The sequence below is a fragment of the Peromyscus maniculatus genome, chromosome 4 (assembly GCF_049852395.1).
Source record: "Peromyscus maniculatus bairdii isolate BWxNUB_F1_BW_parent chromosome 4, HU_Pman_BW_mat_3.1, whole genome shotgun sequence".
Classification (NCBI taxonomy): Eukaryota; Metazoa; Chordata; class Mammalia; order Rodentia; family Cricetidae; genus Peromyscus; species Peromyscus maniculatus.
Window position 1 is genome coordinate 6,447,694 of NC_134855.1, and position 142,658 is coordinate 6,590,351.

General features: G+C 52.3%; 1 protein-coding gene and 1 long non-coding RNA gene across 3 annotated transcripts; one reads left to right on the plus strand and one right to left on the minus strand.

Moving 5' to 3' along the window:
* Positions 1 to 3,685: 3,685 nt before the first annotated feature.
* Positions 3,686 to 28,713, minus strand: LOC143272818 (uncharacterized). The gene is made up of 2 exons (XR_013050395.1): positions 28,128 to 28,713; positions 3,686 to 5,688 (listed from the first exon to the last, which is right to left on the minus strand). It is a non-coding gene; the product is annotated as an uncharacterized LOC143272818 (long non-coding RNA).
* A 390-nt stretch (positions 28,714 to 29,103) lies between these two features.
* Lmx1b (LIM homeobox transcription factor 1 beta) lies at positions 29,104 to 110,053 on the plus strand. 2 transcript variants are annotated; one of them, XM_076568839.1, is made up of 8 exons: positions 29,104 to 29,276; positions 30,020 to 30,206; positions 101,090 to 101,322; positions 102,980 to 103,161; positions 103,353 to 103,430; positions 103,582 to 103,648; positions 105,819 to 105,983; positions 106,256 to 110,053. In XM_076568839.1, exons 1-8 carry the CDS (start codon positions 29,138 to 29,140, stop codon positions 106,411 to 106,413), a joined length of 1,209 nt encoding a protein of 402 aa, XP_076424954.1. In that variant the 5' UTR covers positions 29,104 to 29,137; the 3' UTR covers positions 106,414 to 110,053. The 2 variants fall into 2 exon arrangements, with proteins under 2 accessions (XP_076424954.1, XP_006988781.1); XM_006988719.3 differs by having other exon boundaries at positions 105,819 to 105,962.
* The last annotated feature ends 32,605 nt before the right edge of the window (positions 110,054 to 142,658 follow it).

Here is a 142,658-nt window from a genome sequence, read left to right on the forward strand (position 1 = left end):
AACAGTCAACAAGTCCAGCTGTGGTGATCTTCTGCAAGCAGACACAGCTAATACCATGAAGATGGTGGCTGTTCTGCTTGGAGGACTGTGCTGTGCAACAAACGTGCGTGGTATGACATACATACATACACACATACATACATACACACATACATAATACATACATACATACACACATACATAATACATACATACATACATACATACATACTAAATGTAATAAAAATAATTTTAAAGGGCTGGCAAGATGGCTCGGTGAGTGAAGAGGGCTTGCTACACAATCATAAGGACCAGAGTTTGGATCCCGGCACTCACACAAGAAGCCAGGCTTCCCTAAAAATGCCTGCAGCCCCAGTTCCAAGAAGGACAAGTTGCTTTTTGTCAGGTGTTTTGGTGGCAGCAAAGAGAACAGTAACTAATATCATTCTTTTACAAGCCCTCAAGTGTCGTCTCTCTCTTTCCACATGGTACAACAGACATGATGATGTAACATTTGAGAATCATTAATTTAAAACATGAATGTATAAAATTTACTGATATCTTAGCTAGGGTTTCTATTGCTGCAATGAAACACCATGACCAAAAGCAAGTTGGGGAGGAAAGGGTTGATTTGGCTTACACTTCCACATCACTGTCCATCACTGAAGGAAGTCAGACAGGAACTCAAACAGGGCAGGAACCTGGAGGCAGGGGCTGGTGCAGAGACCATGGAGGAGAGCTGCTTACTGGCTTGCTCCCCATGGCTTGCTCAGCCTGCTTTCTTATAGAAGCCAGGACCACCAGCCCAGGGATAGCCCCATCAATCACTGATTAAGAAAGCCTTGCCTGCCGGGCGGTGGTGGCGCACGCCTTTAATCCCAGCACTCGGGAGGCAGAGCCAGGCGGATCTCTGTGAGTTCGAGGCCAGCCTGGGCTACCAAGTGAGCTCCAGGAAAGGCGCAAAGCTACGCAGAGAAACCCTGTCTCGAAAAACCCAAAAAAAAAAAAAAAGAAAGAAAGCCTTGCCTACAGCCAGATCTTATGGAGGCATTTTCTCAACTGAAGTTCCCTCCTCTCAGATGACTAATAGCCTGTGTCAAGTTGACATAAAACGACCCAGCATAACTGGCAAAGGTAAATATAGAATTAAACTCAGAATATTCCAGCACTGTTAGGGTACTATGTAAGTCAGATATCCTTAGTATGAAAGTGAAAGTCCAAACAGTTTTTAAAAACTGGTCTGGAGAGATGGCGCAGAGGTTAAGAGCACTTACTGCTCTTACAGAGGACCCTAGTTCAGTTCCCACACCAAGGTCAAGCAACTGACAACCAAATAACTCCAGCTACAGGGAATCTGATGCCATCTTCTGGCCACTAGGGCACTTGCACTCATGTGCATATACCCGCACACAGAAACATATGCACACAATTTTAAAAAATAAATCTTTTTAAAACAAATACAATGAGCTGTTAAGTACCTTAATATGAAGAAATGCAAATCATGACAGCAAAATGGGAAATTGTTGGGGACTATAGAAGTGTGAAGCTTGGGTATGCAAATAAAGATATCTACTCTACCTATCGGATGTTGTATATAAGCTTTGTTGTAGTCAGAACAGTGTAGCACAAACCATAAAGAGCAAGTTAGGAGCTGGAGAGATGGCTCAGAGGTTAAGAGCACTGACTATTCTTCCAGAGGTCCTGAATTCAATTCCCAGCACCCTCATGGTGGCTTACAACCATCTGTAATGAGATCTGATGCCCTCTTCTGTGTACATAATAAATAAATAAATAAATAAATAAATAAATAAATAAATAAATAAATAAATAAATAAGTAAAATAGAGCAAGTTAGTATTCAGTAAAATCACCAAGCCTGATGTGCCTCACACCTGTACTCTCAGCACTTGAGAGGCAGAAGCAGGAGGATTGCCTCGAGTCTGAGTCCAGCCTGGCTTTCATAGATTGACTGGTCTATGCTTGAGAGAGAGAGAGAGAGAGAGAGAGAGAGAGAGAGAGAGAGAGAGAGAGAAGAAGAAGAAGGAGGAGGAGGAGGAGGAGGAGGAGGAGGAGGAAGACCCATAAAGTAAGCAGTAAATAACTAATAAAATGGTGGGGGCGGGGCAGGAAGCCTTACCTATCAATAATACCTTAACTATGAATGGATCAATGAAGACATGGAGTGAGAGGAGACCTGGGGAGACACAGCCCTGTCGACAAAGGGCTTGCTGTGCAGTCATGAGGCCCTGAGTTCAGATCCCCAGCACCCATGTTCTGTATCCTTAGCACTGTTGGTGGGGGCACGTGGGGGAATACATGGGGGGGCAGGTGTCTGAAGCTCAGCTCTCACCCACAGACAACAGACACTCGTGGGGATCCTCGGAGCCTCTGGGATCAACCTGTAGAACCCGAATGCATCATAGCATGTCCCGAAAACCCACCCCTGGTATCTGTCCCACAGCACAGGGACCAAAAACACTCCACACCCCAAACCAAGAAGCCACCATGGACCCCACAGCACCTGAAGCAGGCAGAGTTCAGCAAGTGTCCGTGCTTGCACACCCAGAGAAGCCTGAGGTGGGAGGCACCGAGACCCACCAACAGCATCTCTCCAGTCAAGAATGAAGTGGTCCCCAGGCTGAACCTGCCACCCAAGGTGGGTCTCTGCAGTCCCAGGCTGGTGTCCACGGCACAGTCCTTGGAGGAAATCTGTAGCTCTGGCCCATGCAAAGGCAGAGAAGGAAAATCCATTCAGGGCCAAGAGCTCTGTCTGAACTCTGTCCTTTTCTCAAGCAAAAGAAAATATTATTTCACCCTCTAAAGAGAACCACACATAATAAGAGGCGAAATGTCAAGACCAATGTTGACATAAACCCCCAAGGAAAACAAACATCTCCGAACCTTCTCTGTGGCCTCCCCACCTCACCCTGCTTGGCTAGTTTAAACAGACCTAGCAGTGGGCAGAAGGAAGGCAGAGAAGCCTGCCTGCCCTGGGGCTGGGCTGCCTGCCGTTCAGTCCTCTAAGAACCCGTAGATGAACCTGGGAAGGACACGCAGACAGGACCTATGTTTCAGATCTTGGATTGATTTCAGATTCAAGCTCACTCACTGGCTGTGTGACCTTGGGCAAAAAGCCTGACCTCTCTGAACCTGTTTTCTCTTGGTAAACTGTAGGGAGAGATAGAATGGGATAATGTGGGCACTGGGCACAAAGGACTGAGTACTGGTGATCACCACTCTGTGAAGTTAGGTCTTTATGGTGGGAGAAGGGGGAGGGCTGGGTCCTGCTGTGTGACTGAATACTTGAATAATTTCTAAGCACTCCTAGATACCCAGTACTAGCCCAACTACCACATGGGACCCACACAGCTCTGAAACATGGAGACTGTCAAGCCCTTGTTAAAAGAGAGGCAAGGGGACTCCAAAAAGTAGAGGGTCCTGTCTGAGCTCACACAGCCTGGAATAAGGATGAGACTTAAGCCAAACCTCATCCAGGAAGTTGGAACATTCTGGGATGGAGGAGGGCAAAGTGTGCATTCCAAGAGTCCTCAGGTCTGACTCAAACTGTTCACTGAATGGCTTCTAGCTCTCAGACCACCTGGCTCTAGGCTAGCCTGGAGTTCAATGTAGCTGAGGCTAGCTTGAACTCCTGGACTTATGGGACTTTTTTTATCCTCTCCTTTTCTGAACTGATGGCACAGTAAGGCTTTGACAAAGACTCAGAATTGTATTCTTACAAAGTCCTGTTTCTAGAGAGTTCTCAATAAGCGTGGGGAAGGGGACAGAAAGATATGACTTCATTATGGCTCTCCCATAGATACAGGCTCATGGGAGAAAGCATGCTCAGGTTTTCCAGGGGAACAGAAGGAAATCGGCTTTGGCATCAGGGAAGTGGCTCTTCTGGAGACAGAGGAAGGTTCGTGTAAATGCATGGGGGCAGTTTTGATACTCAGTGTCCTGAGAGGGAGGATAAGTACCTGATAACTGACCTGAGCCCTGGGCTGAGGGTGTGGGGCTGAACCATTGGCCAGCGACAACCCTTGAGAAAGATGGCTGTGTTCCCTGGAGAGCAGGGTTTGGGGGAGGCTGGGGATGGAGGTGGTGAGGGACAGGCAAAGGAGGCTGGAGGTGATGCAGCTGCAGGGCCGTGATGCTGGCCTGGCACGCAGGAGACCCTGGCTTCCATCCCCAGCACCACGTAAGCAGGGTATGGTGGTGCACACCTGTAACCCCAGCACTGAGGAGGACCAGAAGCTCAAGCTTGAATACCTAGGGCCCTGTCGACAACAACGACGACGACGACGACGACGACGACGATGATGATGGGTGAGTTTGGTGGTGCGCACCTTTGATCCCAGCACTCGGGAGGCAGAGGCAGGTGGAGCTCTACAAGTGTGAGGCCAGCCTGGTCTACAGAGTGAGGCCCTGTCTGAACACCAAATAACTAATAAAGTAAAATAAAGGAGAAGGAAAGTGGGGAGAGAGCGGTGGCCTTGGGAATTCTGGGCAGAGGAGACTCCAAGAGAGGCCGGAAGGACAGGCCAGTGCCAAGCTGGCAGAGCAGTGGGTACAGAGTGAGGAGGAACTGTACAGGATGCTCCTCTGCACGGCTCACTGGGGCTGGCAGTGCCCCTCCCCACCTGGCATGATAGCAACCCAAAAAAGTCCAAGGAGGAGTTCCATGGGGGCCTCTGGGGTGTCAGGTCAGAGGAGAAGCTGGGCTATAGGTCGGCTTGGCGGTGGTCCCTGGGAGCCCTGGAGCTGGAACACAGACATGCCCGTATGAAATGGGGTGACTGGAGGGATTCAAACCACTAGTCACACAGAAGGTGACCTGGTAAGGATGGAACACGCAGTCACAAACTGGTCAGTGCAGCAGACACATCTGGCCCAGCAAGTGCAGCCAGGCCAAGTCCTCAGAAGACAGACGGAAGCCGAGAGCTGAAGGGACAGACAGGCACAGGGCCCAGCCACCTGGTTCTGAGAAGTGTGGCAGGGAATGGAAACAGCGTTGGGGAAGGTGGCTTGGGGGCCGGGAGGGCTTTGGTTTCAAAACAGACTTGAGCTATTGTGAGTCACCAACTCAACATACAGGAGCCGACAGATGCCCGAAGGTAGATAAGACATAGTGATGAGCTGGGAGAGTCACCCAAAGAGAGGTCACAAGAAGGGACTCTGGTAGGACAGCAGGGAGATGGGGGTGCATGGGCTTTGTGAAACCCCACGCACCCACCACACGGGCCTGCTGAGGACCTCCTGGTACCCCACACGACATGAGGGTGGCAACTGTCCCTGCCCCATGGAAACAAATGCCTGAAAAGACACTTGGCACAGGGCCCAGCAAGGCGGGGACCTCGACAGATACTCTCGAATAAGAATAATAAATAACACGGAGCGAGCCGAAGGGGCTTGAGGCCCGGAAGTGGCAAGGTCAGGGCTGTGTTTTAGAAAGTCTGGGCCAGAGGAGGAGGTAGCCTTGGGGAGAATTGAAAGGTCGGGCCCTTCTGGAGGTATTTCTCTGAAGTCTGTGGGAAGTTTGTAGTGTCAGGTTAAGGATCTGATTGGTTCCATGTTTGGTTTTGATCCGGCTGTTTCCTTGAGTCCTTTGACTTCGGATATTCAAGCAGGACGATGGTGCGGGCTGCTGTCCAGTCAGGCTGGGTGACAGGGTCCGAGGCAGCTTCGAGGTGGATTTCAGCAATGAAATCAGCTGATGGGAAAAGGGTTGAGAAAAGCAATAAGTTACATACAGCATAGATTTGGGGGAAGGGCGGGGTGACAGGGTCAGGCTCAGGGCTCCTGCCCCAGGACTGTGGGATTCTTAGTCCATTCCCTGGGGGACAGTGAATGTGAGGCTTCTGGCCACACTCAGCCCTCCTTCCACATGGCGTGGTTCAAGGCTTCCACTCAGGAAGACACCAACGTCTTGTAAGAGCGCCCTGGGCCCACGGCTAGTCCAAAGGTCTGGGACCAGATGAGGTAGGAAAATGGCCACAACAATAGCATTCACATCATACTCTTACCATACACCAAGCTCTTCCTCAAATTTCCCGACCCTTGGATGAGACGGAAAAAGAGACTGAAGGTCAGGGCCGGGACCTCGCATTGGATTAGAACCTATTTCTTGGAAAAGGTTCATTCAGACACAATAGAAAGTGCCCGAGTGCTGGTGACCTCCCCTTCCAGCTCTCTGCTAACCTGCTGTGTGACCTCGGGTGAGAGGTTTGCCCTCTCTGAACCCTCAGTCAGAGGTCTGATCCTCGTGTGTGTGTGTGTGTGTGTGTGTGTGTGTGTGTGTGTGTGTGTGTGTGTGTGTGTGTGTGTGCTGGGAATCCCACTGGCTCCCATCTGTCTTTAGCCTTGCACATAGTAGGTGCTCCGTGGAGGCTGGAGCCCTCTTCCCAGGGTTTCCCTGTCTGGGGTGATTATCTCCATGGAATCCACGCTGTGAAAATAAACATGAACTCAGGTGGCCCCAGTCTCCGCGGCAGCCAAAGGGAAGCTGGGTCCCCAGCCCATGTCTGTTCTAGACAAGAACAAACGTTTCCCTGTAAGCTTGACTCCCCCCATTCACTTCTGCAGCCAGCTGGGATGGGGGCGGGGCGGGGGGCCAGGCCCGAAGCCGTGAGCTCAGCTGCCAGTCAAACCCAAGCCTCCCTCCCCCCCTCCGTCCCTCCCCGCTTCCCTCCCAGTCCCATCTCAGCGCCCAGACAGGTAAAGGGCCTGCAGGGGGGGGGGGGTAGCGGAGCCGGTTCTGGCCAGTTTGAGAAGGCTCCTCCGGTGGTGGTGGCTCCTGGCATGGGCGCTGCCACGGGTGGTGTCTCTCATCTTCGACCACTGCACCCCTGGCTCAGAGCCCTCAGAGCTGGTGGGAAATGGGGCATCCCTGAAGGGCACATCAAAACTCACACAACTCGGCATCTGAGAGGAACGAATTCTGAGTATCGTAACTAAGAGATCTTGGGAGTGTGTGGGCTCCCCTGAGCCCTGACCTGCCTCTGTCGTGGCATGGACTGTGGGGTAGACTGTGACATCCCAAGTCAGCACAGTGCTCCTGGCGGGCTGCTCTTTGGAGTCATTAGAATGAGGGGTTGGAGTGGGGGCAGATGTGAAGCGTGGGGAGGTGAAGTGAGACTCTTGTGGCAGCCTGGGAACCAGGGAGGGGGGAAGAGCAGCGACTGGGAGAAGGGTGGTGACCCTGAGAATCTTCCCCAGGAGGAACAGCAAGTCACACCAAGCCAGGGATGAGGAGCAGAGGGGCCCGGACACCACACGGCTGCTGAGTGACAGTGGACACAGGTCTGCTGAGGAGGAGGAGGAGGAGGAGGAGGAGGAGGAGGAGGAGGAGGAGGAGGAGGAGGAGGAGGAGGAAGGGCCCAGGCCTCCCTGTGGCCCTAGTAAACCCGGGAGGGGGACCCCCACAACCAAACGTAAGCCTGAGGAGCGGCTGTGCCTTCCCCTCAAGCCACCAGAGGAAGGACGTCCACAGGAGAGAGACTCTGCAGGGGAGGGCCCAGTGGAGCAGCAGCCGGGACCCAGCTGACATCTTTTTCCCACCCCAGGGGCCATGGTGGTGAACTGTGTCCCAAAAATTCGATGGCAGAGTGAGACAGAGGAATGCCCAGCAGCAAATTCACCTGAGAGATCAACCCCCATTCAGAGGACTCTGTTCACGCTGGTCCATTGGTGGGAACTGGGAATTCAACTGGTTTTCTTATGTTGCCCTTACATTTTGCAATCTTACTAACGTTAGCAATTAGCTTGCTTGCTTGCTTGCTTGCTTGCTTGGTTAGTTGGTTGGTTGGTTGCTTGCTTGCTTGCTTGCTTGCTTGGAGACAATTTCTTATTTAGCCCAGGCTGGCCTTGAACTCATTATGCAGCAGAGGATGACCTTGTATTCCTGATCCCTCTGCTGCATTTCCCAAGCGTTGTGCTCACCGATGTGCATGCTAGGCCTGCCCCCCCCCCTTGTAAGTTTCCTTGTGGGTTGCATTGGATTTTCCACTCAGTTGATTGTGTCATCTACAAATAAATGCAACTTTTTAAAACATGTATTCATTTATCTATTGTGTGTGTGCATGTCTCTGTGCATATGTGTGTGAGCATGCATGCCATGGCATGTATAGAGAGATTAAGGACAATTTTCAGGACTCAGCTCTCTTTCTACTATATGGGTCCCAAGTCTTGAACTCATGTCGTCAGCCTTGGCAGCAAGGCTCTATAGGTTTCCTTCCTTCCTTCCTTCCTTCCTTCCTTCCTTCCTTCCTTCCTTCCTTCCTTCCTTCCTTCCTTCCTTCCTTTCTTCCTTCCTTCCTTTCTTTCAAAATAAAACAGCAACCAACACTGACCTGTGGGAAAGACAGCCCCTCGGAACCTCAGAGCCAGGCTGTTGCAGCCTCCTGATCACATTCCTCCCCTGCTGGGTGTTCATGACATTAGAGCTGAGAAGGTGACTAATATGGGATGGGAATGGGAACCATGGAGCTGGCCTCTCTCTCCCTATGAATGGAGACATGTGGAGCCAAAGATCAGACATTTCAATATGCAAATCACAGTAGTTTTTCTTTTTTATGTTTTATTTATTTATTTGCAGGAGGCATGCATATATCTCATTGTACATGCGGAGTCCGAGACGACTTGTGGGAGTCCGTTCTCTCCTCCAACCATGTGGGTCCAGGGCTTGAATGCTGGCCCTGCAGCTTGGCAGCAATCCTTTTGACCTGCCGATCCAGCTTACCATCTCACCAGCCCTTTTCCCTATTTTTAGCTCTCTCTCTCTGTGTGTGTGTGTGTGTGTGTGTGTGTGTGTGTGTGTGTGTGTTGTATGTGTTTAGTGGGTGTGTACCTGTTCACACATACATGTGTGCATACAGGTCCATGTGCAAGTGTGTGCATATTTGGAAGCCAGAGGTCAACACTGGGTGTAATCCTCGATGGCTCTCTACTGTACTCATTGAACGTGAAGTGTGTGGTAGCGCACACTGGGGGAGTGAAGGCAGAAAGGCTGCCTGATGGAGAATGCCGTCGTCCAGAATAACTAAGCGCATCTAAATATTCCACAAAAGCCTGTCTCCTGGCTACCATGAAGGACTGCAGATATCTTCATGATATGCTTGACTGTCTCTTAATTTTTAAAGTTATTTGTTTGGGGGGCACATACATGCACGTATGTAGAAGTCAGAGAACAATTACAAGAGTCAGTTCTCTCCTTCTGCCAAGTGCCATCCAGAACCTGAACTCGGGCCCTTGACCTTGGCCGCAAGCTCCTTTACCCACTGAGCCATCTCACTGGCCCGACATGTTTGATTTGTGACACTGTGATTTCATTTTGGCACACACACACACACACACACACACACACACACACACACACACCCCACATTTATGTACACCTGAAAATGATTGAAAGATAAATATTTCAAAATATTTATCTAGCCTTAAAAGGTGTGTTTTTTTAAATGTCTACTTAATCTTTATTTTCTCTCATTTTTCTACAGTTAAACTCATAAAAATATAAATAACTTCCATTTATTAAGCATTTGCTGGGTGTCAAACACCATACCAAAAGCTTTATGCTGCCTTGGTGGATTTTTTTTTTACAGTATTTCATAGATATATATACTAGAGGTTGGCTATGTCTAATCTAAAAATCTGAACTCTGAAATGCTTCAAATTCAAAGCTTGGGGATGGGAAGACACCTAATGGGTAAAATGCCTTCCACCAAAGCATGAGTGGGGGGTGGGGGTCAGAGAACAGCTATGAGCTTTGTTCTCTCCATCACCTTCCTGTGGGTCCCAGGGATCAAACTTGGTCCCAGGTCTGTGTGACGAGTGCCTTTATCTACTGAGCCATCCCTACGAAGCCTTTCTTGTTTTGTGAGTCATGACGGTCAGAGTCCAACCAGACGGAATACCAGAGAGGCAGCACACAAAGAAAGGAGAGCAGCCTGAGAGCATCAGTGGGATCCTACACAGCCCTGCGGGGGCTCGGGACGGCCGTCCATGGGAGCTTTCCCCTGGCCTCACCTCCTGGGGCAGCTTCGTTCTCAGACAACCAATGCGACTTGGGAGCCAGGTGACCCTGAAGCAGCTGTGCCCCAAACTGCACAGCCATGGCAAAGATGCACTTCAAGCAAAGGCCTGGAGCATCACTCTGTAAGCTTGGCTCGGGCCACTGACCATCAGGGGCCACTCTCCACGCCACAGTGATGGATTCGTTTTGATTGGCTTAAACTTGGATCACGTGTTCTACCCAGGGAGCCAGAGGATGAAGTCATTCTAAAGAAAGACATAGTTGGGGTGATGGATGTGGGATGGCACACAGAACAAAGCTGCACCCCACAGTTATGAGTAGAGCAGAAGCCAGGATTCAAAGTCCACAGATGGGAACCTGCAATGCTGAGCCCTGAAAACCATGAACTTAGTGACTGCCTGTCACTGCTTACCCAGATACCCACACACTGTTTGGACATGTTTTGAAGTAAAATGTAATCATGAATTCCTGCTAATGAACTGCAGTGGGCTGGGGGGTATGGCTTGATCCCAAGAGTGCTGGCTTACGACCCTGGCTTCCATCTATTGCCACATAAAGCAGGCATAGCAGTGTTTGCCTATAGTTCCAGAACTTGGTTGGTAGAGGCAGGAGGATCAGGAATCCCAAGTCATTCTAAACTACATAGAGAATTTGAGGCCAGTCTGGGCTACATCGGATACAGCAGGGAAAAAATTATTTTGGTCTTTTTTTTTTTTTTTTTTAATATAAGACAGGGTTCCTCTGTGTAACCCTGGCTGTCCTGGAACTCTCTCTGCAGACCAGGCTAGCCTTGAATTTAGAAATTCTCCTGCCCTCAGAGATCTATCTGCCTCTGCCTCCTAGGGGCTGGGATTAGAGGCGTGTACCACTTAAAAAAAAAAAAAAACTTTTAAAGGGGGAGATGACGTTGTTTAAGCTGTGGTAGGATCTCACCCCATGCCTGATATACTCTGGCCAGAGCTTCCAGCCCAAAGATAGGTAGGTGGCTGTCGCACTGTGACTCCCTAAGGCCTGGATTATCTTTCTACCAAGACAAAACGACAACAGCAGAGCTGCTAGAAAGTAAGAACAGCCATTTACAGCCGGGCAGTGGTGTCCCATTCCTTTAATCCCAGCGCTCGAGAGGCAGGTGGATCTCTATGAGTTCGAGGCCAGCCTGGTCTACAGAGTGAGTTCCAGGACAGCCAGGGCTACACAGAGAAGCCCTGTCTCAAAAATAAAATAAAATTTCAAAAACCTAAATCTTTGAAAGAATGTCTATTTATTGGTAGTTTATGAAGCAATCAGGAGTTGAGCTCCAGGGCCTCTCCCTGCCCAGGGAGTGGAGACCACTCACAGCCTGAGCTACTGAAGTTGAAAACCAAGGTCACACAGCCAACTCATTGTATATAGTGCTGAGGGTGAGAGTTCTAAAGGCAGTGCGCTAACAACCCTCTCTCCAGCCAAGGAGTCACACTGCCTGCAGGGCCAGAACTGCAGAACACGGAGCACGAAAGAGACCAAAGCAGGCAGGTGCTCTGGGTACCCTCCTTGCTGCATTTCCCTGGCATCCATGGGAAAGGTTATGCAATCAGCTGAGATCCCATGTGCAGCCTCCCGGCCTGCTAGATAGTCATCTTCCTGTGACTGCAGCCTTCGTCTCCGCTTGACAGTTATTTTATGTGGTAAAGGATGTCATCACTATGAAAATAAATTCAAGCCCTAAGTAGATGGTGAGGCTTAAAGGGATGTTGGTGAGGAAAACCGTCATGATAGACTGTTAGCAGCAATTTCCTGAAAATGCAAACAACACTGTGTATACATGCATAAATATATGTACACAGACGCACGTATATAAAGATTCTAACGATTTATAAAAGGCTGTCTTTATATGGGGCCAACCACAGATTTAAACTGATATCATGGCTATTTTTATTATCTCATTTATTACACTTTCCAAATAGTCTTTACTGAAGTACATTATATCTATAATTTAAAGGTTTTTCAATTTTGTACCAAAGTTTCTCAGTCCAAGAGTCTGCGGATGTCTATAATGACCACAAGCTTTGTTTTCCTTTTTTTCATTCAACAAACTTACATTGATTTCTGCTGCACTGAGCACTGTTCAGGGTGCCTGGAAGGATTCCTGGTGCCTGGATAGACAGACAGACAGTCCTACATTACAATCAGGTATAAGTGAGGCATGACTGGCCCACTTAACATTAACTCTGTGAGAACATGACCATGCCTCTCTCTTCTCTGTCCCTGATGCCCAGGGTGGAATCTGGAACAAGGCTAGGCACTCAAGTGCCCACACTTAAGACTAAGTCCTGGGATGGATGCCCAGCTTCCTGTCCTGTAAAAGGTAGGTTGGGAACCTTTGCATGGGGTTATGTGAGGTCTCAAGGAACATGCAAAGCATCCCTTTTATAATGTCCAGGGAGTACTGGACTATCAACAGTGGGCAGAGATGGCAGGTGTCAAACAGGATGACTATGAGGATGGGCAAAGCCTAACTTGACTTGAAAATCAAGCACAACTTTATGTACCATAAAGTGTAACACGAATCTTAAAAGGTCTTATTAAAAGAAAAACCCAGAGCCAGGTATTGGGGTGAACGCTGAAAGATCAGAGAAATAGAACAAGCCACAGCTAACCTCACCTCACCAACTTCTCAGCCCATCCTGTTTCCTCAGAGTTGTCATCTAAATGGATCTCAGCTGAATTGCTGCTAAAAGCTTAAAAGCCTCTAGTTCCTGGTCCTCACACCTTATATACCTTTCTGCTTCCTGCCATCACTTCCTGAGATTAAAGGTGTGTGCCACCATGCCTGGCTCAGTTCCCAGTGTGGCCTTGAAATCACAGAGATCCAGATAGATCTCTGCCTCCAGAATGCTAGGGTTAAAGGCGTGTGCTACCACTGCCTAAACTCTATGTTTAATATAGTGGCTGCTCTGTTCTCTGACCCCAGATAAGTTTATTGAGGTGCACAATATATCAACCACAATAAAGTTGCTAAATTAAATGTTTGAAAAGAAATCCAAACTATTTAAATTGAAACAGAAGAGGAAAAAGAAGAAGAGGGAGGAGGAGGGGGGGGGAAGAAGAACAGCTAGCATGTCGAGTGGGTGACCTAGTCCCACAGTCACTCCCACAACCAAGTGTGGGAACTTGACTGCATATCACTAAGATGTCCCCTGAAGGAAAAAAACAAACATATAACCCCCCCTGAAAAAGTCTACTCATATTGGTGTGTCTGGAATCCATGGTAGCAGGGCATGGGGCTCACATCTCTAACTCGGCACCCCTGAGGCTGAGGCAGCAGAACCTGCTGTGAGTTTTAAACCAGCCTGGGCTACACCGTAAATCCTGTCTGAAAAACCTTGAGATGGGGCTGGAATGCGACTCAGCTAGTGAATGCTCTGCTGAACATGCACCGATCCCTGGGTCCCACCCCAGCACTACATAAACCCGGTATGGTAGTGCACGCCTGTAATCCCAGAACTCTGGAGGTAGAGGCAGAAGGATCAGGAATACAGGGTTGTTCTCAGCTACATATGGTTGGAGGCACCTGGGCTACATGAGACTCTAACTTAAAACAAACAAACAAACAAAAACCCAGAAAAATCAAACAAACAAAAAACACACTGTAGTCCAGAATTTAAGTTAGAAATATTAACTCATAGTTTTAAAAAAAAATTAGCAGTTTTTGGTACGTAGAAAACTTGAGCATGAGTACCGAGTTTCCGTATGCCCTACACCAATAGGCACCATTTGCTGTAATTTCTAAGCCGACATCAATGCACCCCAGCTAAAGTTCTACTCTATGGGCTCCCTTTTCCCATTGGACATTCTGTGGTTTTTGACAAATGTGTGACATGAATCCACAGCTATATCCTAACAGGCACAGAAAGAGTTAACGACAATAATCAATAACAAAATGGAAATGCTATAGGGCACAGCTCAATTGGTAGCATGCTTGCCTAGCATGCACAAAGCCCTGGGTTTGACCCCTAACACTGCGTGCTGACACATATCTGCAACTTCTGCAGTTGGGAAGTAAAGGCAGAAGACTCAAGGTCACCCTGGACCACATAGGAAGTTCAAGTGTGAGGCCCTGTCTCAAAATAATAAATAAATGAAATGGGGCTAAGGAGACAGCTCAGGCAGAGAAGGCATGAGCATTTGAGTTTGACATACAGGACCTACATGGTGGGGGGACTTTTAGTCCTGGCACTGGGGAGATGCAAACTGGGAGACCCCTGGGATTCACTGGCCACCTAGTCTTGCAGAATTGGTGAGCCCCAGATCCCAGTAAGAAACCTTGACTCAAAAATGAGGTGGTTTAGCAAGCCAAGGTGATTGCCACACAGACAGGGTGATTTGCAGTCCATCCTGGCAACCCATATAGAGATAGAAGGAGATCAGCTCCACAGAGTTGTTCTCTGATCTCCACATACTATGGGGCACACACTGCAACACACACATGCACACATTAAATCAGCCAATCAATAATAAAGTAGATGTCAACCGCTGGCCTCTAGACACACTCGTGAGTGCACCCACACACATCACCCACACATATTCCACCCCACCCCACCAATAAGTCGTCTAATAAGTAAGTAAATAAATAACAATTTAAAAATAAAATAGACAAGCCAAAAATGCAAGCACTTGCAATACTCCAAAAGTTCCTATGATGACCAAGATGGTAACTAAGTGACTAACAGGTGGGTCACATATACAGCATGGACACACTGGACAAAGGAGGGAAGGTGGAGCGGTTGGAGATTGTATCCTGCTATTCACAGTGAAGTGCAACAGGGAGCATCTTTCACTTGATATATTTAGACCAGTATTGACCACGGATAACCGAAACTGGGAAGCACACCGTAGACAGCGATCGCTCTGATGACCAGAGTGCCAAACAGAGTGGAATCGCTGCACTGAACCCCCTGTGCTCCACTAGAAAGGTGAAATACACTTTCTCTCCTCCCAACACCTATCAATCACCCATATTTCTACTGTCTCCATAGTTTTACCTTTATCACACGCCATGAAATTAGAAGCATACAGACCGGCTTCTTTCACATAGCAATATGCATCTAAGGGTAAACACATAAATAATATCCACTGAATAGACATACCACAGTCTGCTAATACATTCTCCTGCAGGAGAACATCTGGGTTACTTCCAAGATTTGGCATTCATGACTCACTCTGTGTTTCATCTTTTTTTTTGGGGGGGGGGGAATGTATTTCCTAACTCATCCACTGGAAATACCCAGAAACAATGACCAGTCCAATAGCAATGCATGTTGCTCAAATCTAGATTGTGGTCTCTAAGCATGATTCCTGCAAGGTAATTGAGGCCCCCTAATAACAATTTCAGATGTGTGACAGCAAATTCACAAGGTCCATCCACCCAGATCTTCCAGAATGCAAAGGGGCCCCCAGAGCCTCCTGGGTTCACAGGCTTCACGGATCAACCTGCAGAAGACGCCACTAGCCAGAGGACAGAGTGGGACACGAATAGGAATTGCAGGGGTCCGCAGCACATTACATCCCTGTAGTCACAAGGACAGGAAAGAAACAACCTGGGCCAGTGAGATGGCTCAGCAGGTAAGGGCTTGCCTCCAAGCCTGACAATCCGAGTTCAGTCCCCGTAGCCCAGCTGTGTACTGTGGCATATGTAATGTGAGAAATCCGCAGGAGTCTGCTTAAGGAGTATTAGGGAATTTATTAGGGTAAATTGAGGAAATACACTCACGAATACAGAATGGAGTAGACAGCTGAAGTCGTCCTCTGATCTGACTGAGAGCTAATCCACCTGGCAGTCGGATCACACCAGGAAGCAGGAAGCAGGAAGAAGGGACCTCATGACCTTTCCTTTTAAGAGGTCACATACAAGAAGCACTACCTCCTTGTACAGTACAGCCCAAGGTCATGGGCGAAGCAAATACCACTACACATGTGTGTATCATATGCTCACATACAGCCACAGGTATACAAAATAAATAAATAAGAGTAAAATTATTTTTTAAGTTCACTCCAGTCTGGGTGTGTGGCTCAGCAGTAGAGCCTTGCCTAGCATGCCCAAGACCCTGGTTCCACCCCCCCCCCACCTCCACCCCCCCCCACCCCCCTACCCCCCACTCCCCACCTCCATATGGAAAACAAAACAAAAATGGTCTGGGGTTGCAGCTCAGTTACTGAGTTCTTCCTTAGCAAGCACAAAGCCCTGGGTTCAGTCCCCAGCATGGCATAAGCCAAGCACAGTGGTCACAGCTGTATTGCCCTTACTGGGTAGGCTGAGTCAGGAGGGCTGTAATGAGCCCAAGGCCAGCCTGGGTAGCTTTGCTTGACTGTTTCAAAATAAAATTTAAAAGGCAGAAAAATAAAATAAAATAAAAGGAGCCAAGGGTGTGGCTTAGGAGTGGAGTGTACTTGCCCAGCATGAGCGAGGCTGAGTTCAATTCCTAGTGCTAAAAAATTAATAATCAAGAGACAAGTCCTCACTGTCTCTCATGCACATTCTAAAGGAGCTTGGATGGTACGCGACGCAGCTGAAGAGTTGCTAAGGGGACACTGTGGTCCTCGCAGATCCCAGCTAACAGACGGGAAGGAAGCTGGCCACAGAAAAGCCCTTCTGCAAGTCCTGTTACAGGGACCAATCGAGGTGCTGAACACCAGTGACCACTAACTTCACACACACACACACACACACACACACACACACACACACACACACACACACACACACACACCATGAGTCTCCTGGACTCCTGGCAGGAGGACACCACGCCTCCCACGAGGCGGGCTGCCAAAAATGGAACCTGCGTCTGAGAGAGTCTCCAGATCTAATTACAGAAATTACAAAGGACAGACGAACATGTTTAAGGACCCCACGGGAATACAGGGAGCCTCCAGACCTGAATAAATGCTGAAGGACAATGGCAAGGGCTGGGAGCTAGGCAGGTAGCGAGGGGAGCCAGACACCTCAGAGACTCGGGAAACGGCTCACGGGTCTTCCTGTAATATGGGCAAGTGTAAGACTGTCTGGGGTCTGGAACATTGACTGGGTAAGTTTGGGTGATAAGCTCTCCAGATTGTGATCGTTAATTTCAATCGTCAACTTGATTGGATTAACAAATGCCTGGGCACTAATGGAGCACAGCACCAGTGGTGTCTGTGACAGAGCATCCACAGGGGATTGGCTGAGGAGACGCACCCTGAAGATGAGTGTCACCTTCCCAGGGGCTGAGGCCATCTCCTGCCACCATGATTTCCTTCCCCAGCACAATGGACAGGTGCCCTTAAACTGTGAGTGAAAACAACTCTATTTCTCTCTTTCCTTATGCTGCCTTTGTCTGGTTTTGGTCACCACAGCAGAAAAGTAGCCGGTACAATGGCATTAGCAAACTAATTCCCACAAGTTGTCCTCTACCTCTACACATGTGCCGTGGTACACACACACACACACACACACACACACACACAGAGAGAGAGAGAGAGAGAGAATTCAAAAATGTAATAATTTTTTTTAAAAAGCCCCTTTCTCGGGCTGTTGAGATGGCTCAGAGCTAAGAGTACTTACTGCTGTTGCAGAGGACCTGGGTTCAGTTCCCAGCCCCACATAACAGTTCACAGCTATTTGCAACTCCAGTTTCAGGGGGATTTGATGCCTGCTTCTGGCCTTCATAGAAGCACTGCACACACGAGATTGCACTTAACACACACAGACAAAACACTCTTAGGCTTAAAATTAAAAAAATAGGCCAGGCGGCGGCGGCGGGGGTGGCACACGCCTTTAATCCCAGCACTCGGGAGGCAGAGGCAGGCAGATCTCTGTGAGTTCAAGGCCAGCCTGGTCTCCAAAGCGAGTTCCAGGAAAGGCTCAAAGCTACACAGAGAAACCCTGTCTCGAAAAACCAAAAATAAATAAATAAATAAATAAATAAATAAATAAATAAATAAATAAATAAAATAAAATGATCCTCCTTTTTTTTAGAAATATTTACCAAGTTGAATATGTGGGCACCCCCATCACCCCTGTAATTCTAGCACTTAGGAGGTTGACACAGGAGAATTGCTGTGAGTGTGAGACCAACCTAGGCTATATGGTGAGCTCAAGGTTAGCCTGGGATATACAGAAAGCACAGTCTCAAGAATATTTTTTCACATAACCCAACAGCTATGCTTGATACAATATAGAGTTTAGAATCTGCTTTGATGTAATCCATAAGAAATAATTAAATAAATTTTTGTTTTGGGATGGGCCAGTGAGATGGCTCAGCAGCAGAGACACTTTCCGTACAAGCCCAGCTTAATCTGTGGAGACCACACAAAGGTGAGAGGGGAAAACTGATGTCCCAAGGCTTCCTCTGATGTGCAAATGATAAACACATTTTTAAATTTAAAATGTAATCCACTGGCAATGTGAAGGGGGGCTGGGGAGCTAGCTTAGGGGTACAGTGCTTGCCTAGCATATATGAGACCCCAGGTTGGATCTACATAAGAAATAAATTAATTAATCATTTTAAATCCACTGGGATGGGGGGATTGGAGTGGGATAAAAGTGAAACAAGATTGTATATGAGTTGTAATAGCTGAACCTAGGTAATGGGTATATTATTCTACTTTTATATACATTTGAAAATTTTCATGATACAAAAGAAGTTGCTGGATATGGCAACACATGCCTTTATTCCCAGCACTTGAGAGGCTGAGGCAAGAGGATTGCTGACACTTTAAGGCCAGCTTAGGCTACATAGTGAGTACCAGGCCAGCCAGAGCTGTAAGCCAGACTGTCTACAAAAAATGAACAAAAAGTTTACCAAAAATAAAAGGTTTAGGGGCCAGGTATGGTGATGTACACCTTTAATCCCAACACTTGGGAGGCAGAGGCAGGAGAATCCCTATGAGTTCAAAGCCAGACTGATCTACATATCAAGCTCCAGGATAGCCAGAGCAGAAAAGCAGAAACCCTCAAAAAAAAAAAAAATTGTCCCTTGTGGCAGTCCACACCTCTAGTCCCAGCACTCAGGAGGCAGCGACAGGTGAATCTCTGAGTTTGAGGACAACATGGTCTACACAGTGAATTCCAGGGCAGCCAGGGCTACATACAGAAACCCTGTCTTGAAAAGGGGGGGATGGTGGAATTTATCAACCAATCAATAAAATCTTTGATAATTACTTTCTCAAAACAAAAGCAAAGTCTTGCTGAGGGTCTCTGGTATTACCCATGTCTTTATCATTGTTTGGTATCAAGTGGCTACAGGGTAACTCTCTTCCCAAATGTCTCTGCTTTCAGAGTATCTGTGAGTAAGTTTGCTCTAGGTGGCAGCAGACACCTGGCACCCTTCCCCATGCCAGCCACCCGGCAGAGGAAGCCCAGCCTAGCAGCCAACAATGACAGGTACCAGGTAGAGGCGGTAAGCCCACCTACCAGGGGGGCTTCCTCGGGGGCAGATGCAGTGCTGGGAGCCCCACAGAAGACAAGTAAAAAAAGATGTCCTCAGCATGCCACAGAAAGTACAAACCCAGGCTCTGAGAGATGCAGGTTCAAATCTCAGGTCTTCTAGCTACTGTCTGTGGGATGTGGGCATGAGCCTTCCCATGCCTGAGCCTCAGTTTCCCCATCTGTGGACTAGGGGTGAGACTGGCCGAAGTGAGAACACTGATCAGAGTTGACCTTAGAGAAGACTGGCAGAGCAACACTTGGAGAGTTTGGTACTGTTACTTGTCAAATGTCCTGTCAAATGACCAAAACATGTCGTACCCATCTGCTCCCATCAGGCCTTCCCCATCATTCCTGGATTCCTCTGGAAGCTGTAAAGGAACAGAAAGGGGGTGAGGGAGACGTTTAGCCTACTTAAACCATGAAGGACAAGGACAGGGAGAACACAGCCAAGGTAGTCTGACCTGTTGGAATGTGAAGGAAGGCTTCTGGGAGGAGGTGACATTTACAGGGACACAAAAGATGCATAGGAGTGACCTAAACACAAGACAGAGTCCAGCTCTGCAGGCTGAGGAGTAGCCTGGCCAAGTCTGAGAAGCTGAAACAAGGCCAAGTGTCTTGGCAAGGTGAGTGATGCAGAGCGGAGGGAGGGAGACCGGGCCGCGAGAGGCCATTGGAAGGTTTCTGGACTTGGAGGCTTGTCCTGGCTTTACGAGAGCCTGACTTGCCAAGCTCTTCCAGGGAGGAGAACTCTGCTGGGCATACCGTGTGGGCTGGAGCGGAGGTGGGATTAGGATGCACAAATGGAATTTTCTGGCTTTTCCACACAATGTGGAACAGTTACAGGGTTTTCTAGATTTCAGAAAGCTCAAAGGCACACCGGACACATACATACACAGGCACTTGCATGAATACATTACCCCTCCCCCCCCCCCATGCTTCTTGGTACCCAGAGGTGTCAGCATGGAGGCAGTGACCTTGGGCAAGGGATTTCACCCTGTGAGCCTCACCTTCCCGGTGGGTTCACGGGGCAACCGGGACAGCTAGTTCACCGGGCCGCTTTAGGCTTCCATGAGGTCAGTGATGTCAGGAGCTGCACCAGGACCATTCGGTACCACCGCAGTGCTTAGAAGCAAGGGCAGCACAAGACGCTGCTGCCAATGTGGGGTCGGCCACTGCTGAGGCTTCTGCGTCCGGTACTCGCAGGAGCCCCTCCTTCTGTGGAGGGTCCGGCAGGGGTTGCTTGGGGGCCGCATTCCAGAAAGAACAGCTCTGTGTAACATGAAACCCTGACTCTGGAAACATAACCTCTATGGGAAATTGGAGGATAAGGCCTGTTCTGCGAACTGCCCAGCCTCATTGCGTACAAAGGGGATATTGAAACCCAATGCCTGGTCACTTGGCCTCTGGCTACGGGCTTGCCCCTCACTACAGCCAGAGAGATTGTTCTAAGCAACACACTTGACCGTGCTGTGGCTGTTGAAACCTTTCCTGGCTTCCTATCTGCTCTCAAGTGCAAGTCCACACTCCTCCCCGTGACCTACGGGGCCTGCAGTCAGCTCTTCCCCATGAGTAACCCAGAGCCTTGATGTGATCAGCCACAAAGGCTTCCCCTGGCTCCAGTGCCTTCCTGTTTCAGGGCCTTCGCATATCCCTTGGCTCCTCTAATAGGAGGAACCGGCATTCTGACTTGTTATAGATTCTAAAGACCACAGAGGGGCTGGGGAGACGGCTCAGTAGTTTGGATCCTCAGAACCCCTGTGAAAATAGGCAGGTGGCCTGTAAGCACAGCACTCAGGAGACAGAAACAGGGATTCCCTGGGGCAAAATGGCTAGCAGGCCAAGCTGGAATCTACAACTCCAGATTCAGCATGAGATATCAGTACACACACACACACACACACACACACACACACACACACACACGCGTTCCCATGCTCGGACCTAGTTAAACTCCACAGTGGTAATGTCAGGTAGTGAAAACACTACTGCTTTCCAAATGAGAGAATCAAGGCCAGAACAACCAAGGGCTCTTACTGCTCAGCCCCGCATTGCAGTCCCCCAGACTCCAGAATCTTAGGGCCACACTTCAAGCCTAACAGGATACCAAGAGTGGATCTTACAAGAGAGTCAAGGACAAGGCTTGTTTGAGGAGGGTTCTGGCTGGGATGAGCAGGGCAGGCCTCGGAGCAGATGCAACCCAGTTCAGGCTCTGAGAAACTGGTGGGCTGACAAGACCCTGGACCTCTCCGCACCTCAGTTTCCCCATCTGTGAGGTGGGGCTGAATAGCCGACTTTCAGGAATGGGGTGCTGGCATGCTTGGTGAGTGTCACAATGCCATCCACTGGTGACACAGAGCATCTGGGGAGACTGGGCCAGTCCAGACCAAACCAGCCCCATCAGACTTCCACTCCCTGAGGTTAGCCAGCTGGGGCCTGGGAACCAACCTGCCCTGTTTGCTGTTTGGGTGTCTGTTTCCCAGCGTTTCCTTTGGAAAAAGTCCAGCTTCCTCCCCTCTGGAAGAGGACTGTTCACGCCTGGGCCTGGATACCCACGGGAGCCATGTGGAGAGGTGACAAGAGCCTGGGGTTTGGAGTTAGGCCAACTGGGGTTTGAGTCCAGGATCTGACCCTTTCAAGGCTGTGTGACCTCACACAAGTGACTTCACCTCTCTGAGGTGCTGACTTCTTCAGTTGTCTCAGAGGGTACTAGATGGAGATGGAGGAGCTGAAAGGAAAGACGATTCTGGATGCATTTCTCTAGTGTAGAGGGTGGCTCCTTTTGGGAAATTCTAGACTGGGGGGCAGGAATGCTAGGCTTATACAAGATTACTAACACAGAATGTGGGGACCAAAGGGGTGTTTTGAATGGGTGGGAAAAGACATGTGGTGGGAGTGGTTCAAACTCCAGAAAACCAGCCCCCTGAGGGGAAGGGAGCCCCAAACTGCCAGCCCCCCATCATCCAGCAGAGAGAGCCCACTTTTCCTACAAAACCTCATGATTAAGTACAGGAAGGAAAATGTGGTGTGCGATGTCATTTAGATAAAGTTCAAACACAGCCAAGCTGAAGGCAGAGCCGCCAGGGCAGACAAGCTGGTGAAGGGATGCAGTGCTTTGGGGAGACCAGAGGCATCCCTGCTCTTAATCCAGGATTAGTGGCATGGGAGTGTCCCCTTTATAATTTCACACTTTGTACACGTTTCTATATGCACATTATAGTTCAATAAAGTTCTATAATCAGTTCAAAGCAAACACATCAAGGTTTCAGGGCTGGGAGGAGAGAAGGCCAGCGAGGGTTCCACAGAACCCACTGAGACAGGAAAAGGATACCCTCCAACTGTGCTTAAAGGTCCTGTAAAGAAGAGCAGGACCCAGCTCCCACCCTGCCCAGCCTGGAGGCTTTTTCCGAAGAGGCCTGGTCAGGCAGCGCCTCTCTGACCAGCATCGCCTCCCAGGCAGATGAACTGAGCTCACACAGGCAACAATGTAACTCCCCTAACTCCTCCTTACTTAGCGTTCATTTGACTTTGCCATAATACCCAGCGGGGAGTGCAGAGTAGGTGAGCCTTGTTCTGTTTCCAAAAAGGCCTTTCCAGAAACTAGCCAGTCACCAAGTCTGTCACCAACCTTGATTACCCCCACAGAGCACACCCAAAGGCTTCAGACTCTATTTGCAGGTTGGGGAGGGAGGGGGGACTTGGGCAGGCCTTGCTAACAGGGAGCTGCCCGCTAGCCCAGGCCCCGCCCCTCTGCTTGATGGATGCTGAGGTCCTGGCTTTATTTTCTTTGCTTGTACTTTGCCCTTTTCTCTTCCGAGGGCCAGCACACGACGACGTACACATCTCCTACATCACATGGAGCAAGCAGCGGAGGCACACAACCGCACATCATCAGATGCATTTATTTGCACAGACACTCATAAAAACTTTACTAGACACCAAATAATTACAGGAAGGGGCCAACCTCCAATTCGGCTGCGCCGCAGCGTTTTGAAGTGGATTTAAGATAGAGATCAAATAGGAGAGGCACCCGCCCTGGCTCACACCACCCCCCTTCCCCAGCCGTGGACCCTCAGGGTGGAGACCAATGAATTCCCTGGCTTTTGTGAATTTGTGTCCGATTCTGTGAGTTATTCTTGAGATCCTAATGAGGCTTTTATGGCTCCAAACATGGTCCTTCACCTTCTCTTTGTTCTGGCTCCTGTCCTGGGTTGGGGAGCCCCACGTTCTTACAGACTTGGTGCTGAAACCATCCACTGGGCAAGAAATGCAGAGATTCTTAAGAAAAGTACTTGGTAAAATTAAACAACACACACACATACATATCCCAGTCCCTAACAGGGGTTTCTGAGCAAGGGGCTAAAAATAATCACCATCATTATCATCATCACCATCATCATCATCGTCATCTCACTGGGAGTGCTAGCTGCTCTCAGCCCCAGGTTTCATGGCAAAGCCAGTGGAGAAGGCTGAGCGGTCTTCTGGATGCCCAGGCAGTGCCCAGAGTCTCTTGTGACCAGCTTCTTGACTTCACTTGCCCCAGAAGGAAGGAAGACACCAGCCAGGACTGAATTTGAGACAAATCTGTTTTCCCTCTAGCTCTAGAGGAAGAGAGTCCCCTATGTCTAAGAAGCAGCTCTCCCTCCCATACAGTTATTCATCAAATAGCAAGTCTAGAGCCCTGCAGTGAGCTGGGCACACCAAGAGCATGTCTGCATCACCCTCCCGGGAAGCCTGTAAAATTGATGCCTTTTTTATGCCCATTGCACAGACAGGGACATTGAGGTGCAGAGGTGCAGGTCTCCCATCCTGGTGTTTCCTAACCAGCCCTTGAGACAAGATCTGGGGCCATTCTCTGCCCTTAATCACCGCCTAGCTGGTGGGAGACCTGAGCTCCCCGGCTACCCAGTCCTGGGGAGGGCCTGTGTTCTTCTCTTCGCGCCCTTCCCGAGGGCTGCCAGCAGCCTTTGGATCTGAGGGAGCCCGATTTCCTGACATGTGGAGCAAGCCCATGACTAATAGTCCGAACTAATGGCCAGAGTGGGGGTTGTTGGAAGGCTGAGGGACTTGGCTGTGAATGCTCATCTCCCGCTGTGGGCATAGTACACACTGGTCACCCGCAAGTCCCAGCACCCCTCTCTCATCAGCCTCAAAAGCTTCCAGGGGAGAATGAGCAGCACCCCGGGGGTCCCTTCCCAGTCTCTCCTCTCTGGAGAACCTCCAACCGGGCTTCCAGCAGCACAGGACGACCTCAGACGCTTTCTCCTGGGTGATGGGAAGTGACTGTCCCATCCTTTGACCCGTGTGTCCTGGGTTAAGTCTAGCTGGGACGCTCGGAGGTGTGCCTGGTCACTCGGGAATTGGAAATTGCCCACCTTCGACCTCTGCTGAGCCTTGGGCGCGCCCTTGTTCCACTTCCGGAGTCTGCGGATTCTTCAACACCCGGGACCTGGAGCTGACTCTCCCGGAGAGCCTCCCGACCTGGACCATGCCTTGGGGCAGCTTTGATTCAGTCATGAGGTTCCATTAGCCTGGGGGGCAGCGTGGGGTGGGCCTAGGTGCTCCATGACCTTGGTCCTTGTGACAGAGCAAAAAGGCCAGGCTGGATGTTTCTGATATTCTCCTTCTTACTGGTGCACCCAAGGCTGTGCCTGGTGCTCATGCCTGCTGGGATCTGAGACTCCAGCTATGGGTTCTAAACCTAGAGGGTCCTCTCTCTCCGACTCTGGTCAGAAGCATGAAACGATTGGGGTTTCACTGGTGTAGCCCTAACCCCCCCCCCCCACACACACACCCTGCGAGCTCTCGTACGAGGCGGGTCGCTACCGAGAGGTTGCGAAGTCCTAACCGAGAAGAGCCAGAAGCCTCAGGGCAGGGCTCAGAAGCTGCGCGCCTGTGGGAATAGGAAGAGCCCAACTCCCTCCTGTTTGTTTCTTGCAAGCCCAGCGGTGCTGGCAGCCAGCCTCCTCCGTCTTTGCTAAGGTGGAAACAGTCCGGAGCGGATTCTGCCGCAAGACGTTGGAGGCAGCAAGCATCCCGCGTTGGACGACGTCTGCCTGGGCGATCATCCGCCTTGTGAGTCTCAGAGCCGCAGGGGGGCAACGGCTGGTACCGAAACGATGGCTGAGATCCCGCAGAGCCAGGCGGAGAGACTTGGGCTCCGAGCCTAGGCCGGTGTCCTCCTGTCCAGCCGTATTATTCTTCCACGGAGGCAGAGACTGGGAGGCCAAAAACCCTAAGGATGCTTCACAGACACATGGACGACCTTACGCGGCTATGTGAAAAGGATCGGTGATAGTCAATTCAGGTTGAGGAAGTGAGGACAAAGGACAACGGCCAAGGCCTCCGGGTCGGGGAGAATGGACGGGAGGAAACAGGCGTGGAAGAGAGATCAAGGTTGTGGTGGAGCAATCAGACTAGAGATGGAAGCCTTTCCACCCAAGGAGTCGCCGACAGTTCCAGCAGCCCGGCCCGGGTCGGCCCGTAACAGAGCTGCGGCTTGGACAGGGGTGCAGGGAGAGACGCCAGTAACCTCTGCACCTTGGAAACACACCAGCCATGCACCAAATGGGGGCTACAGGTGTACCCTCGGCGCTGAGACCTCGCTTCAAGCATTGCAAAAAAAGCGCAACAAACACAGCCAAGGCCCAAACCGGGTTCTAGACGCCAGCCACAGGGTCAGGGAAGCTTCCGAGGCTGGGCCACAGGGCCCTCCATTCAACCAAAGAGAAAAGAAGAGCGATGAAGTAGAAATGACCAGGCACAGGGAGCGTGGTGAAATGGGAAGGCACGGGTGGGAGTGCAACACCGCATGGAGCGTTTAAGGTCCAGGTGCGTCTTCAGGATTGGAGACCAGGAAGATACTTCTGAAGATACTTCCATGCAGCCTGAAGGAGATGGCGAAGGTCCCGGCCTGGAACTCGGGCTTTCGCCTGCAGGCGGTACCCAGCAGTGGTTGCAGGGACACACTGTAGCCAGCAGAGGGCAGAGTGCACCCGATCGACCTGCCGGCCCGCGCGCTGTTCGGCGCCTCTCGGCTTTGCACGCCGGAGCCTTACCCGCCCGGCTTCTTCCCGCAGCGCCGGGGCCCAGATACCCAGAGAAGGCGGCCCAGGCCCAGGCCCAGGCCCAACCTTGGAGCTCAAGGCCTAAGATTTCCCACACTGAGTAAAGACAAGAGGACGAAGGGTGTGTGAAGAAAACTCTACATCCACATACCCATGCTCCCGGATACAGACACACAAAGGCGCCGAGAAATACACAGAACACAAAGCGACAAACACAAAACCCCTGGGCGACACAAAACAATTCAGGAACTTGGGGGCAAACAGAAACACAAAGGTAACTCGGAGACACACATATAGAGAAAAATCTACTAGACACACTCCAGGGGCCGAGGCGCACACAAAGGCGTAGGCATCTTCATAGTGACCCGGACACAAGGACACATACAAAGACGTGCGGAAGCATGACACAGAAGCAAGAGAAGGTCTGCAGATGTGCACACAACACGCAGACACTCGCAGTCTGGAAAGTCGCAAGGCCACACAAACACAAAATTGTATGTGCACAAGGACACGGGTGCACACGTACTCAATAGCATCAGAGTCGGGAGCGCCGACACGCACAGACACACTCGGATACCCACCGACGCACAGGCAGGTACTGGGGTGGGGCGGTGACCGCTAATCCTCCACAAAGCCGGGCCCCTCCGGGGGGCCCCCGAAGCACAAGGGGCCACTTCTGACCAAGCCTCCTGCAAGCTCCAAATCCGATCCGCCCTCTCGCCTCCAGCGGGGTCAGGGGACCCGCCCTCCGTGCCCTCCACCCCCGCTCGGCTCCGCGTCGCTGCTCCACTCCCGGAGGGGCCAGGGCCGCCCTGCAGAGGCTCACGGGGGACAGTCAGCTCCTGCCCTGAGGCCGCACCATCCATCCCTCCCGCTATCCCAGGACGAGCGGTAGTGCCCAAGGTGCCTAAGGTCCTGACACGATGTCTTCTACTTTCCTCCCCGGGGTGGAGGGGGGTATCAGGTAGGATGCACACAGCAGTCGCCAGTTGCATGCCTCTGGCCTTGCGCTGCCCAATGTCGAGGCCCACTTTGCCCAGGCTGGCCAGCGCTCCGTCTCGACCCCAGGCCAGGCCCCTTGGCCACAGTGAAAGGGCACCTATTCAAGAAGTCACCCTGATTTCCTTGGAGCGGTTGGACTCTCACCGACCCAGGCCTTCGTCTCTAAATCTTGGGGACACCATTTCTTACCTGCATCTCATACTCCAAGCCCTGGTAGGCCCAGCCTTCGTCCACTGCTCCCGCCGGTGACCAAGACACCTTTCCAGTCCTGTTGATCCTCTTACACTCTCCTGGTTTCAACTCTGGCCTGACTGTCCTCACCCACCCAATGTCTCCCATTCAGGATCTGGGGGCTCCTTCAGCTCACCCTCCCGCCCTATTTCTGCCAGGCCAAGGTTTTCAGAACCTCTCATTCAAATTGCATCCCTTCCGCCCCATTCCCAGGCCAGGGCTGCCTTTGGCGAGTCCCGGGCCAGCAGTTCTCGCCATGTGATGTTCCCTATCCCTCGATCCCGGGAGTCATCCCTCTCTGCATACCGAGCTGTCCGATGCAGGCGCTGCCTTCGGGGGGGCGGGGGGGAGACACCAATTCAGACCCTGCGACCTACCTTCGCCGACAAGTCGGGGTCCCCGGGCCGCCGTTCCCGCCTGGCGCCGTACCCTGGAGAAGTCACTGCGCTCCCCGCCGTCTGCACAGTCTGGCCTCGCTCGGGGCCACTCCTCTGATCGCTGGAGCTTTTTTTTTTTTTTTTTTTTTACAAAAATATTAATAATAAAAAAGGCAAGAAAGAAAAAAAAAAAAGAAAGCCTGATTTCCCCAACTCCCAAATCAATTTTTCAAGAGGGGTGGGGCACAGGATTTGTTTCGATGGCTACCCAAACTTCTGCCAAGGGTGGGCAGGCTGGCTGACCGGGGCCGGGGCACGGTGCGGGGTACAGGCCGGGGGCTTAGGGAGCCCTCCCGCGGGGAGGGGGGGGCGGCGACGGCACTATTTGACGTGGAGCCGCCGGCTCATCGCGGCGCAGTGATACGAGGCGCACCAATGAGTTCAAATGTCAGGAAGTTTGAGGAGGGGTGAGGCGGCTCCCGGCCGGAGTATCCCTCCGCCGCCAGCCCCAGCTCTAAACCGAGCCGCTCCTCCGGCGCACCATGGCACTGGAGTAGTGCGGGGAGCGCGCCCGGAGCCCCGCGGCCCGCTGCGCCCCGCCCGGGACCCCGCTGCGCTACCCGCGCCCCCCCAGCCCGCGGGGCCGCCCCTGCACCCCCGCCCCCTCCCCCGCCCGCCGCCGCTGCCGCCGCCTCCTCCTCCCGGCTGCTCCGCGTGCTGCCGGCCGCCGCAGCCGGGACCCGGGACTGACAAGCAGGTGACAGGCGAGCCGCAGGCGCGCGTGGCTGCGAGTGGCCCGGAGAGCACGGCGCGCGGGGCTGCCGGCCTCCCGGGCCCGCCTGCACGACGCCGGGGCCCGGGGCCAGCGCGCCGCCGCTCCACGCTTGCCTGGGGGCAGCGGGCGGCCCCGACCCTGCGGGCGCCGCGCCTCCCCGGCTGCAGCGGAGCGGGCGGACGGGCGCGAGGGCGAGCCGCCCGGCCAGCAGGGTCCGCAGCGCGCCCTGCGTCCCATGGATATAGCAACAGGTCCCGAGTCGCTGGAGAGGTGCTTCCCTCGCGGGCAGACGGACTGCGCCAAGATGTTGGACGGCATCAAGATGGAGGAGCATGCCCTGCGCCCCGGGCCCGCCACCCTGGGGGTGCTGCTGGGTGAGTGCTGGGTCACAACGCCCGAATAGTCCTGGTCGGGGGGTAGGGCCATTGTGCCGCTGTGGACACTGGCATGAGGGCCAAAGGATAAAGAAAGTGGGTTTGCAGGACGTGGGGAGGGGGTACAGATCCCTGAAAAGACCACCGGAGGGCAACCAGCACACCTAGACAGGCTCCCCGAAGGGACAACGTGCAGGGACATCACCCAGACAGGACCTAACAGCCTCAGCCGTCAGTCACACCATCCTCTACGGGTCTGGGTTCTAGAACTGCTACTCTGGACGGGGCTGGGATGGGAAGCGGGTGGCAGGGATGATAGAGGACCAAGTTGTCACCTTAGAGTCCGGGAGAGGTGCCAGGTCACCTAGAGAAGGGGAACTTCTAGAAGAAAAGAATATCCCCCCGGTCCATCCAAACCACGGGTCTTGGGGCAGAAGGCAGGATCAGCATCGTGGGGCGTGTCAGCCAGCGAGTGCCGGGGCCTCTCACCTCGCTGGTTGGGTCCCAGCCGACCACCCCGCGCGGAGCTCCTTCTTGTTGGATCTCTGCAGCCGGGGAGAGAGCAGTGCCCAGCCAGAGCTGCAGGCCCTCGGCCTCTCCGCGCCCCAGCTTATGGACAGGGACATGCTGTCTCTGGCTGCCCCGTCTCTGGCGCGGCGGCTGGGGTTCCTCCAGCGAAGGGTGGCGCTCCCGGACTGGGCCAGGCGGCGCTGACGGCCCGGCTCTCGCCCTGTGCGCTACAGGCTCCGACTGCCCGCATCCCGCCGTCTGCGAGGGCTGCCAGCGGCCCATCTCCGACCGTTTCCTGATGCGAGTCAACGAGTCGTCCTGGCACGAGGAGTGTTTGCAGTGCGCGGCATGTCAGCAAGCCCTCACCACCAGCTGCTACTTCCGGGATCGGAAACTGTACTGCAAACAAGACTACCAACAGTAAGCGCCTCTCGCTCTCCTCTCTTTCCCCGCCACGGACCAGCACTCCAGCCCGGCCAGTCCCTGCCGGGAAGGGCCCGCGCCGCCCTGCGGCCGGCTCTGCGCTCCACTGGGCCCGGCAACTCGTAGGGCGCGAAGGGCTGCCTGTCTCCGGGCTGGGGCGGACCATCGCATCCCAGCCGACACTGGTGGGGTGGCCCCTAGGTGCCATCTGTTGTCCCGGAAACCTGCGCTGAGTGACTGAATTGGGGTACAAGACAAAGCCCTGGGCAGACCGGTGGATATGATGTTTGTCCTGGTAAAGGGCTTGGCCCCACTAAGGCCTGAAGTGGGAACCAAGAATTTATATTCCAAGAAAGGCATTGCTTTAGAGAGCCAAGCCTGACTGTGTGCTTCCCTAGTCCAAGAGCGTCTGGGATTCCTGGAGCAGGGAGGTGGGTGCTGAACCCCGGCTGCGGCTGCGGTACAGGCAGGGCGATCCCCACTCTGCCTGGTTCCTTGTTGTACTTTTATTCTCTGGTAAAGAAAAATGGGTGTCCATCTTCCTAAACCGTTCCATACGGGAATTTTGCCCTTGCAATTTTTCGTAGCTGGAGAATCAATCTACCTAGGAAGCTGCCACCTAGGGATCCTAGTTGGGGTGGCTGGCTGAAGGAGTCAGGCCTCCCAGGAAGCTGCCACCTAGGGATCCTAGTTGGGGTGGCTGGCTGAAGGAGTCAGGCCTCCCAGACAGCCTCCTTTCTCGCAGTGTGCTGGAAAAGAGTGGTTGACACTAGAGAAGTGTGTTGAGCCCTACCTGCCGGCTTCTATGCTAAGCTGGCGCTGTGGATTGTATGGCTGGAGGCTGGGGCCATACCACAGCAGACGCAGGCTTTTTCTTATGACCTGCCTGGGCCCATGTACCTGGAAGTGCAATGGGCGGGGCAGTGGGGAGCCTCGGTGGGGAGAAAGGTGTGGGGATCCTGGGAGTGAGTCCAGGGACAAGTGTGTGTGTGCCTGTGAGAACTTCTAAGTGGTGCTCAGAAAAGTGTCTTGGATGCGGCTGCAGGGCGGACTGCCCAGGTGCTTTGGGCTCCTGGTGTCCGAGTGCCGGAAGCCTTTGGAGAAAAAGGCAGGGCTGTGAGTGCGAGCTGTGAGTGCAGTCAAAGTATCGTCACCTAATCCAAGGTCTAGTGTGAAGAGGGTCAGCTGGACTCTTTGGGGCCTGGGAATACTAAGACCTCAGGCCAGAGCCCAGCACAGGGCTCTGGTAGCAGATCTTGATCGTGTCCCCAGGAACCGGCAGAAACTGCTCTTGCGCCTTGCTCTTTTTGGTGGCTGCGTAGAGTGATGCTTTCTATGGGCAAGAACTGGGGTGGGTTTTGAAGATCTGTCCTTTGCTTGGTCCTATAACGTGGTGTGGGGCTGGCCCTCTGTGCTGCGTTCCCCAGGTTGAGGCACATTGTTGATGTCGCGCGGTGTCTGTGCCCTGGAACTCTAGATCCTGGAGAGAAGGCCACACCAGTCAGTTCACCCACAGGTGTGCATATAACATGGGGTAGCAATGGTTGGGGACGTGGGGTGACTCGGGCAGCCCCTCTATGGGATATACTCCTGGCTGGGCTCTGGGAGTACCACTTACATCCTGCTAAGCCACTGACCTCAGCAGTCCCCACGTGTGGGTTTTCTAAGAGGCCTGGGAAAGTAGAAATGGGCCTCTGAAACTTTGGGGTGGTTGTACTTTTTTAAAATTTCAACACTGGAAAAACCTTTTGCACATAGTTGCCCCTGGGATCATTATGGAGCTTCTCCTAAAAGAGGTCAGGGACACCTCCCAGGTCCTTCTGGCTCAGCTACAAAATAACAACAGAAGCTGCATTTTGTCCTGGAGAGATGAGTGACCAACCTCCCCACTTTACAAAACAATTAAACATTTGCAGCTTCTTTGTCCCAGTGAGATTTGTTTTTGAAAGAAAAGAAAAACACCACCAAAGAACCGGCTTCTACCTAGGTGCAAACCCCAGTGCTGGGAAGGAATTTGGTCCCCAGGACTCGGATCCCTGAGTTTGAAGTGTGCATCCCCGGAGGAAGCCTTGGGAAAGGAGAGTCGGTCTTCTCCTCTCCTCCATCATTCCTCCTTTCTAACAATAATGACAATTAAGTATCTGCTATATAGGCCAGCCTCCTGCTGTGCTTGGGCGGGGTAGTGGTTATCAACACAATCTTGGGGACAAATCCCCTGGGCCTCCTGGCAGCATTTTGCAGGGAGCAAAAGATCAGGCAGGCTCCCTGAAAGCTCACACGGAAACAATGTTCTTTTTACACAATAAAAAATATATTTTTATTCATGATTTTTTTCTTTGAAAATCCACATACATATTTATTTCATGTGTGCACAAATGCCTTTCAGGCTAGAATTAAGGCAAATGGGTGCGGAGACGTGCTGTCTTGATTTTGAGTGTGTGCCTCCCCAGCACTGGGAAATTTACACACACACACACACACACACACACACACACACACACACACACACACGCAACTTTTATAAAAGGCATCCCTCACCCGGCTGAGCAGAACCTTATAAAGAGGTTGCTGGTCTTTTTATGCGTCTTCTTCCTTTCGGTTTGAGAACGATCGCAAGCACCCAAAAGCGTGAAGTTGTTTTACGCACCACAGGGGCGATTAATTGGTTATTGGGAACACTTAGGACAATTGATAAAATCAACCCGCAGGCCCGGCAGAGCAAGGGACCTGCGGACTGCGGAACTGGAACGTTTTTGTTTGTAACCTGAAAACTCTCCTTTTTTCCTGGCTTTATGTGCATTTCGGGAACTCTTTCAAAGAAGGGCAAGGGAGAACCCACGACCTCGGCCCTCTTTCGAATAGAAAACTGGCTTAGAAATCGGGAAAACACAGGGCCTCCGCAAAATCGCGAACACCTCTATGTGTCTTCCACCGGAGAAACTCTGAGAAAAAAAAAATGACAACCTTCCCCAAAATATGTTGTTTTTCTTGGCAATTTGGTGACATCGAATTATATAACTCCCTTCTCGTGCCGGCTGTCGCTCACTAACTGCGAACGTTTGTCTGGAAAAGGTTTCTGTCCTAAGGAGGTGGTGGATTCCTGGAGGAGGCTCCGGAAGGGGGGAGGGTCGGTGGGAAAGTCCAAAAATCTGTCACACAATGGAGTCTGAGGGCTTGTGGAGCAACTCCAGGGTCTGGGGAATAGTAGGTGTGCGCACGGGAGCCTTTGTGCTCGCGGATGCGGGGCTCCATCCCGGAGCTCTTCCACCCGCTTGTAAGGGGCCTGGCGGGGCGCCCAAGCCTCGGGTGCTGCGACCTCCCTGGCTCTGTTGAAAATGCTGGGGATGCCGTGGGCTAGTCCGCCCAGGTGGAGTACCCCTCCGCGGCAGAAGTGGGCATCCAGGCTATGACTTTGACAAAAAGCCTTCTGAGTCCTGGGCTGGTTTTTAGAACATTTCTCCCGGCTGGCTGCGGCCCGCTCTTCCCGGCATTCTTTTCCTAGGAAGTGTTTACCCAGGCAAACGCTTTTCTGGATCGGGAGGCTCACTCCGGCCTCGCGAGCAGAGACAGCCTGTGTCAGTGTGGCATCTGTGGAGCAAACCCAGGCTTCTGGCCCTTTCTCGTTCCTGGGTTTCGTTTCCCAGCTTGAAAGGAAGGCTTCTTCCTTAGATGTACTGGGGTACCACTCGCGGTCAGCACCCGCTTAACGGTGGAAACTCCAGCCTGTAAGTCTCACCCACTGTTATCAGACGAATTCAGAGTTGCAGACACTCCTAGGGTACGGCTCTCTCCAGAAATCTGCTTAGAAAAAGGAGCCAATACATTGCCTAACGAAATGGACTGGGGGTATTCTCTCTAGAGCCCCAAGGGCTGAAGGGCTCCGCTGCCAGCACAAACCGGGGATCCCTGGTCCCTCAGAGGGAGCCTGTATATTTAACCCCAGCACCTCCTCCGTGGGCTGGAGGTGAGGGAAAGCCTTCCCCTGCCGTGCAGGCATCTGGGGCTGAAGGAAAGCATTATTCACTGCCCGACTCCTGGCTCACCCTCTATTCCCAAGGCTCTGGGCTGCTGTGGCCTTATTTGTTTGCAGTATTTTTCTTAAGTGGGGGAAGCCGCTGTGAGGATCTACTTTGTGGTATGTGATTGGAAGGTCTAGGTTTCTTCCTGCCCTCATGCCAAGCTTAGAAACACGGAGCCACCAGGTATCTATCTGACCCTCTGCTGTATGACCAAGACCTGCCTACCTGGGAAAGTATTCTTATAGACTCTCTAGATTAGGCGCCCACAGGGCCTGGTGTCCTTGCTCAGTATGTTGCTACACTTTGGGAATTATTTCTGTCCTTAGCAGATGAGCATCGTTCCCCGGGGAAACCATTCCCCTTTGCCTCAGAGGACACTGAAGGTCTTGCCTTCCACTGCTACAAAAAGAGCTTTAGACACCAAGTCACGGCCAGGTTCACCCCCCAGCCCCAGCACTCAGCTAGATGGCAGCCCATCCCCAGCCCTTGTCTCTACTGAGTGCGATGACATCACCTTTTGAGGTGACTGCTTTGAGGATTCCAAGGGACACCTGGTGGAGGTCAGTCAATGTTTCATTCTGAAGGCATCCTTTATCCTCAGCACCAGTGTTGGAGAAAGTTGTGATTGTGAGGATGAATGCAGATGCCAACAGTGTGTTAGCATCCTGAGCTGGCATGAGGCTCTGTTCCTCCTGGGAGCCTGTACTGGCCCAGAGAAGCAATATTTCTACTGGGGAAAAACAATGGGCATTCCCGGGGCTTGCATATCACTTGGAAAAGCATATCCAGTAATAGGATTTTATATTTGAAGAATGGTCCCAGTTTATAATTTTGTGACTCAAATGTCAGACAAGAAAGTTCAGCCTACATCTACAAGGCTGATCTAGGGGGGTAGATGTGGAGAAGAGATCCCAGGACTTCATTCCAGAAGGTTGGAAGACAGCCCGTGGCTCAGGCTCTGTGGCCTTGTGGAGTTTCTATTTGTGATAGGTTAGCAAAGCTTCCCTGATGGGCCTGTCTGGTGACCATGCAGGTTTTTGAAAGAGACAGGAACCGACAGAGTAAGGGAAGGGGACAGAGAGACGGGGTCGAGTGGGGGATATAAAACACGAATAAACACAATCCGACAACTTTGGTACCACTTTGGCCCAAGGATAGAGGACACTCCCATGACAGGAGTTACGACTTCCGATTTGTTGGACACCACAGTTGGTCTTTGGCTTGGGGTATGGGGGCAGGAAGGATGGTCCACCCATGGATGTGAGCTTTCAGTCAGCCCTGAGGTGACTCCAGGTCCTTGGCTCTCTGACTGACCCAGCCAGAAGATCTCTAGCTCTCTACAAGTCCCAGAGTCTGTGTTGATGGCAGCAAAGAACAGGCTCCAAATTCTGTGTATTTATTACCACTGCGGTCAGAAGTGGAGAGGGGATGGTAATAGGGGAGGGGAGAGGAGGGGAGGGCTGAAAAAGTTGATTCCAAAGGCAGGGGAAGTGAAGTGGCAGCCGGCTGCCTTCCCATCAGCCACTGGTGTTCTCCATTCATGTCATAAATGTCCCCTGTCATTTGATGCCAAAAGCAACATGATTTGGTTCCCTGGTGGCCTATAGAGTTTTTCTCCTCCTCCTCCTCTTTTTTCCCCTGCAGTAAATGTTTATTTGTTAATAATATACTTTAAACAGCCCAGCCTTGACCTCAAGTCTCCTGAAGCATCCATCTTCTTCTAGAAAAATGTTTCAAAGTTTGTGTAATTTGGGGGGAAGGTGTAAGTGACAGGCAGTGGAGGCCTGTGTTTGCTCTAACCACGAGTCACTGTGGCATGGAGTCACTGTGGCATGGAGTGGTGGGCCATGAGGGGCCGCTGTGTTCCCAATGGCACCTTTCTGGGGTTTCAGGCCAACTGACAGCACTTCCTCAATGGCCTTTACCTTTTGCTCAGCTCTGATGAGTTCCAGTCAATTCTCACGTGAGCTCTTCCTTTGTTATTCTCAAGGCAATATTGTCTCCATCTCAGCTCCGTGACTGGCAGCCCCCTGGGTCTGCCCTGCTGACCCTGGGGACCCTGGAGGAGGATAGGGACTCAGGTTGTGTGGACACATGGAGGGAACAGGACCTCAGGGAGTGCCTGGCCCCAAGTGACCCTAGACAGGCCCAGAGGCTTCAGTACTGGCTGATGGTGGGGCCCCCGGCTGTCCTGGTGCTTGGTGTGTGGGTGAAGGGGAAAAAAACCTTTTTTTCTGGAGTCTGGTTCTAAAAGAAACAAAGGTGTTTGCTTCCTGGCTGGCCTGTGCTAGAAAGAGTCCCTTACACACACACACACACACACACACACACACACACACACACACACATACACACACACACAGAGAGAGAGAGAGAGAGAGAGAGAGAGAGAGAGAGAGAGAGAGAGAGAGAGAGAGAGAGAGAGAGAGAGAGAGATTGAGATTGCTGGCTAAGGAGGGAGAGGGCTCAGGGCTGCCCAAGTAGCAGCAGTGCCCACCAGAGCGGCAGGAGCCGGGTGCTCTGGGGTGCTCTGGAGGTAGGTGAACCTGCCACCACACTGGGTCTCCAGCTCCCCAGCACCTGGCTGAGAAGGGAGTGGCAGTGCTGGGCCAGTGCTGACTGTGTTCCCCTCTTCCCACCTGTCACCTGCAGAGGGGACTCTGGTAAAGTGGCACTGAGATGCGGCCATCCTCGGGCCATCCTTGTGGATCCTCGTTGAGGCCAGAGTGGAAACCAGAGGACTGGGATGCTGTAAGGGTAACCTGAGCTCTGAGAGGAGCGCTGTTGTCTAAGAAAAAGAAAAGAACAAGCTGCTTTGGGATACAGACCCTAACCATCCCCAAGTGACTGGGGCCAGGGTCTGAGCCTCCATTTCCTCCTCTGTGGAATGGGGATGACAGGTCCATGTCACAGGTTTGCGCTGAGGACAAAGTGAGGTAAACTCGGAGGTGCCAGCCTGGATAGGGCACTCAGTCAGTGTGTGTTTTCTTCCTTCCTGCTGGGAAGTAAACCGGAGGCAGGAGCATGGTCTAGCCTGTGTGCGAGCCGAGGCGTGTAGCCACCTTTTGCTTCTTACCCAGGACTGGGGCCAACGTCTGAATCCCTTGAGAAGGAAATAAGCGTATTTCTCACCACAGGCAGCCTGTGGACCGCCGCCATGACTGGCAGGCTCGATGGGACCATTTTCTCTAATACTCTGGGACTTGACCAGTGCAAGAGCAGAACAGAGCCGGGTTGAGCAGAGTGGGCGAGCGGTAGCCATTGCTTCTAGAAAGAAATGTTACTTGTTGCGTGCCTGTGGAGTCCACTGGCTCTATGACCCCCGCTGGACCTGTGGGCGAGGAAACAGGCTCCGAAGGGACTTCCTCCGTTCCTGGGAGCCCCAGATAGCAGTCCCCTAACTTGCTGAAGCGCCAGATGCTGAGTCTGAACAATTGTACCTATCTATCTTCTGAGCGCCGGCCTGGAAGGGGGGCGGGTGTCACTGCCCTCCCTGGGCTGAGTGCTTTTGAGGGACCAGTCCTGACCAAAGGACAAAAAGGTTAGAATAACTCCTTCCCAGAGGGTAGAGCCCCCTCTGCCAGCGGGACTGGCAAGGCGGCTCACAGACGCCTGGGCCTGCGCTATGTTCCAGACACTCCTCTCAGCCGTTCCTGCGGGATTCTCTTTTCCCGGGAGTGGGGCAGCGAGGGTGTGCAGGCTGCCGGGCTCCTCGGTAGATGGAGCAGGGGCATTGGCGGCGGTTGATGAATTTCGGTGTCACCAGGGGTTTAGCCCGGATTTGGGAACCGCGCGCTCTAATACGCGCACACGGTCCTGCCCTTTCTAACGCGCAGCCCTTTCACCCAGCCGCTGATTTATGAAGGAATCCGATCCGATCCAGGACGAGCTGGGCTGGAGCCCGAGTCCTGGGCCCCGCCGCAGCCCTAGGGTTCCTTCGCAGTTGAGGGATCCTCGGAAGCTTGGAGGCTCTGCTGGAGTCTGGGTCCCCTGTGGGATAGAGTGGCGGAAAGGCACCCCCTTGGAACCACTCAAGGGTCCTGCTGGAGGGAGCGGGTGGGCAGAGCTAGCTTTAAGATCCCCCCCCCCCCCCCCCCCCCGCATACACACACACCGGCCGGCCCTCCAGCCCACCGCTTTAGGCAAGCGCGAAAGCGAGTCGGAGAGGTTTGTTGATCTAGGGAATAGAACATTGAAGGGAAGGAAGCCTGTAAGATCTTTTTCCCGCCTGAGAAATGTCCAAAGCCCCTCTGCCCCTGGAGCTGGCTAAGGGGCCCGCCCGCAGCAGAGTCCCCAGCACGGCTGCGTGCGCGGGCAGACTTGGACCTCCTCCTCCGTGTACCAGCACCGTGGCTGGAGGGTTTTTTTCCTCTTCCAGATTTGGTTTGCAGGGGTGGGGGTGTGGTTGTATCAATCCACAAATATTTACCCTTAACAGACTTGTATCTGTGGAGATTTCGAACAAAGACAGTTTAGGGGGATTACAAAAACCCTAAACCCCGTTTTTCTCCCGGACTTGGTACTTTAAATGCCAATTACAGGCGAGCCATATCCAACAGCAACCAGGGAAGGCGGGGAGGGTCCGGGAGGGTGTGGGGGACGAGTGCAGCCATTAAATGTAACTTTTCATTATGAAAAAGGATTTCTCTGGTTTTATCTTCTAATAAGATTATGTCAGGAACACAAGTACCTAGCCTGGTGCTGAGTGACAGGGCTCTGGCGTTTAATCAGAAGCTGACCGCTCAAACCGCGGGGCCCTTTGTCCCACCGAGTGACCGACGGAAACCTGCCGCCCTAATCCCCTTATTCATGTCAAGCAGAGAAAAGAGGCTGAACACCTTACAACCGTGTCCCCTCCACCCCTTCCGAGGGTGACTGGAGGAGGGGGGCCTTGGAGGGCCCCAGAGTCCCCACTACCAGCTTTTCGTTTAGGAGTGCCTAGGGCCTCTTGAGCCAGCTAAAAGGAACAGGAGAGGAAAGGAAATATGGAAACCTCGGTTGGCAGCATCTGGGAAATGGAGATATAGACCCACAAGCAGAGGGGACCTTAGAGCCGGGTATTTGGGGCCTCCAGTAGGGAAGAGCATGTAACTACCACCCTAGTTAAGGCGAGTGCCAGCCAACATAGAGTTGAGATGGAGACTAGGGTCCTCTGAGGGGCAGATTTCGTTAGATTCTAGGGACTAAGGCCGTAGTCCTGAAACTCCCGCAGGTCTGGAGCTGGCATTCCCAGCTGTGAGCTCAGCCCCTTTCTTCAGAGGCCAAATTCCTTTGTTCGACCCCCGCAGAAACCCGCTTCTCAGCTGGGCCGCTGGCGCCTTTATTCTCCGTCGCGGCTACCACTCCCTCGCCCCACGGTTCAACCGCTCCAGTGCAGACTCAGCCCGTCCTTGTTGCCACATCTAGGAACCCCAGATGCCTGCGTGGACTAGTGGAACTGCCGCTGTCACAGGCCAGCTAGAATGCAAGGACTTAGCAACTTCCAGGCACGATGGAGAACCCGGGGCCGCGGAGAACAGCGGTGGTTCCGGGGGGGGGGGGCCATGCGTCCTACTGAAAACGACAACAAAAAAGCTACACTGTTACCTAGCAAGTGAAAACATCTTCCTGTGCTCCCGAGGTCTGCTTTGCCCCTCCTTAGTCATCATAGCCCCCCGGGGGTTTAGCCCAAGGACTCCAGGGAGCAGGAAGTGGAACTTCGCTGGAATCTGTGTCTCATGCCAGAATCCTGGTCTCTTTCCTAAGCTCTTGGGCTGTGCCCACGTACCCTGGCGGGGTGGGGCACTCGCAAGTTAGACTCTCCAGTGCCTGAGCCCAGCCTCGGGACACTGAGAGAAGCAGCGGAGAGTAGAATAGCCCCTCCAGAAAGGGCAGGCTAGGACTGGTCTGTGGGATAAGAGAATGGCAGGGGTTACGTTCCTATCTATTTCTGGCTGCACTGGGACCCGGAGATTCGGTGGAGGAAGGAGCTGGATTCCAGAGGAGTGGGACCACAGGGCCACAGGGTCTAGCCGGTAGGATATGTGGCAGTTGGGGCCAGGGACCAATGGACCTGATAACTTGAGAGTACCTCCTAGAATCTTTTCTCTGAGCCTCTCTGCAATCCGTGGCTCAGCCAAGTGGCGGGCCCTTCGTCTTGGTAAGGGGTGGGGGCTGCGGGGGAGACTTTCTCCCTCGAAACACTTGATACCAACTTTTGTTTTTTTGGCAAGAAAAACTAAGGCTTGTTTGGAAAGGGAGGGGGCGTTAAGCACTGAGAGAAGGAGGGAGCCTGCGGCATGGCAAACTTTGTGGATTAGGTTTCAGCGCCTCCGCCCCACCCCCAGCCCCTCGGTGGTGATTTGTGTGCGGGGGTCTGTGACCCTCTTCCAGCATCAAACGGCCCGCGGGAACCGGCCGAGTTCAGAGGACAGTGGGCAGAGGGGCAGTCTAAGACAACGCAGATGGTTCCTATCAGCCGGCCTGCCGGCCGCACCCTAGGCTCACAGTCTCTGCCCCCTGGCCCGGGGTTCCCCCACTGGGAAGGGACAAGAGGCCTTGGGTCTTAAGGGAGACCATTGTGGAGCTCTAGGAGAGGGTCAGAAAGCAGTGGTCGTGAGACAGAAGCCTAGGACAGCACTGAGCCACCAGGCCAGACTGGCTGAGGAGGAAGCCAGGGCTTGGTCCTTTGCCCTAAGTGGCCCAGGGACCGTTGAGGGAGGGAAGCTCTCTGGTGTTTCCCAGAGGGTAGCTTACCCCACTATAAGCAGTGGTCAGTCCTGGGGCAATACCCTCCCAAAGGTGGGACTTGCCACTTTTCTGTTTGTTTGTTTGTTTGTTTGCTTTTTTGTTTTATTTTTAATTTTTATTTTCGGAGACAGAGTTTCTCTGGGTAGCCATGGCTGTCCTGGAACTTGTTCTGTAGCCCAGAACTCAGAGATCAAACTCAGAGATCCTCCTGCCTCTGCCTCCCTGGGATTACAGGTGTGCCTACCACTGCCTGGCTCATTCATTCACTCTTTATTGGGGTTGGACAAGCTGCTCTCCTCCCTGCTTGAATTTGAATGTCTGGCCTAAGCTGAGTTTGAAATACTTTACACCATGTCAGTGGGACCTTAGAGTCTGCAGCCTCTCTCTCTCTCCAGAGCTACAGCTGGGACTCTCCACCTCTGCAGATGCAGGATCCACAGACACTGCTTACAGAGCATATAGCCTGGCCGTATCTTCAGGGTCTCTGGACTGCTACTTAATGTCCCAGTTGAAATCTCTTTAAGATCTTTGAAGCAAAGCTGGAAGGTGGTGGTGCACGCCTTTAATCCCAGCACTCGGGAGGCAGAGACAGGAAGATCTCTGAGTTCAAGGCCAGCCTGGTCTGCAGAGTTCTAGGACAGCTAGGGCTACGCAAAGAAACCCTGTCTTGGGGAGGGTGGGGTGATCCTTGAAGCAAGGGAAGAATGGAGGCCAGGTGCCGTACTAGGCTTCCTGCACCATGTTATGTGAATGGAAGCAGGGGCCAGGTCTGCACTTACCTGTAGGCTTAGCACTTTGCCTTTCTTTGTAAAACTCTCTTCCAGGCTCTAGCATTAATACTGGCCTGAGGTATCAGGCTCCTGGCTCCTGAGAGGGAGCTAGTGACAGGTGGCCTAGACAGTAGAATGGTTTTGAGGTTTCTGAGCTGTGGAGCTCTGGACCATTAAGGGATGAGAGGCAGGTGAGCATGGGTGCCTCTTTCTATGATCCTTGTGTATGACTCCCAGACACCCTGCACTTGGCCCTTTATTCTCACAGTGGGTCATGGAGAGGCCAGCAGCCCGGCCAGGGCTGCAAGGGCCAGTAGACTGCCAAGACCTCTTCAGGCTCCATCTTCCAGGGTCCCTGCCTCAGGGGAGCAGCCGACTAGGTCATCTGTGGATGGAAAATACATCTGCCCTCCACATGTTGGACACCGAGCTGAGGACATGTGGTTTCAGACGTGTTATCTTAATCATATTTATTAGCCAATCCTGAAAAAGGGGGGTTGATATTGTTACAATTTAGAAGAGATCCCCCAATCTGCCTGGCGACAGATCAGGAGGGACAGCCAGCAACAGCCGGGTCTCAGCTGGGCTCAGGATTTGGGTCCGGAAGTCCTCTGGGCTGTTCCGCTGTGATGAGCCCTCTTTGCTATGAAATGAGGGACACTCGCCTTTTCCATTTTTTCCCCACACAGAGATCTGAAGCAGCATTAATTACCTCGCCTTGACTGATAGCTGAGCTGCTGGAGTATGGTTCTAATCCTTATTAACAATCTCTAAAGTCAGGCATGAAATATGACTTTTGCACCACACTCTCCTGCATGTGTTTTTCTTTTCCAGGATATTTTTCAGGCTACTCCAAGCCTCACTGTTGTTCTCCATTTTCTGCCATAGGTCTAAAGTTGCCAGCCCAAAAGCCAGTCTTGTGGGGAGCCCAGTCGGGGAGAGGGGAGCTGGCGCATGACACATCTCCTGCACAACACAAATTGCTTCTGATTATTGAGCTTTCGAATATTTCCCTCCATCATGTTTTTATTAAGAATGCCAGCATATTTACGCTTGATAGTGTCTTCAATTATGTTAAAAAAAAAAACCGGGGGGGGGGGGGTTCCCCCTTCCATAGCAGTATGTAAAGAAAATAGTTGTCATGACCGCAAAATTACCATCCAAGCCTGGTTCGAGTCAAGCCAGCCCTGCTTTGACAAGCCCAGCAGGGCAGGGCTCTTTTTCTACTCTCTCCAGCTGCTAAGGAAACAGAGCTGAGGGGAAGCCCTCGGCAGCCTGAGATCTGCGGGGCACTCGGGATGTCTCTCAGTAGCTGACACTTCACAAGTCTGAGAGGCAGAAGGGGGCCCAGCTGCATGGGCTTCTAGCAGGCAGGGCAGGACCCAGAGAGCTTGCAGCAGCAGCAGCAGCAGCAGCAGCAGCAGCAGCAGCAGCAGCAGCAGCAGCAGCCACAGCTGTATGCTTGCTTCGAGCTGGTAGCCTGGAGCACAGCTCTGAGGGCTTTCCATTCTTGAGTGTCATTTTAACACAAGTGCCACAGTTATTTTCATTTTCAGGTAAGATGGGAGACATAGAGAAGTTGAATAATTTGTCCAAGGTCACCCAGCCAGCCTGGAAGACTGAAAGTGGAACCCTGCCATTGTGTCACCAGAGAACTTTCCAGAGGTCCTCCGGGAAGGCGGATTCTCTGGCCTCGTGCTGGATTGGTGCCCTGGTAGCAGCCTAACACAGGAGCTCACTATATGCTGAATGTATGGCTCCTGATAAAAGTCCCGTGTTTCTTCTGTGGTGCTAGGGGTGTGTCTTGCAGAGTGATTATCTCTCCAAGTCCTCCCATTGGGGTCCATTTGAGCCAGTGGGCTCTTGGACCGTGCCCTCCCGTAAGTCACTGGGGCTGCTGTAGCAGTACTAGTGGAGTTTATCTGTGACCTGTCTAGTTCCATTGGCCATGATGTCATTCCATCTTAGCCCCATATCACCCTTGAGAAACAAGCTTTTTTGTTTTAAGGAACTTCTAGTGACTTGCCCCAGATCATATACCTGAGAAGCAGCTGATGGGAGGCACACTCAAGTGTCCTGGGGTCTGAGGTGGGGTTTCTCATTAGCATCCTTGTGCATGCTCCCTGAGAGCCCCCTGTGTACTTTGCAAATGCACGTGATTTCCCAGGACTCTACAGCCAAGGGGTGCCCAGGTAGTGGAGGCCCAGCAAGCAAGGACAGGGAGCAGAGCCAGACCTCCCAGGGGCATCTTTACCCCTGCATCGCCTTCCTGGCTCCGGACTGCTGCTGCAGCAACTGGGGGCAGTCTGTGTCTGCCCTTTGAAGGGACAGCCGCCTGAGCATGTCACTTTGAACTGCAAAGGGGCCTGTGGTGAGGCTCAACCCCCTCCCACGTGCCCCCGTCTGCCCACTCCACCAGGTCCGGTTCCAGTCAGCAGGCCTGGAGCCGGAGGGGGCGGGCAGGGCAGCTGCCCCCTGAGGGACATCAGACTGATAAGTGAGCAGTGACAGACCCCTGGAGAAGGACAGAGCTGGCCTCGCACTGGTCTGGCTGGCCTACGTGGCAAGAGTTCAGGAAGGTCACTTAGGTGCCACCTTCCCACAGACATGCTCTCTTGGATGTAGAGACACATCTTCTTAAAAGTCACACTCTAATTTAAATAGCAGTAATGATGGAGATAAATAATTTGTAAAAGGAAACAGCTTGTCCTAGAGATGAGGGACCCAGTGCGTGTTCAGCCTGGCAAGCATCCTGGCGGGAGTCTCAGCAAGGGGAGTTAGGCGAGCCTGGGGCATCTGGATGGCTGCTTCCCACTAGGCCAGCTGAGGATCACGGCTGCTCAGCTAGCTTCCTTAGCCAGGTTCTTCAATAGGACTTTGCAGCCTGAGTTCGAGCTTGTGATCTGCTGCCTTTGACTGTGACCTTAGGCTAGACCTTGTTTCTGTACCTCAGTCCCAGCAAAGCCTACCAAGATCTAAATGAAGGGCAGTAACGCCCTTCAAAGAACAGGACGGATGCAGGCCACTGGGTAGGAGCCAGGTTCATGAAGATTCCCTGATGGCTTCTCCTGAAGGTCTTTGGGTTTGTGGCTTGGGTCTATGTGCTAGGCCTCAGTGGATGGATGGCTAGTCGGTATGGAGGAACAGGGCAGGAGCCAGACTTCTTGGTCTAGGGTCCTGGCATGAATTCTCGGTAGCTGTGTGACCCTCAGCAGGCTCCTCAGCCTCTCTGAGTCCAGTTGTCTCACCAAAAATGTTAGTAATCAAAGAACCTACGCAGCCCCCAGGGTGGTCCAGAGATGTTAAATGGGTTGATTATGTGTGCGGGGCCACGCCGCTCAGTCGATGTGAGTGACTTCCGCCAGGGCAAAGGACCTCTAGCTAGTGCGGAGGCTGGAGGGTTGGGGTGTGAGATGGCTCAGCAGGTGAGGGTGCTGCGAGCCCGAGGGCATGGGTCGAATCCTTGGAATCCACACTGGATGCAGAGAACCAACTAATGTAAGTTGTGCTCTGACCTCCCCACACATGCTGTGGCTCACACATGCCCCTGTCCCCCCAGTAATAATATTCTTAAAGACTGTGAAGGGGCTGAGGGTGTAGACCCACTGGTACAGTGTCTCCTAGCATGTGAGAGGCAATGGGTTTGATCCCAGCACTGAATAAAAGGTCGTAGTGACACATACCTGAGATTGCCTGTAATCCCAGCACTCAGGCAGAGCAAGGGGATCAGAGGTTCAAAGTCATCCAGCCTGGTATACAAGAAACCCTGAGTGTCAAAAAGTCTGTGCTGTGTTAGGTGAGCAGGCTCCTGGGAGCTGAAGCTAGGCAAACCGTGGACAGCGTTGCAGGTAAGCTCTGCAAGCAGAGCTATTTGGAGTTCAATGTGGACTGAGAAGGGTGGTCTGGGGCAGTAAGTCTGGCTGGAGGGGCTACCTCAGGACACCGGGACAGGAGGCCGCAGAGCAGAGCAGTAGCCGGTGTTAGATTTGATCCTGTGGGCAGGAGGGAGCCATTGAAGGTTATTGGACAGGGGAGTGACGGGAACTAGGGAGGCACTTTATGAAGATGAGCTGGCAGCCTATGAACAGGATTAGGGACTGGCAAAGGCGGCCGCTGGCCCCCAGGCGGGAAGACATGAAGTCAGTGCAGAAGGGATAAGTGGAAGCCGACATCAGGCTGTGGTTATGAGGGAGGGCAGAGGGAGGGTCACAGGAGCCTGGGGCTAGAACCTCAGATCTCAGCAGTCTGCTCCGTGCCTGGGGCCTAGGCGCTCTGGCATGCTCCAAGCAAGGCTAACCAACTTGATCATGTCTCTAGAAGGATTTTTGGCTCCATGGGCATGTGACCAGTCACCAGGGCTCATGTGTTTGTTCTTGGTTTACTGTTCAGCTCCCACATTGGTGAACATCTGAGCTCTGACCAGGCATTTGGCTTCCTGCAGACCTATAGGCCAGCCCACACCTGACAGCCCCTGGCCATGTCCTCCTGCTTCTGGAAATGGTATCCACTTCTGAGGGCCTAACACGTAGGTCACAGTCTCGTGGCATCTCCCTGGCTGTGTCCTGACCCACATCCAGCTTGGGAGCCATCCAGGGGTGCTTATTAAATGTGCAGATTCCCAGGACCATGGAAAGACTCAAGCTTTTAGGGTAAAGCCTGAGTATCACATCATAGCTGGCCCAGGGCACACAGACGTATGGGAACCCCAGCTTGGCATCTGTGTCTGGGTCCAATGTCACTGCGAATGCATAAATGAGATGTGGCTGGCTGCCTGTGCTGGTACACCCATCTCCCTGAGCCTGGCCTTCTCCTAGCTGGAAAGCAGCGCCAGCAGGACAGTAGAATGTATGAGTACAGAGGGCTAGAGAGGCAATGCCTGGTGTGGGTACAGAGAGGGCTAGAGAGTCTATAGCCAGGCAAGGTTTCTCTCTCTCTTCCATAAATCCTAGGATGCAGAGGGAGGCAAGCTAAGAGAGGGCAGGACAAAATTAACATCCTCTGGGAGGCAAGAAAAGGCAAAAGCCATGGAGTCCCCCAGAATATCCTCTCTCTGGGTCCCCTGCTTCTGAAAGAGCTGCATTCTCTCAACCTTGTTCTCCCTGCACATGCTGAAGAGAAGGCTCTTGACACCATGCAGATGCTGACCTGAGACAGTATCTCATTAAACAGTAAGGGAGAGATGGTGTAGCTGGTGGGGTGCACGCCCTTAATTCCAGCACTCAGGAGGCAGAGGCAGACAGATCTCTGAGTGAGTCTGGTCTGCAGAATGCAATCCAGGACAACCAGGAATACACAGAGAAACCCTGCCTTGAAAAACCCAAAACCAAACTCTTAAGGCTCACAGATTCATCTGTGTGATTCCCCATTCAGAGATGTGCACACTGAGAAGCAGGGGATACCATCAGTCTCCGAGATAACAAAGCTTGCTCCCTATTTCCCACCAGCTCAGAGAGGATCCCTGCTCCGAGAATACTCAGGAGAACAGGCAACCTGGGAGCAGACACACAAGATCCAGACCTAGCAGGATGAGACCGGAGGTATCAGAACGCTCCATGAAGGAGCCCAGAGCCCAGAAAGCCCCCTCACCCAGAAGCAGCAGGGTGACCCACAGGGCCACGGGCCGGCCAGTCTTTGAACCCCACATCCCATTTCAAATGAGTGGTCTGACACCATCTCCCCGCACCATGTCAAGCCCTGCTGGGGAGGCATGGGGGAGCTAAGGCCATGAAGACCCGGCCCTGAGACCAGTTGATGCTTGTCGCTGGGTGGTGTGTCTCTAGCCAAGGGACAGCAAATGCCAAGAGTAGGCCTGCACATAGTAGGTACTCAGGGACTGTCCTCATGGGGTTTAGGTATCACCACTTACAGCAGTCCTGTTAACCCCTGACTGCTGGGCTTTGGCCATTCCTTAATACAGTGTCAGTCTGTGAGCTGGACTTTGACCTTTCTGAGTCCCCAGTCCTTATCTGTGAAATGGGTACAAATTGTTGTAGGGATAACAAGAGGAGCTTTAAGGCTCCTAAGACAGTGTTCCTCACTGCAAAAACTGAGGGGAACAACAGCTGTGGATGTCAGTCTGTGTGTGTGTGTGTGTGTGTGTGTGTGTGTGTGTGTGTGTGTGTGTGTGTATTTGGGTTTGATTGTGTGTATATTTGTGTATATATGTGTTTGTGTGTGTTATGTGTTTGTGTGTATGTTTGTGTATGCTTGTGTATATGTGTTTGTTTATTTGTGTGTGTGTGTGTGTGTGTGTGTGTGTGTGTGTGTGTCCCCAGTCAGTACTGGGGATAAAGCCCAAGGCTCATGCTATGTAAGTATTCCATCCTGAGTCCCACCCCAGCCTTTCTGTTATCAGTGAACACTCAAAAAAGCTGTACCAGCCTTGGCCTCTAGACTTGCCCCTTTGTTTTCTGGGTCAGCTCCCCACCCAACAGGAGGTGAGGGACAGTGGTGACTGAACTGGTCCCAGCCATGCTAAATTCAGAGGTTCATAGGACACAGGACCAAAGAAAGCAAGGACAGCCTCCCAGTGGCAGCTGTGACCCGGGGAGGGTCTTTGGTGATGGACACCTAGGGGAAGGGGGTGCTGCCAGAGAGGCAGAGAGACCGTTGCCGGCAGATGACACTGGACAGCATCAGCAAAGATGAGGAAGTGGACCATCCAGGACTAGCGCAGCTTTGGGAGCCGCTCCTTTCCCGTCCTCGTAGTCCTGAAGAGCAAGGACCTGCTGAGTGTCAGGCACGCACACCCACTGTGTGGCCCCCGCTGCCTGCCTCCATGGTACACTGAGCTGGCTGAGACAGGGCCACACAACATGGAAGTGTCATGGCTTGATGTCGGCCCTGCACCTCCACCTCCCCAGCTCACCGCTGTCATCAGTAGGTCATTTTCCTTCTCCGTCATGTGTCACCTCTCTTAGACCCACCCCCAGCATCACCTCCCCAGCACTGCCTTCAAGACTGTGAGCGGATCTCTGGCTCCCTGTGTTAGTCTCTGCCTGGAACCTGCTCCCCTCCCTGCTTGTTCTTGGCTTAGATAGCTTCAAGAAGCCCTCTGTGCCTTCTGTAGGCTGGGTGAGGAGTATGATGTCCTGGGTGAACACGCAGGGTATCTGGGGACTCCCACCAAGGCAGGCAAGCTGGGGAAATGGAATCCATTGTGCAGAAGGATCTGGAAGCTTGGGAGAACCACTGCTAGCTGGAGACACTATGGCCAGGGTCTGGACACGTGACTAATGACACAACACAGTCACAGAGGACCTTGGGGGCTCCAAGCCATGAGTCTGGTGCGCTTCAGAGTCTGGAACCCTGAGCTCTGTTCTGTCACTAACCACCTCCTCCATCCTTAGCTCTGTACTTATGACGTGTGTGTACTTTTTTTTTTTTTTTTTTTTTTTTTTTTTTTTTTTGAGATAGGATCTTATACATCCCAGGCTGGCCTTAAACTCACTATGTAGCCAGGATGACGTGGGATCTCTGATGCTCTCACCTCTACCTCCTGGGTGCTGGGATTACAGGGGTGTGCCCCAATGCTCACTCTATGAAGTGCTGGGAACTAAGCAAACTGAGGGCTTTGTGCATACTAAATGCGCAGTCTATCAAGTGAAACCTGGGCCCCTAAATGCGGATTTGAGACAACCCAATAGGTGCTGCATTCTCACTATTCAAATCTCAAAGGTTGTTGCTGAGGAAAGGAGCTGGGGTGGAGGCTGTGTTGGGGGTCTCCTGGCTTGGGTTGGGGCTGTGGGAAGCCCTGAGGGACATCTATCTTTAGCAGAAGAGAGAAAAGTAGAGTCTGTGGCCATACAGTCTGAACCAGACTGCCCTGTGGCCTGCCAGCCCCCAGTGAGGACAGGGGCAGCATCCCATTCCCAGGGCCCAGGAATGATTGACAAGAGAGGCAGCCTCCTCCTCCCCAAGGGCAGCTTGATGACCTCAGAGTCGCCTGTGCATCCTTCCTGTCAGAGCCCTCTTGCACTGACCTTCCCGTCAGCCTCTCTGTAGGCCTGAATTGGCCAGGACCCCTCTAGAAGCTTCCCCCTCCCTCCTGTCAAGTATTCGTCAAGGCCTTGAGTGCCTCATCCCTCGTCTGCAGACACAGGCTGCCCTACCCCTAAAGAATCTCTGACCCGTGGGAGAGAGAAAGCAGGCCTAGGGTAGAGAGCTTGGCCCGGGCTCTGGTAGAGGCACACAGGGCCTTGCTGTACCTGGAGACAGGAGAGGGTTCTTCACCCAGCCTAGAGGCAGAGAAGAGGACTTCCTGGAGGAGGGATACGAAAGCCCACACGAACTGTCCAGGGAAGACAAGTGGGGGTGGGCGTGAATTCTAAGCGGGTCTCAGGCAAAGGTCAGCACACAGAGATGCAGAGCTCACACACAGGGATCTAGAAGATGCTGCTGCAGCGGCAGCCTTTCCTCCAGGGGCGACTAGATGCCATGGGGGGATTCTAAGCAGGAGGCAGCATGTCAGGTTTGACGTTAGAGAAGGCACTGCTGTGTGAGCTGCTGAGAAGGCTGAGGGCCCAGAGAAGAGGTAGGTCTTGGGGAGAGCGCTGTGGGCATGGGAAGGGGGTCCTGCATGGTGGTAGTCACAGCTGGGCATTCCCATGGCCAGAATGTCAGCTGACTGGAGATCCGTGAGAGTCTGACCTTGATTTTGTCTTCTGGCTCCGGCCTCCTACTTAACATTTAGCACAGGACCTGTGGTGGAGACTCAGTGGACATGTGTGGGCAAACACTAGTGAGCTCAAGTGCTCGAGTCTCTGCTGTGTGCTTAGTACTCACATATGACAGTGGTATGACCTGTGCATCTCCAAGCATTGTGTATGCAGGACTTGGTGGCTTAGACTTTGAAAGAGTGTGTGCTTCAGAGGCTGGTGACCTTAACCTTGGCTCTTATTCTTGCCTTTGAACTCGGTCTCTTCACCTATAAAATGGGTATTCTTGGCAGTGGAGCTCAATGAAGGAAGAAATTGTAATCCCTTCATTATTCTTTTTCAAATCTGGAACCAAGCCAGGGAGCCTTAAGCAAGAGGGCAGACAGTGTGGTCTGTCTGGAGCAGCCAGGCCTAACACAGATACCGCCTGGTATTGACATCCAGCATCCAGCCAGAGGCCACCAGGACAAGCTCTGCTTAGTGTCAGAGCCAGCTCGCTGGCTGGGGTTCTCCCCGCTGTGACTGTCCCAGCTCAGGCTGCAGTCCAGCCCACTCCATCTGAGCCCCACAGGCAGGTGGTCCTGCCACCTATTACTCCAGCACACACAGCATCTGCAGAGGCCGGCTCTGAGCCTCTGTGGGGACCCTGGCTCGTGCATGCAACCAGGCAAGTAGCGCAGAGGGGAGGTGCCTACGTCATGTGCCCCAGTGCAGCATGCTGTGTGTGTCATGGGCTGGCACAGGCTCAGGGTGTTAGTACAAGCAAATGCCTGGTGAGTGTTATTCTATGGTAGGTGGACTGATGTTTCTCATGATGTGTGGCCTACAAGTCTACACTGGGGACACTGTGAGTCTGGGTGTCAACATGTGGTGTTGTCCATGGAGGGCTCTGTCGGCACAGAGAAGACTTCACTTGTGTCCATGTGGGCGGTGCAGAAGTGATGATGTGTGAACACAGGTAGGTGTGTCAGGTGGAGCAGTGATGGCCCAGGCAGAGCCTGATGATGGATGACGGGCTGGGGAGGGCAGTGGGTAGCCTCCTCTATTCTTCCTTCTCACTCCCTTCTCTGGTGCTGGACCAGACTGAAGTTCCAGGGCCACAGGAATGGATGCCCAGATGTGGCTCAAGTCCCGAGAGGAAGGAGAGGGCAGAAACCCCATCCAGGACCTGCTCTGGGTCAGTGCTCAGGCTGGAGGTACCAGGCTGGCCTAGGAAACACGAGAAAGAAGACAGGTAGTGGCCATGTTGCAGCTTGGGGGAGTGAAGGACAGAGAATACGGTCTTGGAAGCCTAGAGTTCCCAGCCAAAATGACCCCCCCCCCCGGCTGGTGTGCCTAGCAGGTGGGTCATGACAGGTGTGCTCTAGTAGGGTGTGCCCTGGCTGGTATGTTCTCACAGGTGTGCCCACCATGTCCCCCAACAGGTGTGTCCTGACAGGTGTGCCCTAACAGGTGTGCCCTGACAGGAGTTTCTCTGGGAGAAGCAGACAACTAGCTAGGTCTCTGGCTCCCCCAGGCTTCCTGCAGCCTGTGTACTCACCCCCGACCCAAGAGGCCAGTGCCCTCCTCTCCACCGCTGCCTGTCCTGCCCAAGGCCTTGCCACCCTGGAGAGCTGACCCTGACCCCAGCCGGCCCCCCACGTCCCAGCTCGAGGGGCTCACAAAGGGAGAGGTGGGAAGAGAAAAAATCGCAGAGATTTGTCTTGTGTCGGGCTGACAGCGGAGCGAGTGATTGCCAGGCCCGCTTGGCAGTTTTTAATCATTTTATCTCTGTTCTCGGCTCTCCGGGGAGACAGGCAGTGCTTAGCAGTCTGCTCAGAAAGACCTCGGGGCGCATGGCTCAGCGGCGGCTCCGAGCTCCCATTATTAGCTGTGCTCTTCGGAGCGCGCTGCGATCTCTCCCGGGGGAGCCGGTGAAAAATTAACACGGGCCGGCGGCGCGGGCGCCCGATGTAACTGTAATTACTCCATTGATATTCCTCACACAATAGCGCTGTCATCAGTCATTTACATAAACTTTACTCCGCCAAGGCGGGCGGAGGTGCCTAATCCTATTGGTGCGTCCACCGCATGCATTATACATGGCGGCAGCTCCTAGGTGAGCGCCGAGGGGAGGGAGGGCGTAATTGGGCAGGAGAAGGAGAGAGGAGAGAGAAGGGGAGGAGAGAGGAGGAAAGGGGAGGAGAGCTGGGAAGGAGACTGGGTGAGGCCTGGGAGGAGAGGTGGGGAGACAGGAATGGTAAGAAGGGGAGGAAGAGGAGGCGCTGGGGAGGGCCAAGAAGATGGAAAATCCATTCCTAGCGAAGTGGCTCGCGTAGGTTGAAACCCAATAGGACTGGGGTCCCACCAGCGCCCTGCAAAACCCAGACCGCCCCCAGGGCTAAGCACCCGTCCGCCAGCCAGGCATCCATCTGTCCTGGAGCAGGTGAATTCAGTGTCTAGGGACCTGGACTCAAGCCCAGCCCCTTCTCCTGGGCCATCCCGCTCTTTTTCCAGCCGGCGGGCTGACCCCGGGTCCCTTCGGGAATCTGAGACTGAGCTGGGGACTCTTCGGCTGCTAAGGAGTTAAAGCCTCCCTGGAAATTACCCTGTAATGACCTAATTAAAGACTTCGGGGGCCACGGACTCCTGGGTGAGAGCTAATAACACCCGCCCCGCAATAATAACTCTGGTGGAGCCCCTGTTATTGCTGCCCCCTCGGCCCTCTCCCACCACCCTCCCAGACGCCCTCCCCTCGCCCTGCCTGTGAAGCCATGGGGGAGAGAGTTAGGGGAGAGCAGGGCCTGAGCCCCCAGCTGGGACCAAGGGGAGGAAGCCTGGATAGTCAAATTTCCATAGCTGAATATTTAATGAGGCCTGCCGGTTTATTTGGTTGGCCTGTCGATTTTTATTCTTCTGTCAATAGGCCCTCATATGTGGGGCTGTGGTGATCTTTAGCAGCGCCTCTCCAGGGACGGCTGCCACTAAATGCAATTATGGATTTTATACCTCAATGTGTTTGATATTTCCACTGATCTAATTTGCAGCCTGGTAGTTTATTGTTTGGCATTTTAATGGCGTTCAAATGCTATGGGAAATTTGATTTCTTTTTATAATTCCTCCTTAACACAGTTAATGCGAGTGGTGGGATGGCCCAGATTTTAGAGTCCAATGTATAGAAAGAAGTGGGGGAGCACACCCTTTGATCGACTTAAAATATGTCCATTGGAGAAGAACTCCCTTGGAGTTCCTGGTCCAGGTGTCAGCGAGGTATAGGGGAGCCGACGGTGGTAGCATGAACTCAGGCAAAGGCCTACCAGGTAGTCTTTGCTCCAGCTCTCCCGAGAGCTGTAGGCCTCGTCACGGGACCTCTCCCAGTGGCTCCAGGTCATTGCTCTGCCAAGATTTGAACAGATCTAGAGCCAAGGAGGCCAACTTTTCCACCACTGCCAAATTTTGTGACCTGACTCTAAGAGTAAGAACAGCGATAGTGAATGCTTCTAGGCCCTGCTTGTCATCTGTGACAGATCCCGTGGGGCCTCATCACATCACCGAATGTCCTCTCTTCAGCCCTTCACCGACTGGCCTCCCTGGGAGGGGTAAATAAAGGGCAAGGCCAGGGTTGGTCAGTGTCCCATGTAACTTCCTGGAAGCCAGGCTCTTATCTCTTTAGGGTGGTGTGAGAGCAAATAGGATACCCTATACCTGCTTGGGGCAACATCTCTAAAATGAACCACCTGCTCTGATGACAGGTTGAGCAGCTGGCCAGAGGTAGTTCTGCCCTTGGTTAGCAAGCTGGGAGCATGGAGGATGTTCAGAGAGCCACTCCTTGGGGAGGAGCCTGCCAGTCATTTTGTGGTGATTCCACAGAACGTCTACTCAGGGGAAGAGTCCAGAGTCTCAGGAGGCATGAACTGTATCTCTCCATCCGTGGGGCTAGGGCCCCATGGGGCAGGGTAGGCAAGCAGAGAGGGAGCTCTGACAGGCACACTCAGGCCGCCAGGGTTTTTGTAAGCACCTATGATACGGAAGTCTCTTTCCTAGAGCATGGAGAGTTGGGGTCCAGGTCTTTTGAGTTATGGGGTGAATTCCCATGATCCTTTGCAGCACACCCACTGTGTTCTCAAGAAGAGTGGCCACATTGCTATTTCCATTTACAGAGACAAAGACTGGCTCTGAGATTCTGGAATCTCAATTCTGGAATCACAATTAACTGGCAGGGCAGGTGTGAGACCAGGTATTTATAGCTTCCTGGGTCCAGGTACTGATAGTGTGGTCTTCCCAAGGCAGGGGAAGCCTGTGGAGGGAAAGATGGAGCCACCTCCACTTCCTCTTCCTCCTCCTTATCTTCAATATCCTAGCCAGAGTTTCTGTCCTGGGGTCAGGCCCATACCTCACCCTAACCCATGTGTGTGTGTGTAGGGGAGGGGTTCTGTACTCCATCTTTGAGGATTCTCATGTCTCCATCCTCCCAGGTTTCTCCTGTGTCCACCCAGAATGTGGTCTCCCTTCCTCATGTTGCTACCCACATGCCAGCCCCAGCTAGCCTGCTACCCTCTTACACATGCACATTGATGGCAACAGGGCTCTAACCCTGCAGAACAGGCTCTGGGCAAACACTCCACATATTCTCTCAGTCATGCCCCCCTCAGATAGAGAAACTGAGGTACAGAGAAGAAAGCACACCCCTGTGAGGTGGGTCTCAAGCCACTCGAGACCCACTTCCTCAACTAGGACAGCAGTCCCACTCCATGGTTCTCTGTAATCGTGGCATCTGAAACTATGGCCGTGGGATTCAGGTATGTATTCCCAGCTGGCCCAAGAGGCCAGACAGGGTGGAAACGGGGTCTGTTCACACATAGTCTCCCATACAGCGGGACTAAGCAACCTCAGGCCCCAGGAAGATTCTTGAACACTGCACAGAGGGAGAGAGAATGGGAGAGTTAAAGCAGAGGAAATGCCTGGATGCCACACAGGCATGGGAACCCTGAGCCCTGGTCTTTGCCCTCAGCCACCTCCAGCTCTTCTGGCTCCAGAGCGTGCTGTCTGGACCCCAGATGATCATGAATGCTAGTTTCCCCTCCCCCGCTTCAGGAACCTACCACCAGCAGTCAGTGCCTCCCCCAAGGCCTCTTCCCCTGGGCCCGCCTCTCTTCATACCTCTGTGGCTAACTACAGTCTTATACCAAGAAGATGGCTTCCATCCTCTGCCCTAGGCAGCCAGCCTTGGTCATCCAAAATAAGACCAGCACCTACACCCCTTCCCAGCTGTCCATCAGGGCTGACCCTGCCTGCCTGGTCCCATGCATTCACTACCATCTACTCCACAGCCTGACATTACCCAACGGTGGACATTCCAACATAGCCCCCGGGGAGTTCTGAAAATCAGGGAATGGAAACATGAGGATGGCCACCGCAGCTCTGGCCTCATTTGTGCTGGAGGTTGAGATAGGCTGACCCCACCTCTCTTCGCAGCCCCCACCTGCCCGGCTGGCCAGGCATGCTGTCAGCTGGTGATAGATACACAGCCCTCCCCCTCCTCACCCTGGGTCTAGGTGTTAAGTGGCTGCCCTATCCCCACCCCCCAATCCACAGTGAAATCAGAGATGAGTATCTGATGTTCCACTTAGGAAAGAAAACAGGATTCCCCAGGCTAAAGAGGAGCTGCCTACGGTGCACAGAGGCAGCCTCCAGCCTCCAAGCCTCCGATAAGATCTCAGCTTATTATCCTGGATCGCATCCTCTTGTGTGCACAGCTGGGGAGGGTGGTCCTTTGCAGGTAGCTGGCCTGCTCTCCTGACCTGCAAGTCCAGTGAAAGGCAGGTAGCTGGCCTGCTCTCGCTGACCTGCGAGTCCAGTGAAAGGCTGGATGTGTTTTTGAAGACAGGTGGAGAAGGAGCTGGAATCTCGGCTCTGCCTGCCTGGGCGAGGCCAGAGCATCTAAGCAGGCAGGCTCAATGAATGTGGATGGTGCATTGAGGCCACTTTTAGCTGTGTCCTTGGACAAGTCAGATACGCTTTCTGAATTCCACTTGTCTCTCTGGGGAGCATGTCCCTACTCCTAGGTTGTTGACAAGACTTAGAGGCAGCCTGTCTATCCCTGGCAGAAGTGAGCAGTTCAACAAACCAGTGACTCTATCTTCATTATTCAAGCAGGGATGCTTTGAGAGCAAAGGAAGATGCTGTTAATTCCTAGGACAGTCCAGACCACACCTGTAAATCAGGATGATCCCTGGCATCCTGGGTCCTATTTCCCTCCCAATATGGGTTCTTCTGCAATTCGAGGACATGGTAGATCAAGGAGTGTCATGCATTCTCTTCCTTTGCCTCTAATTTGCTGGGTAAAAGGCTCCTGAGGTGGGGCAGGGGAATTCCTCTACAGATGATACCTGGGGTCTTTATGGGGTTCTTATTGTATGTGGAGGTACTGTGTTCTCCCTGAGATGTCACAGTGACCCTGGGAAGTAGACCCTAGTCTTCTAGAAACTGGGACTTAAAGGGGTCCAGCGAGTGGCCAGAAAGGAGCGGAAGTGTGGCAGGCTTGGGGCTGCAGGCGAACCCCTGTGAACTATTACCCTGTCTGTGTCCCAGCAGCTGACAAAGGGCCATCTGGAGGCCAGGTGGGAGTCATCGCATCCTGCCAGGTAACCAAGCCCTTGTGTGTCCTCCCAGGCTGGAGAGTCTCCCCCATCAGCTCCACAGCTGTCAGGCTTAGAGAATGAGGCAGAGAGAGAAGTCCATAAACCAGTTCTGAAAAGCCTGTTTGCTGGCAAGCTATCGATCCAGCCCCTGGGAGGGCTCCTCCCAGACCCTCTGTGCCCTTCAGCTTCATGCTGCAGAGATAGTGGGAGAGGGAAGCTGAGCAGCCTTGCCCTCTCCCAGGAGATGCTCCCACCCCATGGGGAGCCACACTCGCCACTGAAGCCTCTGGTGGCTGTCTTTGAAGATCAGTGTTTGCTCCCAATTCCCTCCCAAAGCCTGGGCCCCTGAATGGTGAGATGGCCATGTCAATCTTGAGAGGGGTCCCCTCACTAAGGCAAGACAGAGAGAGGATGGCCAGGCCCTCCAGCTGACCTAGGGGAGAGCCCCTCCTAGCCATGGTACTTGGGCAAGTCCATCCCAACCTTCAGCTTCCTGTCCTATGAACCAGGATCCATTCCTCCTCCTCATAGAGGAGCATAGAGCAGCTGGGCTGAGGCCAACATTGTCCTTGGTTGTATCTGCCTGAGTCAGGTGTGAGGTGCGGCTGAAGGCCAGTACGTTTCGCTGGAGTTTCTCTCAAGCAAGACAGGTCCTTTCAGCAGTGATGTGGAGTTCCTCAGAACCCCTGCCAAGCGCTGACAGGGACAGAGGGGCCTGGGGCTCTTCCTGCCATCAGTCTCCCTGAAGAAAGGCTGTCTGCTCTCATCTCCCACCTGGCCCAGCAGCAGCAGGCCCTCGAGGTATATGCTCATCTGGCTAGCTGTGCTGTTCCAATGGAGGGCCCTGTGAAGACCCTCAGAACAGGGAGCCACCTCCCCAGAGCAGATAGACAACTTTATCCAAACTGCACTTGGCCCCTAGTGCAGCATCTCCTCTGGGCCTGCTTGATACTATGGAGGGACTCACAGCTGGACTATGGTGCCAGGGACTCCTTAGACTTATAAGGGAGGCAGACAGGGATGTCAATGTTACCAGACTGAGCTGGTATTGCATTAATATCACCTGCTTTGTGAGGGATGCTCTAGAGCCCAGCAGGGGCAGGGCCATCTCTAATGCAGCCCTGGCAGGGCACATGGTTAACTGAGCTCCAAATTTTAACCCACTTAGGATTCTGGGCATTTTATTCTGTGGACAGCCTCCACCACCATGTGGGATTCATGAAGGTAGAAGGTACTTGTATAGATCCTTCAAGTGAGATGGTGCTGACAATGTGAGGGGCAGAAGACCCGCCCTCTGCAGCCCTTGAAGACATAAGGGGAGAGTTAGGGTGTTGTGTTGCTGAGGGAACAGTTCCCAAGAGACCTAGGATGGGCATTTGTCCTCAGAGTCCATGTTGAGTTGACTGTAGAGTCTAAAGGGAGTGTGCAGGGGCTGTAAAGGAGGAAGGATCGTGTCCTCGTGCCTCGTGAAGGACAAGTTGTGAAGGACACTGATGGAGAGGAGATTTAGGGATCCCTGGAATGGAAGTGAGTGAAGGTGGGTCTGCTCAGAAACCGTGTGCTCCACTGTGGATAATAGGAGGGATGTCATCATGAAGAAAAGCAGAAGGCTGTGCTGTCCCCTCCTTTCTTCAGTCATCCACCTGTCTATCCATCCATCCATCCATCCATCCATCCATCCATCCATCCATCCATCTTCACATCCACCTCCCATCCATCTATCCATACACTCATTCATCCATCATCTAGTCATCCATTTACTCTCTTATCTGTCCATCTGTCCATCCTTTCATCATCCATCATCCACCTGCCCATCCATCTTCCTAGCCATCCATCCACTCATCATCTACCATCCATCCATCCATCCATCCTCCATCCATCCATCATCTTAGCCACCCACCCACCCAATGTTACTGAACTCCCATATTATACAGCTATATTAAGCAAATGAAGACACACAACAGTAAAACTCACAAGCAAAGCCTACTTATGTAAGGCTCATGTCCACAAGACAGTGGCTGGTAAGGCGTGCTGTCTTCTGTGAGGTCAGGGCCAACTGGCACATCTGTAAAACAAGTGCCTTGGCCCCAGGGTTTGTCTTCGGCAGATGAGCAGGGTCTGGTGCTTAGACCCAGAGTTTCCTTGCAATAAACTTTTAGTCCAGTCACCAAAGCTTTCTCGAGCTCTCTTGTGCCCACCCCCCTGCTAGAGCACAGCAGACAAATCCTGCCCAGCTCAGGCTCCACAGTCGTCAAGGCGAGCTGAACAATTAGTTCCCAATCTTGAGATCACAGTCTGATGGGGACATGGTGTTATGTACTCACATAGCTGCAGAACTTCAGAGGCATTCAAAGTCAGAGCGAATACATTTTGCTCTATTGGATCAGGGAAGGTTTTCCAAAAGAAAATGCATGTGTGCTAACTCTTTTGAACAAACAGCCTTGTTAAAAAAAAAAAACTTCGCCGGGCGGTGGTGGCGCACACCTTTAATCCCAGCACTCGGGAGGCAGAGGCGGGCGGATCTCTGTGAGTTCGAGGCCAGCCTGGGCTACCAAGTGAGTTCCAGGAAAGGTGCAAAGCTACACAGAGAAACCCTGTCTCGAAAAACCAAACCAAACCAAACCAAACCAAAACAAAACAAAACAAAACAAAACAAACAAACAAACAAACAAAAAATCTTCATCAGCAAAGCATGGGCTGGTGGGATGGCTCAGAGAATAAAAGCACTTACTAGCAGGTCTGGTGAGCTGAGTTCAATCCCTGGAACCCCTAGTGGAAAGAGAGAGCTGACCCCACAAGGTTATCCTCTGACCATCACACTCAAGCTATGCATGTCCAAACTCACACACAATAGTGATAAATTTAATGGAAAAATTTTAGTGTAAATAGAAAGTATTAGCAAAGTATATGTTCTAGGAAAAATTCAAATATAGAGTGTCTGAACAAAGTAAAAGAGGCCTCCCATACACAGGTCCCCAGAAATCAACTCCAGACCCCATTCCTACATTCTCACGCTTTCCTTCCCACAAACCCTTGTGACGACGTGGGACGGGTGTGTCGTTTATTGCACGGTTCCTTCCACAGCAGTCTATCTGCTCTCTCCCACTGTCCAATGACCCCCATGTTTAACCAGTCCCCCGCTGACGGGCGGCAGTGTTTGCACCCTGGCTGTTTGGCCCTTTGCCTGACGCTCACATCGTTCCGCTTTGGGGAACTTTGGTGGCTCAAGGCAGCTGAAGGGTACCCTTAGGTAAACCCTTGTCCCCACATTCCCTTCCTTCAGGAAACCCTTCCAGGAGGCCATGACAGCCTCTGCCCTTCCTGCCCAGGCTGAATAGTGCCTTGGCCCAGGTGTGAGACCACACTGTGTCCTCTTGTCTTTTGGGGACTCTTCAGCTCAGGAGCAGCCAAACAAGACAGCCACGAGGCACACAGCACTCAGACAGAGACGGGGTCATCACCTGTCTGAGACCAGCCTGGGCTACATGGCTAGACACTGACTCAAAAAAAAAAAAAAAAAAAAAAAAAAAAAAAAAAAAAAAAAAAAAAACCTAACAAAATGAAAAAGCAGTTCACAGGGACATAGACTTCTTTCCCTGGAGACTTGGCTTTTGCCCCTGCCTCCCATCCTGTCCTCGGGGATTGGCTGTCACTGCCATCTCCTTCCTGCTCTCCTGACCCCAGCAAGTCCCTGGGTGATGGCAAGGGCTGCTCTCCTGCACGTGGACGCCACAGAGTTTGCATTTTTATTTTATTTTATTTTTTTTAGCACATTGTGAAATTCATAACACCCCCTAATGACTTCCTCACAGTCCCGGGTAAAGGGAAGGGGGGAAAACCTGGAAGAAAAATGAACCACAGCAGGCATGGACTCCATTTGTAACAATATGGAAATTGATTGTTGAGGCGGAGGAATATTTTGTAGTTTGCTTAGCTGTGCTCGGCACTAATAGCCGGGAGCATTAGTGAACCCAAGAATGAGTTATAGGCACATTAAGGAGGCCTCGAGCCTCCAGGGCCTCCCTTGAAGGCAGGTTCCAGCCTGTGGGTCTGCCCGCCCTGGGTACTGCCTCCTTCCTGTCCTGGGAGAAGGAGACTAGGTTCTGCAGCTGAAGAGGAACCCGGGCCCTACTTGAATGAAAAGCAGGGCCAGAGTTAAGTTTCACATCTCAACTCCTTCCTGGGTGCTATGTTTCCTTGGGCCGGGGACTTGGGCTCTCCATGTCTTAGTGTCTTCATTGTAAAATGGGCAAGTTCATCCTTTTCTTAGGGGTGCCTCAGAGGGGTAGGGGAAGGTCCCTGAGCAAGGAGTTCGTGGACTGGCACTTTGCTGATCAATGTGCTGGCTGCGGAGATTGAGAGGTGGATGGCTGTACAGCTGATGATGGCCTGAATCAGGAAGATACTGGCTGCCAGTTGGAGGCACGAGGGGTGATAAGGCTTCCCGGGACCCTAAGGATAACTGGAATTGAAAGGCTGTGGCTGGAAGGATTGCAAGCTGGGACCATGGATGAGGTGGAGGGAGGGGCACAGACAGCGGTAGCACAGACAGCTCATAAAAGCTGAACACCACCATCTTTAGGACTTCAGCAACTTCTGGTCCTTTAGTTAGACCGGAAGCTTCCCAGCCCCACTCATCCAGAACCTGGACCTTTTTCTGCTCTGTGCTCTGGGGTGTTGCACATCTGCCAAGGTTCTTTTGTTTTTATGTAGTTTTTTCATTTTATGTATAATAGCATTTGCCTGCATGCCTGGTACCCACAAAGGTAAGAAGAGGATGTTGGAGCCCCTAAAACTGTAGTTACTGGTGGTTGTGAACCTCCGTGTGGGTGCTGGGAACTGAACCCAGGTCCTCTGCAAGAGCAACCAGTGCTCTTAACCACTGAGCCTTCATCTTTTTGGCCCCTCCTTCTGGGTTCTTACCTATGTCATGCTGCATGCTCCCTTCCTCACCACCTCTCTTTCCACTGGACCCTTTTACTGTTCCTCCTACTGCCCCTTCTCTGTCCCCTTGGCATCCCCATCACCCTACCTTGTACCCCACCTCCATCCTAAAGTCTCAGGGAAGCTGTTAGGTTCCACCCCTGGGTCTCCAGCATCCCTCCAGAGGGATTCAAGACCTCTGGAGCTGTCCCAGGCACACACACACATGCACATGCACATGTACACGCACACGCACACCACACTTTCTCTCTGCATCAGCATGCCCTCTCTCTGATGTGGGCTCCAGAATCAGGTTCTCAAACTTGAGCAGCCAATAGATGTGCTGCTGCGATTTGCCCGGGCTTTCTAATCAGCTAGTCCGGGCTGGGAGAATCTGCAGTTCTCCAAGTTCCCCCGAGATGCTTGAGCCGTAGCAAGGGAGTCTGGGGACATTCCTCCTGATGTACTGCAAGCACCCGGTGCTAGTCTCGCATCTCTGCCTTGTGCCTAGACTGGGTATCTTTGCGCCTGCTGAAAGCCATTGCTCAAAATGGCCCTCCTCCCTGTTCCAGCCAGGGAGCTCCTGCCACCCCCTCCCACGTCCCCCGAGAGGTCAGCAGGAAGGCCTCAGAAACAGTGCCATTTTGTACCTGTCAGTCCCAGTGACTGAGTCCACTGAGAAGGAGCTGGATACAAATGACTTCAGAGAATGTACATCCTACAATCCTGCCAGGTTGCCTTCTGCTCTCAGAATATCAAGCAAGGGATTGGGGTGCTGGGAGAAGAACTTTTAGGGACACAGTCCCTGGCCAACCCTCATAGTATCTAGAGGAAGCAGAGGCCTCTGGGAAACCAGAGCCAGAGGCAGCCGCAGCTCTGACCCATCAGCTGAAAGGTGACAGGGAGGAGCAGCTCCACGTGGGGCAGCCTGTGTTTTGTTTTAATCATGGGTGAGATGCTGATGTGTCCCTCCCTGGGCACGATGAGGGGAGGAGCAGGGGTGGAGGCACCTCTCCAAACACCAAGGGAAACTCAAGTCAGCATCAGTGGGGCGGGAGGGCCAGCAGTCCTGGACAGAGGCCATGCGTTATGTCAGGAGGGCACGGAGAGCCCCAGAGAGGGTTGACGGTTCCCCTCACTGGCTTCTCTATGTTACCCGCGCCTCCAGCCAGGCCCCTCATCATTCTGAGGACAGCAAGGCCAGGTCCTCACAGGAGCCACCTTGGAGCAGCTGGAAGTTGTTGGTCGCAGCAAAACTTCCAGTCGCATCCTTTCCGTGGGTGCCCTGGGCAGCTCTCATGGCCAGGGAAACTGCTCGCCATACCTATTTTAAACACCAGTGTAATGGTTTATGGCCCATAGAGGGATAATTACGGAGTGCAGAACCCGGCTTTTATGGCCCCTCCTCCCCGGGGCACACTTAGAGAACAGTATGTGTCATGTAGCCAATTTAGATAATGATTCTGATAAAGATAAACGGAATTGTTTATTATAAGTAATTGGGTCCTCCACGGCCCAGATGAAGCCGTGATGGGGAAGGTTCCTTAGGATCTGGGGACCTAAGGACAGGGGCCTAGATGGGGCTCCTGGGTGGAGGAGACAGGCCTACCTCTCCCTTCCCCCTCCTGTATGTCCTTCTCCCTCCCTTTTCTCCCCCTCTCCTCCCTCTCTGGGACTGAATGGATCCTCCTTCCTGCAGCCTGGGCAGAGGCTGCTCCTGGGCATAAATAAATCATAGGGTTTTCTGTTGAGTCAGCTGGGCGGGGGAGGCACCTGGAAGAAGGGGTAGGAGAGGGGGCCCAGCCTGGCCTATGGTCCGCGTGTAGTCCAGGGACAGCCCCCACCCCCACCCCAAATGCTGCAGGCCTTCTCACTAGGCAGCTGGCAGGTGCAAGGGGCTGGGGTCAGCTTAGAGCAGAGACCGCTGGGAGACTGTGGTCCCCTGCAGGGGGTCTTTGTGAAGGATAAACAGAATGGAGGCCTTGCTGTCAGCCTGCCCCTCAGCACACACACCTGAGACCTTATGCCTTGTAATTATGCCTTGGCCCCAGGCAGAGCCATGGGAATGCTGTCCTTTCACCTGCCTGCCTGACCCTCCAGCTCCTGTCCACCTCCTGAGATCTCCCCAGTTCTAGTATAGGTCTGGGTTCACAAATCAGGGAGCAGAGCAGTTAGTGTCTCTGACAGCAGGATCTGAGTTACAGGGCCTAGGACACGAGGACCCCCACAGACCAGGGCCTGAGCTAATGGCTCATTAAGCTGGGGTCTACTCCAGGAATCCCACAGACTGGGACTCAGGAAGTGGGGACCTACAAGCTTAGGTAAAGATCCAGTCTGAGTGAGAGGACCCTTCCAAGTAAGAGCCATTGAGACAAAAAGAAAAAGCAAACAAAATTTCAAGCCAGGGTACCTGGTGCAAAGGTGAGATCTTAGAGGCGGGACACCCCATGAGGCTCAGGTGCCCCTGCAGCCAGGACCCTTGGGAAGCGTCCCCACAACAGAGGCTCTGTATTCAGTCAGACTCAGGTGTAAAGGCCTTAACTGGACTGCCCGAGGCTGCGGCTCCCTGGATTGAAACCCAAACCGGAGGAGCCGCCTGTCAAGATGCCTGTGATCCACATGATTGAAAGGGGGTGCCGTGGGGAGGGGGTGAGGCCTGGGGCAGCCCCTGTGTGGAGTGTCAGAAGCTGCAGGAGGGGAAAGAAGGGGTTTTCTCTTTCTTCCCGGTTTATCTGATGGCAGAGGAGGGAGGGGTTTCTGTTCAAAGGCTCCTTATCAGCCAGGGATTTGTTTGGGGTGCAGTGGAGGGAGCCCACACCTGGCAGAGCCTCCTTCCTACAGGCAGGGCGTCCAGAGGGGCAGCCTGAGCAGGCCTAAGTCCCAAGGTGTGTGTCCAGGGGAATGTGGCCCACGGCACATGCAAATGCATGCCTGCAGTCCCTCTCTGCACACCTCCAGGTCAGCTGGCATCCACCTGTGTGCACGGCGGGGGTACAGAACGGACTCGCTCTGGGTAGCGGGTAACATAGCGCGCAGACCTGGGCCTGAGGCTGGGCTGAGGACTACCTTGCCTCTGTCCTGATATTTGGTCTTTGCGAACCCTATAGAAGCCCTGTCCCTCAGGACCTGTGGGAAACGGTGCGATGGGTCTGTAATGCCTGTGTGAAACCATGGGTTCTGCAGGGGAACGAGAGAGGGACCTGAGCAAATGGATGGAGAAGGAGCCTTTGGAAGAGGCTGGGCCAGGGCCAGGCAAGGTGGAAAAGCGAGACAGACTGCATGGTGATGGGTGGGTGTTCGTGTTTGCTGGGAGTTCATGCAGCTTCATCCCCAGGCCCATCCCTAACCAGTGCTCTCTGTTGCATTTTTGGAGACATTTTATAATTAACCTGTTTCTTTTGAGATAATTCATATACAGTTGTCAGAAATGGAGATTCCCTTTGTACCCTATACCCCGCACCCCTTGGTGCTAACATGTGTCACAGTGTTACCTTGGATGTTGACACCAGCCTAATGCTCCAGTTTCACTTCACTTGTCTGATTGTGTGTGTGTGTGTGTGTGTGTGTGTGTGTGTGTGTGTGTGTGTATGCAATTGGTCACGCATGTAGGTTACCATGTCCACCTCCACACAAGACACAGAGCCAGTCTATTGGCACAAGGATCCCTGCCTTTGGTTCCAAACACCCCTCCCTCCGTCCTTTCTGACCCCAGGCCTTCCTACACTGTTTGTTTGTTTCATCTTAGTTCACCTCCCTCTTCCAGGCTCCTATGGTGAGAATCAGGCCATCCTGTCACCTCTCATCTCTGTCCCCACCGGCTGCGTCCCCTCCTCCCGTCCATCGAGGCCTGGGCATTTCTGGATCTCTTCTCTGCATCTCTTGGCTACTTTTCCTTTGTACCTGGGCTCTGCCTGGGGCCTGGGTCCACCAGTTTAGCTTCTGTGGTGTGCCCGTTGCGTTCAGATGCAGCAAGAGCCATAACCCCGCCTTGCTCCAGAACCAGGAGCTGGGCCTGGGGTCTTTCTAGTGCCTGTGTGTTGAATGATTCAGGGGTGTCCTGTGGTCCTGCCACCGCTGCCATGGTACAGTACCTGCCTAAGCATCCTATCAGAGAGCCCTGATCACCTCCATCTCAGCCAATTCCTTGATCCTTAGCCTCTGTCTGCTCAGGCTTTTCTTGTAGACAGGAATAACTTATAAGTGGGGGTCTTATCTGCAGAGCCTGTCTTGGGGTGTGGGGTAGTGGACACCCCACCAAGATTGTAATAGGAGGGCGGGAAGGAGGTAGATAGGCAGGTCAGCCTTCTGTGCCAGTGAAGAATGAGGATGGACAGGGCAAGAAGGGCAGAGGGGACTTCTTGCTTGTCTCTGATACAGATGGTAGGCACCTGTCTGGGGCTGACTTCTCCTCTTCTCCTGGCCCCGTAGATAGGACATAGTGCCCAGTCCTGGAGGGAACAGGTGCACTGCTAAGCTCCTTCTGGACGCTTGACCCTGATCAGTCCACAAGGATCAGGACCTGCTATTGGGAAGAGGAAGGGGGATTGTGACATTAGTCCTAAATTCAGGTTCTGAGCTGTGCGACCCTGGATGGGTTCCTTAACTATGTTCTAGGCAGCAGTAATAATGTGTCCCGAAGCTAAGAGGAGATAGGAACCCAGTGGTGGCAGGAATCATGAAGAGCCCTGGCCTGGGGCCAGAGTCAGTGGCCCCAGCCCCAGCCCCTGCCCTGATATGGCAGCTCTGTTGGTCAGGAATGCCTGCTGGCAAGGGCGAATTCTGTCCCAACAGGACAGACAGACAAGACAGGAAGTGAGCTTCAGGACGCTCAGTCCCATGGACTGAAATCCTGCCTTCATCCCTCAGCCCAGCTAAGTCCCCCATAACACACCAGCAAAGAGGGAGAAACAGCTGTTCTTTCCTCACCCAGAATGAGGAACTGCACCTGGCACCCAGGAGGCATCCAGAACACCTATGGAGCCCATGTGGTGTTATACAGCTTTTTGGGCTGCACCGAGCTCCAGGCCAGAGTGGGCTGCTGAGTGGGACCCTGTCTCAAAAATATAAACAAAGGAAAGAAAGTGTTTGCCAAAGAGATGAATAATTTCTGGCAAAGCATGACTCTCCTCTAAGCTAGAAATGGGGTGTGGTTGTGTTTTATTTTTTGTTTCATTCATATAATATCAACCCCCCCCCATTTAATGTTTTATATATTATTTATGTGTGTGCGCCCTGCATGCCACAGTACATGGACAGAGGTCACAGGGGTCAGCCCTCTCCTTACACTCGTTGGGAACCGAAGATAGAACTCACGGTCTGCCAGCCTGGCTGCAAGCTTCCTTACCCACAGAGGCAGCTCACTCGCCATAATTTAACTTTTTAAGTTTTTTAAAATTTCTTTCCTGTTCTGAGGTTGGAGCTTAGGGTTTTGCACAAATTAGGCGGGTCCTCTACCACTGAGCTACCCCTCAGGCCGTGGCTCACTGTTTTAAAGCACACAGGTCAGTGGGGTGTAGTGAGGTCACGGGGGGGGGGGGATGCTGCTGCTTTGACAATGGACGTGGCCTGGGCCTGAGCAGTGCAGCCCTGCTCTCTGTGAGTGCTGCTTTGCTTCCTCCTGGGTGGTGCACTTCCTGGATGGTACACTTCCTGGATGGTGCACTTCCTGGATGGTGCACTTCCTGGATGGAGCTCTTCCTGGATGGTGCACTTCCTGGATGGAGCTCTTCCTGGATGGAGCTCTTCCTGGATGGTGCTCTTCCTGGGTGGCGCACTTCCTGGATGGCACACTTCCTGGATGGTGCACTTCCTGGATGGTGCACTTCCTGGATGGTGCACTTCCTGGATGGAGCTCTTCCTGGATGGAGCTCTTCCTGGGTGGCGCTCTTCCTGGATGGCGCTCTTCCTGGGTGGCGCACTTCCTGGATGGCACACTTCCTGGATGGCGCACTTCCTGGATGGAGCTCTTCCTGGATGGAGCTCTTCCTGGATGGAGCTCTTCCTGGATGGAGCTCTTCCTGGATGGAGCTCTTCCTGGATGGTGCACTTCCTGGATGGAGCTCTTCCTGGATGGAGCTCTTCCTGGATTGTGCACTTCCTGGATGGCACTCTTCCTGGATGGCACTCTTCCTGGATGGCGCTCCTTCCCAAAAGGATAGGTAGGAGGCCACCTCTGAGAGGAGGCAGAGGCAGAGGCAGAGTCTTAGAAAAAGGCATTCGGGCTAAACTCTTGTGAAGATAGAGTCCTAGCGGCCAAAGCAGAAGAGGAAATAGGTCAGAGGTCTAAATGACTGAACTGAATGAATTACCTGGCACAGAAGGCTGATCAGTGCGCTGGGAAAGTTTCATTTTTTCCTGCTAGCTAACTCACAGCAAGAGCAGGCTGTGAGAAAGGAAAATGGGCAGGTGTCGGATTCCCAGCCCCTGCCCAGTCCCTGTTCAGCAGAGGTTCTGGTTAAGACTTGGATGAACTCAATATTGAACAGGATCTTCAGAGGCCTCTCCCTTGGTTCATGGTTTCAGACAGGCAAGGAGGAATCCCCAGAAGCCACTGGAGAAACGGTGCTGTGATAGGGAGGCCTGCAGTGAGCCAAGGGGCCCCGGGAAGGATGTCCCTTGTCCCTCGTCCCTCCTCCTTCCCCAGTCTCCATGCCCTCTGAGGGACAGAGTTGAGTCCTCAGATGAGGCCACCACAGCTGTATGATAGGATTGCTCAATTGCAGTAGCTGATCGCCACGAGGGGGGCTGTCTTGGGCGTTTCATGGGCAGCTGGCTCCACTTACAGTGTCTCTGGTACTCAACCTACTATAACCATCCAAGACGCTTCAGAAGTCACTCCGTATCCCCTGTGGACACCATGGACCTGACTCTCTGGTGTGTCCACAAACAGCCTCCTACCCAGATCAGCTGTGGACCTCCAGCGCTGCGAGGAGAAGGCTACCCCCTCACTCAGCAGACTGCACCTTTGAAGCAGGATTTGAATATTTCATGGGTCGTCCTGGGACTTTAGAAAAGTAAAATGGGTTGGGGAGATAGGTGCATGGGCCTCTGTGTTCAACCCCCAGAACTCATGTTTAAAAAGAAAGGCAGATGTGGGAGCAGCTCTGTCCTTCTAACCCCAGCCTGGGGAGAGGAGTAGACAGCTCCCTGGCCAACCTAACCTAACTGGTGCATTCCGGGTCCAGATGAGAGATCTGACTCCAGAGACAAGGTAGACAGCGCCTGCATTGGCATCTGGCCTCCTTCACACGTTCAGGCTCACACCTGCCGCACACTTACAGGGGAAATGGGCGAACGGAAAGTGCATGCATAGAACGAACTAGAAGCGCTTTCTCACCAAGAGGCCGTGATCCATCGAGTTGTGAAGAGAAAAGCCGGCCATGCATGAAGTGCTGGGGAGTGTTTGAAGGCGAGGTGGGTGAACCCGTGACTGGGCAGGCACAGTGCCTAAGAATGGAGGGAGTGTGGCCACCTTCTGTCCACAGCAGATGGAACTCAGGACACTGTCTCGTTTTCCATGACAGTGGTGCAGTGTGGCTCCAGGATCACCTTCTTCATGTGCAGAAGGGAGGCTGCTGACCACTGGGCCAGGGTTGGATCAGGGAGACACCCATGGCCTTTAGACCCCACCAGCCATCAGGGAGGATGGGAGTGTGTCCCAGCTGCAGAGCCCTTGCCTCTGCAAGGGTGTGGCTGCCCCAGTTCTGCAGCTCCTGGGCCAGAGTTTGGGGCTGTAAGGGTCTTGATTATTTAATCAGGCAGGCAGCCGACAAACAGCTAATGAGGGAGGATGTGCTATGGGTTGGCATGGGCACACCAGGAATGGAGCACACAAAGTTAAGTAAGAGGGCATCAGAGCTGGGCATGGTGGCCCACACCTTTAATCCCAGCACTCGGGAGGCAAAGGCAGGTGATCTCTGAGTTCAAGGCCAGCCTGGTCTACAGAGTGAGATGATAACTGAGGCCCACCCTGCTCACCTGTCACAGGCCCATGTCTGTCCTAAAGGAGTGTTTTCCTTCATCCAGCAGGAAGGTCCAGGCAGGGCTGGCAGTTTAGTGTGAGAGGTTCCATAGAAGAATGGACAAGAAGTGTGGCTCTTCACTTGGAGTGGGGGAGAGTGGAAAAAGACACCAAAGACTAAGTAAGGATGAACCCCGCCAGCCAAGCTGGAGATCACTGGGTTTGAAAGCAAAGCCCGTGGAGGCCAAAGTCAGGAAGCGTGGAAGAGCAGAGTAGAGAGGGAGAGATACGGAGATACGGAGATACGGAGATACGGAGATATGGAGACGGGAGGGGCAAGCCTACAGAGCCCAGAGGGCAGACTCGGGGAAGGAAGCAGGACAGCCAAAGTCATGGCTTCTGCAGCCAGGTGTGGCGGGGGGGGGGGGGGGGGGGGGGGGAGGTAAACAGCTGCCCAACCCCCTCCTTCAGGGCCCAGGGCACCCCGCCTGCTGACCCCTCTGCCCTCCCTGCCACCTGCCAACCCCCTCCCTCCGGGTACCAAATCCCTACCCCCTGATTAGATTTGGGAAGGACTAATTAGATATAATTCATTATCCTCAAAAAATGAGATCAGAAATCAGGAGCTCTCCTCAGAAGAAGGTGGCCTCGCCCCTCATCCATCACACAGCTAAGTAACCAATTTAAAGTCAGGCGGACGCACGCAGCAGCATTATTACCTTGTCACAAATATTTAGGGGAAGGCCCCCGAACAAGGCAGCTTTATAAATGGTTTTTATCACATTAGTTTGCAGTTCTTTGTCATCCAGTTTGCTTAAGATAAATGCTGAACAAATAATCGAATTATCAAGCCAAAACCTCGCTAAGTCATTTGCATAAATTGCAGCCAGAGAAGCCCTGGTGTCCAAATCTGGGAAGGCCCTGCCTCTGTCAGGCCAGAGTTTTTGGCAGCAGGAGGGGAAGGCTTCCTGGTGAAAGCAGGAGGCCCAATCTGGAAGCATGCTGAAGACATAGGTGGCCAGCTTGGGCTTGAGATTTGGGATGGGAGGGCCTGGCTGTGACTTAGAGGCATCTAGGCCTGGGCCTGGGACTGAGAATAGCTGGAGAAGAGCTCTGTAAAGGATTCCTGTCTTCTGACACAGATATTCCTATTCTCTTCCTCTCTCCTCCTTCCCCTCCATCTCTGTCTGTTTCTCTCTGTCTCTGTCTGTCTGTCTGTCTTTGTGTCTCTCTCTCTCTCTCTCTCTCTGTGTCTGTCTCTGTCTGTCTGTCTGTCTCTCTCTGTGTGTCTCTGTCTGTCTCTGTCTTTGTCTGTCTCTGTCTGTCTGTCTCTCTGTGTCTCTGTCTCTGTCTGTCTCTGTGTGTCTCTGTCTGTTTCTGTCTGTCTGTCTCTCTCTCTGTGTCTCTGTCTCTGTCTGTGTGTGTCTTTCTCTCTCTCTCTCTCTCTCTCTGTCTCTCTGTGTCTGTCTGTGTCTGTCTCTGTCTGTCTGTCTCTCTCTCTGTGTCTCTGTCCCTCTCTCTGTGTCTCTGTCTCTGTCTGTCTATCTCTGTCTGTCTCTGTCTGTGTGTCTCTGTCTCTCTGTCTCTCTCTCTCTGCTGTCTGTTGCAGCCAGAGCCAAGTCCTTTTGTCTGGCCCCCAGACGCTCTGTCACAGGCCTGAATGGAGCCCTTAGCCCTACTGAGCATGACAGTGTCAAGGGACTCCTGCCCCAGGCTTGCCTGGCTCCTCTTCTGCCACCAGTGCAGGGCAGGTGGTGAGGAGCATCCCAGTCTTGGGTGGAACATGTCCAGGGGCACCCGCTGACCCCCTCCCAGCTGGGCCCAGAGGCTCCCTCTAGCAGCAGCCAGTGAGTAGAGAATGGCAATTTCACGCTGTCCCCTGGAGGTCCTTCTGAGCCCCAGCTGGGCCAGAGCTGGGCTGGCTCTGTGGGCACTCACCCCAACCTAGGCAGCCACCTTCACACAGGCAGGGTAAGAACCCAGCCAGCTCCCCTGGATACAGACAAGGCTCAGCTCCCCAGACGGCTCCAAGGGAGGGTGTCTAGGAGAGCCTTAGCCATTGCCTTGGGAGGAGCAGAGGTGTCTACACAGCATGTGTGTGTGTTGGAGCGGGGGTGTCTACACAGCATGTGTGTGTGTGTTGGAGCGGGGGTGTCTACACAGCATATGTGTGTGTTGAGGCGGGTGTATACACTGTATATGTGTGTGTTGGGGCGGGTGTCTACACAGCATATGTGTGTGTTGAGGCGGGTTATACACTGTATATGTGTGTGTTGGGGCGGGTGTCTACATAGCATGTGTGTGTGTTGGGGCGGGTGTCTACACAGTGTACGTGTGTGTTGTGGCGGGGGCCTACACAGTGTACTGTGTGTTGGGGCGGGGGTCTACACAGTGTACTGTGTGTTGGGGCGGGGGTCTACACAGTGTACTGTGTGTTGGGGCGGGGTCTACACTAGCCTTGGAGGTTGCTGTAGGGTCGTATAATCCGTGTGGCTATAACTTCTGACACCTGCATAAATAGTATAATGGCTGAGGAGATGGCTCTCTTGGTAAAGTGCTCGCCATAGTAAAGATCTGGTAAAGACCTTGCCAGAGACTGGCAGATCTCTGGGGGTCACTGGCCAACTAGGCTCATCTAATTGGGAGGCTTCAGACCAGTGAAAGACTCTTCTTTTAAAAAAAAGCAAAGTGGGTAAGACCTGAGGAACAGCACTGAAAACTGCAAGGTTATCCTCTGGCTTCTACCTACACACCCACACACCCACATACACACATACCTGCAAACACACACACACACACACACACATACACCTGCACACACACATACCTGCATGCATATACACACACACACACACACATACACACATACCTGCAAACACACACACACACATACACACATACCTGCAAACACACACACACACATACACACACACCTGCACACACATATACACACATACCCGCATGCATACACACACACACACACACACATACACACACACATACACACACACACACACACACACACACACACACACACACCTGCGCACACACAGACATATATAGTATTATGGTTATTTTGGATGCTGGAGCCAGATTGACAACTGTGAAACTGGACCAGCCACTTCGCCTCTCTCTGTAAACGAGGGTGGTAACAGGACCTACCTCCATGCATCTCTGAGGGTTGACATTTGCAAAATGTCGAACTGAAGCCTAGGACACGGTAAGCACCATACAAGAGCTGCACATGCCACAGGTCAGGGCACTGCAGAGGCTGGCATGAATACCTGGCATACACTTCACATGCTTGTTTTGCTAGCCAATCCTTTCTTCCTGTGTGTGTGTCTGTGTGTGCGCATGTGTGTGTCCATGCACTTGCACGTGTGGGCATGTGTGGAGGCCAGAGGTCAATGTCAGGTGTTCTTCCTTATATTTCAGGACAGCTTCTCTTGATGAACCTGGAGCTTGCCATTTGAGCTGGACTGACTGAGGAGCAAGCCCAGGAATCCTCCTGCCTCTGCCTCCTGGCACCAGGGTTGTTGGCACCTGCACTGGGGTCCCAAACTCAGCTAGCACACGCGCTTTCCCCGCCCTCCTGCTTCCTGGGTCTCACAGTCCTCCTTCCCCAGGCACTCGGGGATCTAGGACTGAGGCTGAAGCTGAGCCAGCCATGGTCCCTGGGCTGTACTCGGGTCTCAACGCCACAAGCAGTGACAGTGTGCATCGGGGACCCAGGCAGATCGTAGAAAGTCAGAGCGGGAGTACCTAATAGTCAAATATCCGTAGAAGTTGTCCCTGTAACAGCAATGTTGACACTGGCAAGAGACACCAGGTCCCCAAGGAAAGGACTGAGCAATTGGCACACCCGGGCAGCTTCTTCGCTGTATGGAAAGCTTCATGCCTGGCTAGTTCTAACCGATGCTGGGCAGCCTCTGAGGCTGGGTGACCTGGGAGCCCCTGCACACCCTGCACGCGCGCGCGCGCGCACGCACACACACACACACACACACACACACACACACACACACACGTTAAAAAGAACTCCCGGACCAGGGTGTTCGGTGCAGCAGGCCACCAGGAGCTTGGCTGAGGCGGGCTGATGCCTCCCACAGCTGCTCCGGGTGTGGCTGGTAGAAGCTGTCAGGGGGGCACCGAGGCTGACCCGAAGCACATGGTTGTCAGGGGGGCACCGAGGCTGACCCGGAGCACATGGTTGCTGTCTGTTTATTGGGCAGTGGAGCAGGTTTAATGGACCAGCCCTGAGGCCACAGAGCGGAGGCCTCAGAGGAGCCATGGATGAGGGCGGTCCCTCCTTCCCCAACTGCCTCTGCTCAGCTGGACCTACCAGGCCTGGGGCGCTGAGTGCCCCCTCCCTCTCCCCCTGCCTCCCTCCCTCCCTCCCTCCCTCCAGCCAGCCTGTGTGCAGGCTGTGGCCGAGCACTGAGCAGGCACCTGGGAATGCCAGGCCCTGGTGGGCGGGGCCACAGCTCCCCCTTGCTGTCCTCGAAGGCCTAGGGGTTCCCTCAGGCAACAGCAAGGGTGGGACACCTGGCCCGGCGTGACCTCTGCCCCACTAGGGCAGGCCCGAGCACCTCTGGCCCAGTGGTCCCTGCTGCCGAGGCCACTTCTATCAGACATCTCCCCACCCTCGGAACAGCTGGTGCTTCCAGGGAAATTACCTAATGAGCCAACAATGCAGGGATTGTGGAGGCAGAGCAGCGAGGGAAGGGGCCTTGTTCCCAGTGCTAGGCCCCCAGGGCACAACACCTGCAGGACAGCAGAGTCCTGACCTCCACCTCCACACAGGGACTTATCCTACAGAGGAGAAAGAGCAAGAGTCAGGACAGCCTGGACACTCCTTCAATCCATGCTGCTGTGTGGTTTCTTGCAAATGACTTGACCTCTCTGGGCTTCAGGTTTCACATCGAAAGGGGACTCATGTGTCATGCTTAGCGCAGGCCTGGTATGCATGTCTGCCCAGTAGATGCTGACCTAATAGCCAGGTTATTATTATCATTATTGTATCGGCCCAGGAAACGGTCGTGCAAATTCCCCGCCAACCCCGGTTTCTGTAGCTGAGAAGTAGGAGTCTTGCTGCCAGAGGGCAGTGCCAGGGACTGGCTCCTGCCCTGAGTCCTCTTGGCCTCTGTCCAGTCCAAGCACTGACAGCCCAGAAAGTTCTGCAGAACCAGTTCCCTGGCTGGCATGGTGAGCTCCCACACCCTGATCTCGAGAAGCGGGGTGCCTGCTCCCAGGGTGGGCACAGGGGCCTGAGGAAGTGTGTGCAGCTGGGTTGGGAGCCGGTGGGCGGCCTGTTGGAGCAGGCCCTGACCTGGGCACAGATGGCTCATTGTTGCTGGGCCCGGTCTGGCAGGGCATGAGAATGGCTACCCTTGCCGATTTCACAAACGTCCAGATGCCGCAACACCGGCCCTGTGCTAGGCTGTGCCCCCCACCCCTGGCAGTAGGGGGCTTGTGCCCTCAGCCCAGGTGGGACCCAGCAGGCAGACGGAGGAGGCTGGGGTAGAGGCAGGGCTTACCGGCCAGTGGTGCTTTGACCAGAGATGAGCCTGGGACCTCAAAGGTGCTGAACTTGGGAGCCAGAAACTCCTAATTTCTAATCCTGGTCCTTGCTGGGTGATCTGAGGCAAATGAATGCCCCTCTCTGAACTTTACCAGACTTGGGTTCAAGTTCCATTTCAGTAATTCTTTTTTTCTTTTCTTTTCTTTTTTTTTTTTTTTTTTTGGTTTTTCGAGACAGGGTTTCTCTGTGTAGCTTTGCTCCTTTCCTGGAACTCGCTTTGGAGACCAGGCTGGCCTCGAACTCACAGAGATCCTCCTGCCTCTGCCTCCCGAGTGCTGGGATTGAAGGCGTGTGCCACCACCGCCCGGCCCATTTCAGTAATTCTTAACATTGGGTTACTTTGTGAACTTGAACTCTGTGGGGCTGAGTTTCATCATCTTTTCTTTTTTATTTGGTTTGGTTTGTTTTGATTTGGGTTTTTGGAGACAGGGTCTCTCTGTGTAACAGTCCTAGCTGTCCTGGAACTTGCTCTGTAGACCAGGCTGGGCTCAAACTCACAGAGATCGGCCTAGCTCTGCCTCCTGAGCACTGGGGTTAAAGGGGTGCACCACCACTGCCTGGCCAAGTCTCATCATCTTTCAGACTGGCGATAAGAATCCTTTCTTCCTTACTGGAACGAGAAGAAGCACACAGAAGGCTCACAACAGTGTCGGCCTGCAGGAGGCTACAGTAGGCCCTGACCACCTGTTCTCACTGCCCTCTTAGCTTGCGTGGGACCTGGCTTACCAGTCGCTCCCTAGGCAGCGCCTGGCACCAGCCCTCCCAGGGTGCTCAAGGATGCTTTTTCTCAGATGCACACTAGAGGGCTGGCCCTGGCCTTGGTGAATCTCCCCAAGAAAGGAGTTCTTCCCAGAACTGGCCACCACAGGCACAGCTGGCAGACCTTCTCGGGGAACCCCACACCTTTCTGCCTCCTGAGTGCGGCTATTTTTAGCCAGGTGGGTAGGAGTTGTTGTTCCTATCTCTGTCATATATTTTTGGCACATGTGACTCAGAAGGCTCCTCTGCCCTCATTGCACCAGCCACCACACCCACGTAGCCCAAGCCCAAGGTCTATGCCAGGACCTTGCCTCTCAAGCCCAGCCCAGGGGGACATGGGGAGATAAGATGCCTATCTGGTTACCCTGGGCTCCCGCAACCTCCCGGCCACTCATGGCCTGGCCTGTCTGAGGCTGTAGAGGCCTCACATCTGTAAAGGCAGTGGCAGGCCATGATCCCCTCCCCCATGCTCTGTGTTGTTTCCATGGCAATGAGCACAAATCCCCCAGCCCTTCACAGAGGGGCCTTGTTTGTTTTGCCTGCATAACATTGGAGACTTAGTTACAGCCCCAGGCTGCCCAAGTCCCCTGTCCGGTCTAACCCAGTGCCCTACTGATCAGATGGGCAACCCCATGATTTTTGTGGGGAAGGTGGGCAGTATATCCCTTTATCCCTGCTGAGACCAGGAGGCAGGAGCAAGACATATAACCTCATGCAGGTCTCTGCTCCCTGTCTAAAGGATGAGATGCACCATGGAGACACGTGCCCTACTCCAGGCTTAATAGACAAGTTGCATAAGACTTTCACCAAAGTAATTCATCTTCCTTGGCCTCAGTAGGGATAAAGGCATCTATCTACCTCATCAGCAGGATTGACACATTGAGTGAGTGACACCTGATGGAGCTTGGCACCAGCAGATTTCACTAGGTGCGCACTTCTTCCTGTTCATGTTGGAGGCTGTCGTCTTCTCCAAATGGGTGTGGGGATCCACCATGGCTCCCTGGAGCTGGCATCCTAGCCTTTGCCCTGCTCCCCTGTTCCCTGGAGTCTGAATTGGGGGGAAGGTGGTGCAGCCTGGCATGGCCTATGACCGCTCCCCACCCCATGCCACCCCAGCCATGACAGGGTTGGCAGGGTGGGGCTGCCGTCTGTGCAGTGACATTCTACAGCCCTGTTAACTGCTGCTCCTGACTGTGGTGGCGAAATTGAGTCTCAGTTTTCTTAAAAATGAGTATTTATTGAGCTGATGCAGTACTGAGTAGTCACAGAGTGTTGGAGAAAATGCTTAACCAGTGTGAGCCCAGTGCCTGCCAACTTAGGGGGCTGTTCCAAAAGGGACCAGGGGGAAACAAAGATTCCCTCCCATGGTAGTGGGCTGCTGGGCTGGGTGGCCAAATCTCTGATCTGGGCACACTTTCTCCTGGGTGGCATGTGTATTGGCGGAGGGGAGCCTGCAGGGCACCCCTGCTCACCCCTCACCAGCCGTGGAGAATTGCTGGCCTTCGAATAGGGCAGACACCAGCTGCCCCCCACCCCCATGAGCACAGCAGCCCCTGGGCAGCCTGCCTCCTCGGTGGTGGGACCAGCCCATGCCAGCCTGGGGCATCTCAGCTGTGTCCCCCTGATGAGCAAGCGGGGCTTGGCCACTCCCTGAGGACTGCACCATTGTCTCCAGGGTGAATGCAAATGGAGACCAAACACAGAGGGCAGCGTGTGGGAGGCTGCACGTGCACCGTGCACCGCTGCCATGGAACAAAGGTAGGAGGAAGGATCCTGGTGTCCCGGCTATCTACCACGGACAGGTCACCCAGGACCCACACCTGCACCTCGGCCATCCTCGGAAGGCCCTGCCGGTTGGCTCTCATCTTGGCCTGTCTCACATGCTGGAAACTCTTGATGGGAGACAGAAACTGGCCTTGAACCCAGAGCTACCAGGAGCATGGCTCCTCTCTCAGAGACCCAGCAGGAGCCCAGCATTCAAGGCTCAGACGGACAGACAGCGAGCAGGCCAGGGAGAGGGGTCACTGAGAGTGAAGTGCAGGGGTGGTGAGGGAGCAGGGCCAGGTCGGGGACAGTGACAGCGTGCGTGCATGTGTGTGGCTAGAGCCATACAGCCTTTTCCCAGGAAGGGGCAGGGAAGACAGTGAGAGCTGGGGACAAAGAGAACAGGCGGAGGACAGAAGGAGCTGTGAACAGCAGGTGTCAGAGTCAGAGCAGTAGCGACAGGAATGGCAGAGACCTGTGCCTTTTATGCTTAGCACCAGCCACTTTGTGTACACACACACACACACACACACACACACACACACACACACACACACACACGCAAGGCAAGCTGAGGCCAGCTCAGGGGACTGTGGAGCCTGCTCTGAGAGGTCCAGGTTCTCTACCTTGTTTGCAGTTTAATTTTCTTGTGCGCGCGTGCGTGCATGCATGCGTGCGTGCGTGCGTGTGCGTGTACAGATCCATGTGCACATGTATGTGAGTGCATGTGGAGGCCAGAAGTTGACCTCAGGTGTCTTCCTATAACACTCTCCCACTTATATTTTGAGGCAGAGTCTCTCAGAACTTGGAACTAGCAGATTTGGCTGCCTGGACACCGAGCCCCAGGGACCCCCATCTCTGCCTCCCCAGCCTGAGGACCTGAGCTTGTTCCCCACAACCCCACATGAAGGTGAACGGCGAGAAATGACCCTGTAAAGCTGTCCTCTGACCCCTATGTCTATCACGATAGGTGCACAACCACACTCCGTCCTGTTCACGCTGGCCAAGGGGATCCCAACTTGGGCTCTTGCTTTGTTTTTGTTTTTTGTTTGTTTGGTTAGTCGGCTTGATTTGGTTTTGGGTTTTGTTTTTTGAGACAGGGTTTCTCTGTGTGGCCCTGGCTGTCCTGGATCTCACTCTGTAGCCCAGGCTGGCCTCGAACTCACAGAGATCCGCCTGGCTCTGTGAGTGCTGGGATTAAAGGCGTGCGCCACCGGTTAGGCCCTTAGGCTTGCACGACAAGCACTTTACCTACAGACTCATCTCCCCGGCCCACAGCTGGATTTTCACTCGCCAAGAATTGCTGATGGTAGAGAGAGTTGAGGTTGAGGAGGCCAGTGGAGGACCTGGGCAGGCGGGCTTCGGGGGACCTCAGTCCTGGAAAGCAGTGTCACCCTGTAAGATCCGACTTCAGGCAGAAGTGGTCATCTTCTCTCTTCTTTATGCCTCCTTATTTTTTTGATTACTTCTTACATCCCTTTATTTTTCTAATATAAAAGCCATTGCTGCAAAGCAGAAGTAAAAAAAAAAAAAAAAAAAAAAACGGAACCATCTCCCTTTATCCCATCGCTCCCCTGAATGAAGTCAGACAGCCAAGATGGTGGCAAGCCTGCCTGCCTTCCCATCCTTCCTTCCTTCTCTCATGTGTGGCTTGGGTGTGAGTATACATGTTCACATGTATTATACAAACACATGTACAAGGGCACATGCCTGTGTGTGTGCACGAATGAAGGTCAGAGGTTGACATTAGACGTTTTTCTCAATCATTCTCCATTTTAATTGACTGAGACAGAGCCTCTTACAGAAACTAGAACTCACTGATTTGAGCTAGTGTGACTAGCCAGCTTGCCCCGGGGATCCCCATCTCTGCCTCCAGAGTGCTGAGATTAAAGGTGGCCATCCCATTTGCATGGGTTCTGGAGATCTGAACTCTGATCCTTACTTATGAACTTCACAAACATGTTTCTTAGGAATGTGTTCTGAGCATGCTGAGTGTCTCCAGTTGGCTCTCCTTTCACGGGACCTGGATCTTTGCTAACTAACCTCTTGCCTGTCCTGCTCAGTAAAATGCCCAGGACCATCGCTCATGTCAGCGCACACAAATTAACCTGTATTGTCAGGCACAGCTGTCTGGGGAATGGGTAGACCTTGATTTATTAACCCTTTCCATGCCAGGGCTTGACTGTCCCACACACCACATCAGCAGGCGTCCTGGTGCATTTGTCACAGTGCACATATGCTAACTGACAGGAGCTGGGGTGTGAGCACTGGGGCTCTGCTGCCCTGAGGCACCCACAGAGCAGCTTAGGAGATGGGGCTCCCAGCAGCTGCAGGACATCCTTCCGGAGCCTGTGCATCTGAGGAGATCCCGCCTAGGTCAGCTACTGGCTGGTCATCTTGAGCCAGAGACTCGGTCCTCCCTCTGTGAGCTGGTGTCACGGTCACGTCAGGCTGTGGAGTTGACTGGAGGGGCAGCCAGTGCTGCAGCAGAGCCTTGGGGGCTTTGAAGCAACAACTGAAGCCACGGGAGGACCCAGCCCTGATCAGGTGGACTGTGATCCCAGCACCTCAGGAGGCGGAGACCAGGAACTTGCAATGTGGAGAGAGACAGGCTGAGGGTGTCTGGAGTTTCCAGAAGAAATGGATGGTTCATGGGACTGGTGAAATAGCCCAGTTGCCATGCAAGTCTGAAGACCTGAGTTCAGTCCCCAGAACCAACTACGAAGGTGAATGGAAAGAACCGACCGTACAGTTGTCTCTAACCTCCATGTGGTGTGCATTATCTCCACCCCCGCTTGCGTGTGTGTGTGTGTGTGTGTGTGTGCGCCTGTGTGTCTGTGTATATGTGTGGTGTGTCACATTTATAGTGAAAGAAAGAGAGCAAGCTGAAAGCGGTCAACAGCTGAGAAGGGGATGGTGTGAGCTTCGCGTCCAGCCCTTGTCCTCTGCCTGTCCCACAGCAGCTGCTTACCAAACCCCGGCCCGTTGCCTCTGAGTGGCCCCTCGTGGAGGCCCCTGGGAAAGTGAGGCCTGCTTCCATTTGGGTGGTCGTTTGTGGCAAGCAGAGAGGCGCTGAAGCCAGGTCCTCGGGCAGGGAAGTGCAGGGAGGGCATGACGCCCATGGGCTTGGGCAGTTGTGTTAGCGTGGTGGCTGGGAGCTTAGCGGTGGGCGGGGAAGGAAGCCGAGAGCTCTCAGGCTAGGAGAGGAAGGAGGGAGACACCGGGAAGCACTATAATTTCCTGAGACCAATGGAAGTCCCTGGGATCTGCAGGAACCTTGACATAGGGTCCGTCTGGGATGTGACAGCAGCTGAACCAGAAGGAGGGGACGTTGGAGTCACCCTCTGAGTCTGTCTTGATCTTTTAGCACTCATGGTCTTATTGTAACTTTGCCATCTGAGCAGGCTCAAACCTCCCAGAAAAGGGGGAAACTGAGGCCCTGGATGATGCCAGGGGCCCAGCCCACAAAGCTAAATAGAGGCAAGATTGGAATGCATCCTCCAGACTCCAGAGGGGCTACCACCTCATCCTGCTGCCCTCCACTTTCATCCCCCGACTCCCCCTGTCCTGTGGTGCTCAACCTGGATGGCGACAAGAAGAGTCATTAGGGAGCGGTCTCCCTTGCCCAGTTCTGAGAAAACGCCCTGCACAGCCCTCCTTTGTGAAGCCATTCTGGAGGTTTTATAAATAAGGATCCATCAACCTCACGGACCACTAAGAAATGACCCAAAGATGGCAGCAGGCTTGGGGTTCAGCCCTGGCACGGCTGTCCCCGGGTGTGAGGCAGACAGGTGGAGTGAGGACAGGAAAGGGGGGGGGGGCTTGTGAAGATAGGCAGGTGCAAGCCATGCAGGGAAGCCAGCCCGGGGGAGGGGAGGTGCTGGGCAATGAAAAGAAACCCAGCCCAGGGAGCAGATGGGGGCATCAGCCAGGGGCCCCCCATGGTGTCTGTGAGGGGAGCAGAAGTAGAGAGGCCTGAAGGAGGGCCCATCAGGGTCAGAGCAGAGGGGGATGATGTAAACTGGGGGTGGTGACCAGCAGTAAGTTGGGGTCCTGCCTGGTCACCAACCAGACTTGGATTTGGGTGGCTCACTGCCCAAGGCTCAACAATGGGGCCGCACTGGAACAACCAAGAATCATTCTCTTGAGACCACTTCCGTGTGTGTGTGTGTGTGTGTGTGTGTGTGTGTGTGTGTGTGTGTGTGTGTTCACAGAACACACGTGCATGTGTCTACCACCTGCAGAGGCTCCTGTGTAGGCCATCGTCTACTGTGGCCTCCTTTTTCCGCTGCTCCCACATGTCTTCTACCAGGGTTTTGTCCCTCTGTCTGTCCCTCTTTAGTGCAGTCAATGGGATGCTAGTGGCTTCATGCAGGCATGATTCTGTATGTGCAAGTGCTCACAGCATACAGACCACGTGGTTCTGCGGTGAGGCCAGGGTTACTGATTTCTACAGCAGGGCAGAAAAGGAGGCCATTATACCCAGAGTCCTTCTGTGTCCAGCAGTTCGCTTCTCTGTCCCTGACCTGCAGGTGGCCCTGAAGTGCGCCAAGCCACAGGACATAAGCCTCAGTGGCCATGGCTATGGTGGGAGGGCAGGTGAGAACCAAGAAGTCTTCAGAGGAGGCTGAGGACAGTCTGGACAGAGGGAGATTGGTGACAGCTTGGGACAAGGCCTGCCTAAATGAAGGGCCAGACCCCCAGATCTGCCTTGTAGTCTGATCTGGCAGCGTTCCTGACCAGAGAGGTCCTATTCCACATTAGAACTACCTTAGCAAGGTGTGGTGACTCACACCTGTAATCCCAGCACTCTGGATGCAGAGAGAGTTCTAATCCATCCAGGGCTACATAGTGAGACCCTGCCAACAGATAAATGTACAAACAACAAAACCCAAAGTATCTCTAAGCCACACCTGACTCTGGGCTGCAAAACTACCCCTGTAGCCTCCCATAGGTTCGGGGAAGCTGATGTCTCCACAAGTGGGGACACACATATGTACATGTGTGTACAGACATTGTGTATGAATGTGTGAACATGCTTAGAGCAGTGGCCTGTGTCGGTGTGTGTGGGTCCATGTGCATAGCATGTGTGCATAGAGTGGAGCACACTTGGATTTGTAAGTGTGTGTAGATGTAGACTGCTAAACATTGGCTGTATACCAAGAGCTGAACAGCTGCAGACAGGTAAGTATGAGCCCAGGAGGCATGCACATGTGCATTGACAGGCAGGCGTATGCAGGAGGAGGAGCCATCTAGACTACATACATGGACACTCATAGTTCCTGTTCCCAGTTGCACTGTAGGCCTTAGGAAAGCTCCCATGGTATGGGAATGGGTACAAGCAAGAGAAATCAGCTCACCTCCCTAAGCAAAGTAGTTGCCACATGTGCGTGTTTGTAGACACACACACACACACACACACACACACACACACACACACACACACACACACCTGAGGAGGCAGAGTGGGGGCTAGGCCAGCCTCTGGGCATAGCCCCCCTACCATCCTCCTGCAGGAATTCCATCCCACCCCAGCAAACTCGCTCTGCCTGACCACCGCCACAGAGCCACGAACTGGGGGAGGGGCCACTCGGAAGTTGGCCATAAATTTCTTGAGATGCTTTAATTTTTTAAAAGCCCCATGTAGATGCTTTGCATTTTGAAAACCCACAAATATTGACTAAATGAGGTGCGCAGGCAGAAGGTCTGGCCGGCCGGGCCTGCAGCTCTCCCTGCCGGCCCAGCTGGGCCCAAGCTCAGCTGGGGCCCCTGGCCTGGCCAGCCCAGGGCTGAGGGGCCCATCTTTGTTCTGAGTAGGGCTCAGACTGCTGAGTGCCTGGGTAAATAGTCGCCACAGTAATCGCAGACTGATTCCAACTAATTAAATCCTGCGCCAAGAACCCACTCCAACCAGTATCCCGTGAGGCCACGAAAACACAGACACCCCAGACGGGCTTTGCTCAGGGTCGTGCCTGCTGCTCTAATCCTGTATCTTTTGAAAGATAGGCGCGTCCTGGGATGAGGGGTCAGCAGGCCTGCCCTGTGCCGAGCGGTGGAATTTTTCAATAACCAGCAGCTGGGTCACCAGGCACACAAAGGCTGTGTAATATCCTGTGAGCTTACTCTGCTAGCGGAGCCAGCTCCCTCCAGGCCCGGGGCAGCCACCCCCCACCGCCCAGGCCCCCAGCGGCCAGTGACAGGCCACTGGGCCAGGGCTCCCCTCCCTGCCTTCAGAGGGGCAGAAGAACTAAGGTCGGTGGCTGCCTGGCCACCCCCACCCCCCCACTCCTGGATTGAGGCTTCCAAGAAGATTCATCCTCCTTATTAAAAACCAGCTTTGATGCTTTCAGGCCCCAGCTGCGGTTATGGCGGGCCTGCCTGGGGCAGGCCTGGTGGGAGCAGACCCCTTACGAGGGCAGTGCACGGCCCTCACACAGGGAGGCCACTCAGTGCAGGGCAGTTCCCAGGAGACATCCTGACAGGGCTAGGTACTGGCTGTTGACCTTGAACGAGAGACTCAGTTGTACCCTCTGTGAAATGGGACATTCAGTCATTGTGAGGTTATGGAGTAGATTAAATTAGACAGGGGCCCAGTGGCTCTGCCCTCTGCCTCCATCTCTTGCAGGGAAGCCAGGTTTGTGCCCCAGGGGCTCTCACACTGGAAAGGGTTGTCCACGCTGGGAACCCCATAGCACATATGAGAGTGATTAGACGCTGCAGAGATCCGGTTTATTTTATATTTTATTTTATTTTTCCCAAAGAAACAATAGTTGCCCCCTCTCTGGAGTCTGGAATGCTTTACGCCCAAGGTCTGGGACCCCTCATGTAAATTGGCTGCGAAGGGACAGGCGCTGTGGCCACGGGAGGAGGTTGTTAGGGATGGAAAGCCAGGGGCCCAGGAATTTACAGTCCCCTCACCCCACCCAGGCCTTCGCAGGCCCAGCATGTGCTGTAAAGATGTCACACTGGGTAGGGGCACTGAAGAGCCTTCTAGAGCCTGGCCTTGGGGAGAGGATACACTTCTTAGGGATGCACATGTCCCTGCTAGCGGAGCCTGAGCCTGAGTTCATGAGAGCCCTGATAAGTGGGGCATCCCTCCCTGGGCACCTTGGTTCACAGATCCAGGGCACCTTGGTCAAATTGGGCATCTCTCACTGCTGGCCTATGCTACCCTGTTAGGACTTGACACATGAGTCAAGGGCTTTGTCCTTCCCCCAAGATTGCACCTACCTTTGCCGCTGCTTCTGTTTCTTCTTCTTCTTCTTCTTCTTCTTCTTCTTCTTCTTCTTCTTCTTCTTCTTCTTCTTCTTCTTCTTCTTCTTCTCCTTCTCCTTCTCCTTCTCCTTCTCCTTCTCCTTCTCCTTCTCCTTCTCCTTCTCCTTCTCCTTCTCCTTCTCCTTCTCCTTCTCCTTCTCCTTCTCCTTCTCCTTCTCCTTCTCCTTCTCCTTCTCCTTCTCCTTCTCCTTCTCCTTCTCCTTCTCCTCCTCCTCCTCCTCCTCCTCCTCCTCCTCCTCCTCTTCCTCCTCCTCCTCTTCTTTTTCTTCTCTTAGTGTGAGTGTGTGCATGCATGTGTGTGCATGTGCCTGTGTGTACCTATGAATGCCGAAAGAGGGCATTAGATAGCCTGAAGTTGGAATTCCAGGCAATTGTGAGCCACCTACCATGGATGCAAGGAACCAAATTCCAGTCCTCTGCAAGGGCCACAAGCACTCTTAACCATTAAGCCACCCTCCAGTCCCTATCTTGCTGCTTGTGTGGGGCCCGTACTGTAGCTGTGGGGCTTGGCACAGGTGTGGTGCCTCTGTGAGTCTTGGTTTTCTTTCTGTAAAATAGAAGCCTTCTGCCACGGGGGAGTTAGATACCCAGGCTCTGTGTAGGAGGTACAAGTTGAGCTGAGCAGGAGCGGAGCCTTAACACTTTCCCCAGGGAAGGAGCATTGGGGAGAGCTTGCAGAATGCATAGGGAGCCACCAACAGAGGGAGAGGGGGCCATGCTCATGGCCGGACTTCCCGGGCACCTGATACACCAGACCTGGGGACCAGTGGAGAGGTGGGAGGTAGCTCAACACTGAGGAGGGTCAGACCTAGGAACCCTGTATGAAGCATCCTGGTTGGTGATGGACAGGTGTGATGGAGGGAACTTCCTGGACCACTCAACTGAAGTGAATGGTAGCTGGTGCCTTTGCACTGGAACCACGATTGGAGCTGGTCAGGGAGCCATGAGGGAGGGAGAAGGAAGCCTGACAAGCCCCCAGGGTGTCTGAGATGGTTCCCCGGTTCCCATGCTCCCGGTATCAGTTTCTGCTCTGAGAGCAGTTTAGTGCTGCTTCTCTGCTCATGGTGAGTGGCAATGGTTGGGCTGGACAATCAGTCCTAACACTAGTGTCCAGAGACCCCCAGTTCAGAACAAGGATGATTAGCATTATGAACTGTCGAACCTTCAGCACAAACCCAAGGGAGACTGCATGGAAATGCCCGTGTGTGTGTGTGTGTGTGTGTGTGTGTGTGTGTGTGTGTGTGTGTGAGTGCGTGTGGTGGGGGCAGGAGCTGAGTAAATAGCACTGCCCTGTCCCCTCCGAGGCTGTGGCCAGGTACACAGGCCTGTTTGGACAGCTGCCGTGTCTGTCTGTCTGTTTGGGAGATGTTAGCTGATAGATGGGGGTGGGCTGGTTGTTAACCCCTAGCTGCCTGCAAGGGCTCCTTGCTTCCTGCCTCTGCCCAGGGGACAAGGCAGCCGGTGGGTGGCCCTGACTGCCCCCTCCCCAGCTCTGAGTCATAGGCAGAGCGAGGGGGGCTCCAGGGTGCCGACAGCCTGTCCCATTCCACTCCCAAGCCTGGAACAGAGAAAAAAGAGTGACGAGGGCCAAGTGCTCCTCTTTCTATCCCAATTCCCCTCTTGCCCCACACACCCTGGGGATAGTTCTCTATGAAAGACACAGCCCCTGCCAGGCTTCGTCCACTCAACCTGAAGTAGAATACAGAGCATGTGAGATGAGGTCAGAGCCCCTGAGAAACTGAGCCGGACAGGGACAGAGCTTGGAAACCTTGGGGGGGGGAGGGGACCAGGCCCCCCATCTCCTCCTGAGCGTCTGTGGGCCCTCCCCATCATGGGAGGCTCCTGCCCTGAGGTGACAGGACATCAGTGACCGAGCGCCGGCTTCCACCACCCGGCGCCCCATCTCGGTGGCCAGGGTTGGAGCATCCTCTATCCTGCCCCAAGTCCAGTGCATTGCCCACCCAATGGCTCTCTCCCAAACCATCTCCACTCTCTGACCCCCAGCCAGAAAGAAGCTGCTCTGCCTCCTGCGGGACCCCAACGCAGTTCTCAGAGGGCTCCAGCTAGGAGCCAAAGTGATCTTTTGAAAATGTAAATCACTCAAGCCACTCCCCATTTAGAACCCTTCAATGGTTCTTGAGAGTAAGACAAAATCCTTTAAATGGCCCACAAGGCCTCCGCGGGGTGCAGGTTAAGTAAATCCGAGTTTGAGCCTATGGTGAAGGATCCGGCAGCTGGAAGTCAGGTGCCCTAGTGAAGAGTGGTTGTGTGTGTGTGTGTGTGTGTGTGTGTGTGTGTGTGTGTGTGTGTGTGAGAGAGAGAGAGAGAGAGAGAGAGAGAGACAGAGACAGAGAGACAGAGACAGAGAGACAGAGACAGACAGACCCAGCCAGTCCTCTTTAGAAAAGGCCAAGCTTGGGGTGGGGGTGCATGGGTCCACACACCCATGTGTTACTTATCTCTCTGGGGAGAGTATCTGGAGTCTAGGGATACGGTGGAGGAGGCGGCAGCCAGCTGCCTTTTGGACGTTTCTGTAGTAAATCACGGGAGGCATTACCCATTTAAATGTAAGTGCACTTGTTTGTGAAGCCTGTAAGACCCGCCCCTTGGCTGCTCCCGCTCTGCCCCGCTCCTCTGGTTCCGTTTGCCCTCCCCTTCAGCTTTTCTTTCTAGGTCATGCTGGTGGTGCCTCTGGATCTTCCGACACACTGCAGCCTTTCCTAGACCCTCCCTCCAAACTTCAGCGGCCAGGTGTCTCCGACCACCTCTCCCTGGAGGGGCTGGACCTGGTGCTTGTCTTTGAATTTACCTGTCCCACTTACGGTACCCCTCCCATGTGGGCAGAGCCCACTCCCACCTCTTCTTACACAGCTGTTCTCAGGCGTGCGGGAGGCCCAGTCCCGTGCCTGTACACAGCACGGGATGGGTAAGGAGAAGGAGAGGAGGCCTGGGAATTCCACCCCACGGGCATTAGAAGGGTGAGAAGATTTTTGCCATACTCTGTAAGTGGGAAGGTGTTCTTAGCAGAGGGCGCTGCAAGGCGCCAAGGCTGGCCACTGAGTCTCCATAGCAACCTGTCTGCCAAACTCCTGTCTTCCACGCCCAAACTGTGTGCCTTGGGCAAGTTACCTCCCTGCTCTGTTCCTCAGTTTGCCCCTCATCAAAATGGGGGTGTTGGCAAGGACCTCTCTGAGTTGCTAGGGGAGGGATCCCCGATCCCAGTCGAAAGCGTGCACACACACACAGCGGGTGCTAAACGCTGGGGGGTACTGCTGCGGGCGCAGGGAAAGGGTTAAAGCTAGGCGCTTTTTAATTGTCAAATGACTGCGGGCGATTAGCGCTGGCAGCTTCCTCAATAATCGCTCTTCTCTGTACCTGCTGGGAGCTTAATTAAAAAACAAAGAGGCTCAATTTAAAGGCCATTACTATGCTAATGCAGCCGGGCGGGCGGTGATTAAGCGGCTCACGCGGGCAGCGGGCGGCTGGGGCGGGGCGTGGGGCGATCAGTTACCCACTAAACGGGCCAACAGTAGAGGGGGGTCCCCAGGAGTGGCCTTGCATGAGTGGCCTTGTATGCCCTGCCCTGCAGGGACACCAGGCTTAACCTGCCCCGGCCACCCCCAGCCTGCAGGAGAGAGCCCACCGGCTTTTGAGAGGTCCAGCCCTCAGGCTTCCAAACCTCTCGTCACTCTCAGCCGGCCCCTCCTGCACCCACCTCTCAGAATCCTGTGGCTCATCATAGGGACTTGTTCTACTCACCAACTATAACTGTGTCCTCCCAAAAGTCACCCCAAGAGCAACTCTCAGGCTCCCTATCTCTGGCACCTCTTCCCTGTTCTCCCCAACCACCTTCCCAACTCTTAGAAAAGTGTGGTGCCCGCCTATCCGGCACTCTGCATCGAGGAAGGGACCCTACCTTTCCAAGAGGCTATCCTCGGATCTTTTTTATTTTTTTTTATTTTTTTTATTTTTTTTTTGTATGTGTGTGAGTTTTTTGTTTTTGTTTGTTTGGTTAGTTTTTGTTTTTGATTTTAAGGTTTCTCTGTGTAGACCAGGCTGGCTTGGAACTCAGGAATCCGCCTGCCTCTGCCTCCTGAGTGCTGGGATTAAAGGCGTGTGCCATCACTGATTGGGGAGGTGGGGCGGGAGGGAAGCGTGTTTGAAGAAAGGCTTTTCCTGTGTAGCTGTGAGCTTTGGGCTGAGCAGATTTCATGAGTGCCTCACTTGGTAGGACCTTATACATGCGTCACAATGTGGGTTCAGACCAGAGCGGGACCAGAGAAATGTGTGCGCTTACAAATGCGCAGTGGAGGAGAGGCTTGGGCCAGATCTCACGTGACTGGAGCATCTGTGCCAAGACAGCTTGTGTTATCCATGGCTACGTCAGGGGGAGCATGGAGCAGAGGGCGAGGGAGGAGAGGACCGGCTCACCTGAAGGGAAACAAACTACCCAGCTAGCATAGGCTTAAGGCTCTTTGGCAAAACTCAGACGTGTTAGTAAGGGACTAGACTCTGAGAAACATGGGGATCAAGAGAAGGAGGTGCTGTCTGAGTCCCTGAAGGACAAGAAGGAACACAGGTGCTGGGGACACTTGCAGTCCATACAGGACACCTTGAAGTCCGGTGTTTCGGTCCCTGGGTAGGTGTGTTTTCATTGGCTGCCTGGTGAGATTTGTGAAAACAAACTTCAGTGATTGAGTTGGCAGGATTGGAAAACACCCTCCTGATCCTGGGGGAGATTTACCTTGGTAAATAAAAAAGTCCGTGTGAAGTCCAGCTGCCAGCAGGGAGGCTGCGCAGGTGTAACGCATTGCCACTGGCCATCAGCAAGGCTGGGGAGGACAAACCTCACAGCAGAGCAAGCCCTCTTAAAAAGTCCTGTGAAAAAATCATTTGTCTCAATAAAAACAATTTTAGTAAAAGAAAAAAATGAAAAAGGAGAAGTTGTAAATTATTTAACTATACTAGAAAGAAAATTGATCAAAAAAATTAAATTGCCTTAATGGAGTTTCTTCTAGAACACACTAGCTCAAAGAAAGTTTATCAATGTTGATAGAACCCTAATTAAACCCTGCTACAGTTTATACAAAGAAGCCAAAATCTTTGGGTTTAGAATAGTAAACCACAAGTTTGGTCAGTGTTCTGCCCCACGGTTGTGTCCCAGGTCCCTCCTGCAGGGACCCCCTTCTCTTGAATGCTGCTGTTCCTTCCACCAGGAGAGCCCCTGGACCCTCTTCCCACTCAGTCCTTGTCACCCGACACAGCAATTGGCTGTGGTGTGTGTTTGGCAAATGCTAACACTTCACATTGCAGTGAGAGGTTGGGATGGATGAGCAGGCAGTCTGTGGATGAGTGGATGGCTGAGGCAATGGGTGGGTATAGACAGAAGTGGATGGGATGAATAAAGGTGTGGCTAGATGGTAAATGGATGAATGATGGGTGGATGTAAGAAAATGGATGAGTAGGTGGATGGTAATAGAGGAGGAATACATGTGTGAGTGGCTAGATGGACTGATAGATGATAGGTGGATGGACACATGGATGGGTAGATAGGTGGATGGGTGAGTGATAGATGGATACATGAGTGGGTGACTGGCTGGCTAGACTGATTTATGGATAAAGGGATGGGAAGATGGATAAGTAATGGGAGAGTGGATGAATGTGTACCCAGTTAGGTGACTGTGAATGGGTGCACGGATGTATCATTGTACAGAAGAAAAGTGTGTGCTTTATCTTCAGGTCTTGAGTGTTGGACCTGCAGCCTTGCTCGCTGACGTTTCATTCCTACCAGGCTGTTCCAATCGAATGCACTGTCTCTCCAGCCTTTCAAAAGGCCTCCTCATACCTTTGCTTTTCCAGCTGCTCCCTCCTGGGATGGCCTCTGCTTGTCTGTCTCTGCACAGAATGCAATTCTCAAGTCAACTCCCACTGCACACACACATGCACATTCCCTCACTGGAAGCCTATGCAGTCTTTAAAAAAAAGGGTGTGTGTGTGTGTGTGTGTGTGTGTGTGTGCGCGCGCCTCTGTGCACCCATGGAGGTCAGAAGACAGCTTCGTGGAGTTGGTTCTCTCCTTCCACCTTTTTATGAGCTCCAGGGATTGAACTCGGTCCCCAGTCTTGTGCAGCAAGCACTTTACCCAATAAGCCCTCTTGTCTTTCCTCCTCTGAAATGTTTTTTGTTTTTTTGTTTTTTTGTTTGTTTGTTTGTTTGTTTGTTTGTTTGTTTGTTTTGAGATAGGAACTCACTATGTGGTACTGGTTTGCCTGGAACCCATTATGTAGACATTGGCTTTGAACTTGGGGCTATCCTCAATTACAGATGAGATGAGGGTCACCACCCTCAGCTCTTCTGGGGTGTTTGAAGCAGCCAGCAGGTTTCTGGCTGCCCAGCTCTGCGTTCTACCTGGCTGAGTATATACGTACCTACTCAGGCTTTGCCTTAGTCCTACAGCCCTTCCTGGGCACGTGGCTCTGAACCCAGCCCTTGCTAGTCATGGAGGAGCCCAAGACAAAGCCAGCGGCTCCATGTCTCGTGGTGTGGGCTTTCTCATCTTCCACCTGGACTGTTCACACACTCAGCACCTCCAGCCTAGGACATGGACCTGGCCACTCCGAGTGGACAGAGTGAAACAAAGCTATCACAGGTGGGCAGGAGGAAACCACAGAGGGCTTCCAGAACAGAACCCCCGCCCCCGCGGCCCCCCACCCCTGCCCCGCCCCAGCTCCCCACCCCCACCCCTGTGTGCCGCCGCCTGCAAAGGGGCCAGGAGAGCAGCAGCCTGGTGCCTTTTTGGTCTGTAGGAAACACTTCAGGAAGTCTTAGACTCTAAGACGCAGAGTGGAGCAGTAACAGGACTGAGAGGGCTGTGGAGTCCAGGGTCGGGAGCTCGTGAGCGCAGGTTCGGTGCGGGAGGGGAAGGGGCCTGGATGGCTCCTGAGGCAGGATGGGCGGCAGAAGGAAAGGAAGGGGCAGTCCAGGGCGTGGCTCACAGCAGGTGCAGGAATGTGGTGAGAGCAATCCTCTCTGTGGGGTTTAGGATAACATCAGCCATTTGCCTTTATGTGGTGCTAGGGATCAAACCCAAGCCTTCTTGTGTGCCAACAAACCCTCTACTATCCAAGCTATACTAGGGCCCATACATCAACCACAGACGAAGCCCCAGCCTGGTGCCCTCACACGAAGGCTTGGCTGCCTTCACGGGCTTTCCTGTGTCTCTTCTGTCTGGATCAGCATCCTGAGCTGGACCCCAGGTCTTCATGGGAAGGTGCTCAGACGGGGAGAGGGCCTCATCCACTTCCCCCTGTCCTAGACTTTGTCTCTCCCTGGTGGCAAGAGGGCTCCTGTCTGTTACCCAGGAGTGCCTGGTTTCAGAGCAGTGCCCACCCAGCTCCATGATGAGTTCCACTGAAGATGGGACATGGTCCAAGCTCATTCTGTAGGACTGCATGGGTATGCACATGTGTATGTCTGTGTATGTGTGTGCTCATGTATGTCTATGCTCATGTCCATACCAATGTGTGTGTTCCCATCTAAGCTTCTCCAGAACTTCAGATGTCAGGTGCTGCCCCTGGGCACATCCTGTCCAGAGCTGAGGCCCCATCCTGCCCTCCCTTACTGTGCCTCGGCTTTCCTTTCTAGTGCCCACCCCCGACTTGTTGAGAGGGTCAGACCCACCTTTCCTCTGGCATCCTCTCCTTTGGAAGGCTCCGGGGGTCAGGCTACTTCCGGATGCTGACCTCATCTCACCTAGGTCGCTGGGTTGATGTCCCCAATCCTGTCTCTGCTCCTCATCTGTCCGTCATAGCCACACAGCTACTGGAGAGAGCCAGTTAAGATGCCAAACCAGAGGGCCAAACGGATGGCTTAGTGAGTTAAGGTGCTTGCCACCAAGACTGATGATCTGAGTTCAATTCCCGGAGCCCTCACGGTTGAGGGGAAGAACTGACTCAGACAGTTGGCCCCCACCACATGCACACTAAATAAATAAACAAACAAATAATAAATGTTTAAATACACTTTCAAGGGGGCTGGAGAGATAGCTTAGTTGTTAAGAGCATTGGCTGCTCTTCTAGAGGCCCTGGGTTCAATTCCCAGCACCCACATGACAGCTCCCAACTGTCTGCAACTCCAGTTCCAGAGAATCTGACACTGTTATACCAATGCACATAAATAAAGTTAAATAAATTATTTTTAAAAAGACTTTTAAGTGCTAGTCTATTAGCTCGCAGCCCTCCCAGGCCACATGAGCAGCCCTCCCCCAGCTCTGCCTGCACCTGGGTCCCTTCCCTCCATTCACCTGCTCCAGCCATGGTGCTGGACACAGTGCCACTTCCTGGCACTCCATGTGCACTCCAACCTCAGGGCCTTTACACTGCTGTCCCCTACAGCTGGAACCCCTTCCCTAGATGTCCAGCTGCCTCTGACTGCCCTCTCTAAAACTGCAGCCCTCTAGACCCCTCCTTGGCCTCTGTGTTACTTTATTGTCTCCTTTGGTACATTGTGTGTGTGATGGTCTCTTTGTTCAGATAGACACACGCTATTCTAACCTATGGAATGTCCCCTCTGCTGTGAGAATGGAAGTTGAGGTGGAGCCTGGGATGGTCCCTTTCTTCTGCTCCCAGCTCCATCCTCATTTAGTGCCTGGCATGGAGAAGATGCCAGTGTCTGTGGGATCCCTGAATGTGTGCCTGTTGGTATGGGGGCAGTACCTAAGTCTCCAAGCTGGACTGGTCCCTGCCTGCCTATGGCTGGTGACCTCCAGCCCTGGCTGGGGCCTCCCCACTGTGCCCTGGAGGTGGATCAAAGGGCTAAGAGAAGCCCGGGGCAACCCTCATGCCGGCTGGGCAGGCGGCAGGTCAGCAAGGCCCTGCCAAGCCCTGGCAGGCCAGGAGGTACCACACCGGCAGCCAGTGAGCATGGCCAGCCACGCTGCACATTCCAGCCGCCTGATTGACACGCACTCCGGGCCTGCCTGCGGCTCCTGCCGCATCAAAGCAGATGTTTGCAGCTGGTTTGAGTTGGATCCCATCAACAGGCCCCTTTTTGTCTCCAAATAAAAAACAGCTAAGCCCGGAATGATAAGGATGCACAGACACATGGGGAGATGTCAGTAAGTCCCAGTGATGGGCTGGCTCCTGCGGTCCCTCCCACCCCTACTCTCCAGGGCCCTGTCCCCAGGCATTGGAGGCCTACCCCTCACCCCTGTACCTACATCATAGGGTACCACAGCCCCCAACTGTAAGAACCCCATACCACAGGGAGCTCTTGCTATCTCGAGCCCCATCAGTGGAATCTGGAATCCTGCCACCACCTGAGTGTGTCCTGGAGAAGACTACCACACCTGCTAGGTGGGCACCCAACCTCCATTTTCTCACAGGGAGCCAGACTGTCAGGATAGAGTGCCTTGTCCCAAAATCAGGAAGCTAGTAGGGCAGAGCTAGGATTCAAAATCACTCCTGCCACCTCCCAGAACCAATTCCCTAGGCCTGTATTATGTCCCCTCCACAAGGAAGTCCCCAGCTGTCCCCCACATTTGTCATCCCAGCCTTCTGTGGTGAGCACAGCCTGGCAGATCACCTGCCACACTGTGGTCATCTCTGTGGGACCAGGCAGTCTGGCTCTGTGCCCAGGCGTCCTCAGAGCCAGAGTGTGGCTGGATGAATCAAAGAAGGTGCCGCAGTGGGCACAGAAGGCCACCAAACCAGCAGCACCCATTCACCTGGTCTCTGTCGGAGAGAAGAATCCAGCAGTTATGTCCAGGAGCTCTGCCTCAGCCACTGTGACATTCTGACAGAAGCCTTGACAGAGAGAGACAGACAGACTCCGGTGTGTTTCTAGAGAGAGCAAATCTGTGTCTTGTTACCTAGTGATATTCTTAGAGCCCCTTAAAGAAACATAATGTTTTTCTCACCCAATCTGGCTGCCATTTCATTTCTCACAAAGTTGTTCATCCATTCAACAAATGCTAACAATCTCGGTGTCAGATCTGGGGGTGAGTTAGAAGACCCCGTGTCAATTCCTAGCTCAGTAGGGACATTGGACACATAAATACAGAATGGCTGATAATGCATCAGGGAAGCCCTCACAGAAGGGGACCTTTGAAGCAGGCCTTGAAGGATGAACAGTCCAGAAACAAGGGGAAGAGCGAGAGAAGAGGCCAGCCTTGGAAGCCGATGGGAATTGCTGGGTTTGGGGACAGTGAAAAGTCGGCTGGTGACAGGCCAGGATGTGGCTTAGAGGGCCATGGTTTGATCTTGGGCTTTACCTTGAGATTATTCTGTGCTCTCAAGTGTTGTGAAGTAAACTGAAGTCTGCTTTGACTCAACGAAGCAGTGTCAGCTTTCTGTCACCGTCACAAAACCCCTGAGGCAATCATCTGCTAAAAAGGAAAGATCTATTTTGGCTCATGATTTTAGAGGCTTTGGTCCATGGTCACTTGGCCTAGTGGCTTTGGGCCTATGGTAGGGTGGAACATCATGACGGTTTCCAGGACCCCTTTCAAGGCACGGGGACCTAACCTTTCCCCTACCTTCCTAAGAAACACCACCTGCTGCTAATAGTGCCACAGGCTAGCCTCCAAACCACAGCAAGGAAGTAGGGCTAGGTTTTTGAGTGTCTTCAGGCTTGATCCTTATCAGGTGAGAAGCAGCAGTGTCCGCTGGGGAGGAGTGTGGTGATTACAGGCGGGGAGGCTGACTCATCACTGAAGCTGCCCATTGAGGGCTTGTCTCCAGGGCTGAAGGAGGTGAAGGAGGTCCCTGAGAGCCACGAGTGCACACGTGCAGTAGAAGTTATCCTCAGAACCCAGCTGGGGCCCCACACACTGTAAAGTGCACAGATGGGCCAGGTGATGGTGGCGCACACCTTTAATCCCAGCACTCGGGAGGCAGAGCCAGGCGGACCTCTGTGAGTTTGAGGCCAGCCTGGGCTACAGAGAGAGTTCCAGGAAAGGCACAAAGCTACACAGAGAAACCCTGTCTCGAAAAACAAAAAAAGTGCACTTATGGGGCATGCTGTGCAGTGAGGAGGAGGAAGAGGAGGAGGAGGAAGGAGCTCCACTCAACGACAGTGCTAGGCTAGCTCTGGGGACAGTTTTAATTTATCTGTTTTTGTTTTATGTGCCTTGGTGTTTTAACATGGAGGTCAGGTCCCCTGGAACTGGAGTTACAGACAGTTGTGAGCTGCCATGTGGGTGCTGGGAATTGAACCTGGATCCCCTGGAAGAGCAGTCAGTGCTCTTAACCACTGAGCCATCTCTCCTGCCCCAGCGCTGGGAATCTTGAAGATGTAATAGAAGCAATCACACTCCCCTTTTACCCATCCATCGCCAGGAGCCCTGCCACCCCCACCCCCAGCCCCACCCCCAACCCCAGCCCCAGCCCCACCCCAGCAGCATATCTATCATTGTCCCCACTAGACTGAGGCACAAGAGTACATACTTAACAAGGTTCCAGGGCTTGACAGTGGCAGAGCCAGGGCTCTGAGCTCAGCATGTACCACCTGAACTCTGGGGACTGGCTGAAGACATCTGGGGTGAGGACATCTCAGAAAGGCCAGTGCTGTATGCAGCTGGAGCTTTGCTCCAGACATCCCACAGTGGCCACTGGCTAAGACGTTAGTCTGTCAGATTTGTGACCCACATTCAAATCCTCTGCAAAACACTGTGTTTTCAGACTTTTTTTTAATTAGCCTGTTATGAGTTTAATAAATTATGCTTTAGACAAACCAAACCAATTGCTGATGGGAATGGGATCTTACATCCTGGAACTCTTTCAAAGAGGGAAGTCCTCACGATAGAATATTTTACACAGTGATCACTGAAAAAAAATGTGCATATAGAGTGATGTTCAATTTGTTTTTTATTTATTTTATTATTATTTTTAGAGTGGATCTCATGGATCCCAAGCTGGCCTCAAAGTCACTATCTAGTCAAGGATGACTTTAAGCTTACTGCCCCACCTCCTGAGTGTTGGGATTACATGTGTATGTCACCATGTCTGGCTTATGCAACCCTGGGGATCAAACCCAGTTTCGTGCATGCCCAGCCCTCGGTTTACTTTGTAAAGAACCCAGACCCTTTGTGGAGAGGAAGAATCATGGGGTGTGATGTGGATTGGGCCTCCAGGAAGCTTATAACCTTGGGACAGGTGCACAGACCCAGTACCCAGAGACAAGGCCCTCTGGACTCACAGGGTCAGAGCAGTGCTGTGTGTGACCTTAGACAAGTGTCTGCCCTGCCTCCCGGTTGGTCTGTGAGGACCTAGAGAGATGACGCAGGTGGGTGGCCACCAACCGAGCTGTCCTGTCTTCGAGTCCAGAGAGCAAGACCCATTATGGCAGAGGGGAGCTCGAGAGACTGGCCTTGGGGATTCTGCGAGACGTGCTGGGACTTGTACACACAACCCAGAGATCGTGGGGGCCCCAATAAGCAGGGAACACAAGGCCCCCGAACCAGCATGGTGCCAAGGGCCTCCCAGGCACCTAATCTTCCCAGTTGCTCTGCGGTTAGTTAGGACAACCCCCCCCCCACTACCACCATTTTGGGGGTTTGAGACAGTTTCCCTGTGTGGCACCAGCTTTCCTGGAACTCACTCCATAGACCTCTAACTCAGAGATTCTCCTGCCTCTGCCTCCTGGGTGCTTGGATTAAAGTTAGTGTGTGCCGCCACAGCTGCCTGGCTCGTTTTTTTGTTTGTTTTCTTTGTTTTTAAGGCAGGGTCCCATGTAGCCATTTCTTTTATTACTGCATGTATGGTGGGAGGGCATGCGCGCTAGAGGATGCCACATGGAGATCTCTTCTTCCTTCCACCTTTCTGTGTGTTTGAGGGATTGAACTCTGGTTCCGACTTATGAAGCAGGTCCTACCCAGTGAACCATCTCATTGGCCCCAACCTTGAACTTTTGATCCTCCTGTCTCTACCTCTCTGATGCTGAGATTACAAGTGTTTACTACCATGCCTGGTTAAACTTGGTACTGGGGATGGAACCCAGGTCTTTGTGCAGGCCAGACAAGCACGCTACCAGCCGAGCTTCATTCCCAGCCCAAATGTTCCCATAGATGGAGAACTGGAGTCTCGGAGGTTAAATGTCTTGCCCAAAGTCACATAGCAAGGGAGCTTTGGAGCTAGACATAGAATGCTCATCTAGGACACGCAAAGCCCTGGGTTTGCACCGTGAAGTGGGGGAGCCAAGGTGCGTCCCCGCCCCGTCTGCTGGCAGCTTTAAACTGGTAGCTCCTGCCTGCTGTGCCGAGAAGCAAGCTGAGGCCGGGAGAGAGGAATTGCCCACAAAGCTTCCGAGCTTCCGTGATGGCAGTGTCCTGCCTGTGGCTGGCCCGCTCCTCCTTGGCTCTCGGTGGCTTCTGGTTCCAGCCATGTGCCCATGGTGAAGGGGATGAGAGAGAGAAGGGGATTTGGAGAGAGAAGGGAACCCCCATACACACACACATGCGCTCGAGCGTAGCTCTCACTCTATCCCTGCGTGGTAGACAAAGCCGGCCCCGTAATTGGGAGTGAGTATTTCATACGTGCCCCCCGATGTTTTATTGGGTGGAGAGATGCTTGGAGACCGAACGGATGGCACATTCCGTTTATAAAGTGCACGCCGTTTGTTTTATTTCCCAGGCTCTTGCAATCTAGATAACAGATGATGCCCCGAGTGGCTGTGCTGCCTGGAAATGGCTGCTGGAGCCTTTGGAGGGGTATTAATAATAGATTGTGTTGATAAGCTTGGAGAAAGTCGCAATCCACCCCCTGCTGCCAAGGCATTAGTGTGGCTGTTGAATGCGGGAGTGCCAGCTTGGTGGCATAGTTGCTGAATGCGGGTCACCCCCCAACACACACCCTGCTGGCTGCCTCTCTGCAGCCTAGGAAGCTCTGTGTCTTGGAGCCCCACAAGATGTGCTGACTCTGGCCTGGGACCTGGGCCTGCCAAGATGGCCAAGACATGGCCAGTTTCCAGCTGTTCAGACCCCTGCAGCCCTTACTGGGTGCCTTGGTCAGGTACAGAGCAGCTGCAAGGGGTAGGTATCTGCTCTGGGAAGGAGTCCATGGCCAGATGGGTTCTTAGGAGCTCTGCCTACCTATGGCTGCCAATGGGACAGGTTGGGCCCTGAACAAAACTACCCGGCCTGTGCCTTCCTTGCAAAGTCACAGGCTGAGGTGGGCCTAGAGGGTTCTCACTTGCCTCAAGCACCTGTTCTGACCTTCAGTCCCACACCCAGACTTTGCATACCCACACCACAAATGCACACAGAGGCCCCCTGGAACTAGAAGGAGCCATAACCTGCTTTGAGGTGTCCTCACTAGAGCTGGGCCCACCTTGGAGACATACATAGTGGCTTCTTGCTGACTCACATGCTCAATGTCATCAAATCCTCAGGATGGTCTTCTGGTACCCCCACTTTGCAGCAGAGCAACCTGAGGCAGTAAGGAAATTCAGAGGCAGGTAGGGGAGGCCACGTGCCCTAGACTAGGGCATCATCACAGAAGGCTTCCCAGAGAAGGTGGCATTGGAGCTGGGTGTTGCAGGTTGAATAGGAGTCTGCCAGACAGAATAGAGGTGGGTACGGGAGTCGTCCCCAGGCCAACAGCTCTGGCCAGTGCCAGGGCAGCAACCAGAACTGTAGGAATCCCTGTCCACTGCGCCATAGCATTTTGTCGTGGGCGGTGCTGATGGCAGCCCCGGGAAGGGAGGCAGGGCTGGAGCCTGCCGTTTACTGCTGTCCCTGCTCCAGAACCGATTAGCAGAGAATTGCAGCTGTAATCTGTGCCCGTGATGGCGGGCCATAAAGAGGGATGGGACTCGCGGTGCTCCCAAGGTGGCGCCCGCAGACGTGGCCCGGGGATGCGGGGAATGAAAAATGGTTTTAATTCCCTCCCAGCAGCAATAATTTGATTCTTCATAAATTTTTCCATCAAAGTGTTGTTGAGGCTGAGTTCCCACAGAGCGAGCATGTGGCAGGGTGGGGTGTGGGGAGGAGCGGTCAGCGGAACAGCAGGACCCTCCAGCACAAGCCAGCCAGGGGCATGGAGACCCTATTCGGGCTGGACCCTTGGATGGGAGACAGAGCCTGGATCAGCCCACACGGGGAGTTGTTTGTTGCATCACATGTACGCTGAGCACGAGGAACTCTGGTCTGCACTTCCTTTTCCTCAGGTCTCTCTGGTCTCAAGGGCCACTGCAAGATCAGGTGACATGCACGGGTAACGTGCTGAGTACAGCTACTAGCCATGTTTCAGTAAGCTGTGCCCAGGCTAAAACGAAGGGACAAGAAGGTGACGCCAAGCCGAGGAGCAGGGACAGGATGTGTCCAGGGGCTGCTGTGAGGGTGCTCTGGAGACCTCGTGGCTGTTCTGAGGGATTACAGCCAGGAAGCCAGGGGTAGTGAGGTGGGATGTTTTCCTAAGGGCACTGGGAGCTACAGGCGTGTGGATCAGGAAAGAACAAGATCAACGTGTGTTACAAAGTCTTCTGTGTCCTGTGTGCACAGGTGAGAGAAGATTGAAGCGTTTGAGGGATCTGGAAGCCCAGGGTAGGGAGAAGGGTCCCGGCTGGAGGGCAGGGCAAAATTGGGATTATTTGGCTATGGGGGTGAAGGAGGCTAGTGGTCAGGAAATGAGACTGACCCTGAACACTGCCCTCTAGTGGCTACCATGTCCGAGCCGGAAGACCCAGAAACAGAGTTGACCGGTCCGTGGGACATGCAAAAGAGGAGGGTGTTCCCCCCACTACCACCCCACTGTCCGCCAGGGTGGCAGAGGGAGATGCCCTGGGCAAGACTCTCTCAGCCCAGCCTGTGCCTCCTTCGTGCCCTGCAGGCTCTTCGCGGCAAAATGCAGCGGCTGCATGGAGAAGATCGCGCCTACCGAGTTTGTGATGCGGGCGCTCGAGTGTGTGTACCACTTGGGCTGCTTCTGCTGCTGCGTGTGCGAGAGGCAGCTGCGGAAGGGGGATGAGTTCGTGCTCAAGGAGGGCCAGCTGCTGTGTAAGGGCGACTACGAGAAGGAGAAGGATCTTCTCAGTTCCGTGAGCCCCGACGAGTCTGACTCTGGTGAGCCTGGGCTGGGACAGCTGCAGGACGTGGTTCAGTGGGATGCTGGAGGGGGGCTTCTGAGCTCTACAGACCTGCACCCACACACATAGAGCACTGGTGTGTCACACCCATCCCTGCATGCCACCCTAGTATTTATCTGGGTGCCAGCTCCAGAGCACACACACCTGTATGCCTATCTGACCACACATGTACCCAGTGCCATAGAGACACCACCCCATGTGCCCTATGTGGGGACATGTGCTCACACACCCAAGCATGCAAAGCTCTCCCTAGGCGCACACGCACGCAAACACACACACACATATGTGCTTCATATCTCTGCAGCTAACCAGTACACTCAGGTTACATATGCATGTTTGTATAAACACTCACATGCACTGTGCATGCATGCACTTGCTCTCTGGCAAGGTCTGAAGTTCAGCTAGCACCCTGTCACTCCTGAAACTTGAGCAGGGCACATGCTGAGATGATTGGCCTGTCCTTTGAGGTATCCTAGACCCACAGGGATGGCTTCTGCCCATGTGGGGAGTGTCTGCCATTGCCAGGGCCCCAGTATCTGGGCCTCAGTGTGACAGAGTCCTTATGTACCTGCTGCTGGCCATCCATGGGTTAGACACTGTGACCGCATCCCTGTGGCCACCTGCACTCCCACGGAAGGGAAGGGCACTGGCCCAGCTTACAGATAAGGTAGAAGGGAACACAGTCCTCCATGGGGCTCACCTCCAGAGAAAGTGGGGCTAGGGAGAGGTGAGGGGTGTCGGAAGCTGGTGGCCATTAGGAACCTCAGCCATGTACCTGGCTCTCTAAGGCCCCAAACCCTGGGGTCATGGAAGTGTTTGTGTGTTGCTTGGTGTACATACATGTTTCTTCATGCCACATGTGTCTTGGCATGTATGTCCCTGCCTGTGGGTACCAGCCTCTGTGTGCCCATGATTGTAAATGTCTCTAAGCAGCATATGTGTGGACCTCTGTGCCAAGATGCAGGTATGTGTATCCCCAGTGAGCACACTGTGTGTGTGTGTGCACACACACGCTTGCATCTCACGGTCCTAAGTCCTCCTGTGAGGATGCCTGGCCCCTGCGTCTCTGTCAGCTGCTAGTCCTTGGAGGTCTCAAGAAAGAAGGCTCCTGACATTCTTCTCTTTTCACCCTGATCCCCAGCTAGCATGACACATGACCCTAAGAGGCCAGCTGAAGGTGGGTTTCAAACATGATGAGTTGCGGAAGCCCAGGACCAGCCTGGGCCATAGTTGCCACATGCCTATGCAGGAGGCTGCTGGCCTTCAGAGACACGTAAGAGCAGATCTGCCCTTGTGTGGGAGCGCCAGCATCCTGCACACACTCTAGTGTGTATCTACCTGAGGCTCGTGCGAGGCCATGCATGTGCACCTGGGTCCTGTTCCCCACAGGGGCCTGATTCACTGTCTCCCTGAGCCCATGAGCACCAGCAACTGTGGACAATGCCACAGGGAAGCTTGTGGGTCATGGGACGTGCAGGGAGCAGGAGATAAAGGTCCAGGCAAAGAAGGCCCTCTGTGCGTAGGGAAGGAACCACTTTATCCTGAGGCCAATGGAGGCCACAGCAGGTGGGTGGAGGAATTCTCACCTCAAGATACAAAGCTTAAACTGACAGGTTGGATTGTGTCTTCCACAGTGAAGAGTGAGGACGAAGATGGAGACATGAAGCCGGCAAAGGGGCAAGGTAGCCAGAGTAAGGGCAGTGGAGACGATGGGAAGGACCCGAGAAGGCCCAAACGGCCCCGGACCATCCTCACCACGCAGCAGCGAAGAGCCTTCAAGGCTTCTTTTGAGGTCTCCTCCAAGCCCTGTCGGAAGGTGAGGAGTTGGGTGGGGAAGGGGGGCAATGGTCTGAGGCCAACACCCCTCTTTTGCTCATTGTGGGTCCAGGTCTTCTTCCCCAACCCACTGCTATCACTGGGGACAGGAGTGTCCCTCCATCCCTCAACCCACTGCCACCTCTCAGCTGCCATCTACACTGACCGCCCTGCCCCCTCTCTCCGGGTCAGGTCCGAGAGACACTGGCGGCAGAGACAGGTCTCAGCGTGCGTGTGGTCCAGGTCTGGTTTCAGAACCAAAGAGCAAAGGTGAGAAGTCACTGCCACTCCAGGGTCTAGGGCACACCTGGGAGGTGGGGATGGAGAGAAGGCAGGGAAGGGTCCATGTGGGGTGAGGGGGATAAAGGGGGCCTGGCGTGCAGGCTGAGACTGAGTGGGTGCCTGGCTTGTCCCCCTGCAGATGAAGAAGCTGGCCCGGAGGCACCAGCAACAGCAGGAACAGCAGAACTCCCAGCGGCTGGGCCAAGGTGAGCCCCAGAGACATGGGGAGCAGAGGTTGCACAGGAAGGATGGTCAGGATGGGGAAGGGTGGTCAGGATCCGGAAGGGTGGTCAGGATCCAGAAGGGTGGTCAGGATGGGGAAAGGTGGTCAGGATGGGGAAGGGTGGTCAGGGTCGGGAAGGGTGGTCAGGGTCGGGAAGGGTGGTCAGGATGGGGAAGGGTGGTCAGGATCAGGAAGGGTGGTCAGGATGGGGAAGGGTGGTCAGGATCAGGAAGGGTGGTCAGGATCCAGAAGGGTGGTCAGGATCCAGAAGGGTGGTCAGGATGGGGAAGGGTGGTCAGGACCGGGAAGGGTGGTCAGGATCGGGAAGGGTGGTCAGGATCCAGAACGGTGGTCAGGATCCAGAAGGGTGGTCTGTCAGGATCGGGAAGGGTGGTCAGGTTCGGGAAGGGTGGTCAGGATCCAGAAGGGTGGTCAGGATCCAGAAGGGTGGTCTGTCAGGATCGGGAAGGGTGGTCAGGTTCGGGAAGGGTGGTCAGGATCCAGAAGGGTGGTCAGGATCCAGAAGGGTGGTCTGTCAGGATCGGGAAGGGTGGTCAGGAACAGGAAGGGTGGTCAGGATCGGGAAGGGTGGTCAGGAACGGGAAGGGTGGTCAGGATCGGGAAGGGTGGTCAGGATCCGGAAGGGTGGTCAGGATCGGGAAGGGTGGTCAGGATCCGGAAGGGTGGTCAGGATCCAGAAGGGTGGTCTGTCAGGAAGCCGCTGTTGTCCTGTCACTCAGTGTGGCCTCACATCTTGCCCACCCTGGTTCACTCAGCTCTCATGGAATCCCTCCAGGTCAGGATTGTCAGGCATACCTCATGAGGAAACAGAGGCCTGGGGATATCCAGGGACCTTCTGGGATCCCACCACTAGCAAGGGGCGAAGCTGCCCACATACAGGGCTCCAAGCTGCACTTTAGCAGTGACATACGCTGCTGCTCACTCATCCTGTGGAAGTGCCCCAGAAAAGCTGGGTGGGGGTGGGGAAGCCTGTGGTGGGTGGCAATAAGGAGCCAGTCCATGGAGTGGAAGACAGGTTGTCCAAGGTCAGAAATCTGTTGCAGCACCAACAGCTTGGGGGGCAATGGTCTCCGTGGCTACACAGGGACATGGAGACTTTGAAGTTATGGAGGGAGGGGGTACAGAGAGCTCCAGAGACCGCCTGTGTGGGGGAGGGGACAGAACCATCTGCTTGCGGGAGCGGGCAGCCCTGGGAAGATGCTAGGCACCCACAGGCAGCTCTGCCACTCAAGGCTGGAGCCAGGCCAGCGTCCCAGCCTAGACTTGGGGACCTAAACCCCGTATCTCCTATTTCTCCTTAGAGGCCCTCCTGGGGCCACAGGCCTCTGCCTCCAGCCTCCAGGCAGTCCCACTTGTTCTTGGAGGACAGCATTCCTTGTTCGCCAGTGGCCCTGTTCCCTCCTAGATGCCACCTAGAATCCTCCCCGCCCACCAGAGCCCATTTGGTGCTACCTCACTGCCCATAATGCCTCTGGCCCCCACCCTTCCCTCTGTTCCGTGGCCATCCGGGGAGCGGTTGTCGATCACCCATTGTACCCCCATGAGTATTGTTTGTCTTTCTTACAGAGACCTTGACAGGGTCCCCAGGGCCTCCCCCACTTCCTCTTCCCCAACAGACCCAGCCTCCCAATATTTCTCCACAGCACCTTCCTTGCGTAGATAGCCCCAGAGGGGACCCTGCTGCATTCCGTTCCTAAAACACGCCATTGTGGCCTAGCTGCCCTACCACGATGAACGTGTTTGCCCACGTTGATGGCCTCACTCCCTGATGGTCTGGCCCCAGCTGCTGGACTTCCCACCTGGCAGACCATCCCCTCCCCAGCCTGTGGTGCCCCTCCCTGGTGGTGCTTTAGTTTCTGCGGGGATGAGGGCTTTTCCTAGGCTCGCGTTCCTCTTAGTGCTCCCCCATGGTGAACCGTGGTACATGGCTACTGCCAACATAGCCTGCCTCCTCTCCAGCTGTGCCCTTACAGCTGGAGCAGATGGAAGACAGAGCAATGGGAAGTGTTTGGGGGAAGGAACTGGAGAGAGACGCTGGAAGGTGGCATCCGGGAGGGGAGTGACGGGCATCTGGAGGGACTCCCAGGACAGGGCAGGCAGGACCAGTTGGTGAAGGCATCCATTGTCCTCAGAGGTCCTGTCAAGCCGCATGGAGGGCATGATGGCCTCCTACACGCCACTGGCCCCTCCGCAGCAACAGATCGTGGCCATGGAGCAGAGCCCCTACGGAAGCAGCGACCCCTTCCAACAGGGCCTCACGCCGCCCCAAATGCCAGGTGACCACATGAACCCCTATGGTAAGCTGCCCCACCCCATCTGCCCAGCACTGCCCTCTGTCCTTGCCTTACGGGCAGACAGAGGCTCCGACAGTCCTTGCCGCCCTAAATGGAGGGCCCAGGGCCCAGGGCAGTCCAGCGAGCACTGCCAGCACGCCTCCCCGTGACAGGAAGGGCCCAGCCCCAGCCAGCTGGCCTGCCCATAACCCCTGGCCATGGAGCCTGCAGGGCTGCCAGGACCCCCTGAGCCCTGGCCTACACCCAACTCCTGACATCCCTTCTGCACCCCCCAGGGAACGACTCCATCTTCCACGATATCGATAGCGATACCTCCCTCACCAGCCTCAGCGACTGCTTCCTCGGATCCTCGGACGTGGGCTCCCTGCAGGCCCGCGTGGGGAACCCCATCGACCGGCTCTACTCCATGCAGAGCTCCTACTTTGCCTCCTGAGGGCCAGCCGGGCCGCATGGACGCTTGGGCCTGGGCCTAGGGTGGGACCACAGGCCTCTGCAGCCAGCCGGCCCCCCAGCCCACCACCCGCTCAGACTCTACAGACAGCCATACGGTGCCCTCCCCGCGGCCAGCCGGACCTGGCTCAAGTGCCCACTGGGCGCAGCCAGACAGGCAGATGGGTGCAGCCTGGGCAGGGACTGTGTCCTGCCCACAGAGACCGTGTGACCCCTGGGGACCCAGAGCTCTTGGACAGCCACTTGCCTCCCAGCCCCTGACTCCGTCACCGTCTTTCCCCTCCCCACCTCTTTTTTTGGGAAGCTTATATTTGTTCTATTTTTTTTTTTTTAAACATTCTCTCTGTTTCCAGCCAAGCTCCATTGTCCCTGCAAGTCCAGCCCTGGGACAGTGCCTGGTACCCGAGAAACGGTTATACGGGTGTCCTGCGCAGGTGACCACTTCCCCTTCTGGTCAGCGCAGGGGATGGTTTCTGGGTCCAAGAGGCCCAGGGTCACTGTCCCCAGCCCTAGGCTGGGGCAGAGTAGAGGAGGAACCGAGCAGGGGTGACAAGCTCTCTGGCCCTGCCTGGACTAGGAGTCCCAAGTAAGAGGAGGGATGTGGGCAGAGCCCAGAGACCCAAAGGGACAGAGATGCATATGTAAAGGCACACCTGTGCAAACATGCATACACACCTGGGTGCACACACACGCACACAGACGTGGAAGAGGTGGACAGACGCTCTGCAGCCTAGCGACAGTGAGGTCAGTGGGCAGGGCCTGTCTCTGAGAGCAGCTGGAGAGAACGGAAGGAGGGAGTGTCAGGTGTGACTCGGTGGGCCGTATCCCAGGCTCTGTACAGGCAGGGCAGGGGGGCAGTCACAGACCCAGGTCCCAGGCCAGAGATGGAGCCCGCAGAACCAGGTAGAATCGGGCCACGGCAGATGATCCAGATGGAAAGGACCTCAAGAGTCACCGGCTTGACACCGTCTGGTACTTAGTTCCCTTGGCCCTTGTTCTTGGACAGGGCAGCTGCCCTTCTTGTGGCCCCTCCTGACCCTTAGTCTCCTTAGCAGACAGGCTGTACACGGGCAGGTACTGTACTCCTCTGCGGGGTGGCACTGGGTGACCAAGCTTCCCTCCTGACATTAGCCAGCTCACACCAAACAGGCCCCTCCCCTCCCCTGCTTTCCACCTTACCTCTGCTAATGTGGCCCGAGATCCAGCAGGTGGTTCAGGTCTTTGGAAACCCACCCATATCATTGTGTAATGAGCCTCTGGGCCTCGCACTGGTACAGTGACATGCCACAACTCCTCAACATGTGCAGATGGGAGGCTGACTGCTCAGAGCCCAGGGAGGACCCTGGCCTGTACCTAGTTACCTGACCTTCCGTTGCCTCAGTCAGCTCGGGGCATTACTCTGAACCCACTGTATTCTCTCCCTCTGTCTCAGCTGGCTGAGAGGTCAGCCCTATGGGGCTCCCTGCAGGACCCCTGCACAGTGTAGAGCCCCCCAGCATTTCAGCCTCCTGTGTCAGTCCAGCCCGGAGTCCCCTGGACTCTTCCTGCCCAAAGCAGAAGCAATAGTGGGTCTTTCCTTGGCAACCTCCACTGGCCCCCGACAGGCACTGGGTCCTGGGCCAGACGCCCAGGATGCTGTCACTCATTTAATGCTGAATCCTAACCCCCGACATACATCCTGATGTGTGCCGAGCTCTAGCCGTGGGCTCATAAGGATGAGTGTCTCTCTCTCTTTCCACTTTGGGCTCCTGTGTCTGGCTAGTCAGTTGTGTGGGTTTGTTCTCTGTCTCTGGAGAGACCTCAAACCCCCTTAACCCCCTGAGATGTCACAAGATGGAGTCAGCGGGGAAGAGCAGCTGCCAACACAGCCTTCCTGTGTCCCTTTTCATAAAGAGAACATCGCTGATTTCCATGCTGAAGCTAGGGTCCTGGACCAGTTGCTTTCCTGGGATTCACCCTTCCCCCGTCTGGCACAGGCCCCTGGCTGAATTGTACAGGGCATATTTGGGGCAGACCCAGGGTGGGTACCGGCTCCAGGGAGACCTGGCCTTCTCTTAACCATGTTTTAAGTTGGAAGACACAATACCAATGGGCTGTGTAGGTCACCCTTCTGTGGCAGCGGAAACCTGAGACAGGAGAGGGCCAGGGATGTGCTCCAGGCCTCGCAGCCCGGCGGTGACAGAACTGCATCGGGACGGGATAACAGGAGTGTCCCCATCTTCCTTATCTCCCGAAAGGCCCCCACCCAGGACCAGTGTGCCTCACAGCAGCTGCTGGTCCCTAAGGGTCCTCCCTTCCTACTCCGGGGCCTCCAGACTCCCAGTCCTGCCCTGGCCTCTGCTGTCCCCATGCTGCTGTCCCCAGGCAGAAGATGTTACCAGGACACTTCTAAGTTACCAGAGGAGGGACCTCAGCCATCAGGCTGGAGATGCCCTGGCAGCCAGCCGTTCTCAGGATTCCTTCACCATGGCTGTGGCCTGCTGCCCTGCTGAGACACGGGCGCCCACGCCGGCCCTGGACTGCTGCAGGGACTCAGGCTTCTGTCCTGTGAGCAGAGGTGGCCTTTGACCCAGCCCTGCCCAGACCTTGTTAAAGACCCCACTCAGGCTGGGGAGCTGAGGCTGACAGAGGGGTATGGGGCTGGGAGGGCTAGCCTTCAGCCTGAAGGAGCAGAGGGATGTGGGAGTAAGAGGCAGAAATTGAGAGATGGGTAGGGGTATCTCAGAGACTAACAGAGTCCCACCTCCTGCCTGGGGATGTGGCATGTTGAGGCTCAGGCAGAGGAAGGAGCCTGCCCAGGTGTCACACAGGAGGGACAGTACCCCGGCTTTGTCCCAGCCACAGCCCTCTGCGGGCTCATTCCATGAGGCTTCCCCATACTCTGCTGCCCTCAGAGACTCACAAGAGGCCACACACGGGCACCACAGCAGTGTGAGGGTCAGACCAAGGGGCAGTGCAGGCAGCCTGCTGTCGTGGAGGCTTCCTGGAGGGGGTGTGGACGGTGAGGAACTGCCACAACATGAGTAGGTCCAGCAGAGAGGCGGTCTCTCCTTTAGGGACATCCCTTTGAAGTGAGGCCACCACCCCAGTTTACCTGGATGTCCCCCCTGCTCAGTCAGGGAACACAGGGAAGATGAACTCAGCTCTGAGCACCCTTAGGGCCAGGGGGATGCCGCAGCCCAGGGCTGACCACTGTGGGGAAGGGCCACCACACTCACACACACGTACATGCACACACTCACACCTGATACAAGGAGGCTCACATGTGGCCTGGAGCAGGGAAGCAGGAAGGACCCTTCAGCACACGGCCCTTCACAGGGGCGATTGCCAACGGTCTCTGGGCTGCTGCCCTGCCCCGGGGTCCCACCAGAGGGGGGTTGTTGCAGCTGGCTGGGGCCAGGCCTCCCATCGTATTCTTCCGTTTACCTTGTACAGACTGCCCGCCTGCCATCCCCATACACATTTTATTTAATAACTTGTCATTGTTAAATTATTTATTAGCATTACCACATCACCACCCCCCGCCTTCCACTCACCTGCCTCTTCCCACAAAAGCAGAAATGGAAACAATGAGAAAAAGATGAGATGTTGGTATATTTGTAAATAAACAACCTGTACACGCCCGTGTGGCCTCTCCTTGGGGGATGGGGACTGGGCCTAAGAGGGACCTGCCTGTGACACTGCTGGACTTCCCTGTGGCTGCCAGGAGCAGCAAGTCATGGACACAGGGTTTGGGGGCGTTCCTGGTCTTGCCCGACTCCACCTCCTAGTCTCCTCCTCCCTTCCTTCTTGTACCACCTCAGCCCCTTGCATCTCCAGCCTTGAGCCCACGCAGTCATCCGTCACCATCCCCCTGCCCAGTTACCCAACACTCACTCACCTCTTCCTGCACTCAACCGGCCCTTGCTTAGGAAGGTCCTTTGAGTGCCAACCAGGCTGAGAAGCAGGGAAGTGATGGTCACCACCAAGGATGGAGAAAGCCTGACACAGTGTGGGTGAGGAACACTGGAGCCTTGGTCCAGGGGCACCTGGTCTCATGGGGGGTGAGGATCAGGGAAGGCTTCCCGGAAGAGGCCATTCAGCTGAGATCTGAAGTTACTAAGCGGGACAGGGAGCTGGGTGAGAGGGTTCTCTGGGAGTGGTCCACGCTTCCACATCTTGGAGGAGGCAGAATCTGAGTGTCTTAACCAGAAAGGTAGCCAAGGTTGGGGGCCGGAAGAAGGACGCTGCTGAGCAGAAAGGTGATAATATGATTGGCCTCGGAGAACTGAATGGGGGCAGGAGGTCAGCTGTGTCACTAAGGTGAGAGGTGACAGCAGCTTTGACCAGAGTGATGCCCGTGGAGAGCAGGAAAAGTCCAAACTCTCAAAGTGTTCAGGTTACATCTAGGGTTTTGGTCCTTGCTACTGGGGTACAAGAGGAGAAGATGGAATGGGGAGTCTTTGGTTTGAGGTATGTGAGCTGAGCATGCCAGGGACGGCCCCAAATAAGATGATATGCCAGGGACGCCCCCAAATGAATGGGGTGACATGGACCACAGCTGGGCCCCTGAGGAGCTAGAGGCCAAGCATAGGGTCTCTTCACCGAGGCACAGTTGGGCAGTTTAGCCAGGGAACAGAACACACCAAATAGAGTGGCTCTGGTGGCTGCCAGGGCCACCTGAGATCCACCATAGCCCCTCTTACTCTGCCTGTGAACACCAGCGCCCCCTAGAGGCCTGCTCCTCCACAGCCTCTGCTGAGCTGGCCGATTTGGGTAATTCTGGCAGCTAAGTGACTTCAGAGATTCCATTTCCTCAATTTGTGCCCCCCAACTACCCTGAAAGGCAGGATTCCAGGCTTCAGAAGGGAAACTGAGGCCCAGGGGAGAAGGTGATAGGTCAATATAACAAAGTTAACACGAGGAAAAAACCAAGATTGGAAAGCAGCTTTGACCACAGACATTTCAGCCTTACCACCCCCCTCTATCACCCCCATCCCCACCTCCACCCCTCCACCCCCACACCCCCACTCCCCTGCTGCTCCTCCCCGGGGTGGGGCACTGTTTCTGGCCTTAGGATCTGATCCTCCAAGGCCAGACCAGACACCTGGAGACAAGGGGATTCTCCCACCTTCAGAATCTAAGTCCCATGGCCCAAGCTCACAGCTGGGAGGCGGGACTAAACAGAGCCTTGGTGGCCGAGCTCCAAGCTGGAACTGGGCGGCTTGGGGCAGGGTGAGCGGGGGAGGGCTTCCATGTTCCACTCCTCAAGAGCAGTGGGCTGCCAACCCTCTAGCCTACAGCAATGTCTAAAATCCTGTCACTAAAAAATGTGGGGCTGGGGGCTGGGCTAATCCACTGATGCCTTGCTACCTGCCTGTCACCCCCCGCCCCCCAGTCCAGGTGGAAGGCATGGACGAGGGAGTGAGAGAGGGAGGAGTCCCCTCCTCAAAACCCCCATTCCTGGAGGTTGCAGGACACTGATGGCTTCTCAGTGTCCCCAGATTATACCAGGCAGACCTTGTCCCCAAGTCACTGCAGGACAAGGGCAGTCTGTTCACCGCTTTGAGTTCTGATCCAACCTCCAGGCTTGGCTGGAGGTGAAGATAGGGCCCGGAGTGCCCATCCCCATCTTCTCTTTCTTCCAGGACCCAGGTCTCCTGGGTCAAGTACGAGCAGTTAGTTACTCAAAAGACACAAGTGACTTGATGCGGGGAGGCAATTACCACAGTGCTGGCACTCCGGGGAAACCTCCTGGAAGAGGAAGTGCTTGCCTTGAACATACCAAGGAGGTCAGAGTAGAGTGAGCAAGACAGAGATCAAGGACGTTTGGGAAGAGGGAACAGCGGGGTTGAGGCTGAGGCAAGAGCCACAAGAGGCATGGAGGAAGGGCACACCCCACTTGAACTTAGAGTCTGGAGGTCAAAAATGGAGACGGGAGATCCTGGGGGTGCCTGTGAACACAGGGGACATGCCAGGGTCAGGCAGGAAAGGAGGAACAATGATATGCCCAGGCTCCAAACCAGCAGGGTTTGGGTCAGCACACCGGGGAACTACTGTGTAATGCAAAGAAATGTTTGCATTCTCAAATGGACATGGGGGAGGAAGAGGAGGAGGGGGAAGAGGAAGAGGAGGAGGAGGAAGAAGAGGAGGAGGAGAAGAAGAGAAAGGAGGAGAAGGAGGAGGAGGAGGAGGAGGAGGAGGAGGAGAAGGAGAAGAAGGAGAAGAACCCACATCCACTCCCTGGATGAAGAATATGTGCGTTGCCCATCCCTTGGAGCCCTGGATATCCCTGCCAGGGTCCCGGGAACCTCCACCTTTTCATTTGGAAAATTGACCATCAAGTGACATATTAAATATTCTTAGCACAAAATCTTGCAGGGACATCTCCTCCATATGACAGAGCATCCATGTGGCTTTCTGTGAAAAACTCCCCACTCTCTTTCTTCACCCTCTATTTTAGTAGCTACTAAATCCCAAGCCAGAATTTCTACACTGAACCTGCAGTCACCCATCAGGCCACGAGGTGGCACTGGAGAGTCAGGCAGGTCATCATCCATGGGCTCCCAGTGCTTTGCGGAAGGGACTGCTCAGGAGCCTGAAGATGGCCAACGGGGAGAATGAGTGTCAGGCACTGCGGGGTCCATGTCATGCGTGGTGCTGGAAATTCCCTGCCCTACACCGTGTAGAAGTAACTGTAAAAATTCCATGTCACAGAAACAGGAGGGTCAGACGGACCTTACAGTGATCCTCCCAATCAGGGCCCCGTGAGAACTCTGGGAGGGCAGTGCTCTCCGAGACATGGTACCTCTCCCAGGACAGCACATCCTAAAGGTCCCATAGCCTCCTAGCACTGCCACAGGCCAGTGAACACCAGCACACGCGTCCTTAGGAGACTCACTCCGTCTATATGAAGCACCCAATTTCGCAATGCCATCCTATTCTATAGGGGGCAGATTTTGAACTGGTGCTTAAGAGGAGAAATTGGAGGTGTGTTTTCTTTGCAATAACCTCCAACACGATATTGTCAGACATTCCTGGAGCAAACGAAATTATAAATGTGGGCTGAGAATAGTTTAGAGACAGAGCACCTGTCTGGCATGCAGAGGCTCTGGGCTGCATCCGCAGCGCTGCTCAAAACATATAGCATACATACACTGCCACACACACACACACACACACACACACACACACACACACACACACACATGCACACGCACACGCACTATGCCAGTGTGTGCGGGAGCACATGTTCATGTGTGCATGTATATGTGTAGGCCAAAGGACAACCTCCATCACTCTTCAAGTGCCCATTCAACTTATTTTATTGTGTTGTTTTCGAGACCGGGTTTCTATGTATGGTGATAATATGGAGCATCCCCGAGAGAGGTTCCTGGCATCTCAGCTCTCATGGTCATGAGCATCTGCATGGAACAGGGTTCTGCTCCTGTGTCTATGGAAGGGTGTTTCATGTGCAGCCATGGTCAACAGGAGCTATGGAGTGGCTGTTTTGCTTATAATGCGCCCAGCCAACGCTGAGGAACAATTATACCTACGACCATGACAGTAACAGTAGTGACGGCTCCTCTGCTCATGAGTCAGGCTCCGGCTATTATCTCCTTTAACTCCCATTCAAGGTGGCATTGTGCCCCCATTGTATAGATGAAGATACTGAGGCTCTGAGAGGTGAAGGAGCCTCTTCAAGGTCACAGAGCTAGAGAGCGGCAGTTCCTGGGGCACCAGTGTGGTCCAACAAGCAGTGTTGCATGGAATGAAAGAGAGAGCCCACATTTTCTACAACTCTGCATTCTGGAGGGGTGGGCAGCTTCAGCAGCCCAGGCTCTAAGCCAAGGAGCACCATGGAGTGGCCTGAGGGCAGGCGAGGAGATTTCTGCAGGAGAACCAGGGTAAGGACTCAGCCAAGGCAGAAAGCTGTGGCTCTGGCTCAGACACAGAGCAGGTAGAGAAGACTGCCCCGAGGAACCCATCCTCCCTGTCTCGGTGCAGTCCTGGTCACCCCAAGGCACCAGCTGCATCTTTCGCTGTACAGAGGGGAGCACAGAGCTCAGAGTGGCTTGCAAATACAGGGCACATGGCACATGTGAAAAGATGCTTCAGAGCCGGGCGGCGGTGGCACAGGCCTTTAATCCCAGCACTGGGGAGGCAGAGCCAGGCAGATCTCTGTGAGTTCGAGACCAGCCTGGGCTACAGAGTGAGTTCCAGGAAAGGTGCAAAGCTACAGAGAGAAAAAAAGAAGAGAGAGAGAGAGAGAGAGAGAGAGAGAGAGAGAGAGAGAGAGAGAGAGAGAGAGAGAGAGAGAGAGAGAGAGAGAGAGAGAGAGAGAGAGAGAGAGAGAGAGAGAGAGAGAGAGAGAGAGAGAGATGCTTCAGAGCTGGGAGAAGGTTGGACATGGGGCTCATCCTCACTAATGAAAGTCTCCACATCGCCCCACTAGGAAGGCAATGAACAAATTAAGAGCTTCAAAAATTAGTGAACATCAGACAGGCCAGGGGAAGAAGAAAGCAGGAAAAAGAGGACCTCCCTTGAGAAAACCAAATCGGGGAGTAGATGAAGGAGCTGGGACTGGACAAGGTCAGGCTGAGACTCCTGGGAGCCTGGCTATGTTCCTTTTAACATTTCTGGAGCAGGCCAGGGCTCTGCCGAGGAGTGGGCCTGGTGTGCATGGAGGTCAGAGGGGGCGTCAGGTCCCCTGGAACTGGAGTTATGGATGGTTGTGAGTCTACAAGTGGATGCTGGGAATTGAACTTAGGACCTTTGGAAGAGCAGCCAGTGCTCTTTACCTCTGATCCATCTCTCCAGCCCACCTTACACTTTAAAGAGCCCATTGTAAGCCTCTTATTTTCTATGCAGGAACCATGCTTTGTCTCAGCAAACTCCCTGTGGGGAAGAGAGGCCAGAGAAACACCATCTCCCCAGACCAAGAGTTGCAGTGTTCAGGTTGTCTCTGTGTGTGTCTCCATCAGTTGTCAGCATCTTCTCCGTCTCCCAGTACCATGCATAAATGTTGATCAAACTCACGAAATCTGTTTCCAAGCTTGGTCATTTCTTTTTGTCACATAAATTCACTCATCCAGGCTGGTTGGAGCGATCGGTCTCCTCCTCTACCATATACCGCTGTGTTTCAACCCTGCTTTGTTGTGATTATTGTCTGTGTTTTTGCTCGTGTGTGTGTGTGTGTGTGTGTGTGTGTGTGTGTGTGTGTGTGTGTTTCTTGTTCATATGCTGATTTTGTGTCCATGTGCATATGTGCCACAGTACACACGTGGAGGTCAGAGGGTAGCTTTCAGGGGTTGCAGGAGTTGGCTCTGCTTCCACCACCTGGGGTCCAGGGATCAAACTCAAGCCATCAGACTTGGCAGCAATCCCTTTACCCAGTGAGCCATCTCACTGGCCCTCTGTGTATGTTTAAAAAAAATCTATTTTTGTCAGGGCATGGCAATACCCTAGGTATTGATCCTAGGAGGCAGAAGTAGGACAGTAAGGAAGGAGATCAAGGTCGCCCTTGGCCTCTGTGAGACCTCTGTTGTTTACAACACTCACGCCGTGGCAGTTACCTTCCCTCATTATTCATTAGCTATGCACCGTTTTGTGCATTCATTCATTCATTCATTCATTCTTCCAGTGAACACATGTGAGCTGTTCTCACTTCCTCACTGGAGTGGGCCATGCTGTCTGCACAGGTTCTAATGCGCACGTGCCAGAACCTCCCAGCACACTACCTGGGAGGGCGCTATTGGGTTGCCAGGACAACGCACAAAACCAGTGTTTTCCAGCAGCAGCAACATTCTCATGTTGGCCATCTTGACAAAGTTCCTCTCTTTTTTAATATTAATTATTATTTTTTAATTATCTATTATTTTTATTTTATGTGCATTGGTGTTTTGCCTGCATGTATGTCTGTGAGGGTGTCAGATCTTGGAGTTACAGACAGGTGTGAGCTGCCATGTGGGTGCTGGGAGTTAAACCTGGGTCCTCTGGAAGAGCAGTCAGTGCTCTTAACTGCTGAGCCATCTCTCCAGCCCCTTATTTTTATTTTTCAATTTTACGCATGCTTGTTCACTTGTGAGTGTGGGTGCCCATAGAGTCCAGAATATGTCGGATCCGCTGGAGGTAGAGTTCCAGGCGGTGGTGAGCTGCCTGATGTGGATGCTGGCAAAGGTACTCAGGTCCGCCAAGAGCAGCAAGTGCTGTCAGCAGCTGAGTCCGCATAACTGCTGCCCTTGACATTTCACGCTTTCCTTGCCCTAAATGATGTGAGTGGCCGCACTTTTGAGTTTGAGCAGTTTTCCACGTGTGTCTTCTCCATCAGTGTCCTTTCCTGTGAAATGTTCACAACTTCTGTTCAATTTTCTTCTATCTGTTCTCATTTACTTCTAATACACACACACACATACACACACCAGTACACACACGAGCACACATGTACACGCACATACACGCACACACATACACATGCACACACACATACACACACCCACACACCAGTACACACACATACACATGCGCACACACATACACACACCAGTACACACACACACACATGCACATACCAGTACACACACAAACCAGTACACACACACACACACACACACACACACACATACACCAGTACACACACGAGCACACATGCACGCGCATGTACACGCACACACATACACATGCACGCACACATACACACACACACACACCAGTACACACACATATACATGCACACACACATACACACACCAGTACACACACATGTGTGTGCACACACACACACGTGCATACACACACACACAAGCACATACCAGTACACACACACACACACAAGTACACACATACACTGACTGGAAATCCTTTGTACTTTATAAATGTTACAAATCGTTTCACTTACAGTTTGTACCTCATCTTTCTCTATATTGTTTTTGAGGAATAAAAAATCATTTTTAATGTAGCACAATTTATTATACTTTTTGGAGCTAGGACCTTGTGTGTCTTATTTACAAATTCCTTCAATACAGGAGTCCTAAAGCTAGACTGGAATATTTTAAGTTTTGTTGTTGTTGTTATTTTGATTTGTTTTCAGTACAGGGTCTCACTATGTGGCTCTGGCTGTCCTGGAACTCACTCTGTAGACCAGGTTGGCCTCAAACTCACAGAGATCCACCTGCCTCTGCCTCCTGAGTGCTGGGATTAAAGGTGTGCACTACCATGCCTGGCGAATTTTAAGGTTTTAACTTTTTTGTTTTTAAATTATTTTTACATTTTATGTATATACAAGTTTTCCCTGCATAGGTGTCTGTGGAAGCCAGAGGAGGATGTCAGACCCTGGACTAGAATCACAGAGTTATAAGCTGCCATGTGGGTGCTGGGAATTGAACCTGGGTCCTCAAGAAGAGCAGGCAGGGCTCTTAACCACTAAGCCATCTCTTAAGTTCCCTTGATTTTCTTATTTAAATCTTTATCAAGAATAGATTGCTGGGGCTCATGAGATGGCTTAGTAGGTAAAGGTACCTGCTATCAAGTCTGAAGACATAAATCAAATCCCTAAGAGCCGACTTCCGGAACATGTCCTCCACACACACAACACCAGCTTCTGTAAGGTGTCCTCACATGCAACACTGACTTCCGTAAGGTGTCCTCCACACACACAACACCGACTTCCGTAAGGTATCCTCTTCACATGCAACACTGACTTCCATAAGGTGTCCTCCTCACATGCAACATTGACTTCTGTAAGGTGTCCTCCAAAATGCTTTGGCATGCTTGAATGCACACTCACACACATACAATCAATCAACAAGTAAAGAAATGTGAAAACTTTAAAATAGATACCTTTCAAGGCCACATCATAAGACCTTGTCACCACAATATACAACAAAAATGACAAAAAGTCGTTTATGATATTCTGCATACAGATGAAGCACAGAGCTAATTTTCAATTATTTTTTCTTATGGATTCCCAGTTATTGCGCATGCTGATCTGAAATCTCAGTCTCATCAGAGACCAGGTTCCCATGGGTGAGTCCCTATTATGGCCAAATTAGTCTGTCTCTGACCCTATGACAACAACACACTGCTTTGTCTGACTGCCTGTGCCTGCCTGTGCCTGCGTGTGCCTGCCTGCCTCTGCCTGCGTGTGCCTGCCTGCCTCTGCCTGCGTGTGCCTGCCTGCGTGTGCCTGTGCCTGCCTGTGCCTGCCTGTGCCTGCCTGCCTGTGCCTGCCTGTGCCTGCCTGCCTGTACCTGCCTGTGCCTGCCTGTGTCTGTCTGTGCCTGCCTGCGTGTGCCTGCCTGCATGTGCCTGCCTGTGTGTGCCTGCTTGGGACACACCAAGGACTTGCTCACTATAGGCCAGTGCTCCATCACTGAGTGACACCCCAGCCTGAATTACTAACAGTTCCTAATGTGCAGAATACATCTAAAGGAGGTCTTCCCACTCATCCAGGAACACCACTGAGCCATCTCTCCAGCCCTATAAAACATTTTTAAAGTTTTGATTGGAATTATGATTATTTTAGGTAATCTAGGAATGTTGATAAACCATAGTTAATATCCCTGTGTCTTTGTGTCTTCTGCTGTTTCAGTAAGGTCAAACCATTTTCTGCACTCTTTTCCTGAGTTGAAAATTTTTGTAGGTAAGTGTGAAGAAAAACAGTTTAAGTTTGAACACTGAGGATTAGAGATGACTCAGTGGTTAAAACATTGGCTGCTCTTGCAGGGACCTAAGTTGGTTCCTGGCACTTATATCTCATGACTCACAGTCACTTGTAGCTCTAGTTCCAGGAGATCTGGTGCCCTCTTCTGGCCTTTTCTGGAACCTGCATCACATGGTACACATACATACCCTAAAGCACGTACACATATACATCAATTAATCTTTTTAAAAAGTTTGAATAGTGATCTGATACCCTGCTACCTTCATAAACTAATTAGTTATGAGCAGCCAGCCTGCTGGTATAGATAGATTATTTGAGGTTCTTATGTATAGGCAATTCTACAGTCTGGAGCCAGGATGAGCTTTTATACTTTTTTTTTCCCTCTCTTTTTTCCTTCACTTGCAGTAAAGTGTTGACAAGGAGGCTGCTGGCTTGGACACCTGTCTTGTTCTGATAAGGAGAATGGATGATTTTTACTCATTACCGGCTAAGTATGATTTTGATAAATCTTTCAAGTTTAAATGTCCTTGTGTTCCTGGCAAGATAAGAACTTTAAAAATGTGTTATGATTAATAATATTATTTCTACTACTTTGTAGTGCTGGGGCACAAATATTTTAGATCACCTGAGCTCGGTGAGTTCTGTGTGAAGTGTTTGGGTAGATTCATGGGGCGGCATGATTTCTGTTTCTTCTTCAACCAGTCCTTTTCTTGGATTTTTTTCTTTAATAAGTTGTATATTTCAAGGAATTTGCACATTTTATCTCTTCATAATGCTATTCATACAAAGCTACACTGGATATTTTCTTGTTATATTTGATCTCTATAGTAATATTTCTATTTAAAATTATGATATTGCTTATTCCTTGTATCTTTATATCCTATATACATTCTGCCACATGCTTATCTATTTCATTCAACTTTTAAAGAATAAAATGTTTAAATCTATTTTTTTGTTTTTTGTTGTGTTTTTTTAATTTTTTATTTTTTTAAATTTTATTTTATTTTATTTTTTGAGGCAGGGTCTCATTATGTAGCCCTGGCTAGTCTAAAACATGCTATATAGACCAGGCTGGTCTTAAACTAACATCTTCATTGTTTAAATTAATTTCTGAAGCTTTCTACTTCTATGGGTTCTGTTGCTACTGGGTTTTATTTCTTTCCTTTAGTAATGTTTAGCCCCATGGTTAGCTTGCTATATTACCCACGCGAAGGGTCTCAGTTTCTCTCAAACTACTACTTTTGCTTCATTACATACATTCTGATACACAGGGTGTTTACTCAGTTCCAAGTACTTTTAGATTTTCCGTGATGATATTTTTCTTATTTACAAACATATTAATTGGATTTTTCCACATTTATGTGTTTGTGTGTGTCTTTGTGAGTGTATGGGTGGGTGTACACATAATGGTGTGAATGTGGAGGTCAGAGGACATTGTTCGGGAGTTCTTGTCTTCCATGGATTCTAGGGATTAAACTCAGGCCATCGGGTTTGGCAACAAGTGTTTTTACCCGCTGAGGCACCTCGCTGCATTTTAATACGTAAAATACAAGTCTACTGTGTTCTAGCATGCTTACTTTTTCCAGTCCCCCACGTGTGCCTGGAAAGACTTATTTTCCCAATTGTTGCATTTAAGATTTTAGAACTCCTAGCGAATTTGACTGAGCAAATGGAAGTTTATTTTGTAATTTAAAACTTCAATGATGGCCGGACAGTGGTAGCAGTGGTAGTGTAGGCCTTTAATTCCAGCACTTGGGAGGCAGAGGCAGACGGATCTCTGAGTTCAAGGCCAGCCTGGTCTACAAAGGGAGTTCCAGGACAGCGAGGGCTACACTGAGAAACCCTGTCTTGAAAAGCTAAAACCAACAACAACAATGAAAATAACAAAGAAACAAACAAAAATCCTTCACTGTTTCCATTTCTTCTTTGCTTGGAGTAACAATGGGCATAGATACATTGAGATCTACACAATCTTGGCTCTACCCACCTCTAGACTCCTATCCATTATCACTTTGCGTGTTTTAAAGTTATTTTATTGGCTATTGTTGTGTCTCCCTAGTACTAAAACTTCTATCATTGTTAGGAACTTCTTTATTTCTTATAATAATGTCTAAATTAATAACCTTTATCTTTTTCTTTTAAATTTAACTTATTTTTTTCATGCTCACTTCGGCAGCACATATACTAAAATTAACTTATTTTTTTCTGTACAGTTATGGGGGTGGATCAGATCCAGGGCCTCAAGAATTCTACCCAGGCAAGCATTCTAACACCGGAAAGGTTCCAGTTTTGCTCCATGTGAAGAGCTTTACTTCTTTCTCATCCTTGAAAGATTGGTGCCAAGTATGAACGTCTAAGTTAGTAATCCTTTCACTTGCTCTTCCATTGTCTAATTCTAGTTATTTAATAGTTGAAATGCCTTTAAAGATATCTTTTGGGTTTTTTAAAAAAGGCTTTGTCTTTATTTAAAATTATGTGTGGTGTGTATATCCCTGTGTCTGGGTTTGTGCATATGAGTGCAGTGAACGTGGAGGCCAGAAAAGGCCATCAATCCCAGGGAGCTGGAGTTACAGGTGGTGGTGAGCTGCCATGTGGATGCTGGGAACTGAACTCTGGTCCCCTGGAAAAGCAACAGTGCTGTTAACCCCCAAGGCCTCTCTCCAGCCTGAACTTCCTCACAGGTTCCTCCCGCAGCTGTGGATGCCTCTACTGTCATCCCCAAGGTCATTGTTTTGTACTCAATTTTTTCTTTTCTCTGGTTGATTCTTTTGGGTCAGGGAAGACATGTTTCACAGTGTTATAAATTCAAGGCTGGTCTTGAACTTGCTATGCGGCCAAGGGTAGCCTTGAACTCCTGATCCTCCTACCTTCCCCTCCCAAGTGCAAAAATGACAGGTGCGTACCACCAGCCCTGGCTCTCTGGCTCACTCTGATTTCTCCTATTTTTGGAGTTCTCTAAGCCTATTACAATGTGTGTAGGTGAGAATTTGAACCTCAGAAGTTGTGAAAATTTCCCAGTCATGGGCCAGCACGTTTCCCACCCCTTCACTTGGCCGTCTTCCTGGTGGGTCTTATATAACCGCCCTTCCCATCCCATTCTGCCGACAGACATCCCCCTGTCTCATGCCCTCAGCAGTATTGTGTTCCAGGTAAATTTTACATTTCTGCCTTCTAGTTCATGATTATATCTTTAGCTGTATACAACCTGCTATTGAACCCATCTGAAGAAATTGTGTATGTGTGTGTGCCTGTGTGTGTGTGTGTGCACATGTGTGAATGCTTGTTCGTGCTTGAGGGTGCAAATGTGCACATACTATTGTACCTGTGTGGAGGCTGGGGACCACTTTCAGCTATTGGTCCTAACTTTTCCACCTTGTCTGAGACAGGGTCTCTGCCACTCTCTAAGTCAGGCTAACTGGTCAACAAGTTTCTGGAGATAAATACCCCCCACACACACATCTCCCACGGGAGTACGCTGGCACAAAACGGTTGTGGGGCTGTGTCCATTTTTGCTTTCTTTTTCCACTTTCGTGTGTGGTGTGTCTATATGTTTATGCATGTTTACATGTATGTGGGCACATGTATATGAGTGCATGTGAGGAGGCCAAGGTTGATGTCAGAACCAACCTTGATGACTCTTCCTCTTTATTCAGTGAAGCACACTGCCAATATGGCTAGCCGGCTTGCTCCAGGGTGGGGGTGGGGGAAGTGTCCTGAAGTTTGTTTCCTATTGCTGTGATAAATGTCATGACCAAAAGCAGCTTGGGGAGGAAAGGGTTTATTTGATCTTACAGCTCGCAGTCCATCATGAAGGGAAGTCAGAGCAGGAAGCTGAAGGAAGGAACTGAAGCAGAGACCACGGAAGACCTCTGTTTACTAGCTTGTGCTCCACGGCTTGCTCAGCCTGCTTTCTTACACAATCCTGGACCACAAGCCCGGGTGGCTCCGCCCACTGTCAGCTGGGCCCTCCCACACCAATTATCAAGAAAACACCTCACAGACCTGCTCCATGCCAATTTGATGGAGGGATTTTCTCAACTGAAATTCCCTCTTCCGAGATGACACTAGCTTGTGTCAAAGTGACGAAAAAAACCTAACCATCACCAGCTCCCATCACGGTTTCTGAAGTTAGAATTACAGGTGGCCTGCCACACCCACACGGCATTTACCCGGGTCCTGCAGAACCGAGCTCAGGTCTCCAGTTTGCGGGGCAACAGCTTTCACCTCTGGGGCACTGAGTCCAGCTGTCCGGAGGTTCTGGGATTCTGAACTCAGGTGCTGAAGCTTGGGTACCAAGTGTTTTTACCCAGTGAGCGGTCACTTCAGCCCTGAGGACCTGAACACCATCAGTGACTGTGTTTGCTTGCACAAGTTATATGCAAGGTGTTTTCCAGTATTCTCATTCATGCTTGAACTCTCTCTCTCTCTCTCTCTCTCTCTCTCTCTCTCTCTCTCTCTCTCTCTCTCTCCCTGTGTGTGTGTGTGTGTGTGTGTGTGTGTGTGTGTGTATCCACCATGCATTTCTTCAAACATTTTCTACGTGATTTTATAGTCTGCACTTACTAATTCCACCTGCTGAAGTATTAATGGGATACGTTGCCCTTGTCACTCAACACGGTTCTCCCTTGTAGTGTGGCGACCACTGACTGTGTGCTCTTCTGTCCAGGGCTAGTCTGTGGGCATTTTGAAGGTTTCTACAGGAAGCACACTGAGGCATTTCTACCTGCTCCTGCTGGAAGCTGGGACTGCCACTAACCCGGGTGACTAACGTCACCTTTTAGCTACTCTGGGCCAGTGCAGAAATCTGCCTCTCTTACCTGACCTCTGGACTGCATTTAAATTGCCCATTATGGAGCTCATGGCAAGCTCCGGCTTGACTTTTCTAATACCAGTTTGCCACCACTCCTTGCTTAAATCTCAGTTCTACATCATCTTGCCGTGTGTCTTAGTTTGGTTGTAATAAAATACAATTAAGGGAAAGGGTTCACTCAGCTTACAATTCCAGGTTACAATCCATGGTTGTGGAGGTGTTGTACCCATTTCGAAAAACCCCCAGAGAGCACCAAGGAGCTGGTTTCTGATGCAAGCACATAAGGGTCCTTTTATTCAGGTTCAACCTGGGCCACCGCATGGCAGATGGAAGGAAATGTGGCAATAGCCACAAGTTTTTTATAGGGAAAAACCACAAGCCAAGAATTGGCAATTTGGGATTGGGTAGAAGGGGCAAGGTGATTTTTTGAAACTATTGGTCTAGACTTTTGGCAGGGAACCACAACCCGCTGAACAGGATTATCTGGACTGCTCAGCAGGATTATCTAGGTATCTCCAAGGGCCATAAACCACAGACAGCATCCTGTTAAACTTTCCTTTCCTGCATACAGCAGACAGGATGTCTGCAGGAGGATACTGCTCTGTATCCGTTTGGTTATCATGGCATATTCCTGAGCCTGTAAAGTTAAGTCTAGGGCTTCACAGAGGTGTCAAGGTAGGAACTGAGTGTGTGACACTCACATCAGGAGCTGAAGGAGTAAACGCACGGACCCTCACTTCCCACTTGCTACCATCTAGCCTTCGGTCTCCTGCAGTTCAGGACTACCTGATGAGGGAATGGTGCTGCCCACAATGAGCTTGGTCTTCCTGCATCGATTAATGAAGACAAATCTCCCCATAGACATGCCCACAGGCAGCCTGATCCAGACAACTCCTCGGCTGAAGCTCTCTTCTCAGGTGATCCTAGATTATAACAAGTGGACGATTAAAGACTAACCATGGCATTGAGGTTTGTGGTTTTGTATTGTTTGTTTGACTTGGCTGGGGGCATTTGGTCCTTGCAGAGGTCCCTTCCCTTCCAGCATGGCAGGCTCCAGAGGTCACTAAGTGTCTCATCTTGCTTTGTTTTCGTCATTCTCACACCGCAGTGCTGTATTCTGGTCACAGAGCCCTTCATCTTCTCATATTGGATATTGCGGCTGCAGCTGCTAACCCCATTTTAGAGAGAAGCAAACTGATTAAATGTCCCATTGCAGATTACACAGCCCACCAGAAAAGCCTGATGAGGACTGGAGCCCAGGCTCCCCAGAGCCCGAGAGCTCACACAGAGGTGGGGGCGGGGCTGGAGAGCTCACTCAGAGGCGGGGGGAGGGGGTAGAGAATTGTAGCTTGGTCTGGGATGGGCTCTCACATTCCTGTGGGGGATGAAATGAGACCCAGCCCAGCCAAGAGTCATTCAGCACCAGGTGCCCTCCACAGCTCAGCCAGTGTGCTGTGCAGCCTGCTCAGCATGAGCCTCCCACCCTGGGAAGAAGCCAGCTGGCACTTCCTGCACCCCAGTTTCCATGGCAACCAGTCCTCCTCTGAGATGAGATGCAAAAGCCACAAGCAGTAAGTGGAACATTCCTGAATCTTGAGTCCTCATTTCCAGGTGGCTGTCCCACAGACCTTGACGACAGCGTGAGGGTGCTCGGAAGAATGTGTGTACAGGTGAAAGCTGGGGGGTCGCACCGCTGGCCCCTTTCTGCTCACTCATGCCCCAGTTCTGTTGCCCTGGAGACACAGGCGCAGGGGAGGCTGGAAGCAGGCTGCAGCCTCCCTGGCGCTGGGCCCACCCAGTTCCAGGTCCCCCCTTTCCTTCAGTTTCCTCACTCCGCTATCCAGGTTCCCGTCAGGTGAGCTCCCGTCTCTCCAGCCTTTGGCAAATAATCAGTCTAGTGCAAGACCAGACAAACCCTAACAAGATAAGGGCCACAGAGGCCGTGAGAGCACAGTAGAGCTGGTGCCAGCAGCAAGCAGGGATACTGAGCAGGACTAGAAGGGTGGGTAATGAGAAGTTAGCTTGTCAAGGAAGGCAGGAGAGCAATTGAGGCACAGGGAGCCGTAGATGCAGAGGCACAGCCTGTGCTCTTCAGTATAAAGTAAGGGGAGCATGCCCAAGACAGCCAGGCCAGAGCCACGAATAAGCTGGGAACTCAAGCTTTAGCCTAGGCACAGTGGGCAACATTTGAAGGGTTCTGGGGGGCCTGGCCAGGCTCCACTGTCACCAGAGCATGACAGGGGCCCCAGGAAGAAGACTATGCTGTAATGCAAAGGAGGGGCCACAGGAGCCAGGACAGGAAGAGGAGGGGACAGACGGGAGGGATGTGTAGAGAGGACATGGATAGGATTTGGCAAAAGATGGTTTGCTGTGATAAAGACTGGGGCATTAGCCCAAGAGGGACCCAGAAGCCAGGCTGGGAAGTGCGGCAGGGAAGCTATGCCAGGGAGGCCCCAGGAGCACTGGTCACTCTTGCTGGTGACCAGTGCTCCTAACAAGATGGCAATGTTTGAGGCCCCAGGAGAGTGACATCCAGGGCATTTCCTTCCAGCTCAACAGAAAATATATATATATATAGTTCCAAAGCCTCATTCAGCCCTTGAGGTTTCCAGCTATCCCCAACCAAGTGGACATTTCCAGCTGTGGTCCGCTTCTGTCTATGCCCCCCCCCCTTCTCCCAACCTCCACACCTAGTATTCCACAGCTTCTGCAGAGATCCCGGGGCTAAGGGTCTGGTTTCCTGGTTCTGGTTCCGTGCATGTCACAAGCTGTGTACATGACTGCTCAGCTGTGTGGGCTTCGGCTGAACTGGTGCAGAGCAAGTTGTAGGTGAATCACGTGGCTGACTGCAGACCTAGAACTGTGCTCTGATCCTAACTCCCCTGGAACGGGCTGCACGGACTGGGACAGCACTTCCCCAACTCCCCCAGTGCACAAACTTGACACCCCAGTCCCTTAAGACACCCAGCTAAGCACACCCATGCACGCTCTCCTCTGCTCCCCAAACCCCTTCTTCCGCCCGCCCTCTCTCTACTTCACACTCTCCCCCTCAAACCTCTCTCTCCCTCCTGCTCCGGTGCCTCCTGTCACACCCTCTGCTCGCCACGCCCCTCCCTTCCCCCCCTCCATATCCCTCCCCATTCTCCCTCTACTCTTTACACCCCTCCCCCTCAGGTCCCCTCAGCTATTCACACTTTCCTCCCTCCTGCCCCCTCTGCTCTGCACGCCCCCCTTCAATCTCCATCTTCTGTTCACACTTTTCCCCCGTCAAACCGCTCTGCTGTTCACACGCACCTTCTGTTTTCTCTAGCTCCTCCCCCACCCCGTTATTTGTCACAGCGCCTCTAAGCAACCCCTGCCCACACCTAAGGCAGCTTTCCCTTATGGAGTGATCCTGGACGGCCCAGGATATACTGAGGGAATAGCTGAGGCCTGGAGACTCACTCTAGTCCTGGATCCCCAGCCCTCAACTTGGTCTCTCCCGTCAGGTGCCAGTCCGAACACCCACACCCAGTGTGTTCGAACCTGGCTGGCCCGGTACCCCTGACCCTGATTTAGACCTCGGGACAACAGCCTACCAGCAGAAACCTCCAGGAGTCTAGTGTCCCCTGGGGCTCTAAGACTGGCTTCCACTGGGCCCCACCTGCTCCCTCTTCCACGATCAGGGTCCCATCGCACACCCCGAGAGTAGGAGAAGGGGTGCGGTCTGGAAGGAGCCAAGGGAAAGGGGCGTGGCCTGGCAGAGAAACTCATGGAAGCCCCGCCCTGCAGTCCAAACAGCTCTGAAGGCCGGGGACCGGCGCATGACCCGCGCCCTGCCTGGCGGGGCCACCCTCGGCCCGCGGAGCCTCTCCGCCCCGGCACCCGCTTCCTCCCGGGGCGGAGCCCGGCGGCCACGGGCCAAGCGCCGTAAAATTTAAAGAGGTGAGAGAGACACTTCGCAGAAACCTCAGCAGCGCGGGGAAATGAAATAAGGCCTCCCTCCGGGGCAGCGGGCAAGGTCACCCCGCGGGGCCCTCCTGCGGGGCTCTGCGCTCCGCACGCGTCTCCCTGGCCTTGTCGCCTGCGCTCGACGTGCCCCGTGCTTTTCCCGGGTGTCCGCCCGGAGACTCTGCATCCCGCCGCCCCTCCCCCCGCGCCCCCCCCGTGCCCCCTCCCCCGGTGATGGATGGAGCCTTCAGGGAGCCGGCGCGGGCGGGCTCGGCTCGGGCGGAAATGAAGAGGATAAGATCTGGGAGCCGAGGCGCCCGTGACACCGCCATATCCGCCCGGCTCAATGCGCTCCGGGTGATGGATGGGGCGGAGCACCCCCCTCCAAGCCCCCTGCACCGACAGCCGAGGGCGGGAGTGCACACACACTCCAGAGAGAGACCCCGCACAGCGACCACACACGCCGCCCCACCCCGTCTTACACACACCGTGCCTCCCATACGTCCGGCCGTGAGGCTTGCACACGCTTGGGACTATCCTTCTGCGCATAACGCACCCACGCACCCGCTGCACACCCACCGCTCTGACTGTCTCGGGCATTTGCACAAGCCACACCCTACCCATTTGCCCTCCACCCTGCTTCTCTTTCCCCCCACATGCACTCACATCTAGGCAGGCTCTGTCCCCTCCCTGCTACAAAGGAGCTACTTTTCATGGGCCACTCAGGAGGAGGTTGCGGCCAGTGTGTTGGGACAGTGGCTAATTGTGGTCATTATCTTGTCGGGACAGTAAACAGGTCAGACTTGGCATGGACAGGGGCAGCTGTAGGACCAGTCGGTCCAAACAACCGCCTCAACATCAAGGTTTCCATGGCTACCATCTTCTGAGCACTATCACTCAGCAGCATCACCGTTGCTATAGTTACAGGTTCAGCATCCTTCCAGACTTCATGGCTTACTTTCTGATTTCTATCGCCATTACCATTCATTCACTTCCTGCATGCGCTCACCCCTCAATTTATTCACCAGCTCGGGAAACCAAGTTGGTCAAGTCAGTGCCCATCTCTATGGGCACATCTCAGAAGCCTCGAGACGGGCATGCAAGCAACAGCGCGCACATTCTGCAGAACCCCGAAAAACTGTTAAGTCTTACAAGCATGGATGGTTTGGCAGAAAGAATAACACAGTGAACCCAGCCGAGGAAGCAGCAGAAAGGCCTGAAGTCAGCACGGTCGCCACCACGTGGCTTTTTGTGCTTGGAGAAATGTCGCATCTTAGGGTATCATGGGTGGCGGTAAGGAGAGAAGGCTAGTTTGGGTCACTTTGAAGAATTTCTAATGGCCCAAGGTACCCCCCTCCCCGCGCGCGCGCGTGCGCGCGCGCGCGCATATGGTTAAAAACAAGGAGTTGACAGACCTGGATTTGAATTATGACTTTGCAATCCCTAGTGTGTGGCCTATGAACGCATCGTTTCTGCACACTGTCTGCCTTTATGAAGGCCTCTGGAAGCTGTCATTTTTCTTACAAGTATTAATGGAGCTTTGAAGAGTCAGCTGCATTAACTATTTTGGCCTATAGGGGCCGCTCACGTCCCTCTCCCTAGCCCACCTGGTAACACCAGGGAGAAACCAGATTTGCTCAAAAAGTATCCACTAACGTTTCTCACGACCCGGAGTCTGTCAGTATATAAAACACACCTGCAAATCAAACATTTCCTAATAATCAGTCATGAAGAAATTTATTTTAAAATATTTCTTAAGTTTACATTATTTATACCACTTACTTTAAAAGAGCAAATTTGCATACTTAATGAGATGGATTCGCTTATTTTTATATAAAGAATTCCATCTTAGCTGAATATTTGATAGCACAGGGTATAGAACAACCAAGTTTTCTGAGTTGATTGATACTTTGATTTTATAACAATGAACAACACTTCACACAAATATGTAGTGGACAATGACAGGAGCATCGTTAGGGACATTTGACAATGTGTTGGGAGTTCTTTCCTAATCCCAAGCCAATACCCATCAAGCGATTTCTTTATAAAACTCCTCAGCATCAAACAGCACATTTGAAAATCAAATATTCCAGCACAACACAATCCAAAAATACACCAAGTTGATAGAAGCCGAGGTGTGACCGTAGGAAAACATTAGGTTTTGTTTTCTATAATTAATCCATTATGCCTCTGTAAGAGCAGAAAACTTTGACTATACAGTAAAAAACACTGCAGTCTATAACATGCAATAGTCTGAAGTCTGAGTGGAGGTGTTTGGGAAGCGTCCGTTGGCTTTGCGGGCAGTGACCACACAACAGTATAAAGTGTGTGAGGTTGTGTACTCAGAACACAGGCTGCAGTGATGTCTCCTAATGAAACGCAGGTGGCCACTCCACTGTTCCACATTTGGTGTTGAGTTAACTTTTGGCCATTGAAATTCAGAAACTATTTACTGTTCTCCAGTTTTTCATGAACTTCATATTGTTAAGGACTCCAAGTTGGGTTGTGTGTAGTTAATCTCAGTTGTCAACTTAATGAGGGCTAGAATCACCTAAGAGAAGGGGCTGCTGGGAACGTCTGTGGAGGATTGCCTTGATTATTTAAGTGAGGTGGTTAACTAGATTAGGTTAACTCAGTGTGGGTGCCACCATTCCCTGGGCTAGGATGCTGAGCTGTATGCAAAATAGAAAGTGAACTGAACATGAGTTCTTTGCTGTTTCCTGACTGTAGATACAGTGTGACCAGCTGTCTCTGCTGGTCACACTGTATCTATCACTGCTGTGACCTTCACACCAGTGATAAACTGTAACCTAGAACTGAGAGCCTTTCTCCCTTCTCCCTGGAGTTGCTTTTGTCAGGGAATTGTGTGTGTGTGTGTGTGTGTGTGTGTGTGTGTGTGTGTGTGCCTGCTTGCATGACTTTATGTTCACTGTGTGTGCAAGTACCCACAGGGACCAGAAGAGGGCATCAGATCCTCTAGAACTGAAGTCACAAGTAGTTGTTAGTGGTCATGTGGGTGCTGGGAGCCCACCAGGGTTCTCTGCAAGAGCAGTAAGCACTTCCAACCAGTGAGCCATCTCTCCACACCTTGTCATGTTGTTGTTTTGGTTTGCTTTGTTTATCACAACAACAGAAAAGGTAACTAAGACAGATCACAACCCACAGTTTAAGCTGTGGTTAGAGAGGCTGAGACTGGAGAATCTGACAGAAGCTCCAGCACCAGTACACAGCACAGCAGCAGAAACAAGACAGACCCCACCTCCAAAGAAGGTGGGAGGAGAGAACCAGCTCCTGCATGCTCTCCTCTAACCTCCCGCTCTCATCACCACAGCTGTGTCTGTATTCAGACACACTCACACAATAAGTTAATTCACTGGGGCTGGAGAGATGGCTCATCGGTTAAGAGCACTGGCTGCTCTTCCAGAGGACCAGGGTTCAATTCCCAGCACCCACATGGAGCTTGTAACTGTAGCTCCAGCTCCAGGGGACCCAACATCATCACACAGACATACATACAGGCAAAACATCAGTGTACATAAGATAAAAATAAGTTAATTCATTTAATTAAAACACTACACAATATCCTATAAATGCATAGCATATACAATTGTTACTTGCACTTTAAAATAAACTTTGAATTATTACTACTTCAACTTTAAAAGTCAAAATGGCAGAAAGTATTTTCAGAGCTTAAAAAAAAAACAGGTTACTATTCAGATTACATAAAGATATTCAGCCCAGTAATATCAAAGGCAAACAACTAATAGAAAAGTGAGCATAAGATATGAACAGCTAATATAAAGAGGAGAAAATGAGAATTTCCCATAAGAAAATGAAAACATGCTCAGCTTCACTAATAATTGGGAAGGAAAAAATAGACCAGCAAAAAGGTCCCTTCTTATATCCCGCAAATGTAACATCTGACATCCCATGGTACCAAGTGTTAGTGAGGACGTGGAGAAATGAGGATTCTTGCTGATGGAGAGTAAATCAGAGCAATTTTGGAAAAGGACCACATGTCACCCTATATATTCCAGAGCCCAGCAATTTCCCTCCTTGGTAGACACACCTGAGATATTTTGCTGTTATGCACATGGTTGTTTATACAAGGATCATTTACACTTTCAACAAATCAGAAATCTGTGTCCACCAGCTGAATTACGTGTGTGACCTGAGGTCATGTCCCTTTCATGAGAATGAAATAAACAAACCAGGGCTACATGCATCAACGTGGACAAATCTCAGCAAATGATGCTGAGTGCTGACAGATTGAGAATGGTTGTGCATGTAAACATACACATAATAGTACAGTTGGATTGAGAATGATTGTGCATGTAAACATACACATAATAGTACAGTTGGTTCTGTGTGTCAGGTAGTGTCACATCCATGGACACAACAACACAGGGACAATCAAAGTCCTCTAACCCACGCAGAGAGGGACTGGGAGGGAGCAGAGGGGGGAAAGAGTGTGAGCACTCTCCATAGCTCTCAAATGTGACAGACTGCTGGCTTGTCATCACACCTATCTCCTCTTATTTGAGGGTCTCAGCTGGGCCCTGTCTCACAGGCTTCATTGTGAGCAAGTGTGACCATGAAAGTAAGTTGTGACTGGCAAAGTAAATGGAGACCATCAGCACTCAATTATAAAGCCTCCCAGCCCTGAGCCTTCATCTTCTTCTCTGGTCCATCACCTTGATACAAATAAACCAGGTCTCCAAATAGCTTCTCCAAGGAGAGCTGCCTATGGGTCAGAAACTTCTCTTTTGGGTTGTGGGCCAGCCAGAGATGGCCTTCGATGGTATTGACTCCTAAATGATTGGGGTTTGCTTGTCTGAGCAGCTAGCAATGCTCAACATTGCTCCTCCTCCCTTCCTCCTTGCAGATTCTTGAGACTGTCCTGGGTGGCCTGGGACAAAGACTTGCCTAGCTCATGCAAGACCCAGGGTTCAATTCCCAGCCTCACAGAAATATGTAAGAAAATGGCATTGATCTGGCTATTCTTGCTTGCATGTGTTGGGAAGGTACAGGTATGTGTATGTGCTCCTGTGCATATGGAAGCTAAAGACTGGCATTGGTGTCTCAATCATTCTCCATCTTATTGTTTCTCCTCTTTTCTTTCCTTTTTTTCCCCTGAGACAGGGTTTCTCTGTGTAGTTTTGGTGCCTGTCCTGGATCTCGCTCTGTAGCCCAGGCTGGCCTCGAACTCACAGAGATCCTCCTGGCTCTGCCTCCCGAGTGCTGGGATTAAAGGTGGGCGCCACCACCGCCCGGCTCTCTTTGAAGATGGTCTCTCACTGAACCTGGAGCTTGTTGATGCAGCTTTGCTGGCTATCTAGGGAACCCCAGGGATCTTCCCATGTTCATCTCTGAATGCCTGGGTTGCAGGCATTCACCAGCATATGGGTGCTAGGGACTTCATCCACTAGCCCTCACTGAGCCCCCTGGTCTTTATCCTGCAGGGATTTTCATCACAGTTGGCTGAATCCCTGCAAAAGTTGTTGCTGTGTCTTTGGTTGGAATTCCACCTGACTTCAGTATTCATGTCTGTGGACTCAGGGTCTGCAATAATGTGTCTCCCAGTCACACACGCAGCCTACTTATTTAGACACTACTTATTAGATTTCATTGGAGATTTTTTATTAGATCTCATTAAATCAACAAAGAGAATTTGTTTTCTAGATCAATCTTGTGTATCTTCTGTGAACATTCAGTTGATTTTGTCTCCACTGTCAGTGAAATCTTAATTTTCCCACTTATTAATGTACACGTGTGGAGAAGGGGTACAATGCCACAGAACACAGATGGAGGTCAAAGGTCAGTGCTGTGGATATCCTCTGTATGCTGTGAATGTGTTGCTCTGATTGGTTAATAAATAAAGTGCTGATTGGCCAGTAGCCAGGCAGGAAGTATAGGAGGGACAAAGAGAGAGGAGAATGCTGGGAAAAGGAAGGCTGAGTCAGGAGTCGCCAGCCAGACATAGAGGAAGCAAAATGTAACAGTACCAGTAAGCCACAAGCCACGTGGCAACTTATAGATTAATAGAAATGGATTAATTTAAGATATAAGAACTAGATAGCAAGAAGCCTGCCACAGCCATACAGTTTATAAGTAATATAAGTCTCTGTGTGTTTACTTGGGTCTGAGCAGCTGCAGGAGCTGGGTGGACACAGGAAAACTCCAGCTACAGGTCAGCTTTGTAAAATCAAGTCTCTCTCCCTCCACTTTACTTCAGTGGGTTTTGGTTTATGTGGACTTTGATTCCCCCCAAAATAACTTTTTAGATTTCTAAATGAGGTGTCTATTCCAAGCAAGTTTACAAGTTAACTTCATAGTGTCTCTCAAAAGACCCCTCCAGCTCCTTCCATGTCTACTGTCTGACGGTGAACTTGTGTCCTAAGATGCCAGTCACACTTGTATATAACTTGTAACTTTGCAGATGATGGCTGCTTCCTTTGTTTCCTGGCTCATCTTTCTGCCCTGGCTCATTACTTTTATTCACTTTGGGTTTTTCATAAAGGTGTTTGAAGTCTGTTACATTCTAATGTCTGCAGTGTTGGAGACTCTCTGGTTTGGCTCAGTAGTAGGACCTGTAGTTCACACAGAGTCCTCTTTTGTTTCTTTTTGTTTGTTTGTTTGTTTGTGTGTGTGTGTGTGTGTGTGTGTGTGTGTGTGTGTGTGTCTGTTTGGAGACAGGGTTTCTTTGTATAACAGCCCTGGCTGTCCTGGAACTCACTCTGTAGACCAGGCTGGCCTCGAACTCAGAGATCCGCCTGCCTCTGCCTCCCAAGTGCTGGGATTAAAGGCGTGTGCCACCAGGCCTGGTTCTCACAGTCCTCTCATTCTTTATCAGTTTCTCGAGTGTTTGTTTATACTTCTCTTGTTACATTTTCATTCTCTACCAGAATTTCACATTAGTTTGTGTATTCTATTGTTGAGATGTTTGTTTGTTTTGAAACAGGATCTCTCTATATAGCCCTGGCTGACTTGGAACTCACTATGTAGACCAAGCTGGCCTCAAACTCACAGACATCCTCCTGCCTCTGCCTCCTGAGTACTGGGATTAAAGATGTTGCACCATGCCTGGATCTATCTTCTGAAAGTGTTATAAACATCCAGATTTTTGTTTTATTTTTAATTTTTAGTCTCTCAAATTTAGTACATAGCCAAGGAAGAGCTAGACTTCTTACCTCCATCTCCCAAGAACTGGGATTAAAGGCATGCACCGCCATCTCGCCTGACATTTTCCCTGCTTCCTATTGAACCAGTCATTTTATTCTATTTTCTACGCTGGTCATTTAAATATTATATATTCTGGGGCTGGCCAGAGGGCTTACCAGGTAAAACTGCTTTCTGTCTGAGCCTGGACACCTGAGTTCAATCCCGAGACCCAGGTGGAGGGAGAACACTGACCTCAGGAAGATGGCCTCCAACCTCACTCTTAGGCTGTGGTATGCACTCACACATGGACACGGGCAATCATTTTTAAAATGTATACATTTTATTTATATGATTTGTCGTAGCTCTCATTAAATTGTGGCATGAATGATTGACACAGCAAAGCCAAGAGCTAATCAATACCACTACCATTTTCATATAATAATATAAGGTGAAAATTAGCCTACTTTACTGTTGACTTCCTATTAGTCACTTTATACAGCTAAACTTTATCATATTTTATCTAATCTAAGATGTCATCAATTGTACAAAAAACCCACTATTATTTTGTGTACCCCTAAGGAAAAAAAGGGATGACATCACCCAAAAAATGGCAGAGAAAATTCCTTCCTCCATAAAAGCAATGAAAACATTAGTGGGGGGAAGAAAGGGTCAGAAACAACCTTTTCTGATGTCTGGAAATTAACCAAAGGATTGCAGCAATCTGGGGAGTGTTTGTTTAAGCAGAGAAAATTGCAATAATCGGTTCTGGGCGAGAACTGCAAGCTCTATGGAGTTTTTACCTTCTCTGCTCCTGTCTGTGCGCCTCAGCTCTCCGGTGGCCTTGTGCTGCGATTTCAAGGCAGACCCACAGCCCTGCAGCCCTTAGGAGGGGAAAAGCCAATCTGAGGACCCACGAAGCCCGGTTCCCAGAGAACAGTCTGCATGAACCTGTTGGTGTTTCCACAGACGATCCCACTACTGGTGTTTGCTTCATATCACACAAAACTCACCCAGTTCAGATACCATTTTGTATCAGACAGAAGTAGATGCAGATAGAACAGTGGATGCCCCAAGCTGTTAACAGTTTGGGCAAGCAGGAAGTTGGCAAGCTAGCCAAAGGGCATTGAAGGAAGTAGGGGGGATGGAATGACTATGGGGGAGGGAGCATGAAAAACTCTGACATATCCCAGGAAATCAAGAGGGCTACCTGCATGGGTAACAGAGATTGAGAAGGGTTTACGCTCTCACTTCTGGTTACCACAGAAGTTCTGTGCAAACAGGTTTGTGAAGGTGAGGTAGAGTTGTATATTGACCATCTGAGCACCGAAGGCATGCCCCGACACGTGTACTCAGAGGTGACCCCTCCAGAAGACTTGGAGACTTTGGGGCTGGCACGTGGTGGCTCAGCAGGTAAAGGTGACTGCCACCAAGCCTGACAACCTGACTCTGATCCCTGGGACATACATGGTGGAATGAAAGAACCAGCTCCTGCAAGCTGTCTTCTGAGCTTCCATATGTGTTCTGTGGTGTGCACATACATGCACATACATGCACACACATGCACATGTACACATACAGTGAATAAATAAATGTTAAAAATGACTTGGAGACTTTTAATGGTTCCAGCATCTCTGAGTCCTTTTGTCCATTTATTAGCTGACCACTAAGCTAATACAGAGATATCAGTGGTCACATGTGACAAGAATATAGACCTTGCAGAATTAGTTCACAAAACTCTAAACAGATAACAACCAAAACAATCACAATAACCTCGACAGGGAGAGGAAGAAGGAACTGAGTTTCCTGAGTTGCCACACTGAATTATTGGAAATACCCAGTTCTTATGATAAAATTGAGATATTCAGGGCAACAAGAAAATATGGCCGCAAACAGGAAGAGCGGAGTCCACTGAAACCACTCCTATAAAAACACAGATGTTGGGCTTATGGGGAAAGACCACACATCAGCTATTTCAAGTATGTTCAAAGGACTAAAAGAAACCACATCTAAAAACTAGAGGAAGCATGAGAATAACGCCAAATAGAGAAAACCAATAGAGATAGAGATGGTAGGAAACAGCCACGCAGGAATGCTGGAGACAGAAAGTCAGAGAGCTGTACTGAAGAATTCGCTGCCAATCCGAATGAGGGAAGATAGAATAAATAAGCTTGAAGCACACTCCTCAGAGATTCTCTAGGCCGGAAGCACAGTGAGAAAGAATGGAGAAAAACAGAGTCTTGAAGACCTCTGAGACATCACCAAGATGTCATACATGCCAGGGGGAATTCTAGGAGAGGGGAGAGGGGGAGAGGGGAGGAGGGGAGGAAGGGAGGGGGAGAGGGGGAGAGGGAGAGAGAAGGAGAGAGAGACCAAGAGACTTGAGACTTGGAAAAACAATGGCCCTAAACCACCCAAATTTGATGGCAAACATAATCTACACATCAGAGAAAATCAATGATCCTCAAGTTACATAGTATCAAAGAGATCCCAGCCTGATACATCATCAGCTGTTGGAAGGGAAAGATAAGGAATATGAGCACATCAGAAAGAAAGCAATTCATTACACACAAGGGAGCCTAAGTATGATGAATGACTGATTTCTTGTCTGCCATAATGGAGACCAGTAGACAGTGAAATGCAGGCACCCAGTGGTAATTCCAGTTCATGTGAGGAAGTCAAGTCTGGGGTGGCAAAGAGCTCAGGGGGTAGAGGTGCTTGGACACAGACCTGACCACCCGAGCTTGATCCCTGGATCACACAAGGTAGCAGGAGAGAACTGATTCCAAGAGTTATTTGTGGTGGTAGTGTGTTCCCCAAAATATTGTGTACTCTAATAAATTTATCTGGGGTCAGAGAACAGACAGCCACTAGATACAAAGGCTAGAAAATGGTGGCACTCACACCTTTAATCCTAGCATTCCAGAGATAGAAATCCCTCTGGATCTCTGTGAGTTCAAGGCCACATTGGAAATAGCCAAGCATGGTGACACACGCCTTTAATCCCAGAAAGCCAGCCTTTAATCCCAGGGAGTGGTGGTAGAAAACAGAAAGATATATAAGGCGTGAGGACCAGAAACGAGAAGATTTTGGCCTGGTTAAGCATTCAGGATTTTAAGCAGCAGTTCAGGTGAGAGCCATTGGGATGAGGACGCAGAAGCTTCCTGTCTGAGGAAACAGGACCAGCTGAGGAATTGGCAAGGTGAGATAGCTGTGGCTCGTTCTGTCTCTCTGATCTACCAGCATTGACCCCAATAACTGGCCTCGGGTTTGATTTTATTAATAAGAACTTTTAAGATTCCTGCTACAGTTATTCTTTGATTTACGCACGTGCGCACTCGCGCACACATACACACACACACACACACACACACACACACACACACACACACAGAGAGAGAGAGAGAGAGAGAGAGAGAGAGAGAGAGAGAGAGAGAGAGAGAGAGAATAATTAAAAAGGGATCAGGCCAGGCCTGGTGGTGCATACCTTTAATCCCAGCATTCAAAAGGCAGACAGTTCGAGGCCAGCCTGGTCTACAGAGTGAGATCCAGAACAGCCAGGGCTATATAGAGAGAACTTGTTTCAAAAATCCAAATAATGAATGAATGAATGAATGAATGAATGAATGAATGAATGAATGAATAAAGAAATACATGAAAGATCACTGGCAAAGGTAACAATATATGTAAACAAAAGAAAAGTATAGGTATATTTTTTCTATAACTTTTCTCCTGATTTCAATGACAAGAGAGTAAGGCAACAATGAAGTCCATGCTGAGGCCAGTGGGTAGGTAAGGGATCTCATTTGTAGGGCAGACACGCCACAGACAAGGCGGGGGGACTGTGCAGGATGAAAATTTCATACCAGTGTAATTAAACTGATATTAAAATGAACTATATTAATTGTTTGTTTAAATCCCAAGGGTAACCACAAAGAAAGTGACTCCAACACCTGAGTAAAGGGAAGACAAGGGGATGAAAATGGAGCACGAGAAAAATATTTCAGAGGAGGGAGAGCAGCGATGGAGAAATGGACGGTCCGAAGGGGTCACAGGTCACAGGTCACAGAGCAGAGCTTAGGCTCTAAACACTGCCGTGTCGGTAGCTACGTTAAATGGGGGTGGATGGAATGCTCCCATCGAAAGTAGGAACTGGGAGGATAGGTGGAAAAAAACCATGATCAGGGACAGGGAGAATGGCTCAGCAGGTAGAGGAGCTTGCCGCCAAGCCTGAGAACCGGAGTTCCATCCCTGAGACCCATACTGTGGAAGGGGATAACCAAGTCCTGCAAGTTGTCCTCTGACCTGCACCATGGCACAAGCACCCCCCATACACACACACACACACACACACACGATAGATATAGATAGATAGATAGATAGATAGATAGATAGATAGATAGATAGATAGATAGATAGATAGATGTAATAAGTATTTTAAAACCACATTATCTAACTGTATACTGTCTATGAAAGCCAAACTTCAGATTCACACATGAGTAAATTGAAAGTTCAAACATGGAGACCGGAACTGGAGAGATGGCTCAGCAGTTAATACTGGCTGCTCTTGCAGAGGACCTGGGTTTGGTTCCCAGCAACCACATGATGGTTCAAAACCATCTGCCATCTCCATCCTAAGACATCCAACTCCTTCTTCTGGCCTCCAAGGGCACTGTGCATGTGGTGCACAAACATACATGCAGGCAAACACTCATGCATGCAAAACAAAACCAGGTATATTTTTAAATGGAAAAGCTACATTGAATGGAAATGCATGATATATGACATAAATAGCAAAGAAAGGAGCCCTGGAAGTGACTGTCTACAGCGACACAAAACAGACTTTAAGACAGAAAACTGTTACGAGCAACAAAAAAAGAAGAAAACAGCACATTTTTGTTTGAGAAAGGGTCTCACATAGGGTGACCTTGACCCGGATTCTCCTGCCTTCACTCCCCAGTGCTGAGACTGCAGGTGTGTGCCACCATGCTACTCTAAGAAGGGGATTTAAGGTCTGGAGAGATGGCCCAGCATTTAGAAAGTGCTGATGCTCTTGCAGAGAACCTGGGTTCGGTTCTCAGAACCCACATCATTTGTAACTTCAGTTCTTGGGGAACCACTCCCTTCCAGCCTCAGCAGGCATCTGCACATGTGTGGTGCACTCATATACACAGACATTGCAGGTATCTGCACACATGTGGTACACCCACATACACTCAGATACACAGACATTGCAGGTATCTGCACATGTGTGGTACACCCATATACACACAGATACACAGACATTGCAGGTATCTGCACATGTGTGGTGCACCCACATACACTCAGATACATAGACATTGCAGGTATTTGCACACATGTGGTGCACCCACATACACACAGATACACAGACATTGCAGGTATTTGCCCACACGTGGTGAACCCACATACACACAGATACACAGACATTGCGGGTATCTGCACATGTGTGGTACACACAGATACACAGATATTGTGGGTATCTGCACATGTGTGGTGCACCCACATACACTCAGATACACAGATATAAAATAAATACAACTTTTTAAATGATATTTTTATGCTAATAAAAGTGGCAGTCCTTAAAGGAAATCACAGGATTCCCCCCTAAAAGAAGCAAAACAACTGAATTCAAAGGAAAAACAGACAATCCAACAATCACAACTGAAGGCACAGTGCCCAGTCTCAAGACATCTACAAAGACCAACGAAGAAACAAGATGGAAGTGCTGTGGAACAGCCAGACCTCACTGACTCCCTCCAAGGAGACCAGTGGGCATTCTTGTCAAGTGCCCGCACAGCATCCCCCAGGGCACCAGCAAACCAGTCTCAACAAATTAAAAGTACCAAATAGTCAAAGTATTTTCTCCAGTCACGAGGCAACAATTCACAATCAACAGCAGAAGGAAATTTGGGGATTCACAAAAAAACTGTGGAAATTCAACAACACAGCCCTATCTAGGTAACTAATGGATCAGAGAAGAAATCACAAGGGGAATGAGAAGACACTTCAAGAAGACTTAAAATGGAAACAGTTAGGCATGGTTGTGTACTCACGAGACTGAGGCAGGAGGACTGCTGTGAATTCAACGCTAGCCTAAGACACTTCGTAATTTCGAGGCTAGCCTAGGGTGCAGTGGGGGGAGGGAGAGGAGGAGGAGGAGGAGGAAGAGGAATGAAGAAGAGAAAAATGCAATATTGCAAACTTAGGTAGAGAAATACTATTCAGGCATGGTGGTGCACACCTTTAGTCCCAGCACTCAGGAGGCAGAGGCAGGAGGATCTCTGTGAGTTCGAGGCCAGCCTGGTCTACAAAGTGAGTTCCAGGACAGCCAGGGCTACATAGAGAAAACTTCTCTCAAAGAGAGAGAGAGACAGAAAGGAAGGAAGGAGGGAGGGAGGGAGAGAGTGGGAGGGAGGGAGGGAGGGAGGGAGGGAGGGAGGGAAGGAAGAGGAAGAAAGAGAGAGAAAAAAAGAGAGAAGTACTAAGAGGGAATGCTGTAGCTATCAATGCAGGTATTGACAGACAGAAAGAGTGCTGATCAATGATTTGATCTTCAACCTTGGGAAAATAGGAGATGAATATAAACCAAACCCCAAGTAGTAAAGGAGAAAAATAACGACAATGGAAGCCAACTCAATAGCAAATAGAAGAACAGAAGAGAAAACTCAGAAATCAAAACCCAGTTCTTTGAAAGGACTGACAAAATTAACAAATCTTATCAAGCTTGACCCAGAGACAAGAGAAAACTCAAATTACTAAAATCAGAAATGAAGAGAGGGTACAACCGACTTTCCAGAAATGAAAAGGCTTTCAGGGAGCACGAAGAACAAACTAAGCTGTAGGAAATGGATGCACTTCTAGAAAAACACGATGATGAGAAGTGAATTTAAAGACTGAATATATGAATAGATAGGAAACTAACGTGCTGGGAGAGAGTTCACTGGTAAACTTGAGCTTGAGCTTGAGGACCTGAGTCTGATGCCTGGGACTGTTGTTGTTTCTGCTCTTTTGGGGGGCCCGCCAGCCACCCAGCCACCCAGCTCTCAAATCACACATGGAGGCTTATTCTTAATTATAAATGCCCGGCCTTAGATGGATGTTTCCTGCCAGCTTTCTTAATTTACCCTATCTTTTAACTTTCCCTATTTCTGTATACCTTTCATTTTTTCTTACTCTGTGGCTGGCTGTATAGCTGGGTGGCTGGGTGGCTGGGTAGCTGGGTGTCCTCCTCCTTCCCCTCTCATTCTTCCTTCCTCCAGATTTCTCCTTCTATATATCCTCTCTGCCTGCCAGCCCCCCCCCATCCTTTCTCCTGCCTTGCTATTGGCTGTTCAGCCCTTTATTAGACCATCAGGTGTTTTAGACAGGCACAGGAACACAGCTTCACAGAGTTAAACAAATGCAACATAAACAAAAGTAACACACCTTAAAATAATATTCAACGCAGGACCAACTTTTTTTTAAAGCTGAGCATGCTGGAGCACTGCCGTGACCCCAGCCCTGGGGCCCAGAGAGGGGTGGATCTCGCGTCTTGCTGGCTGCCTACCCTAGCTTACTTGTGTCTTCTTAGACCCTGAGAAATGACCCCTGAGCTGTCCTCTAGCCTGCAAATGCTTTCTGAGGGCGTCTCTCCAGTGACCTGAGATCTTCCTCTAGGCTCCAGCTCTGC

Bases quoted from the DNA above. Each gene is read 5' to 3' on its own strand.
- Lmx1b (XM_076568839.1), top strand. From the start codon at position 29,138: ATGGATATAGCAACAGGTCCCGAGTCGCTGGAGAGGTGCTTCCCTCGC. The intron at 29,277-30,019 runs GTGAGTGCTGGG...TGTGCGCTACAG, and splicing joins CACCCTGGGGGTGCTGCTGG to GCTCCGACTGCCCGCATCCC. The intron at 103,649-105,818 runs GTGAGCCCCAGA...CATTGTCCTCAG, and splicing joins CTCCCAGCGGCTGGGCCAAG to AGGTCCTGTCAAGCCGCATG.